The sequence below is a fragment of the Rhinolophus sinicus genome, chromosome 9 (genome assembly GCF_057876585.1).
Source record: "Rhinolophus sinicus isolate RSI-liver-muscle chromosome 9, RSI-T2T, whole genome shotgun sequence".
Classification (NCBI taxonomy): Eukaryota; Metazoa; Chordata; class Mammalia; order Chiroptera; family Rhinolophidae; genus Rhinolophus; species Rhinolophus sinicus.
Window position 1 is genome coordinate 37,346,743 of NC_142509.1, and position 101,193 is coordinate 37,447,935.

At 51.8% G+C, this 101,193-nt stretch overlaps 1 protein-coding gene and 1 long non-coding RNA gene across 7 annotated transcripts; both read right to left on the reverse strand.

Moving 5' to 3' along the window:
• Positions 1-30,492: 30,492 nt before the first annotated feature.
• On the reverse strand, positions 30,493-93,714 carry SCARB1 (scavenger receptor class B member 1). Of its 6 annotated transcripts, none has more exons than XM_019748754.3 (13): positions 93,336-93,714; positions 59,892-60,049; positions 57,891-58,032; positions 55,232-55,435; positions 53,245-53,340; positions 51,765-51,880; positions 49,895-50,061; positions 45,552-45,670; positions 42,257-42,330; positions 39,147-39,198; positions 37,768-37,914; positions 34,653-34,792; positions 30,493-31,505 (listed from the first exon to the last, which is right to left on the reverse strand). In XM_019748754.3, the coding sequence occupies exons 1-12, from the start codon at positions 93,459-93,461 to the stop codon at positions 34,664-34,666; spliced, it is 1,530 nt and encodes a 509-aa protein (XP_019604313.2). In that variant the 5' UTR covers positions 93,462-93,714; the 3' UTR covers positions 30,493-31,505; positions 34,653-34,663. The 6 variants fall into 6 exon arrangements, with proteins under 6 accessions (XP_019604313.2, XP_019604312.2, XP_019604315.2 ...); XM_019748753.3 differs by having other exon boundaries at positions 34,664-34,792; positions 93,336-93,693; XM_019748756.3 differs by lacking the exon at positions 34,653-34,792 and having other exon boundaries at positions 93,336-93,662.
• A 1,929-nt stretch (positions 93,715-95,643) lies between these two features.
• Positions 95,644-97,110, reverse strand: LOC148757345 (uncharacterized). The gene is made up of 3 exons (XR_016022458.1): positions 96,837-97,110; positions 95,894-96,500; positions 95,644-95,783 (listed from the first exon to the last, which is right to left on the reverse strand). It is a non-coding gene; the product is annotated as an uncharacterized LOC148757345 (long non-coding RNA).
• Positions 97,111-101,193: the final 4,083 nt, after the last annotated feature.

The following is a 101,193-nucleotide window of genomic DNA, read 5'->3' on the forward strand; positions in this document are numbered from 1 at the left end:
AGGGTGGAGCCTGTGACCCAAGTCTGGCCAATCAGAGCACTGCGAGCCAGGCAATTGGCTCAGAGGTGGGCATGTGACCCACGCTGGTCCAACCAGAATGATTAGTAGGACTTGTACGGGAGTTACCAGGAAGAAAACATTTCATCTTTTCTGCTAGACTTGACACCAAGGGAGATGTGAGTTAGAACAACACAAATGTATTATCTTACAGATCTGGAAGTCAGAGTCTGAGATCCGTCTCACTGGGCTACAATCAAGATGTCGGCAGGGCTGTTCCTCATGGTGGTTCTAGGGCAAAACCCATGACTTCCTTTTCCAGCCCCTTCCAGAGGCCGCCCCTTCTCGCAATGGCAGCACTCCAGTCTCTACATGTGCAGTCACCTCTCTCTCCAACTTTGATTCTCTTGATAAGGACCCTTGGGATTCCATTACCCTCATGATAATCGAGGACCATCCCCCGTCCCAAGATCCTTAACTAAATCCCAGCTGCAAAGGTCAGCTATTCACAGGCTCCCTGGGATTAGGACATGCGCCTCCTTGGGGTGAGGGGGCGTGATTTAGCCTGCAACAGAAACCAAAACCATGGAGAGCATGGTTCCAAGATGGAAAGAAAGTAAACCCTGGTAAATGTTTGGAGCCCCTGAATCAAGTTATGCCTCAAGCGATAGACTTAACTTTTCAGTTCCATGATAAGTATTAAATTACCTTTTGCCTAAACTAGTTTGAGGTGTTCGTTTTACCACTTGCCAAACGGAAAGCCTGGCTGATACAACTCCCAACCCGTGCGACTGTCACGATGAGTCACCAGCGGCCTGCGTGTCTCTCTCCCGTGAGGCTGACATTCCCTGAGAGCAAGGATAATACCTTATTTAACTTTCGTATTGTCAGGCCTAGGCTAGCACAGTGCGTGGCACACAGGATGTGTGGAGAAAATAAATATACGGTGATTGAATAACCATTTGCTAACTGAACAATCGAATATAAACTCCCTGCTATCTGCCCTCCATCAGCAGCTAGCACTACAAGAGGGCAGAGAGAAGCTTCAGCAGCATTTTCCAGGGGTGAAGTGTAGGCCAGTCATTTCCTCTTTGGGGGTGGCAGCTTCCTCAGAGAGAGGCTCTGAGAGTGACCCAGACAGCAGGCTCAGAGTAGGCCTGACCTTCGTGGGCAGCCAGCAGCGCCGCCATCCTGAGCCAGCACTTCCAAATTAATCCCAGGATGGCAGCTGCAGCCCTCCGCCAACAAATTTATCTGAGTCATTTCTGGTCAGGAAGTGCCTCGCGCTTAAGTGAGAGTCACAGCGGGGCCCTCTGCACACCCGGAAAAGATCGACTCATTTTCCACAGCCGCAGGGCTGGGCAGCCCAGGCCTGGGAGGAGGCTTTGCACGGAGCGAGGAGAGCAGCTGGGAGAAGAAAAGCCTGCCAGGGACACCTAGACGTCTTCGTCCCCAGAACTGACCTATTGTTTTTAATCAACCAGGTCTCCGCAACCTTGGTTCCCACACAGAAGAGAAGAGGGTTCTTCTCTTCTGCACCCCACCCCAGACACACCGACCTGTTCTCTCTCACCTCACACTAAAGGGTCTGATTTATCCTCTGTGAGCCCCAAAGGGCAGGGCTCCACTGTTGCCCCATCTGTGCTGAGCCCCACACTCAGCTCTTCATGTATCTCGGTGTGACAGGAACACAGGTCTTTGCACACACTGTTCCTTCTACCTAGAACACTGTTCCCCACACCGCCTATACCTTTGCCTAGCTACCATCCCCCCGGATGCTCAGAGACTGGGCTGAAACGTCGCCTTTTGTCTATGTAATCAAGTGGGATTAATAAAAAGACTGACACGCACAGCACTTACGATGCCCTGGGCTCCGCTCCATCCATTACAGACACACATCACTTACTTCACCTTCACCAAAAGCCCACGAGGTGAGGAAACTGGCTCAACCAGGAAGTGCAGACAGACAGACCGAGCTGTCCCCAGGGGCAGGCTGCGTAACCCCCGAGCCGTATACCATGCTGGGGACTTACCATCCTCGGGGTAGATTTTCTGGACCCCTGGATTTTAGCCAAGGCTTCTGCTGTGTGCCCCCCAGCAGCCCGTCAAATCCTGTGCTCCCTGAGGATGGGGGCTGCCTGTTCACCCGGATTCCCAGCACCACCACTGAATAGATGCATAAATATTAAAACAAATGAACGTGCGACCAAGCCATGTGAACTTGGGCACTTAGCCGTTAGTGCCTCCGTTTCTCTTGGTGACATGGGGATAATATGCTCCTACATTGACAAGGGTGTACCTGAGCCCCTCTTCTTGAGGGGGGCTCTGACAAGAATTCAAATAAGAGATGGAGGGGGTCTCAAAACACACCTACAAGTCAGTCATTGAACTCACCGCCCAAAGAGCTCCAAAGGGATGATGTGATACATATTTAGCTCAACGGTCTGGGCAGTCATCCACTGGGATGAAACCGGCCACAAACACCCGGAACAGTGTACCGGTGTAGAACCAGGTAAATGTGCCCCCTGGACGCATGGTAGCAGGTGCAGGTCTGCCGGCCAGGCACTCCAGGACTCTGACCAACTGACACCTGCATTGTGACGAGACCAGGGGCTCTAACAGGAGCGGGAAGGGTGCCCAGGGTAAGACGGCTGCTGGGACCATGTGCACATTCCGGGGTTGGAAGCCGTGCCTGGAGAAAAGGGCCAGGAAGCGGGGGGGGGGGGGGGGGGGGGGGGGAGTACCCTTGACTCGCCACCCAGGCCAGTCCCCCAGACCCAGGGGGGACTCTGAGGCCTGCCTGGCTTGGATTCCTGCTGGGCTCTAGCTTCCCCCGCCAGCTTGAGCAGGGGGGTGAGAGGTGTCCTGTTAGACAAGATCCAAAGACGGCTCAGGACTCCAGAAGTCCAGGCTCCTGGAATTCCCCAAGCCCAGGGCTCCCCAGAAAGCTAGGCTCAGAGAGAACTTCAGAGCTCACGTGTCTCTGAGGCGCTGCTTGCGCCAGGTCTCAGGGTGACGGCCTGGCAGCTCCCTGATCCCAAAGAAGCCACATCTGGATCTCAAATCATAGCCAGAGGTTGTCGAGCAAGCCAGGGCGCTGTGGGCATCTCTGGCAGAGGAGGGACCTGCCTTTGGGGGAGGACGCACGTGTGCATGGCCCTGGCAGGCAACCTGCTTCCACTTACACATCTTCAGGAATGGGGAGCTCACTACTTTCTGAGTGCATGGTCCTGGAGCATGGACTCAGCTTGCGCGCGCAGAGAGGATGCCGTAGCCACCCGCTCGCCCGCCCAGCTCTGCACACACAGCTGAAAGCCCAGCATCTCGGCCCTGTGTCAAACTCACCACACAATCTGGCCAGCTACACAGTCTCTGAAATCAGCCCCAAATTGCCAGGCACCCTGGACCCTGGGCCTCCCAGGGCTTTCCTTCTTCATAGACCTTATATTCTAGAATGAGGAGGTGCTTAAAATAATCAAAGAAATAAACCTGGAGTTACAAATTGATAAATGCCATGGAGACAAACAGCAGGCAAAGGAGATGGGGGCTAGTTGCAAGTACCGTGTTTCCCCGAAAATAAGACCTGACCGGAAAATAAGCCCTAGCATGAATTTTCAGGATGACATCCCCTGAACATAAGCCCTAATGCGTCTTTTGGAGCAAAAATTAATATAAGACCTGGTCTTATTTTCAGGGAAACACTATGAATTTTGACACCAAAATATTAGAATTTCCAGGATGTTTCCTGGGTTTGGCAGAATGAGGATTTTTGTCCCCAAAAAGAAAGAAAGTAAGGAGGTAGGAGGGAGGGAGGGGAGGGGAGAGAAAAGGGACACTGGGTTCCCATAACTATAATCTCATCCAGAAGTCAGTAAATTATAGCCGTGAGCCAAATCCAGCCTGTGGCCTATTTTTGTGCAGCCTGTGAACTAAGGGTGATTTTCTACATTTTTAAAAGGTTGTAAAAAACAAAACAAACAAACATCAAGGAAGAATATGCAATAGAGAACTTACAGCCCACAACGCCTGAAATATTTACTATTTGGTCCTTTTGCAGAAGAAGTCGGCCACCTCTGAATCCCACCAACTTCCCCACCTGGGCCAGCCGTGAATACAGAATGAAGGGACAGACCAGACAGCCTAGAAATTTCCATCTCTGCCCACACGGCCGAGCACTATCCATCTTAAACTTTCGAAGCCGAGCTCAGGAGGTTAAGTGGTTTCTGCCCCAGTTCAGTGAAGCGAGGTCAGAGGCCGGGGGAAATGGCTGTCCTCACACACGAAGAGAAAGGAGTGATTATGCATCTCTCCTGCTGGCCGTTCCTCATCAGCTTTTTAGAAAACAAGGACATTAATTTTCCCTCTTCCATGTGTGGCATAGTAGGATTCCTGTTCTATGAAACGAGGAGCAAGAAAAGGCTTATTTATGAGTCACGGCGCTTGGTTCCAAGTGATAAAATCCCAAATCGAAGTGACTGAAGCAACCAAGAATGTATCGGCCCATGTTACTGAAAAGCCCAGGATCTATACGAGCTTCAGGGACAGTTGGATCCAGGGGCTCAGAATGGCACCAGCAGACGCATTCTCTCCGTTTTCTTCCGGTTGGTTTTATTCTCAGGGAGGCTCTTCCCTCTTGAGGCAAGATGGTGCCAGGGGCCCACATCCCATCTGCTTGCCAATCCCAACAGGAAGAGCTTCTCTCCCTGATGGTTCCAGAACTGAATCTCACTGAACCCTAACTGGATCATGTGACTCCCCCTCTAACCAATGGCTGAGGTCAGGGGATAGGATGACCTGATTGGCCAGGTTTGGCCATGTGCTCCTCCAGGAAGGGTCAGCACCACCTGAACCACAGGTGCTGAAGAGGAAAAAAAAGAATAGTTTCCCCCAACAAGACCAGGGGACCGTTACCAGGAGGCACAGATGCTGAGCCATCAAAAGCAACAAGAGTCCCCTACAGAAGCCATCTGATATTTCCCAGGCGCCTTTGCTGCGTCTCGCTACCACCGGTTTTACAGTTGAGTGAACTAAGATCCTGGAGGTGAAGCCTCTCACAGTTACAAACGTGATCTTAATCTGAGTCTCGCAGCATTCCTGCTACCCATAGCGACCGTCAGGTGTCTCCAACCCTGCCCTCCGAGGGCCTGAGGACCCTGCACACAGCCAGTGTGCAATGAACGCCCGTCACACTGAGTTGTTGAGTGCCCCCTACTCACCACAAGATGCCTGAGAGCAGGGAACACGTCCATCGTGTTCACTGCATCACTCCTGACACCGAACACATAGTAGGTGCTCCGCAAACACCTGGCAAATGAATGCATATAGTCCTAGCATTTAGCACACGGTAGGCGCTCCACAGACACTTAAACACACGTATCCCTGTGGATGTTCACCACAAATACTGGGTAAATGAAAGAAAGTCTCTCTAGTGCCCACACACAGTAGGTGCTCCACAAAGTGCTGACAAAAGAACATCTCTTACTGCCTTCTCCTAGTAGGTGCTTAAAAAGCAGTAAATAAATGAATGAATCTCAATGGAAGCCAAGCTGCTCAAACATTTCCAGTTCATTAACAAGATGGATGGAGATACAGAGATGGGGGTGGGGGAAGGAATGGAGGGATGAATGAATGAATGAATGACAAAAACCTTTTCTAGAGTCTGGACCGCTCAGAGGAGGAGCCAGGGTTCTTATGGAGGGTCCAAGACAGTGAGAGCATCAAGGTTACTTGGACAGCAAAACCCAGTTTTGGAAAGGGATGCTGGGTCTTTATAAGCCAGGAGAGGGGGTGGTGGGGCTGGCAGGAGGAAGCCAGGTCAGCCAGGGCCCAGCCAACTGGCTGTGCCAGGGACACTGCGCCCCAGGCAGGGCCAGTGCCCCGCCCACGTGCCCCTGACCTTGCCTCATCCCACAATAGAGCACCCATTGTAAGTGGGTCATTGGGTTCCGGTGCATCCCCTCCCCCTCCCCTGGCTGGGGGTGGAAGCAAAGGGAAACACAATCTGTTTTCTATTTGTCACAGCTGCCAAGACTTCGCTCCCTCCTCTGCCCCCCACCCCGGCCATGCTGAGGCACAGCGCTGTGACATTCCTTGGCTGGGGCTGAGTGTGGATTCCAGCTGCCGGCCCAGGCTGGCTAACCTGGGAGAAACGACAGGAGGAAACCCTAAAAACAGCCTCCTGGCCTTGGTTCCTGTCCTCACCTATGGGGAGCCATAAATAGAGCCCTAATTGGAACCCAAAGGAGGGGTTCACATCCTGGCTCCTGTTCTTCGCAGCTATGGGAACTTGGGCCAGGCATTCAACCTTTCTGTGCCTCAGTTTTCTCATCTATAAAATGGAAATGATAATAATATTACGAAGGGCCACAGGTTGTCTTGAATGTGCTCATCCAAGGTGCTGGGTACCTACTGTCTGGTATCTACTGTCACTGGACTTATTGATTAGGGAGTTGGAGCATCCAGGTTCCAGTTTAGTTTGCAGAGTTGTTGTCTGCCCAGACCACTTGGAGGTGGGGGAGAAAAGAGCACTTGCTCAGAGGGGGTCCTCTGCCTGAGCCCCAGACAGTGTCGGAAAAGCACATTCTCAGGCCCTACTCCAGACCTACAGAATCGGACACTCTGGGGTGGGGCCTGGGCATCTGCTTTCACAGATGTGAGTGGCAGAGCAGGACACAGCCTGACCAGAGTGTCGTGTTATGTGTGGTGTTCCGTGACCAGGTATTTTTACTCTACACCAGTGATTCTCAACCAGGAGCGATTTTGCTTCCAGGGGACACTGCGCAATGTCTGGAGACGTTTCTGGTTGTCACAACAAAGTAAGAGTGATGTACTACTGGCATCTGGTGGGCAGACCCCCGGGACGCTGCTAACCATCCTACAGGGCCCGGTAACAAATGTCCTGCCCCAAATGCCAACAGCCCCAGGAGAGATGAAAACACATGTCCACACAAAAATCTGAACACAAATGTGCACAGCAGCACTATTCACAATGGCCAGAAATGGGAACAACACACATGTCCATCCACTGATGAATAAACAGAATGCAGTGTATTCAGACGATGGAACATCACTCAGCCATAAACAGGAACGAAGCGCTGACACTCGCTACAACACTGATGAACCTTGAAGCCATGATGCTGAGTGAAAGTCAGACACAAAAGGACATGCAGTGTAGGAGTCTGTGTGTGTGAAATGTCCAGAAAGGGCCAATCCATGGAGACAAAAATAGATCGGTGGCTGCCACGGGCTGGGGACCAGGGAACAGGGAGTGACTGCTCATCGGGACAAAGCTTTCTTCCAGGGGGATGGAATGTTCTAGAATTGATTGTGGCGATGGTTGCACAAGTGTGTGAGGACCCTAAAATCCACTGAATGGTATGATTTAAGTGCGTGAATTGTATTGTATGTGCATTAAAAGTCAGCACAAATAATAAACGAGAAAAACTGCCAACAGTGCCAACGTTGAGAAACCGCCGTACACGATTACTACGTATGAGCCCCCTCCCATGTCACGGCCTGCAGCTGCTGTCTACGAATGTTCACGGCTGTGTACTACTCCACTGCGTGAACGCACCGCAATGGACGTACCCACTGTCCTACCGCTGAGGTCGGTGGGGCCAGGTTTTGCTATGACTGGTGCGGCTCTGCACCTCCTCACACACGCCGCCTGGGGCACCCAGGCCCAAGTTTTGCTTTGGCACATAGCCAAGAGAAAAGCCACTGAGGAAATCGAACTTGACAAGAAAATGCCAGCACTGCACTGAGCACTCCACACTCGTGCCAGGCCCCGGGCTAAGTATGCACCTGTTTTGTCACTGAATTGTCCCCGGAGCCACGAGGCTACTGAGGCTCAGAGCGGTGGATGCAATGCCTGGCCCAGAAGAGGCAGACCTGATGTAGGCTCTCGGCCGCACATCCTACCGCGCGCCCCCAGACACGCAGACACGCAGGCATGCCTGCACCAGTGAGGAAGGGCCTCTGCAGGAGCAGCTCTGAAAATTCAGCAGTGACTCCCAGCCCAGCCTGATGTGGGCAGAAGACAGGTGACAACTTGTTTAGAAAACAGCCAGTTCTTCTGAGATATATGTAAGTAAGAGCCTCCAAGAGGCTTCCCAAAGTGCTGCCTGCTGAACTTTCTAGAATGGCCATCTCCTCAGGCTCCCAGCATCCTCCACCACCCCAGGTCCTCCTCCCTGCCCTGCGCCCAAGCTCCGAACGGTGCTGGCACACCAAGCAGCGCAGGGTGTGTAGCAACAGTGTGTGTGGCGTCTGCAAACCACAGGCCTCCTTCTGAATCCCATGCTCATCACAGACTTGCTGTGTGACCAGGGCGCCGTGACTTGACATCTCTGAGCCCACCTGCTTCCTTAATAAAAAGAGATCACAATACAGCAGGTATACATCTCAGGATACAAATCCATGTCTGCAACATATTACCAACTTTTATTTCTTTCCAATTAACGAACCCATTTCAAGCCCTGATCCTCCCAAGATGATAGAAAATTCAGTCTCAGTCTCAGGACTGGGGCTCCCTACGCTGGGCTGGATCAGAGACCAAATGTCCAAGAGGTCCCTCTGGTCACTGGTTCCCACTAAAGCCCCTGACTGGGGTCCAGGACCAGGCAGCCCCTTCTGGTGGGAAATGCTTCAGCATCCGAGTTGTGTAGGGGGAGGGGCTTGCCAGCTCTGGGACCTCTTTGCTTAGGGCGCCCCCTTCCTGGTGCATGACGCAGCTTCTGGACCCGTCACCTCCCAGGGAACTGCCATAGAATGACATCGCCAGGCCTGCCTCCCTCTTACCAACTCCAACATGTGAAAATCTTTCTCCCTTTCTCCAGAACCAATAGCAACTTCTCAGCAAGGCCGGCGATGCCTCCTGACCCACAGTATGAAACCCTTAGCTGGGCCGTGGCTGCTGAGCCGCAGATGCCGTCTCCCTGCCTCCCCTGCTCCCGTTGGAGTGTGGGCGGAAATGGGTTTCGCAACTTCCGCACCACCTGCTTCACAGGAAGTTGCCTGCCCACCACTTTCTCTCTCTCCTCTTCCTGGGAGCTGGAATGCAGATCTGGCTTTGGCTCTGTTTCAACCAGGCCACGAAGGGTCATATCCTAGGGCTGCTGGGACAAGATGGAAGGCCTGGTCCCTAAACGACGGCAGAGCTGAGCTCCTGCCTCCCCTGCACGCTCACCTCCCTCAGCCCTTTTGCATTAGAGAGAAGCACATGTCTCGTTTTTACCAATGTTCTTTGGGGATTTCTTTGGTACAGCAGCTGAGCCTATACCTGACTAATACATGGGGTTTTCACAAAAGGCACATGGAGGTTAATTTTCTGTGTCAACTGGACTGGGCCGCAGGCCACCCAGATATTTGCTTAGACGTCACTCTGGGTGCATCCACGAGGGTGTTTCTGAATGAGATTCACATCTGAGTCAGGAGACTAAATAGAGCAGATGGTCCTCCCCGTGGTGGGTGGGCTACGTACAATCAGTTGAAGGCCTAACTAGAACAAAAGGCTAAAAAAGGCAGAATTTACTCCCTCTGCCTGACTTCAAGCTGGGACATCAGCCTCCCCTGGCTTTGCACTCAGACGCGAACTGGCACTTCCACTGTCAGCTCTCGTGGGTCTCCAGCTTTATTGTGGGACTTCTCAGCCTCCATCATCACACATGCCAATTCCTCATAATAAACGTCTTTATAAATATAGTGATGGAGATGATACAGATATAGGTGTAGGTATCCTATTGGTCTGTGTCTCTAGAAAGCCCGGATTAATACAAGGCAAATAGATGGACTGTCTTCCAGAAGTCTGTACTCTCTGCTTGGCAGAAACACAGACCGAGAAAACACAAAGGGCTGATCCTGTCTTGGAATCGGAGAAGGAAAAGTTACAGGGCGAATAAACACGAATGACGTCTCAGGGAAGAATTCTGCCTAACGTTAACAATTCCGCAGTATGGTATATCTGAAAACTGCTAAGAGGGTAGATCTTAAAAGTTCTCATCATGAACATAAATTAATTAGTTAAATAACTTGTAACGACGTGAGGTGACGGCTGTTAACTAACCTTACTGTCGTGACCGTCTCAGTGTACACAGCTATCAAATCACCGTGCTGTACACCTAAAATGAACACCGCGCTACATGCCAATTACATATCAATGGAACTGGGGAGAAATGGGAAATTGGAAAGAAGAGTCGCACGACAGTACTGCCTACCGTGGGAGTTGTTTGAGGGATGGGGGGGCCAGTGCACGCACGCAGGGCAGCTGGCGCATGCAGCCTAGCACACGGTGCGCGCACACCCCACGACTGCGGGGGGGCAGCACTAGAATTGTACCCCGCCATCAGTGTTTCCAGGACACACAATGTCGTGGGTGTCATTTCAGTAATTACTGAGCACTTACTGCATGCCAGGCACTGTTCTAGACTCTGGGGATACCGTGGGGGTAAAAACTACCTGTGCCCAGCCCTCTGACACCAGATTTGACTCCCCTGAGAGGTACCAGCACGGGGGCCAGGCTGACTAGCTTTACAGCTCAGCAGCGGGCGTGGCGGTTCCCAGCAGATGGGGTGACATGGCTCAGCTAGGGGAGGGCGCTGAGTGTGGCCAGGACACAGAGAACGGATTAGAGGCAGGCAATGAGCATCCTCAGGAGGGAGAAGAGAAACCCTGACTTCCACGATGGCTCAGCAGAGCTGCTCTCTGATACGTAATAACCCTCCTGGCTTTCCCACTAAGAGTCACATGGGAGGATTTTTCTGCTCTGCTCTCACTGCGCCCAGAAGTTAGGCACGGCCATGTGACTTGTCTGGACCAATGAGATGTAGCCCCAGAATCTTATATCACTTCTGCTTCTCAGAAGAAGCTTTAAGATCCAGCACAATTTACCCCATGCCCAGTGATGCTCTGGATTGCGGATGGGATGCTCCATTCGTCTGGGTCCCAGAGTGAGGAGATGTGGAGCAGAGACCCCAGCCTACCCACCGTAGACACACTGTACAAGTGAGACATGAACTTGGGCTGTTTTAAGCCATGAGATTTGGGGGTTGTTTGTTACTGCAACATAACTGAGCTGATGCTGGCCAATACATCTCCATTTTACAGATGAGGAAACAAAGTCTGGCAGAGGTCACATAGCTTACCCAAAGTCAAATGTAGAGGCACAGCCAGGCCTCAAAGCCAGGTCTGCCCATCTCTGCGACCTTTCCAAAGGTGGGTGTCTCCATCCTGAACAAACGCAGCCAAGCCCCTCGCTGCTAACCCCTTCAATTAAAGCCAATTTCAAGGTCTCCTGGTTTCTAAATGAGAAGCCCTGATCATGTTGGTTAAAGGCCCTGGCTGCTCAGGCTGCTCATTTTATCAGAAGCCGCCAACGAGATAAATGGCCCTGTAACTTACTGTTGCACTGCAAAGCACCTCGCAGCAAGTGGCAGCACAGATGCCAGGAATAAATCACATCTGGTCTTCCAAGAGCCAGGCAGAGCTCCCGTGAGGACGGTCGGAAGTAGGGGGAGGCCGGGAGCAGCCATGGACCTGGGGGACTTCACAGAGGATCACAGAGCTGCTGGGAGGTCCTCATCAGGACCCCAGAGGTCTGGGCCGAGCACTGTTGGTGTCTTCTCTGCCCAGCATTGTATTTCCCCAACTTAAGGTTTAACAGCAGCACTTTCTCTTTGGGAAAACCCTTCTTCCTCCACTCTCACGTGGTTCAGGTCATCACTTCCCCCAGCTACAGGGAGTGGATACCTGGTCTAACCCGGGCAATCAAAGCCCCATGTCCTGTCACTGCCATAATTGGTTCAGGACGGGTATATACACCAGGGTGATGGGCACAATTCTCAGACTTCTGTTGATACTCCAGGAAAGCAGAGGTTCTTTTTTAGCAGAGGTTGCTCATAAAAGGAATGTCTTTTTCATTGTACTATCTCTAGCTTCTAGCACAATTACAGGCACATAGTAGGTGCTCAACAAAACTCTGCTGAATGAATGAATAAGTGAGACAGCTGTGTTCTCTGGGCTCAGTCACATTAACTCTGTAACATCCAGAAGCTCTCTTCACATCTCTGGGCCTCAGTTTCCTTGCCTATAGAGTGGCTTTAATAATAGCTGGTTGTATCAGCTAGCTATTGCCAACAATACGCTGCATAACAAATGTCTCCTAAGCTCAGTGGCTTCAGACAATAATCATGCATTACCATTTACACACCCACCAGCTGGCTGATCCAGGCTGGGCTTGGCTGGTCTGCTTTGCCCACCTGTCTCTCCTCCTCGAGTCAGCAGATGAATCCTGGGCATGTTTGTCTCACACGGTGGCAAAGATGCAGAAAAGTATAAGGTCCCTTAAGGGCTAGGAACAGAAGTGGAAGCACCACTTCCACTTCGTTCTTTTGACCAAAGCAGGTCCCATGGCCAGACCCAAAGTCATGGGGTAGAGAAATGCATTCTCCCCTTTGGTGGAAGAAGCGCCAAGTCACACGGCAAAGAGAACAGATGTGGGGAGGGGGAGGACCCGAGGCCCGTGGTGCTCTCTCCCACGCAGATGTGAGCATCCTGCGTCTGCTGCTCCACAAGAACAGGACAGGACAGAACCTCCCCACGCGCCTGGCTCTTCTTCACCTGCTCTGTTCACCAAGGGAACTCCAGCACCTGGAACAGGGCCTGGGGCAGAGCAGGCACTCAGTGAACACTTGTCAGGAGACTCAGCAGCTGCCCCCACCTCCCGACACTGTCGTCTGGAGTCACAGAGCCCAAAAGAGCCCGTCTGACCCCAGCCCAGCCTTGACTCTCCAGAGGGGGCTTACCATCCCATGTCTGTCCCCCTGGTAAACAGCAGGGGCAGGGGTGCAGTTGTGGGTGGGGGTGTCACATCTGGGCACCGACTCACTGCCCTTGGCAAGCCTGTGCTCGGCTGTCCTCCTGGGGAGGCCCCCCGTGCTGCTGAAACCCATCTCCTGGATCAAGCAGTTCAGCTTCAACTCTGAGCTGAGGACAGACCTCTGTGGGGTGAGAAGGAAGGAGCCCAAAGGCCCCCGGAGAGAGGGCTGGGCTGCTGTGGGCTGTGCTTGGCCCGCAGGCCCTGAGCCCACAGCCCTACGCGTGGTTTCTCTTGACCCCCCCCCTTCCTGTCTCTGGAAAACTGCATAGTCACAGAGCCCCTCCTCCTCCCTCCCTCTAGGCCCTGCCCTGGGGGAGCTGCCCTGCCCACCATGTCTGTCTGGCCCTCAGCACGGCCTTCCCGCCAGTGGACTGGCCCCCAGCCTGGCACGTAGGAAACCTCTCTGCCCCGCGCTGCACACTTCAGCACAAAACCTTCCCCTCCACAGGCCCAGCCAAAAGCACCAAATGTTCCTCTATTATGCAAGCTCATTTCTCTCCTCCTGCCGGGCTGGAATTGCAATTTGTGCAGGGGGGAGAGCAGGCTCTGCCAGGAGGCCTGCAGTCAGGGCGCGGAACATCTGCGGAAGGAAACCTCTCCCGCCTGCCCAAGGCTGCACTGTCACAGCCGCACCCCTCCCGAGGCCCAGCCGGTCACCCCAAAGAAAGGGGCACTGTGTCCGTGCCTGTCGCCAAACACTAACCCCATCCCTGGGGTGTTTGCCCAGAGCAGACAAGCTCTGGGTCCATTCAGATCGAGACAAGCATCCCTCCTCGCCTTCCGTCAGCTACACTGCTTTTACCCTCGGGGGCGGGGCAGTGACAAAGGCAGGACCATCAGACAAGAACTTCGCATGAAACACATGGGTGTTATTCACTGAGCATGTGCAATGTGCCAGCCACTGCTCTAAACACTTTACTCCTCTAGGCTTCACAGTCTATGAACAGATACTATTATTAACCCCAGTCACAGAGAAGGAAACTGAGGCTCTGAGCAGGCGACTCGACTGAGAACATTCGATTAGGAAGCAGCAGAGCTGGGATCCAAAGCAAGCCGTCTGACCCCGAGTTTGCTGCTCTGTCAGACGTGTAGATCAGCGTTTATGTTCCAGAGGGTTTCCCCACTAGGCTAAAACCACACCACTCATGCATGACCCAGCAACGCCATTTCTGGGCATATAGTCGGAGGAATTGCAAGCAGGGTCTCGAAAAGACATCTGCACCCCCATGGCCACAGCAGCGTTATTCACAAGTGCCAAGTGGTGGAAGGAGACCAAGTGTCCATTGACGGATGGTGGGTAAGCAGAACGTGGTCCATCCACACAATGGAGTATGACTCGGCCTCAGAAAGGAAGGAAATTCTGCCACAGGCTACACCGTGGATGAACCTGGAGGACACTGTGCTGAGTGACATAAGCCAGTCACAAAACGACAGCACTGGATGATTTCACTTATCTGAGGGACCCAGAGTAGTGAGATTCAGAGACAGAAGGTGGAACGGTGGGTGCCAGGGGCTGGGGGACGAGGAGTGGGAGTGAGTGTTTAAGGGGTACAGGATGTCGGGTTTGCAAGATGAAGAGCGTTCTGCAGCTCTGTTTCACAACAATGTGAACGTACTTACTGCTGACCTGTACTGAAAATGGGTAAGATGGCAAATTTTGTGTTCTGTACTTTTCACCCCAATAAACACACACACGCTGTCACCTTCCTCACTACCAGGAGAATCGCTACACTTGCTCAGACTAGAAGCATCCCTGTACTTGTGTAGCACTTTTTAAACGCCCACTCTACTGTTCTAAGAATTTGACTGAATCTTGCTGACAGATTGCGCCGACGGTCTCGATTCCACACACACACACACTCTCACACACACACTCACATACACTCTCTCACACACACTCACACACACTCACACTCACACACTCACACTCACTCACACACACTCACACTCACACACACACACACACACTCTCACACACACACTCACATACACTCTCTCACACACACTCACACACACTCACACTCACACACTCACACTCACTCACACACACTCACACTCACACTCACACTCACACACTCACACACACTCACACTCACTCACACACACACTCACACTCACACACACACGCACGCACACACACCCGTTGCCATGTGGCTTTGCGATTCCTTTCACTCAGGAGGTAGAGTTTACTTCCCTGCCCCTTGAGTCTGAACTGGCGTTGTGACTGGCCTCAGTCCCAAAAGCACCAGAGCGCTAGTCCCACGCTAGGCCTCTGGAGGCTGGCATCCTTCTCTTGCCCTCCTGCACCTGCTGTCATGCTGACTATACCCGGCTGGCTGGAGGAGCGATGTGTGGCACAGAGACAGCTCTGCCTGCAATGCCAGCCGACGCCACCCTAGATCAGTCAGCCAACAGCCAGCCACCCCCAAACACGCGTGTGCCCAACTGAGACAGAAGAACCCCCAGCCAAGCCCAGCCTCAATCACTGACCTGCAGCCTCGTGAGGCAACTAAAAGCTTATTGTTTGAGGTCAGCAATATTTGGGGTGATTTGTTTCGCAGCATTATTTTGCCAGTAGATGACTGATACAAATTCATAAAAGGCCTCCATCTGTTCACTCACTTATTAAAAGTTCCCACGTGTACTTATTAAGCACCCACTCTGCATCCAGGGCCAGAATTGCTGGCAAAGCCCTCACAGAGCCCACAGTTCAGAAAGGGATCAGACTGAACCCAAGTACTTAGGATGGTGTGAATAAATGCTGTGAAAGATGCAAATGTAGGCACTGTGAAAGAAGCACACAGGAAGGGAACATATCCAAGGCTTGGGAGGTCAGGGAAGGCTTCCTGGAGGAGTTGTCAAAATGGAAGCCCAAAGAAGTGAGAGACAGCCAGGTAGGGGGGTGCCTGGGCCAGAAGGAACATGGGTAAAGGCCCTTGAGAGAACTGCAAGGACACTGGGAAAGTGGTGCCGGAGCCATTTCGGAACTGGGGCTTCACCCTGAGGGCCCGGGGAGATCCCAGCTGTGCGCTGCATGAACAGATATGCACTTGAGAAAGATCACCAGGGACAGCGAGATGCCAGCGAGCACGTCACTACGCACGGCTGTGAAAGCCGCCAGGGAGTCAGAGGTCCCTGTGCCAAAGTGCAGTGTGGACGGTCCCCAGATCACCAGGAGTCACAATGGCCGGCTGTCTCGCTGCCCGCTCCCATGCTGGCTCCCTCTTGGGTAGCGATGCAGAAACTCGGCTTGTCCCAGGCTACAAGCACTCCATCATCATGCCGACGCCCCAGGGACCCATTCGGGGGCAGAAAGGAGGACTTCTGCCAAATGTCCGCCCTCTCCCCACCCAATCAGCTGGCCGCCACCAGCTGCAGAAGACGCCCTTCCCAATCAGGAGCCAGGACTCCCCCACAGGCCACCGTCACCATATTGGTGGAGGGTAAACCTGCCAGTTCTGCCCAGTGACTGGGCAGCCAGAACCCTCCTGCCAATCCCATCCAAATGTGGCCACCTGCCCAGGCAGCCGGCACCCCTGCCCCAGCGGGCCTCCCCTACCCGGGCAAGACCCCACATCCATCAGACAGCACCATCCACTGGCATCCATCACTCCAGAGAAGAGAAATAAAGACATTGCCACATCATGTCCCTGGATTAATGTCCCTGCTGTGAAAACAAACTTCACGTCTTCCCGCCAACATTTATTTTTGATAAATGCTGTGACTTTGCCTTGACATTTCGGAAGCAGCGGGAGACCATTACCCGGTGACAATGTTCTATTCCACTGACATTATCTCTTAATTATAATATGCAAGTAACACTGGAAAAAAATGGCCCATAAATACCTCATTTGGAGCTGCTGCATTCTGCCCTGTCGGGAAATGCTGCCGAATTTCATTCAGCCCTTGCAAATGAGGGAAGACAAATGTGCATCTGGGGGCCTGTGAGTGTCCTGCCTCTTCAATGACAAAGCTCACAGGGGGGCAGGAGGTGGCAGGGAGGTGAGGATTTCAGGGCATCCTCAGCTGGGCTTCCGTCAGTCCCCAGGCCTCCTCCAGCCCCATCCCAAAAATTAGAGGGCACTTCACCCCCATCACCAATTAATAGCTGCCAACTCCAGGACTGCAAAAACGGTTTGCTAGTTAGCACAGAGGGGATAGGCAAGGATTTTCTTCCAGGAATTAATTCCGTCCAGGGGTAGGGAGGCCGAGGGAAGAGCGTCTGGAGGAAATGCCATTTTGTAACTCCTCTGGGTCCTAAAGAGCGGAAGCAACAGTCGCCAAAGTTCAGAGGGAATGCGTTCCAGGAGTGGGTTCTGGCGACAGGACAGACAGAGGCTTCCCAATGGCTGGAGAAAGAGAGGCGGATACTCCTGTGGAACTGGTGGGCAGCGGAAGAGCTTTCAGAGGCTCGCGGGACACCGTAAGGCCCCCCCCTCACCTGGTCTACTCCCCGCTGTTCAGTTTGCTTCTCAAGATCAAACCCTGAGACTCAGTGGCTGCTTTCAAGTCACTGAGTAGAAAGAGGAGCTGCCAGGCTGTGTGACAACCGTTGAGGGGTGGAGGGGGACACTGCAGATGGGCTCCTCAGAATATGTTCCCACATCCAGGACAGCCCTCCACCAGCTTCTAGAAGTCTATTCCAAGAGTTCAGGCTCAGTGCAGGGTCACTGGCTCAAATGCCACCAGGACACAGCAGCATCTAGTGAGTGAGGCTGACTGACCCAGGCAGTGACACAAAGAATATATGTCCCTTCTCAGAGCAGCAACCATCCCAGGGGACCACTGCTGGGCAGCCATGAGGGCCCAGTATGGCCAGATTTCTGATGTTGCAAAAAATAGCTGAAATGCAGATTTTTATACGAAATCTCTTGATTTTTAAATATTGGCCACTAATTGAGGGTTCCCTGCCCCCTTAAAACACTGTGTAAGCCAAAGTGAACACATCTATAGTCCACTAGCTTGCACCCTCTGGTCTGGCCCAAGGCCGTCCCTTTCCCCTGGGAGACGACCCCACACGTGCCTGGAGTTACCCTAGAACTCACCCTGCCCTGGGATCATGGCCAGAGACAACAAGCGTTGCTGGCTCCCTGTTGTTGGCCCCCAGGGGACGCGTACCTAAAGCTCACTGACCCTTTACCTGCCTCTGACCCCTCTCTGGCCCAGAGTTCCACACCGAACCAGTTCAGCAAAGCTGCCCCATACCAGCGGCCACCAGACTAAGTCAGGTCACCTCTCGGCGCCTCGGTCGCCTGTTATCATGGGAGGAAGGCCAGCAAGTCCTCTCAGGGTCCCTGTGAGCAGGGAACGAGGGGGTACAGCACTCCACATGGCCTGCACACAGCATCTTCTCGGTCCAAAGGGCAAAATGATCAAAACCGGAAAGAACAGCAGACCATGGCCTTGCTGGGGTCTCCAGGGGAAGCGAGGGCGCCTGGGACTGCAGCACTGTCTGTACTTCCCTCTTGTGCCACGAGGGATCCGCATGGGGACACCACAGATTTGGGGGCAGGAGGCCTGGGCTTGCACCCCCCGCGGCCCCACCCCCTCGCGGTGCAGCCTTCCACAGCCCCCTCCACCTGCGCCTGGTTTCCTCACCTGTGACACCGGCGAATTCCTCCTCGTAGAATTTCTGTGGGGACTGAAGGGTGTGAAGCAAGCACTAAGCACATCAAAAGGCCCTTGGAAAAGTGGGCGCCTTTTCAGAAATCCCTAGTGTCTTCTATGTAGCACAGTTCCTGGGTTAGGCGTCCATGGGGGTGGAGCCTGAATGAAAAGCTTTATGCCCTTCAGTTTTCTGAGGTGCGCGGTGCCGTCCTGCCCACTTTCATAGATGTGTCTTGTACCAGCTCCATTTCCCCTGCTCCCCTGGCAAAGTTAATACTTACCTCCCTCCGCCTACGGCCTGGCCCTGTCACTGATGTCACCATGGGCCACCTGGGGTAACCTGGCCTGAAAAGTTCATCATCACCACAATCTGCCTGCTGCCCCCTCCAAAGGGAGGGGCTCCCCATTCCTGCTTGTCTGCCCTGACAGTGTCTGCAGACTTGCTTTTCAATCTACCGTGGGCCCAGGACAAAGCGAACGGCTGCATTTTCCCCTTACACGCAACAGAGGAAGGAGATAGCCACCATGTCATTAGAATGGATTCACTGCTCTATCTCCTGCCCACAGCAGGGCCTGACAAGGCCTGGGAACTCAGTAAGTATTTGTTGAATGAATGAAGGAGAATCTGCCGTTTACTGAGTGCCCGTTGTTGCCAGATACTGTGCTACACGCCCTTCAACGCATCGTTTCACCGGAGCCTCACTACATTCCAAGAGGTGGGTTGTATCACGCAGGATACAATCCATCCCCCCGATCTCAGCAGCTCAAAATAACAAAGGCTTATTTCTTGCTCACGCTGCACACGTCAACATGGGCTGTGCTCTGTGCAGTCCTCCTTCTGGGACCCATGTTGATGGAGTAGCCAACATCTCCATCGTTACCTGGCACCAGGGCAGATGGCAAGGGAGTGTTCTGAAGGTTGTACCCCAGCAATTCAGTGTTACGACCCAAGAAGCTATACAAGTGATACTCCACTCTCAGCTCACTGGCCAGAATGCATCACATGACCCCAGCCAACCACAAGAGGGCCAGGAAATGCCATCCTCCCGTGTGCCCGGCAGGTGGGAGTTAGAAAGTGCTGGCACATGTACCACTAACGGCTACCACATTGGTGTTTTTATTATCCCCATTTTCATAGATGACAATGTTGTGGCTCAGAGAGGTTAAGCCACTTGCCCAACCTCACACAGCTAGTAAAAAGCAGATCTAGGATTCACACCCAGTTTTGCCGGACACTAGAAACTCGTCTCTCAGCCATTACCACTGATGAGCCCCAAAGTACGATCTGTTTAATCCTGTCTGTATGTAAGATAAACACATTCAGTAAATTAGGCTGATGAAAGACACCCACCTACACACCTCCAGAAGGAGGTGTGTCATCACAGACATTTATACTTAAATTACACAACTAACAAGCAAAGGAAAATACTGCTCAAAAACTGACAGACTAAGTCCTGTCCAAGACATGTTTCGTTTGGCCCATGCAGTATTTTATTTAATTGGAATCTGTTGCCAATAATTAAAAATCAGTCGATTTCACATTTTAAAAAACCATCTTCGTTTGAAATTTTTTTAAAAAAATTGAAAGACTTGGCAACAACAGCCTGCATCCCCATAAGGCAGCCGTCAGCATGACGAAGGCAAAGCCAGGTTCTCAGATGACTGAAAGGCAGGCAGGCAGCCTGGGTTGGAACATGCAGGGAGGGGTGTCGTCATCCCAGAACCCAACACGTAGAATCCTGCTTTCTTTAACCACAGGTCTAATAGTCTCACGTTCACACTTCAACATATTTTCATTTCAGTCGTAACAATGATGGTGTCAACTGCGCACCTTTAGGAGTGCTGAGAAAGTGTCGCTTTGGGGGAGGCGAGGCATCAGTTGCCCGGCACGTACCCACGGGCTCTCCAGCCAAGCTCTGGGCAGGGCACACCTTCTCCTTCTAGCCTGCCCTCAAGCTACCTTCCCACTCGGGGGACAAACCCCTGGCTTTCTAGGTGGATTCACATTGCTGCCTGGCTCATCTGGACTCGCCTCCCCGATCCACGTATACCATTTATTTAAAGAAGCTAGTTTTACACATACAGGACAGCCACTCGAGGACTGACAAGGGCAAGAATGCCCAAGAAGTGTTTGACAGCGACACCTCCTGGTGACATACGGTATTACAGCTCAGCTCCAACAGACCTCCCAAATACAGCAGGTCCTCGAATAACGTCATTTCCTTCAATGCCATTTTGCTCCGCTGATGAGATGCGGTAGGAACTTAATCCTGGTTTATGTCCATTAGCATGTGGTAAAACTGGTTTCATGATACATTGTTTCCCTTAAAGTTGCAGGTCTATGGACTACATTAGGTGAGGATTTACTTTGGGATACATTTCATAGTCTTTTCTAACACTGTTCAGCCTGAAGTGCATACGGGGCCTTCTCTACAACCCTCGTGAGGACCTGTGAAATAAACGAGGCAGGAATGAGAATTCCTGCCAGACACAGGGCCAAAGGGCCTTCCTGGGGGACACGAGGCCGCTTCAGCAAACAGCTCTCGCTTCCAAACCTGCCTCCTGCCTCACCCCTGAGGCTGACGTCATGGGAGACACCATGTCCACCCCTCCAGCAGCAGCTGCTACCCCAGCCAAGGACAGGGCTGAGCACAGCAAGAGGCAGGACCAGAGGCGTCTCATCCAGGAGTTTCCATCCCCGAAAATGGAAGAAATTCCTGTGGCCCAGAGAAGAGCAGATGGGGCGGAAACAGACGGAATAGCCCAGAGACCAGAAGAATGTTCCACAGCTCTGAAAAGCTGCCGCAGGCCTGGCCACCCCTCTAATGCCTTCCACACCACACTGTTCCAATCCATCTGCGGAGAGGCACTCCCAGGGCAGTGGAAGCCCCATTTCATAACGGAGGTTGAGGGGGCAAATGAGACCTAGTTTTCAGAAAGGGGTGTCTCCGCCAATGTTGCTCAGACATCTGTTCCTGAAAGCAGAAAACAAACAGCTCCATCTTGAAGGGCCCCCTTGGCCTCAGCCAGGGACTTCTGGAGGTTGTCACGTTTGCTGCAGCTAAAGCTTTGTGGAAAATGTGCCATGAAATCTGGAAACGCTTATGACTCCAGACTCAGGACACTGCCACTTGGCCCACAATGTCAGGAAAGACACGCCAGGCCTGGAACCTTCCAGAGCTGTCTCCTGAGGCTTCAGAGAGGAAAGTCAGAGAAACAATCCCCACCAAAGCAGTGGACCTTACACAGAAGTCCTGGGTGGCTTCCTCCCATCTCATCTGCTCTCTCGTGGAGTTTTGTTGTGGGTTTTGGAGAGCCAAGCACTATTTTTAGGAATGTTTATGTTTACTCCTCTCCTTCCCCTCCCATTCTCAACCTGTCTGGAGTGAGCCTGGATGTCCCCTGCTGGGGGCTTTCCTGGAGTGGGTGGGCACGTGGCCAGTGTGCACGGCTTCTTCCTAGAATTGGGACGCGTTTGGGGGATGAGTTCTGCAATCTCCTTTCGTCTCCCAGACTCCTCAAATTCTCCAGAACCTGGACGTGTCTGTACCTTTGTTTGAAAATGATGTTCCCTGCAGCTGGCTGCCCCAGTGCCATTCCAGAAGGGATAAGGGAAGGTGTCTGGCTGCTGGCCAACAGCCTGGTTAACTGGACAGTGAGGCTGAGCACGCGTGCCTTGGACCCAGCTGCTGGCGTTCACAGCTGGATGCTGACACTCACCAGTCACAGAACCCTGGACATCTACTGCACCTCTCTATGCCTCAGTTTCCTCATCCATACAGGGACGAGGATGATAATAACAGCACTACCTGGGTTACAAGGAAAATGAAATGCCTGCATGTTGAGGGTTGAAAACGGCACATGGCTGGATAAATGTCAGCGACGCCCTATTTTAGGAGAGGAAGCAGGTACACTGGAGCCCAGCTCTGCCCTGACTGGCCAAGAGCGGCCAGCATCTGAGATGTTATATCTGCGGGCATCCAGAGTTTGGGTCAGGCTTGGGCTCATCCCCAGCCCTTGGGGCCTGAGGTCACCAGAACTCCACGATCAGACCCAGAAGTACTGTCCTAGAACCCCACCACCCAGATGGAAAGGATCGGAATCATTTCCTGTTACCACAGCCTGCCCTGGCCAGACACTAGTCATTAATATTTTCATAAATCCCGTAACTTTACACAGGTACGCTGCAGAGCACTTTCATGTGTGGAAACTGTTAACTTGTTAAGTGTAAACATAAAAGGGAGCACCGTTTATGCAGCCTTAGTCCGTCAAATTTTCATCTTTTCTTTTACTATATCTACAGCTTCAAAATACAGCGGTAGCTCAGGCCCCTGGAGGTCCAGCATTTATAGCCTGGACGCAGGGCCGCCCTGCAGAGGGTGGACCCACAGCTACCCCTGGTGGCACAGGCCTGCACTGCCAGCCTCTGGCTGCGGGGGGGGGGGGGGGGGGGGGGCGGTTCTGGGGCCTGAATACTGGAGTGGGGAGAAGAGAGAGGGGGAAGGGAGAGACGGGAGGTGCGGAGAGCAGCAGCTGCAGCGAGGCAGGCTGTGTCACACCCCACAACTCCGCTGCTTCCCTGATTATTTATTCAACAAACACTTATCTGCACACACATCTGAGGAGACAGGCACTGTGCCACGCGCTGGGGAAGCAGCCAGGAACCCCCCAGACCTGGCGCCTGCCCGCAGGAGCTTAGAGTTGAAGGAGGCAGGCAGAGTGACCAAATAAAGATCAAAGTGCAAAGAGCAGGCAGGTACTGGGGCCCTGAGAGGGGACAGCAAAGCGGTACAACCTCTCCTCAAGGGGCCACTTAGCAATAAGGAAGGAGAGGCAACGAACTTGCCTGTTTCCTCACTTGTATATGGCCTGATTCTCCTGCCCCAGCCATTGCAGAGGTGCTGCAAGGATCGTGTGACAAGAGAGGTTTTATGCTGTAGAGACCTCCTGTTGGATCCCTCCACATCCACACCTGCCCCAATGCAACTCCCCACACAGCCAAACAGCGATCACAGGCCTCCCCAACTGAAAACCCTCCAGTGGTTTCCCACTGGACTTAAACTCCAAACAACAGGGGCCCGTCTGGTAGGCCCTGCCTACCTCTCCAGCCGCATCTCCCTCTCGCCTCTCTGCACTCCAGCCACGCCACACTCATTTTTGGTCTGCATGTGGCTACCTCAGGGCCTTTGCACATGCAGTTCCTGGTTCCTAAAGTGCTCTTTTCCTGATTCCTTCAAATCCTCAGGAATCAGCATCAATGGCACTTCTCAGAGGACACCCCTAGAAACATTTACCTACATAGCACCCCCACCCCACCCTCTCCTCTCCTGTTACCTTGCTTTTCTTTATTTCCAGGCACCCACCCCTCTCTGCAGTTATCTTACTTATTCATTACTTGTTCACTGTCACCCCCACTAGAATGTAAGCCCGTGAGGGCAGGGACCTTTCCCACTTTGTCTGGCTCTGTATTTCTGAGGTGATAACATCGGTGATCTAGCAGGTCCCTTCTGGGTCTGTGTGCCCCTGGCTTCTGTGTGCTTTCACGTCCAAAACTCAGCACCTGCTGGTCTTCCTTGGAAAACTGCCCTCCTGGGACACCCCCCGGCCACTAATCTTTGTCTCAGCATCTCCAACTGAGAGAACCCAAGCCAAAACAACTCCCCCAACTCCCAGTATGTGCCAAGGTGTCTGACACATAGTTGGCACCCAGAAAACACTTGAAGGAATGAATGAATGAATGAACAAATGCATCCACAGGGCCCTCTCAGAGCTTGACTCCCTCTCAATGCACAGCAAGTGCTCTGAATACAGCAGGTATCTCATAAATGCTTGCTGGAGGCCCAGCACCTGAGATCCTTCGTAACAGTCCTCGGCCCCACAGAGAATGCTTGCACATCCATTTCCATTCCCCATTCAAAAGGCTTCTCAGAGATTCACGGAGCAGCCGTCTTCATTGCCACGGGGCTCACAGAAGTTACAGAGGTGACAGCCACTGGAGCGGAGCTGGGATTGGCAGGTAGGTACCTGCCTCCAAAGGCAGAACCCTTTCCATTACATGCGAAGTAAGCGCAAACCTCACGTGGCCTTGGCTTTTATTTTAGGGGTTTACTCTTGCCCACCAGATCCCCGGAGAAGGTCAAGATCCTTTGAAAATCTGAATATTAAGAAAACGTTTCCCCCTCAAAAGAAACGCCCAGAGACATGTATAAAATCCAATTTCTTAAGGTTACAGGTTCCTGGAGCCAGTCTGTGACGTCAGGCACCCCACCCCCCCCCTAATTTAACGAACACAAAGGTGTTCCGCAGCACCTCTTAGACTGCAGGCCTCTGATCAACCTGTGTGCACAGCTCGCCCCCCAGCGGCCGAGCCAGGAATTGCCCAGAAGCCCAGCACCGCGACCAGTGGAAGGGAGGGATTTTCCCAGCAGCCCTTGATCTACAGGGCGGGAAAAAGCCGCGCACGGATTTAAGCAAGGGATGAACCTTGTGCCAGTGTACATTTCAGAAGGGGTTCGCAGGCCACTGCATGGAGAATGGAGAGCACAGGACACCCGTGGGAGCCGGGGGACCCGTGGGCCAGGCTGGCAGAGGCTCCAGGTGAGAGGCCTCAGTGACATCAAGCAGGACAGCTCCAGAACAGCGGGCTGGAACGCACTGTCCCCAGCCCTGAACCCATCGCGCGGGGCCACCAACTCTTTGGAGGTCCATGCTGACCTTGCAAGGCAGATATTAGATTATTCCCATTTTTTTTCAGATGAGTAAGCCACCCTAGGACTTTGTTCACAGTGCAGAGTGTGCACTTGATAAACATTTGTTGGAAGAATGACCCGAGTGAGTGAAGGAACACCAAGGAATATAACCGTCTTAAGCATATTCCAGTTTCCCCGCACAATGGCAGGTACCAGAGGTTACATTACAGGCCCTTGGGGTTTGGGACTACAGCGACTGGAGTTAGCACTGCTAGTATTCTAGAATATTCTAGTATCAACTAGGGCACAGACACAGTGCCCCAGGAATTCTAAGTAGGCTGGGGGGAGCTGAGTGAGCAGACGTGATCAGGAAGGCTTCCTGGAGGAGGGGACATGGCTGGAACTGAGCCTTTGATCATGGGCAGGGCTGAGCAAGACAGAGAAAGGAAAGCTTCCATGCAAGGGTAGCACTTATTCCACAGATAGAGTGGGAGACGGGGGCAGGCACGCTGCGCTAAGGGACAGTGCAGAGTTCCTGAGTAGGGCAGGTCCGGTGGTACCTGCTGAACATCTGTACACTTTACCCATCATGTGTGCATTTATCTCATTGGACACTGGAAAAGTATCTTTTGCCCATTGGACCCATATGTTCAGATACCACTGCTTTTCTTTTAAAAGAAAATTCTTTAAGTAAAAAACGTGAATCAAATTAAAGAAAAATGTTAAGTTAGCAGTCACATAGTAAGTGAGAGGCTGGGGTATTTATAAAGTGAGAACATGGAGAGAAAGTCTCAGCATCACAGATGCTCCTGAGAATTCCTTAGAACGATGTCACACTAAAGCCTGTGCAGTGTCCCTTCGTGTCCATGCGTCCTTCCTGCCAGATGGCAGTTTCCTCACTCCACCCCAGAAGAAGTAGTTGGCTGGGTTTGGGGACCAAGGTTGTCCCAAAACACAAATCAATTTAAACCCAGAAAGATGCTCGGAAGCGAGATGTTCACACAGTGAGACACATGGAGGGCACGTTCACCTCTCCTGTCCCTTGTTCCTTTGGGGCGTGCGCACACACACATACACATACACACACACACGCACACACACATACACACACAGAGCAGAATGCTTCGTGGAGATAGTCTTTTTTTTTTTCTTTTTTATGAGCAAGTAGAGCTGAATGCAAAAGTTAAAAGTGTGTGTGACAAGCTCAGACAGGGGCGTCAGTAATCCTCCCGGTGGTTATCTAACTAAAGCTGGGAACACCGGGCTTAGCCTTCCAAGGGTAACAAACTCGGATGTTTGAAGGAAACCATCTTCTAAGCCTGCACTCCCTGTGAGCCGCTGGGCTGCAGTTCTCTGGGAGAGCAGGCCGGGCTATCACCTGGCCCCTTCATGAGGCCCCCTACCCACCCCCAAAGCAGACAGGAGCAGCACTCCCCTGCCCTTCAGCCCCCACCAGGGGGACACTCCCAAATACTGGTTTTGAGGACTGATCTGAAGATTGGGTAATCCTTTTGCAGCCAAGTCAGTGGTTTCCACTTTGTTGCTTTGTACAAATGTGAAGAAAGGTCAGACAGACTTGTCAGCTGACAGATCAGAAAAAATACTTTTTGATGACAGACGACCATCTGAGTTTTGCCCATTACTCAGGAGGATAAAAATTGAGTGACATGGCTATGAGGAGATTCCTCATACTCCTGGCTACTCATCTATGTCAACAAGGCTGCTCTATCTTACATCCACAAGAATAAGAACGGAATTGATGACAAAATTGGTCTCATTCTGGTAATTAGTGACAGTCATTCATGGATACATGAACTGATTGGGGCCGGAAAGAAAGTCTCATTCATCTCATTATGAGATTCATTTCCATGCCAAAAAACAAACAACCCACAATGAGATAAAACTACTAAAATGACTAAAATTTTTAAAAACTGAAAATACCAAAGAACCGGTGAGTATGTAGAGCAGGTGAAACGATCATACCTTGTCGATGGGAATGCAGAACGGCACAGCAACTGTGAAACTGTCTGGCAGTGCCTGAAAAGGTTCAACACAGACTTACTATATGGCCTAGCAATTCCATTCCTAGGTGTTTCACTTACAGCAAATGAAAATACTCATATGTGTTCACAAAAAAAGTGTACACTAACATTTACAGCAGCTTTGTATTCATATCGCCCCCAACTGGAAGAAACACTTTCATCTTCAACTAGTGAACAGCTAAAAGCCTGTGGTATATGCGTGCAGTGGAATTCTACTCAGCAATAAAAAGAAACAAACTACTGATAGATCCAACAACGTGGATGAATCTTGAGACATGCCAAGTGAAAGAAACCAGTCTCAAAAGGCTACATACTGTATGATTCCATTTCTATGACATTCTGGGAAAGGCAAAACTGTCTGGTTGGCAGAGGATATGCCTTCCTGGAGAGTTTTACTACGAAGGGGAAGCGGAAGGAAATTTGGGGGATGATGACATTGTTATGGATCTTCATTGTGGTGACAGTCACGTGGATCTATACATGTGTTAAAATTCCTAAGCTGTACACACATCAAGTCTACAATGTAAATTTAAATATATAAATACATCTTAAAAGGAGATGCACTGCAATCAAGTTTGACTTCTTTTTTTGATATATACCAAAACGTGAAACATATTTTTTTTGGTCAATTGTGTACCTATAGTTGAATGGCAATCCTGACCCTGACCCTGACTCTGACCCTGACCCCCACCCCGACCCCCACACCCCCAACCCGGGGGAAAATAATCTTTATGGTCACGAGAAAAAATGTAAATGTCCATTTCAACTTACACAGACATTTATGTCGCTGAGAAATACAACGGAAGGATTACGTTGAAGGTATACATTATATAACATTTAGCTAAAATTATAGGGGGAAGAAGGAAACATGCTCAGCGTGGGGGGGGGGCTAAAACTTCCGACTACAAGAGCTGTTTCGTGTATTTTCTTTAAATGGCGGCGAGTATCCCGGCACCATCATATTGAGATCTCATTAGGCCCATTTAAAAGAGTAATGAAGTGGTTTCATTTTAAAACATCAAGGACAATACGCGGGAAGTAGTATCCTTTGCAACTATTTAAATTTACGATAAACACGTTTCCACCCATTTCAGACAGGGAGCTTGAGGAGGGCTGCTGAGCACAAAGGTGGAGGGACCAGCGGATGAGAAGGTGGGCAGCTGTGACCCCAACTCCACAGACGCCGGTGCCACCGCCCCGAGGGCCCACCCTGACACAGGAAGGCAAGTCTTCCTGCCCCAAGTCTTTTGTTGTCACCACAGCGCCTCTTACGTCATCACGGGGCCTCTGGCGTCATCACAGGCCTCCGAAAGTAATCACGGCACCGCCAACCCCGCCACAGCGGTGGCATCACCACGGCGCCGAACTCGTCACGGCGCCGCCTGCATCACGATGGGGCGGCTGACGTCATCACGGCGCCGTCCAGAGAGTCACAGCTGGCGGCGTTTAAGTCGGCACAGCGACCTCACGTCACCACGGCGACGCCTACGTCATCACGGCACCTCTGCATGATCGTGGTGCCTCTAGCGTCATCACAACGCCTTCTAAAGTTGTCACAGACCCTCCAACGTCACCGCGGCGCCTGTTATCACGGACCTCCAGCTTCATGCCCCTCCCGTCACCATGACGACGCCTACGTCATCACTGAGCCTCTGAATGGAAATGTCTCGTCGTTCTGCGCCTCCTGACAACCCGATTCAAAGCGCTGGCCTTGCTCCCGGCGAGGAGCGCGCAGCATCTTGCATTAAATCCCAGGCGACTGCACCGGGCAGATTAAGCACAGGCGCCTTAAACCAGCTGAAGTGTCCCGGGTGTCCAGGAGGTGGGAGCCCCCACCCCGCCCCAGCCCACGTCTGGCCCAGGGCAGGGCTGCACAGCGACTTCCGCAGGCCCCTTCCTCCATTAAAAATACTTGAAATTACGTTTTACAATAACATTGGTATAGATGACTATGTTAAGTTTTAGCACATTTTTTTCTACCTAATAGTTTGGTTTTCTTCTTCTGATTTTAAAAGAAATGAAAACACTGTGTGGGCCCCTGAAAGTATTGTGGGGCTAGGCTCTGTGCCTGCTTGACCTGTGACTAAGTGACCCTCGCTGGCTTCTGGGATGGAAATCCATCTGTTGGTCACCAGTTGGGCGCCCATCCCAACCCCCAACAGCTCTGCAAGGAGGCGGAGGAGGGCAGCTGCTGCAGGGTCGTTGGGCGGTGTCCAGTGAGGCTGAAGGGCATGCCCAGTGACTGTGCATTTCCACCTGCATATTTACCCTGGAGAAACTCGTCCATCGGTGTTTTGGTCCCTGACACATCCCAACTCTTGGGGCGGTGCGCGGCACATCGTAGGGAAAAAAAGAATGTTGAGTGTGTTTGCAATAGGGAAAAACTGGGAACAACTTAGATTCCATAAAGAGGGACTGTGTGATCAATACCTCAGAAGCTGTGCAACCAATTACAAAGAATGAGGTGACTCAGTATGTGGGAAGTGGGAACAGTGTCCGAGACAGGAACAAATGAATAGTGTCCAACTTGAGTGGGAAAAAAAATCAAGGTGACGTCATAATAAATAAAAATGATGGCAAATTTATATAGCCTCTACTATGTGCCAGCCATATGCTAAGCATTTCATGGATTAAGTCACTGGGTCTTCATTATGCCACTCTAAGAGGTAGGTACTATTCTGTCCATTTTAAAGGCGGAGAAACTGAGGCACAGAGCAGTCAAGTGACTTGCCTAAAACCACAAAACTAGTAAGGGCAGAGCTTAGATTCAAACCCAGGCCATCTGACTCCAATCCTCTTTTTATTTTCTTAAATTATTATTATTAGTTTCAGGTGTACAAAACAATGTAATAGTTGGACATTCCAATCCATTCTTAACCACTCCTCTTTTCTGCCATTTATGTAACAAGAAAAAGCAAAAGCCCAGAACAAGACTCCACAGGTCTTCCAGGCATGTTGCTTTGTATATAAACGCACAGGAAAAAAACTGGCAGGTTCCATGCCAAAGGGGCCAAAGTACTTAACCTTTGGTGGTGTTCAAAATGGCCTTGGATCCCAATCTTTCTAAACAAGATTTGCATTCATGCAATATTTTTATTAAATATTAAATACACACAACATTGAAATTTTAAAAGAGAGGCGAGTCAGCATCCCAGCCCATGAGATGCTCGTGGCAGCTTCCAGAAAGGAGCCATTGACTAAGAGCCCAGAATTTCCCAGGAAGTTGCCCCCCTCACCTCCACCCCCACCCCCGCCAATAAGCAGGCTGTCACAGATGCAAGCGTTCGCTTTTTTTAAAGGTTTATTACTTCAATAGTGAATTATTTTTAAAAGATGATAAAACTCATTTCTCTTCCAGTAGAAAAGAGACAGAGGCTTGCCCTCGAGACCAGAAGCCTCAGGTGGATGAGTCTCCCACCCGATCGGACACCAGGCTTTCGGGGCCCAGGCCTACTCCACCTCTGCCCCAGCACCTAGAAGATGAGGGCCCTTGTTGGGGGGCAGCTCGGGGCAGAGCCTCCTGCCACCCCAGCCAAGGAATGGCTGGCTCAGTATACAGGATGATGTCAGTTGAGCTTGGAGGAAAGGGGCCCTAGACACCCAAATCCAGTGCCTGTGTAGGGTTCAGGGAGATCAAAGTTCTGTGGGGGATGAGGAGACAGAGCAGGTACACGGGCATCTGACCCTCATGCTGGTTTTGGAGGCCTGTGTGAACGGGCTGTGCCCCCAGCCCAGATGGGTACAGAGAGGCCAAAGCTCTGCGTCCAGGCAGGGCACTGAGCCCACAGCAGCCCTGCCCGCCTGGCTCTGGCACAGGAAGTCTGCACTCCCAGGCTGGGTTTCAGGACAGTGGCCGGCCCCTCAGAATAAAAGCTCTGTCCTACTGGGTAAGCCACCAAGCGGAGGCTGCAGTGTTTCAATGACGGACAGGGCAACTGGGAGAAGTAGTCTAACGCCCGAACAGGCTCACCCAAGGGAGAGGACCCAACGCCCACAGCGCCTGTGGGTGACTTGGAGAGAAGGTTCCAGAACAATCCCTATGGATGAGCTTCTCCTGGAGTCCCCTCAGCAGCCGCTCCATCCCTGAGTGTATCTGCACACACCTGTGCACACATGTGCATACATGTGTGGGGGGGTGTACAGTGTGCAGCCGTGTGTGGGGGGCAACTGGGAGGTTCAGGCTTTGGGACTGGTGGGCTGTCCGCTGAGAGATTCCTGAAGAAGTGGGGTGAAGGGGCTGGGGAGCCGGTCTGGCTGAGCGGCTGGGCTGGGCTGGCTCTTGGTATCTTCCGGACCCTGTGGAGAAAGGGGGAGCTGCATTACCACACCCAGTCACCAAGCCCCACACATACCCCCAGCCCCGCCCTGGTCTCTCCACCCACGTCCTCCAACAGCACAGAAAGCCCCTTCACCTCCCTATCACCAGCACCCGTCTATCAAGCTCAAGATGAGAAAAGCTGGAGTGACCTACAGACTCCTGCACTGCTTTTCCAAAGGATGCCCTCATCTCACCAAACAGTGTCTTGCCCTGCCCTCACCCCATTTTAGAGATGGGGAAACAGGCCCAAAGCGACTTGCCTAACATAGTGAGACAGGCAGAGCAAGGAGTCCAGGGCTTACATGCAATATTGTCCACACAGAAAAACTGGCAACAACTTAAATGCCCACCAATAGAATGCATTTGTAAAATATAGTCACAAGATGATAACCTAGGCAGCTGTCACCGACAATTGAGGAGGGGACAACCAGTTGCAGTGATCCACATACTATATGATACCACTGAGAAAAGGTGAACAGGACAAAATAGTAACCATTAGTGTTGGTAATTAATGTGAAAAATGTTAACAATTAATGCTACTGAGGCTGGGGCAGAGGGAACTCAGATAGTGTAATTTATCTAGTTTTACATTTTAAAAAATTTCTCAACTTAAAAAAAATTTAAAGATAGCAATGATGATAAGAATGTGGGGAACTCTTCGTCCCCTAAGCCCTCTGCCACCTTCCCAGAAGGACAGAGGGTCTTCTTGCTCAGCGGCTGCGGTTGGAAAGCCCCAAATGCTCCTGCCCACTTGTGCCTTGTTCATAAGCACCAACGGCCTGCTTTACCACCTGGTGGGGAAAACCAACCCTCCTCCCCCTCTGGACAGGACGAAGGGGAGAGGGGGTTCCTGGCTCCTCTCCCTCTGGAACAGATCCCAGGCTTGAGTCATATTCAAGCTGCTGCCAAAGGGTGGGGAGCATGTGAGCACCTACACACACCCTTCCCCGGACACACACCACCCCACAGGGGCAGAATGGGACAACCCGGGGTGGCCAGAATCTCAACAAAGTGGGCCCAAAGAGCCGCGACCTGAGGAAGCCTCACTCAAAAGTAAAAAGGGGAAACTATTTTCTCAAAGACAACACTTGTTACAAACTCTCAAGGAACCAGAACATGAAGCCGACTCCTCTTCCTCCTGTTCCCTTCTGCTTCTATTTGACTGAGTAATGAGGACTCAGAATGGGAGACAGATTAATGAGAAGGACCAGGACATTTCCGTGAAAGGCTGCCCCGTACAGTTGTCCAGGTTGTTCACTGCACCAGGCCACCTAGCCAAAGGGCCTACAAATGGGTGGTGCACGTTGTTTGCCAAGCCCTCTGCCCTAGAGCTGGCTCTGTCTGCACCAAGGAGCTGTCTTTTTCTTATTCACATAAAAATGCCCTCCTGGGCTGCTGGAGGCCCTATTTCCTGCCTTCTCCCAAGCAAGGCAGTCCCTCAGGCCATCCCCACGTCAAGGTGCAGAGACCCAGGCCAAGACTCAGCACTGGCTAGAGGCTGCCCTGCATGGATTCCAGGTCTCCAGGACCACTGGCTACTTCCCAGGTGCCTGCCCCCAAACCAAAGCCTACAGGACACTACAGGCCTGCATTCCCCAAGAACACGTGACTGGGGGAGGGGTGTCACCTGGGGTGGAGGCTGAGCTGCCTTCCAGCGGCCAGGGCAGTAGAATCTCTTTAAGTCAGAAAATTCCCTAACTTGAAAATTGGATTCTGTTGGCAAAATAAAGAGGAGCCCCCCGTTTTGTTTTATGTTTGGGAGGAGGGTGGCACGACATGCTGGCTGTGCCCAGGGAGGTGCAACCGTGGGGCTCTGGCCTCACACCTACCAGCCCCACCTGTACTAAATCGAATAACCCCTTTCTCTGCGCCTGAGGACTGTACCCCTGCACCCCAAGAATACTTAACAAGTTTCTACACAAGGGGATAGCGGCTGGAAGGGGGCATGGGTGACGGTGGGGCCAAACTGTACCTGACAAAGCATCCCAAAGGAATTCTTGGGAGCGAGGAAGGAAAGGGGGGACACGTCTCCAGCTAGGATGCCCTGCCCCCAAGCCCAGGGACCAAATCCTCAGGAGGTCACCCCCTTAATGCTCATCCCCAAAGTGATGGGGCCCTGCCCTCTTATTCCCAGATCACAGGAGGAGCCTCCCAGAGCCTGGCAGGGGACACAGCTGTCCCTCTCTTCCATCTCCTCATCCTCGAAGGGCTGGCAGCACATACACGCTGGTGGCCACCACTGTGCATTTTCTATTTCATTGCCTCCTCCTGGCAGTCAATCGGAGCAAACTGCAGGCAACCGGCTGGCCCCAAAGAGCAGGGCTGTTGCCTCACTGGGACTCTGCCGCTCAAGCCCCAGTCGGCCCAGCCACAGAAGCTCGGGAGCATGAGCGGCACAGTTTTTAGAAACCAAATAAACAGCTATTCTCAGAGGCTCAAGGGTAGAGCCATTCACCTCTGCCTATCCTCACACTGCAGGACCTGCAGCTCTGCCTGGCACACCCCCCGGCAGGACTCTCCCTCCTGAGATTCGGAACCAGTGGGACAAGGCCCAGGAGGGCTCCCCACACACGCACTACTTTTCTGGCAGGTAGGTTGTCAGAAAACATCCGCGAGTCGTTAAATTTCAGTTTCAGGGAACAGCAAATAGGTTTTCAGTGTAACCATATCCCAAGAACTGCAAGGGACACACTTATGCCAAAAATTATTCACTGTTTACCTAAAATTCAAATTTAACTGGGCATCCTTTTGTTGTTGTTGTTTCTTCATTGTTTTGGGTATTGGATTGTTTTTGCTCAACCCGGCAGCCCTACGCTCAGGCCGGGTCGTGGATATATAGCCAGCCTGCATCCGGCCTCTAACATGACCTTGCAAATAAGATAACCAGCCCACGGAGGAACACTAGTCACCCTGCACTTCCACCAGGCCTGGGATCAAAGACACGGTCATTCACTCGGAATCTAAGAAAGGCAGTTCCTCCAAAAGCAAAATACACAAATACGTATGTTCAGTCTGTAGACACTCCAGGTGAAGTTTAGGCTGAAGAAATGTGTCAGATCCAAAGTGTTTCAAGCCGCCCGAGTTCTACTCACTACGGGAGGGGAGGCAGAGAGGGGAGGCATTACCTGGTACGCACCTACAGTCTTGCTTCTTGCAGAACTGTCCCCTTGGGAGCGGACGCCATCAGGGACTCAGAATAGGCCTGCATGGCCTCCTTATCCTGTGAGCCCTTTTTATTACCACTCCAAAATAAATAGCACTTCTCCTAGAAGACAACCAAGCTCATTTATAGTAGACGTTGCAGCTACACACAAGGTTTCACACAGGTCTTTGATTTTCAAGAAGCCAAGGGGAGGGTGCAGAATTCCAGATTCCAACAACTGTTAACGATTGGAGGGGGCTGAGATTTGGGAAGTAGCGTTGCCCTTCAGCAAAGGCCAGTATCTTCAGGAAACGTGCTTGGTCGGATAGACCAGCCAAGCTGGAAAGGGTTTGTCCACCTGGAAGTTTAGGCTGTGGCTAGGAATCCAGGTGGGGAGATGGGCCGCCGTGTGGACGGGGTGGGTTGGCCAAGAATCAGCGGGTTGAACAGATGGGAATTTAAATCAATCAGAGACAGAGATTTTTATGTTACAAGGATTTTGATTTGTTTCTAAAGAATGACTTGAGAAGAAAATTTTTTCTGAAGAGAAATTAAAATACATTGAGTTTGCCAGCACGCGATCTTTTCGTTTTTTCCAACCAGGACAAACAGATAGAAACGTGTAAAGCCTAACCCCAACTAAGCCAAAAAATATGTAACGGGATAAATTTCAATTATTTGGCCTCCAGTGAAACCTGCAAGGAGGGGGCGTCAACTGCGTCGCCAAGAGAAATGATGGCGTTCTGGTTGGGTTTGGGGGCCGGGCACAGATCTGGGGGCTGAGGCAGGGAAGGGGCCCAAGCTACCATTTCAGTTGGTGTCATCACTCTCCTCCCCGTCCCCCTTCTGATGGACGATTAGGAGAGAGACCGATGGGATAGGAGGAGGAGGCTGCGTGGCCTCCTCTCCTGGTGCAGCCCCTCAACAGCTAGTCCCCTGGGCACCCTGCATGTGACTGTGTGTCCTCACTCGTGGAAAACCGCCCAAGTGGCATCCACAGGCTGGGGACTTTGGCTTCTGGTCCCCTCCGCCCTCCCACCACAATTGAAGTCTAAAAACTGTAGGGAGTTCCCATCTGCTCACTGGAGTGACAGCACTGCTCTGCCTGGCTGTCGCTGGAACAGTGACAGAGGATGGGGCACCCAACAGTCGCATTACACCCAACGTCCGTCAGGGACTCGAACTCCAGATGCAGCGATGGGCGAGAGCTGGCACCCTCACAGCAGCGCAAATCTTTCCCCCACAGGAGGGGGATTTGGAAGGGCCATCAGGACAGGGTCTGAAAGCCCAGGTGAAGAGCCGGGAAGGTTTATTATTGTGCCAGCAAGCAAGCAAGTGTGCAGGCCACCCCGAGAAAGAGAGAGCTGTTTCCAAAGCTAAAGAAAGAAAGGTACTGTGGGTGGCCCAGGGGCAGTGCGGGGGCTGGGCGGCACCTCCACCAAGGCCCAGCCTGTGGCTCCAGGACAAGGTGGGGGCCACCAAGGTGGCTTTCTGGTTTATAGCGCCAAAATGACCTCTCAAGACTCCCTGCCATTGAGCAGTGTCCCTTCCCCACCATGCAGCTGCTCACCCATCGTCACCACTGCCCCTGGAGCCCGAGGTCACAGGCCTTGGCCCTGCACGACCGCAGGAACTGCTTATCTTGCCCAGTGCTATCCAGACCTCATGTCATTGCTCCATCCCCAAAACAGTGCACAGTGCCTTGAAAAAAGGACACTGCTCACCAAAGAGGTGTCATTAATGCCACGAATGAATGAATGAATGAATGAATGAATGAATGAATGAATGACACCAAGTCAAGAAGGGGTATGTGTTGTTGGCCCCTCGTCTTCCTGCCTCTAGAGGGCAGATGCCTCAGAGCCCTCTCCATCTACGCTCCCTTCCTGAAATAACGTGTACCCTCCCTGGTCCCACCACCTTCACTCACCTGGGTCTCCTCACTGGTCCTCCTGCCTCCGCCCCTCCCACCCAAGGCCCGAGTCACTATACAGCAGCTGACGTTGAAAAGCCTCCACTAGCTTCCTGTCACCCCTGGAAGGCAGTTCCAAGCTGCTCGCCCTGTGTTACAGGGCCCAGCGTGACCTGTCCCTGCCCCCTCAGACACCATGTCCCACTCCTACCCCCACCTCACTCGCTTCCAGCCACGCTGGCCCTGCCGGATCTCTTCCAGAATGCCTCCAACATCCCTGCCTCAGGGCCTTTGCACTGGCCATCCCTTCAAGTGGGACACTCTTTCCAAGACTCTGTGCGGAGTGCCTCCTTAGCATTCACAGCTAAGCCTAAATTCTACCTCTAAAGAGAAGCCCTTCCTGACACTCTCTCTATAGTTGTTACCACCCTGGACGCTGTGCTGTCCAGTCCCCATGTATGGCTGTTGAGCCTTTGAAATGGAGCGAGTCCAAATCAAAACCCATTGTATGTGTAAAATACATACTGGATTTCAAAGACTTAACATAAAACCAAATAAAATATTAATGCCTGTTTTTTATATTGATTACATGTTGAAACGGCTGTATTTGGGACATAGTCAAGTTAAATAAAATATGATTAAATTTAATTTTTTGACTTAATGTGGCTATTAAAAAATTTAAATTTAAAACCACACACGGCTCACAGTGCATTTCTATTGGGCAGCACTCCTCTAGCCTGTCATCTTTATCATCAATAAAATTATCTTTTGTTTACTTACTTGGTTTTCATCTGTCTCCCCGACTGGAAAGCCAGCCCCCCACACCCCTCCCACCCCGGGAGCAGGGACTGCATCTGTCTCATTCACTGCTATGTGCCCTGCATGTGACAGAGCCTGGCACCCAGAAGGTGCTGACGTGATGAACAAACCATTCAAGTACCAGGTCTCATAACTCAAACCCCACCAGCAGCCCCTCCAGGGGAGGGTCCCCAGGCCTCCCAGAGCAGGCAGAGAAGTGGTAATGCAGGACGCAGGAGATGCAAGGACCCAGTGACAGCTCCCCGGCTCCAGGCAGAGACCCAGGCTGAGGGCGTCCTCAGGCACGGCAGAAGGGACAGCTAGGAGCGCTTGGCCCCAGCAGGCAAGCAATGGGCCGCTCGGCCCTGGCCATGCTCCGGCCACCACCTACTTGGCTCCGGATTTGGTAGACGACGGGGATGAACAGCAGGACACAGCCCAGTGCAAGGAGGACATACTGGGCGTAGTGCAGCACCCTGGGCAGCAACACCAGCTGGATATAGAACGTGTGAAGGGGCTCCCCCTCCATGGCCCCTCTCTGGGGAGGGAGAACAACAAACAAATGGGCTGGGGCCACACACAGATGTTACCCCACGCCACATCCCTCTTCCCACCCCCTTTCCTCATCTCAAGTCCACTGGCCAAAGCATTGGATGGAGTCTGCAGGAGGCCTCCATTTCTTCCAGGACCACATGTAAGGACACTACATTTCCCAGATTCCCTTGCAGTTGGGCAGGGCCATGTGATCAAATTCTGGCCAATGGGATGTGGGCACAGTGATGTTATGACTTCCACACCTGGCCAGTGAAAACCTTCCACGTGATTCTCTCCATCACTTTTCCCAACCACTGAACGGGGATGAATTCTGAGGGACTCAAGGACGGCAAGACCACAAGCCGACCCCAAATGGCTGGGTGGAGCAGAGCTCCGCCTCCCACCAGCCCACATCAGACTGTGATGTGAGCTTGACATTCGGAGGCTGCCCGTTCTAGCCCTGAGCTCACCCTGACTGAAAACAAGCTAGGGGCCGGCCCGGTGGCTCAGGCGGTTGGAGCTCCGTGCTCCTAACGCCAAAGGCTGCCGGTTCTATTCCCACCTGGGCCAGTGCCAGATGGCTCAGTTGGTTGGAGCGCAGGCTCTCAACCACAAGGTTGCCAGTTCGACTCCTGCAGGGGTGGTGGGCTGCGCCCCCTGCAACTAACAAAGGCAACTGGACCTGGAACTGAGCTGCGCCCTCTACAACTAAGATTGAAAGGACAACAACTTGACTTGGAAAAGTCCTGGAAGTACACACTGTTCCCCAGTAAAGTCCTGTTCCCCTTCCCCAATAAAATCTTAAAAAAATAAAAATAAAAAAGAAAAGAAAGAAAGAAAGAAAACAAGCTAGGCCAGAAGGAACCCTGAAAAGTGAGGGAAAAGAAAGTTCAAGTGAAAAGCTGACACCCTGAAAACCAACTTCCCTTGTCTCAGTAGTCAAGCACATTCAAAAAATCAGTACCCCAGGCTGGGGCTTTCCCATTTCAGGCCGTTTCTGTCTTCTCCATCTCAAGTGACCCTTTCGACTCAGAGGGGTAATTGACAAAGTGCTTGCAGAGTGAGAAGTTTCTGGTAGACTGCTCTGGGTCACACAGTCCAGCTCCCCTGGCCCCCCACCCCGCCCCCCTTCACTAATGGGACCCTGCCTCAAATGCCCACACTGGTTCCTCACTGGGGTACCAGACGTGGCCACGTCCAAGGGTGCCCAAAGCAGGTAGAGTGAGGTGACCTTACCTCCTCAAACCACAGCAGCGGCAGGACCACCGGCTCAATCTGTCCAGTTTGCCTGGAAATAAGCAAGACAAAGCTGGTGAGAAGTTTCGTCAGGTGTCTTCCAGCAGGCAGCTTCGGACATGTGGTCGGAAGCTCCAGAGTCAGGAGCGACTCGATTGGTGGGGGCTTGAGGAATGGCTGCGTCCTGGCAGGGAACTGCCTGACAGATGGGACAAGACCTTTTCAATGAAAAACTCACATCTCCTATGTGGCAGGGGCAGTCCACGACCTAGCTCATATCCAGTTGTTCCTTTTAGAAACAGAACCCCACTTTTATTCAGGATGGCAATGCACCCGGTCAGCAAACAGTGTGGCTTATGCTGACCGCTGGCTTTCCTTCAGAAACTCTGGGATTCGGGTGCCAGGCAGAGGTGACCAGCCACCCAAAAACACCCTGGGCGCTAAGTCTCTAATGGGCTTCCCTGCTAGATGACACTTCACAGGTGTTGTCACAGCTCATTGCTAGGGAATTAAGGACACCCTGTGTGACTCTCCTGGGAGAAGACTCTGGAAGACAGAGCCTAGTTCCCCCAGAATTCCTTTGCTGGTTTTGCTTTGAATCCTTTCACTGGAATAAATCACAGCTGTGACTCTGACCACATGCTCGGTCCTGTGAGCCTGAGCGTGGTCTTAGGGACCCAGACACAGCCACTTACTAGCTCACCATGTAACCACAGGCATCTCCTTACCCTCTCTGTGCCTCCTCTGTAAAATGAGGCTTAAAACAGAATTCCTCGCAGGGCTCTAAGGGAGGACTGAGCAACACGAGCAAAGTGCTGAGGAAAATGCCCAGCATATAAAAAGTGCCCCACGTTTATCATCATCTGTTGCTGTTGTTGTTAACAGCCACAAGCAGTGGACAAATATTCTGTGGCTTTTCCATCCTTGAGTCTGCTATATAAGGTACAGCCGTACGGGGACAGGGACCAGACTTGGCACAAAAGGCCAAATCCTCAATTGCAACTCTCAAAAACCTGTCGGGGGACCGGCCCGGTGGCTCAGGCGGTTAGAGCTCCATGCTCCTAACTCAGAAGGGCCGTTCGCTGCGGCCTCTTTTATCTGCGCTTGTAAGAACTGATGTAAATTTAATGCAAACAGCATTTTATCTCAGGATAAAGATCTCGTGAGCAAACAACACAAAAGTTCCCAGACAAGGCACAGCTGCCCAGCTCTGCTTCGGGGCGGTGCGTATCCAGACCTTTCCCACAGCCATTCCTCATCGGCCCTCCAGAGGGCGACAGGCACTGCACTTAAGACCAGCTTCCCTGAGACCAGCTCCAGCTGGCAGAGGCCATCAGGCAGCCCTGTGGCCCCATTCTCAACAGACAGGGACACTGAAGCCCAGGGAGGTCAGGGTAGCAGCCTGACACCCCCAACTGGCAGAATCCAGCAATCAAGCTGATGGCTTGAGCAGTCTTTATGGAGAATCTGAATCAGCTCTCCCAACAGGTGAAACTGAGTGAGCTCGTGTTAAAACCAAGACTTTGAAAAATGAATGCATTTGAAAATGCGAAGGATGGGGCCACACTGGCCCCTCCCTCTGGTGCTGGGTGGGGGCTGGCCTATGGCCCCAGCCCCGCCCAGCCAGCCCGGCTGCTCTGAGTCACCTGTCCGCCCCAGGGTGTGAGTTAGCAGACCGGGCGCCATGTGCCCCGCCCCCGAGCTCCAGCCTGGGCACAGACACCTGCTGAGTGTGGTGCCACTCCACCGCCCACACATCCTTCAGGCACAGATCCTCCGGGCGGCCTCCACATGTGGAAATGAAAAGGCAGGTGGCAGTGAAGATGAGGTCGCACTTTTGACTCCCTGTCCCTCGGACAAAGTGTTCTTCCTTCCGGCTGACAGGCGTTTCACAAAGTGGAACAGATGCCCACATTCCTGCTGCCCAAACATCTTTTCTAGGCAAACTGTTTTCTTAATGAAATGTCAAATATGCCGAGAAGTACAGCCACTGACATAAGGACGAATCCGTTACTCCCTCACCAGCTCTGTCAAAACGTAATATTGTCACAAGACTTGGAGAGGATACAAGTGGAGCCCTCCCACACTGTTGATGGGAATGCCAATGGGGCAGCCGCTGTGGGAAACAGTCTGGCCGTTCCTCAAACGGTTAAACACAGAGTGACCACCTGCCCCAGCAATCCCGCTCCTGGGTAGACCGAAGAGAAATGACAGTGTATGTCCACAGAGAAATTTATACGTGAATATTCATAGTAGCATTATTCACAATGGCTTTAAAGTCGAAACAACCCAAATGTCCATCAACTAATAAATAAAACGTGGTCTGTCCATACCACGGAATATTATACAGTCTATATAAAGGATGAAACACTGACACACGTTACAACACAGAAGAATCTTGAAAACATGATGCTGAGTGAAAGAACCCAGTCCCAATAGGACCAGATATTGTATGATTCCACTTATAGGAAATGTCCGGAATAGGCAAATCCATAGAGACAGGAAGTAGATTAGGGGTTGCCTGGGGCTGAGGGAAACGGGGAATGACTGCTAATGGGGACGGGGCTTCTTTTGGGGGTTGATGGAAACGTTCTAAAATTGATCGTGGCCAGGGTCGCACAGCTCTGTGAATATGCTACAATCACTGAATTGTACATTTTTAAAGGGTACGTTTTATATATGTGAATTAAATCTTGATAAAGCTGTTACTCAAAAAAACCAAAATAAGAAAATCCGTGCTTAAAAAATTCCTCCTGTAGAATGAATCGTCACAGTTCAGAGTGCTGTCTGGTAAGTTTCTATTTTCAAACACTTGGTTTTGCCAGGACTTAATTTCTGCCACTCTGTTGAGTGGGAAACAGCTTGGATGGAAGCTTCTGGCTAAACTGGGGGACAAATGTTGAGAAAAAGGGGATTCTGGGGCAGGATGTCCGGATGTGGGTATGGCCCAGAGCTAGGACGCCCCCATCAAGGGAACAATCGCAGGGACCAGATTCCACACCCGGCAGGGCCGTCTCCCTCCCCCAGACCCCAACCCCTGGGTGGTAGCTGGAGTCCTGAGTCCCTGTTCTCTGAACAGCGCGGCAGCCCCGCTCCCAGGCCCCACTCACCCGATGCCTTTGATGGACTTGATGTAGAGACTCAGCTGCAGTTTCACAGAGCAGTTCATGGGGATTCCCGTGAGCTGTGACAACACACACAGTGAGGGGCGCAGGGACCCCGCAAACTCCCGTCTCCCTTGTCCCGCTCAAGAGGGCGGGCGTTCCAGCTCAGCTGTCCCTGCACTGGGGTCTCCTCTACTCGCTCTAAACCCTAAACAGCAAACATGTGCTTCCCAAACGGCTCTTTCATCTATGACCTCGAAGGGCCCTGTCTGGAGACTAAGCCTCTTTCTGGATGAAAAAATCCTAATCCTTTTATGACGATGCTTCCCCAAGCGGAATGACATTTTTGAGTCATCAGCCCTTCCCTCCACCCCCCAAATTAAACAAAACAGAGTTGCATGTTGAGACAGTCTCTTCTCAATTCACTCCTAACATTTTCTGATCATCTCCAAGCCAATGACATTTTCCCCGTTTATTTTTATGGTTGCCCTCTTTTTACGGAGAATCTGTAAATTTCCAATTTGAGGTAGTGATAGAAAGCTTCCTTTGTGTAGAATCTACTTTTTTTAATGAGACGATTTTTTAAAATAATAAGTAAATAACAGAAGTGACACACATATAGCACCAAAATTGGGAAGGTTCTGGAATGAAGGCAGGAAACTGCAGTAGAAAGGAAGCCAGGTTTGAGTTCAGGAGACCACCACCCTGCTTTTCAGCTCTGACTCGTTTCCTCATCTGTTAAAGGGAGATATCCCACCCACCTCACAGGACTTCTGCAAAGGAAGAGTAAGGTCTGCAAGCTAGCCACACTCAGCCATAAATGTCTATTATCATCACACGCCAATGGGAAAGCCCAGCACTCTGACCACCTCCAGGGCCCCCACGGCACAGAGCAGCGGGTCAAAGGCTGTGCTCCATGAACTCAAGGACCTGGTGGGCTGGGCAGGAGATGACCTGTGTGCAGAAAGGAGCCAGCAGCTGGCTGAGGCTGCCCTCCTTACTGCGGGGGCTGGCGAGGCTGGCCCCTGGCTGGCATCAGGGAACCTGCATTTCAGGAAGGTTACCTCCATCCCTGGTCAGAGGGGCTCACTGTGCCTACACTGTGTGTACACAGTGTGGTTTATGCTTCGGGGACTCTGGGATTGGGGGGGCAGGCAGAGGGTGCCGACATGACCTGCCCCCGATAAACACCCTGGGCACAGAGTCTCTAAGGAGCTTCCCTGCTAGATGACACTTCACCCGTGTTGACACAACTCAGTTTCTAGGGAAATAAGCACGTCCTGCGACTCCCCTGGGAGCCTGGGCCTGGTCCCCCCAGACGTCACCCCGGCAGCCTTTTTCTGCCGCTGACTGTGCTTTGTGTCCTTTCGCTGGAACACACCTGGACCGTGAGCACGACCATATGCTGAATCCTGCCCGTCCGCCTAGCAAATCATCCAACCTGGGGGTGGGCTTGGGGCCCACGACACAAGCTGCCAGCGCCTTCCGCTCTCTAGAACAGACTCGACATCCTGTGGTCTCCACTTGGGCCCCTTTCTCCCCTCCTAGGCTCGGTCCTCCAGGGGCTGTCAGGACACCTCTCTGCACACAAAGGCCCGCCTGCTCCCTGCGCAGAGACACAGACCCAGGATCCCACTGCTGTCACCACACCCTGCCCGGGACTCAGGAGCAGAAAAGTAACCACCACAGAAGCAGCTTCCACAGGTGTTCTGTTCTAACAGGCAGCAAAGACCCCACAGAGTGCTCAGAAACAACAATGGGAAAATGAAAGGCCACTTCCTCTCCCTGCCTGCCTCGCGGACCTGAAACTAGAGGATGAGGAGAAGCCAGCTGTGGGGCTGCTGCAAAACAGCTGTGAGCACCCTTCTGGACACCCAGACATACCCGCCTGTTTCTCAGTATGGGGGATGGAGGGGTGGGAAACTCACACATTGAAATGACAGTCACCAGTGGGAACAGAGAAGCGATCGTGCTGTCGCTGGAGTTCCCCAGAAGGCAGCCGAGAGAGAGAGGCAGTAAGATAAATGAACAAAGAGAGAAGGTGCATGCTATCTTCTAGCTTTATTATAAAAACCTTTTAAAACCTGGTTAAAAATTTAAAACAGTATGGAAAAGCCTTAGCATTCCTAACAATAAAGAATGAATTTAATAGAGGACACATAGTATATTAATGGGACTTAATACCAACATAATTAATATGAACTATATATTAATACAGGACGTAATGCGGTGGGCATTAGAAGGCTTGGTGTCAGAAGACCTGTATTTGAATTCAGCTTTATCCCTTACTTTCTCTCAATCATTTATCAAACCCACACTTACTGAGATACTAGTACCTCTCTGCTAACTGCTAGAATTCTAGCAATTAATAAGACAGAACAGACCCTTCCCTTGGGGAGCAAACCATCCTAGTTACTAGTTGTGTCACTTAAGGTATGTGGACGACAGCTTCCCCATCTGTACGATGGGAGCGCCTGGGCCCACCCCCCAGGTCCCCGTGCAAATTCAGTGGGTTAATGCATGGGAAAGTACCTCGCTAGTACCTGGAACATAATGAGACTCAAGAAACATTTGCTGAATGTGAGGTGTGTGCAGACTTCATTAGCCTAGGTTTTCAGTCACAGAGAGAGAGAAGGTGAGTGCTAGGGGCTGGCAGGTCGAGTCAGTGGCTAGGAAAGCCTGAGCACTATGAAGAGAAATGGTGTGGAACAGCACCAAGCAGACAGAAGAGCTTCAAAAAGGCCTGTGGGGGAGACGAGTGTCCACTTAGGACACCCATAGAATTTTTGAATCAATGGTAAACATGACATGGGCACATTTTACAGAGAAGAGGCAACTAGCTACGGACACACCCCTGGGAGGGTCACTGTGCAGGTCTGATACCCTCCTGGTCCCTGATCGTCACACAGACTTGTCACATGGGACAAATTCCCCGGAACCCAATTTACCTGCACGATACTCATTGATACCAAACGATCTTTATGGTGTGTTGGCACAGTCAGAAGACTGCCTCTGGCTAATTTGCAGGCTGATAATTCCTAATTAATTTACTGTCTTATGGTCCTTTTATAGAGATAATGTCCTTATAAAGAGACAATAAAGCCCTTGAACTATGGAGTCAAAGGGCAAAGTAGGGACCTTTGATGGCTTGATATTCTAGAAGCTATCACTGCCAAAGAAAGCCAGGCTTCCCATCACTTCCCACAATAGCTTGGTAGGGGCCAATCAGAAATCCCCGTTCCCCACTGTCTGGACCAATCAGAAATCCCTGCTCCCCACAGTCTGACAAGCAGGGGCTTACCGGGTGAATGTCCAGGAACAAGGAATGTTCTGTCTCGTTGGGGTGGAGGCCACGCACTGCCTCTGCCAGGACAGGGTCGGCGTTGTAGAAGTGAGGATGGGAGAGAAACAAGGGTGCATCTGGAAGGCAGAAGGTAGAGAGGGGGGCGTCAGACAAGGAGAATGCGTGGGCACGTCCAGAGGCTTCATGCCAGGCCCTGAGCCAGACGCAGGGATGCACAGACGATGAAACGCAACCACTGCCTGCAGAGCACCGCGTGACGATGACAAGATGCAAACAACAATAACTAGACAGAGAGCATTCCTTCATTCAGTCCGTAAATGTTTACCAAGCACCCAAAAGGTGCTGGGCATGGGAAGCCAGCAAGGGACAAGCTCTGTGCCAGAGGAATGGTAACGCTGGAGCTGCTGATTCTGGCAGGAGAGGTCAGAGGAGGGAAAGGAAAAGATGGACAACAGAAGTCAGGCCAAGGTCAGGGCACAGCATTCCAGGTGGAAGGGATGGCAGAGCAAATGCAGGAGGTGGGGAAGGGCAAATGGAGTAGACGGTGTGTGTGTGTGGAGGGGCGTCATGGGAGTTCAGGATAGAAAGGTAAGTGGAGGCCAGATTTGAACTTGGGTGGGGGGAGGGGCATCTCGATTGCCAAGCCAAGCAGCCTGGGCCGTCCTCTGCAGGCAACACAGCGACGATCAGAGAGACTCAGGTGTGTACACCTGTGGGCAGGTCTCCCTAACGTCCACAGGAGGGGAGAAGACACACCTGCTTTGCTTCTCTCCCAGCAGCCAGTCTGCAGGATGGACGTCAGCATGCATGAATAGGGACGGACGGGAGCCCTGAGTGAGAAATTCACACCCAGAAACGTGTGGTCAAACCTCTCCATTAACCGAGCAAGCAAGACAAACGCCAGCTCACCCTCAAGTGCTCAGGGCAACGTACAACAGGCCTGGGGACAATGAGTTCACGAGGAAAAAGAATGAGCCTCTCAAAATTTTACCAGGACCCGGAACAAGCAAATCACAGACAGCACGCAGACTGGTGGTGGCCAGGGGCTGGGGAAGGGGAGAGGGGCGTGACTGCTAATGGATCTAGGGTGTCCTTTCAGGGTGGTGACAATGTTCTGGAACTAGACAGAGGTAGTGGCAACACATCATGAATGTACTAACTGCCACTGAGCTGTACACTTGGTTAATTTTATGTTACGTGAACTTCACCTCAGTAAGAATAAAGAATGAGAAAACAAACGAAATTCAGGAGGTCTTCTTCCCTAAAACCAACCGCTCATCTGCAGCTAGACCGGCATTCGTGTTTGTGTGTATCTGGCAACCTCAAGCGTCTGGATTCTTCCTGCTTTCCTTTGCAAAACCAAGCACTGGTTTGAAATAAAAGCTGGGGATTTATCGATGTCTGACTTCGTTCTTCCCAGAGTCCTTCTCCATTCATCGCCTTAAAGTTTCTCAACATGAATTCATTCATCCTAGTACCGCTTCCATTTTGCCACATCCGCTTACCCTCCCACACCGTCATATAATGTGCTTCTTTGAACCAACTGCCACTGCTTTATTTAAATAGCTATATTTTAGGGGGGGGGGGGCTTTACATTTGAACTATAACTGGCAAACGCTAGCCACAATTAGAAAGTAAATACAGGAATAAATGCAATGGAAGCCAGTGAACATTATACATTCTAATGAGACACTGTTACCGGCACAAGGCTTTGACCCTGAAACCTGCTCTTTCTCTGTTAAAAAGAGAGATAGATGAGTATTGGACAGGTGTTCAAATCCTCGTAGCATCGACAGAGACTCTCTCCTGGAGGTAGTCAGAGGGCAGAAAAAGACCAGAAAAGAGAAGCCCTCTTTTGCCGTGTTAAGTCAATGTTATTCAAAGCTGCCTCCTTGCGCCTCTGAAGTCATCTTGAGTGCCTCAAGGGACAATGTTATACAATTTGAAAAACTCCACTTCCCATCCTCCCATTTCCACCGTCAAAGGAGACCATCGGAGCAAACATGAGGACCCCATTTTCACAGGTGACGAAACTCTGAGGCCCTTGGTAAGGAGGCAGTCACCAAGAGAGGCCCTAAAAGGTGGTGAATCTCAAACAAGCCCCTAGGCCATGTGTCCAAGGCCAGGGGGAGACCGAAGTGAGCTGGACCAATCAGTTAGCACCTGCCCTGGCTCCAGACACTAAGCCCACTGGGTTTTTTAATAGCACGCATGTGTGCGTGTGTTATCTTTCTATTTTATTTCCAAACAGACTGAGAGAACCTGCCCAGGTAATCAGTGCTAATTAATTTATAGCTTTATGGTGCATTTGACCAACCTACTTGCCCAGGATCACCATGGGTTACAACTCAGGGTTTCTATGGGGCAAGTCTGAGGCTTCACACAGCACAGAGGTTTAAGGAGAGAGACTCCTCTGGGTCCAAGAGACTTTCAAGGCCTGGAAAGGGAAATATGTGCGAATTTCTTATCTTCAGGTTCAATGTCACACAAATGCAGGTACGCCAAACGACATGTACGAGAATGTTCCTGGCTGCACTAGGGTATGTTCAAACGCCCAGAAACTCAGATGCCCACAAGCAGTAGTAGAGGTAAGGAAACAGGTGTGTTCCCCAGGACGGAGCGCCAGACAGCAAAGAGGGCATCTACAGCACCCATAACAGCGGGGGTGGGGCTCACCCACGTGATACTGGGCGAAAGAGGCCAGAAAATGAGAAGAATGGAGCACACACTTTCTGACCCCATTCACAGAAAGACCAAAGGCAGGCAACGCTATGTGGCGCCGGAAGTCGGGCCAGTGGCGAAGAACAGAACACAGAGACATCGGGGGCGGATTCTATTCTGTTTCTTGTTTGGGGTGCTGACGATATGGGTGTGCTCACTTTCTGGAATTAAAACCGCACGTGTCATTTGGGCACCTCTTGGTATATATGTTTATTTCAACGTAAAGCACTTTATGTACATAAATATTTTTAAATTCCCTTGCACTTGTGAAGTTGTTTCGGCAGATGTGCTAGGATGAGGCAGTGCAGGTCTGAAGTACAGTTGCGGGGGGAAAGACAGGAAGAAATTATGTTAGCGGGGCCGGCAGAGGCCAGCTGCTACAGAGCACCAAGGCCACGGTAAGGGTTTCGCTGTATGTGTGCGGGGAGGTGTCAACATTTGAAGCAGAACTGGGCAGCCAGCCATGTTTCTGAAAGGTCCCTGGAGCTGCTCTCTGGAATAGGGTCCAGCAGCGCTTTCTACGACGGTGGAAGTGTTCCCTTTCCGTGCGGTCTGTCCCCAACAGTGGTCATTAGACACACGTGGGTGGTGATCATTTGAAATGTGGCTAGTATGACTAAGGAAAGGCCTTTTTCATTTGATTTCATTCAAACCAATTTCAATTTCAACAGCCCTACGAGGCCAGTGGTGACTGTGCTGGACAGTCTGGGGGATGGATCGGACGTAGAGCGGCAACCAAGCGACAGGGGTCCCGCTGGAGGTGTGGATGAGCGGCAGAAGATGCTGGAGGCCTGGACCATGGGGCAAGGGGAGGAGAGAGGAAGAACTGGGGGTTTAATTTGGAGGCAGAGCAGACTGAGCTTGACGACACAGTGGACGAGGGTGAAAAGAGGGGAATGGAGCTGACACCCAAGGGTCCAAATGGAGCAGCTGAGGTGGGGGCGTCTTGGGGACTGGCACTGAGAAAACACTGATGATGCCAGAGGACCCCATGCCAGCACAGCGATCACCCAAGCCCGCAATCGCACACTGCAAAGGAGCTTCCACAGGCCTACAATCCTGTTGCCGGCTTCATTTCCTCCCAGATGGGGGGCCCTTCCCGCAGAGCCTCACTGTCATGCTGCATGTCACGGTGTGGGAGGGAGGCAGAGCTACGCTGCTCGCCACGGCCTAATGCCCAGAACCCATGAATATGGGAGGTTATGCGTCCAGGGAACGAGGCTGCTCGTCAGCTGGCCTTCAAACAGGGAGCGTGGTGTGGACTCCCCGGGTGGGCCTAACATGCGCTGCAGGGTTCTTCAGCTGGAAGAGGGACGTGGAAGAGGGTCCGAGATGAGACCGCAGCGGGAGGAACAGAGAGACTGGATGTCGGAATTCTGAACCACAGAGCTGTTTACGATCATGATTTTTGTGCTAAGCCACTAAGTTTAAAGGAATTTATTACAACAGCAGCTTATACACACAGCATGGTTTTTTTTTCCACATTACCTTTCTTCTGCCTCGTTATCGCTGGCCTAATGGGATTATCAAGAGTGCAGAGGCCAGAGATGAAACAGGGCAGATAAGCCCCTGGTCACGCCCGTCCCACCCGCCTGCCCTCCCACAGGGATGGCACATACTGAACCTGCAGGTGCTGATGTTCTGAATTCCCGACCTCAGGCACGGGCAGAAGCCCTCGTTGGGCGGGTAGTTGGTCCCGCTGGCAAACAACGTGTTGGGGGCCTTGAAGCGAAAGGTGGGGATACCTTCAAACACGCCTTCTTCCTGGTATACGAGCTTCATGGACCTGCAGGGGACAGACAAGGTGGAGGATGACACAAGACACAGTGGCTGCGACCAGGCCCCACTTCCCCCCACCTGCAGACACCTCCCGGGTCCCAGTCGCCATCACAGAGCTTTAAAACAAGAAGTGGCTAGATCACATCCCCACTTAACACTGCAGTCGCTTCCGGTCTAATCTGTAGTAAGATCCAACGCCCTCACCATGGCCCACAAGCTCCCATGGGGTCCAGCCCCTGCCTATTCCTCCAACATGCTCCCTCCTGCCCCTGGGCCTTTGCATCTACCACGCCCCCTGCCTGGAATGTTCTGCCCTGGAATCCTTACACATCAGACTTCAGTTTCTCACTCAGGCTCAGCTGTCACCTCCTCGGGGGCACCAACACGCCCCACACCCCATCACTCTCCGTCCGTTCACTCTCCTGTAGTTCTCGAGGGCACATCTGAATCTGAACATGGACCATGGCCTTGAACCGTGCTGCCCACGCTGTGGCCGGAGCCACTCATCAATCACAGTGGCCCTGGAGGCCCTGACGTGGTACGAGGCCACACGCAGATGCACTATCAGTGTATAGTGACTACAGGTTTCTACGGCTTGGTACCACAAATAGGAAAAACGTCGCTTCCATGTTTTGTTTGCAATGTTTACACATGAAAATGATAATACTTGGGGTATACTGGGTGAAGCTAAACATATCATGAAAATTAATTATACTTATTTCTCGTCCCTTTTTTTTTCACGCAGCCACTAGAGAATTTCAAATTACAAGTGGGACTTGCATTATGCTTTTATTGGACAGCAACGGCCTACACGGTGGGACTCCCTCAATGCTGAATGTCCTCATCAGGACAGTAACACAATCATGGAAGAAAATGTCCTTGTTTTTAGAAAACACCCACTGAAGTATGTCGGCATCCAACTGACTTTCAAATGGCCCAGGAAAAATCTACCCTGACAGAAGTGAGGGGTAACGACAGAGCAGACGGGGCAGGAGAGAAACAACTGGTAAAACTGACGTAAGAGAGTATGGGGGGTGGGGCGACTTACACTTTCCTTGCAATTTTTCTCTAGGTTGCAATGTCTCATTTTAATAAGTGAACACACGCAGAGCAAAAGCTCTTCCCGCCCTCTGACACCCCCCCACCCCGGGTTTGTCTGCCTGAGCCCCCTGCCAAGACAGAAGCTCCTGGGGAACAGGGACTTGGACCAGTGCCTTGCACAGATGGACTCCATAAAGGTTTGCTGGGAAGGCAGAGGACTCAGAGCTCACATTAGTGAGTCCCCAAGTGAAAGAGTGGCCTGTGTGGAGCAGAGGACAGGGCAACGCCCAGAGGAGGGCTCCAGGATCCATTGTCCGGTGTGGGCCTCAGCAGAGGGCAGACCTCCAAGGCTGCAACTCCAGCGACTGAAGGGGCCATGGGAGAGGCGTCCAGATGTCTCAGCATCCGGAAGGAAAACAGGGCAGCCAGAGAGACGCCACCGGCTGTCCATTGCTTGTCTTACTTCACAACCCCCTGCAACCTTGAGCATTTCCTGCCCACTACCACCACCACCACCACCACCCACGCCCCAACAATTGCTAGCAGCCTCTCTCTGGGCTTTGAAAAGCGTCAGCAGCTGGAGTTTGGCTCTCCGTGGTATAGCCAAAAGCCGCCTGTCTGGGCCGTGAGCGTCTACGAGGCCAGAATGTCCCCCCGAAGAGCCATTACCGGCAGGCTTCAGGGCTGTAGAATTCCAGCGAGGACTCAGGAGTCATAAACGGTGCCCACATCTGCCCGGAAGTTCCGTTAATCATGTTGCACTGATCTGAATGCCAGAAGTTGACCTGCAGGGGACATTGAAACACAGCCGCTCAGGACAGGGCATGCTCTCGGGCACTGTACACCTGACTTGAGCTGCGACTTCCCAGGCCGTGTGACCTGGGGTAGATGTCACCACTCAATTCCCAACACTGTTTGTGGACAGAAGACAGTTCCCTCAGAGAGACAGCATGGCACGGTAGGAGAGCAGGCTGTGTAGACAGCCAGTGAGAGTGTCGACTGCACCTCCCTGCTCCCTAACTATGGATCTTTAAGTGTGCAACTGTGGACTCAGTTTCTTCATCTGCAAAATGGGCCTATCACCCACATCTGCAAGGAGCACGATGAGTGGATGGGGTGGGAGGTGGGATGCTGACAGCCTCACCTCTCAGAGAGGAAGGCACCAGACATTTCCTAAACCCAGCTGAAATCGTAATGGTAGCCACCAGAAGAGCTCAAAACCCTAGTTGCCTCTGGGAAGTGAGACCTGGACAGAAAATAACAGACTTCTCCCTTTCTACCCGTCTGTACTGTGCTTTTAATCACGTGGACATGTATATCTTTTATACTGAAAAAACAAGCTGAAGAGAACTGTAATAGTCTCCACTAAGAACGGTTATTACTGGTTACAAATGGTACTTGGGCTGCTCTGGGCACCTGATCGGGGCAGAATCTGTCCCCAGCCCACAGATCTGTGTCCTGTGAGCAGGAAGAGCATCTGGCGGATGTGAGCAACAAACACCAGTGCACAATCGTTGTCGTGCATGAGGAAAGGCCACGCCAGTGAAAACAGCAAGATGCAAAACGGTGTACACAGTCTAATTTCACTATGTTCACAGAAGGGAAAACCCTACCACGTTTCTCTATGTACACACAGAGAGAAATGCATAGAACAGACAGAAATACAAATGCATAGAACAGACAGGAAGAATATACTCAATAGTGAGAACTTTGTGGTTCAGGGTGGCATGAAGCTGGTGTGTGAAGGGGGTATAAAGTGCACCTGAGATCTGTCCCTATTGTTTCATTGTTTGTTTTAATGTGAATGTCTTCCTGTGTTTCTAGTATAATTTTTCTGTTTAGTTAATATTATATTTTAATACAATGGATGCTTATATCATCAGCGTAATATTTTTGAAATGTTTTTGTGACTTAAGAACCACAGGAAAGAAAGAACTCAGTTCTGAGTACACACTAGGTGCTACGTAAGTCGGGTTTCTGTCCCGCTCCCACCCATCCCCCCGGAACCAAGAGCTCACTGAGCCTTACCCACAGGTAAAACCCCAACTCCGAGAGCGCTGTCCCTCACAGATGGGACCGCCCTCCGAGGCTGAAGAGGAAGAAGGTGCTGGGCGGTGGCCAGAGTGGCCCCCCCATCCTGTCCTCTCACCTTGCTGAGCCCGTTCCACTTGTCCACGAGGTGGACCCGGCTGAAGTTTTTGACCCCAGTGAATACGGTGAAGAGCCCAGAATCAGAGTTGTTGAGCTGTGAACACGGCACAAAACAGCATCGTTAAGCCTCAGGACGGGGTGGGCGTTGGAGCCGGGGCCGCCCTCAAGCCCGCCCGGTTAGTTGCAGGCGGTTCCTGCATCCCTAGTGCCTGGGGACCCAAAGGAGGAAGACTGGGGGCTTCCTGGCGGGGGCAGGCGCCTGACTACACGTCCCTCCTAGAAAACATCCACCTTTCTGTTGTGATTCTAGAAGAGTCGGGTTCTCTCCACCCAGGTGATTGGTAGGGCCACCCCTCCCCTACGCCCACAATACACACTTAAAATCGACCATGGCCAGGTGACCTCTTTGGTCAATGAAAAAGAAGCAGAAGTGGCATGTCACTTCCGAGTGGAAGTTTTAAGAGCTGGTCAGTGCACACACATTTTACCGTATTTTCTGCCGCACTGTGGTGACCATACGTGTGTATCAAGCTAGAGCCTCCCTCAGCTGGGTCCCTGACCGACCACCAGGAGCAGAGGGCCCCCTGGTTATTACCTGCACTGGATATGAGCAAGAAATAAACCTTCGCTGTGTGGAACCACTGAGATTCTGGGGCTGCTTGTTACGCAGCATAACCTGGCTATCCTAATGGATACAGGACCAATCCAATGTGTGTCGAGCACTTTCTAGATAGTAAGCCCCAGGCTTTGGCGCTCTAAGGGTGTTTCCTAGAATTAGGTCTCTGACTCAGAGCAAAGACACACAAAGTGTACAAAGAAGTGGTGACTGCTGGGTGAAATGGAGAAGCACTGTTTACCTCTGAGGAGGCCGCGCAACGCAAGGCGTAGCACATGTTAGGGACTCAGTAAGGGTTGTTTACTGGCCAAATGGCTAAATCGACCACCAGCTGGTTCAGCAAACAGGCTCCAGAGCAGAGCCCAGTCCCAAGCCCTGCTCTGGCCTCCTACCACCTGTGTGTCATGTTACCTGTTCATTCAGAGATTCCTGAGCCCATTCTGAGGAAAGACAAACAGGAGCCACTACAAAGAGGCACTGGGACTATTAAAATAGTTACTGTGTGAAAACTGCGAGTGCAGTGACTGGGACATAGTAAGTACTCAAAACGCTAGTCTTTATTGTTATAATTAATAAATGCTCACCCAAAGGGATACTTAAATGATAATTATAATAGACTAAGTGTATCAGAGACTGCTAGTTATTACCCAAAGTCCATTCTCCCTTTTCTCCTTCACAAGAAAACCCAAACCTTACTCAGGGTATCCACTCACCAGCTCAAAGACTACATTTCCTAGCTTCCCTTTAGCTAGGTGCGGCCACGTGACTAAGATGTGGCCATTGGAAAGTAAGCAGAAATTGGTTTCTCCATCCTGATGGGGGAGACAGCTGGGACGTGCTATTTTGGCCTCAACTTCCCTACCTGTCTCCCAACCCCCATCATTTCTTCCTTGCCGCCGTGCTGCCTGGAATGTGGATGTGAGAGCTAGTGCTCTAGCAGCTATCTTGGACCATGTGGTAATGCTGAGTATGGAAACCATACCCTACGGATGGTAAACCTACCAGGTTACAGAGGTCAAGATTAAGAAAATCAGGCAGCTCGGAGCAATGCTATAGTCGACGTTGGTGGTCTGCCTCCCCAGCAGCCACCCCTCCTCTTCCAGCAACAGACACCAATTGTCTAAGTTCAACCCCAATCACGTCATTTGAGCCTGGATCAAGCTGTACCCAAATCCATCCTTAGAATTTGCAGTTAAATGAGGCAATAAATTCTCTATTTTCATTAGCTGGTATGAGTTAGGTTTTCTGCCATTTATACCCACAGCCCCAGCGCTCCCAGCCAACTCCAAAGCAAGCTGGCCACTGGTATCCAGGTTGTGTCAATGGAAAATAAGACACAGGCTGTGAACTTCGCATGGGCCACACTCACCCCGGCAAAGAGCCCGAACTTGCCCTTCACAGGGAACATGCTTGGGAAGTACTTGCTGATGACATTCACGAGCGGGTCCTCATAGCCCCACATGATGTCGCCCACCGTGCGGTTCATGAAGGCGCGCTCGCCAAGGGTGCTGAACGCCAAGGTCATGAACAGCTTCAGGGCCATGGGCTTGTTCTCCATCATCACCGCTGCACCCTGTAGAACAGGGGACAGCATGGGTTAGAGGCTGGACATCCCCCCTTGACTTGAAGCTCGGCCTCAAGGCAAAGAACCCATCTAGGGCGTCTGGGGCATCCAGAACAATTCTCTGAGCCTCTGGTAACAGGACCACATGGCTGATGGATCCAGCCCCAACCCCACAGCTCAGGCCTGGCCAATCAGAAACCTTCCCCCTGCCAGCCACAGTGATTGGTTTGGAAATGTGTATGTGGCCCAATCACAGCTAACAAGCCACAACTGATGGTCCACTGGGGGCTGTGGGAGAGAGGAGGTCTCACCACTGGCCTTGAACCTGGGATGTGCAGGGCTGTAGCCACCCCAAGGGGCCGATCTGCCAGAGCATAAAAGGAACACAGATCTGAGCAAGACTGTGCGCCCTGGATGAAGGGACACCTGAAGCCTGCCCCACCCCTGCCCCTTCGGCAACGTGAGCCCATAAATTCCCTTTTTGCTTATGCAAGTTTGGAGCACCTTTGACTGTCACCATGTAACCAAAAGAGACTTCATGGAGAGTCTACTCCATTCCCTTTTCATCTCTCTCGCAAACACTGAGAGCCCCAAACATCTGCTCTACCCAATCTCTAGGTGCTTAAAATACAAGTGAATTTATTTTCTAACTTTTGCTTTCCTCTGGAGATACTGTCTTGGTACTTGGGGTATTTTTTTAAAGGTACTTCATCCAAAAGCAATCTCCACCTGTAGGAAAGTGAACACAGCCAGCATTTCCTAAAACATGGGCTATAGAGGTTTGGTTCCATGGTAACTCACCAGGGTCCATAATAACTTTTTTATTTATTTAAATTTTTATTTAATTGGGGAGGGCGGGAATGAGGAGGGCAGGAGAGGGCGGAGTCAGTCGGTCAGCCAGAAAAGGCCTCCCTACATTAATAACTTTTTAAAGGTAATAAACATAGTTCTTAAAAATCACAAAAGATACAAAATAAAATAGAAGACCCTCTCCAAACTTTGATCTTCCTCTTCCCATTCTCCTCCCCCAAAGCAACCCACTGCTATGGGTTCTTGGGTATTCCTCCAGAAATAATCTACACCAGTGCTGAGCAAACTGTGACTCGTGGGCCGTGGGCCAGCACCAGCCCACTGCCTGTTTTTCTACAGCCCAAGAGCTAAGAGTGTTTGCCAATCTGATCAGTGGGGACAATGACTTCACTGCCAAAATGTGCGTGTCTAACTCTGAGGGACGTGGCCGCAAGGCTCCGGGCTGCATTTACTTGAGTTTCTTCTGTCTTGTCCATCCAATGGACTCACCAAGTGAGTTCAGCCCTGATCCACAGCCCAGTCCAGTGCCAGGCCCAGAGCAAATGTCCAACGGTCCTCAACCATCCAATGGAGGGCTGAATGCGACAGAGGGCGGCACACTCCTGACTCCAACTTTGTGAGTTCAAAACCCTAATCTGCTACTTACTAGCTGAGTGGCCTTGGATAAGTCAGTTGACCTCTCTGTTGTTCTTCAGTTTTCCTCCTCTAGAAAGGGAGAAAACAACTGAACCTACCCCACAGGATTGCTGGCAAGTAAACAAGGTAAATTAGGAACGGAAAGCCCTCCGAAAACTAAGTTCTAACATGGAGTGTTAGAAGGAAGACGTTAACATGGCAGGCCTGAGGCTGCCCTCCCCAAAAAGGCTGGCCCCTGGCTGGCATCAGGGAACCTGCATTTCAGGAGGGCACCCTCCCTCCCTGATAAGAGGGGCTCACTGTGCCTGGACTGTGTGTACACAGTGTGGCTTATGCTCACCGCCTGCTTCCTTTGGGGACTCTGGGATTCGGGTGCCAGGCAGAGATGACCAGCGCCCGATAAAACACACTTGCTGCTGAATCTCTGATATGATAACATGTGTTATCATACCATGTATGCCGCATGTGTTGTCACAACTTGATGCTGGGGAATGAAGCGTGTCCTGTGTGACTCCCCTGGGAGAAGACTCTGGAAGCTGGGCCTGGTCTCCACCCCCTGTGGATCTTGTTCTATATTGTATCCTTGCACCGTAACAAGTCATAACCATGCACAAGACCCTTTGCTAAGTGCTATGAATCCTCCTGGCCAATCAGCGACCCTGGGGGTGGCCTAGGCAACCCCGATACATGTGGGAAGTAGCCCGTCAATCCAGCTACTGCAATGATTCTCACCTGCACAGAATGGAGGCCATGCTGCAATGACATGGCTTGGGGGTGCCCCTTCAGCCCCCCGTTACTACCTCCTTTTGAAAATTTCAGATCTGTAGATTGACAAGGGAAAGACAACGATTTGGGCCAGTACCCCTAAACCAGAGACTGGGGGCCGTGCCTGGGCAGCTCACTGGGCTGAGAGTCTGGCCCCATGAGCACAGGCCTGCCACCAGGGCCTGCCCCGTGACAGGAGGCGACGGGGAATGGGGGCGGTGCGAGGGGCACAGCCGCGGGCAGACGGCCTCACCAGGACCAGGATGTTGGGCATGACAATGTAGTCGCTCTCCGAGCCTCTGGACCTGTCGGGCTGGAACTGGAAGCTGCGGTACTCGAGGAAGGACACCGTGTCGTTGCTGTTGAAGGTGATGTTGCTTTTGTGCCTGAACTCCCTGTAGAGAAGAGCTGCGGGTCAGTGGGCTCCAGCTGCACGGCGTGGCGGTGCCTGCCCAGAGGTGGGGCCGACTCCAGGCTTCCCCGGGGGCCCTCGGGTGACTGCACATCTCCAACCTGACAGCGCCACAGCCAAGCCTCACCACCCCTCGGAGCACCCCAAATCCCGACACGTCCCCTCCACTTGGCCAAGCTGCTTCTGTCAAGCTGCCAAACTCCCATGTCACCTTCTCAGAGAGCCCACTCTGGTCATCTCTAGACGTAAAGCAGAAACACCCTCCACACCCCCTAGGTAGCCCCCTTGATACTAACATCTGACTTTACTTATTCATCTTTAACCAATCCCCCCAACTCGACTGCAGGCACCCCAGTATTTTTTGTCCATTTTGTCCACTTCTGGGTCCCCTGTGCCTAGAACAGTCACCGACACCCAGTAGGTAGGTACTCAATAGACATTTGTTGAATGAATGAGTGAATGCATGCCGCTGATGCTGAGTAGTTTCTGACTCCCAAACCTCAGGCACATTGTTACGTTTTCACGCCAGGTTGCCCAGAACCCCGGTGTGCCTCAAACAGCCAGAACCCTCTTTGCCCATGCCATCCCCAGGAAAGCCAGGGTGGGGTGGGCCACCCCTCAAAGGGTGAACCCCCAGCTCGGCCAGCCATGGTGAAAAGTGCCTTCCCACCAGCCCTCCCGTTCTCCACCCTGGACAAGGTGATTCCGTCCTTAAAACACTCTAGGGGGTGCCCCTGCTCTCAGGCCACACACCTCGGCCTGGCCCACCAGGCCCATGTACCAAGCTCCTTGCTCTTCCATGCCCATGTCCTTCCTACATCCAAGCCTTTGCACACGCAGTGCCCTCCTCCTGGAGCAACCTTCCCTCTCCTGCTTAGCACTGGCTTCTAATTGCACTTACATTTGATTTGGTCCCACGTTCTCAGCAGACAGACAGCATCTGCCTCTTCACCACTGTGTCCTGATGCCTGGCACACAACGAGCAACAGAAAATACCAACTCAACGGAAAAACGGCTCCTGCAGCCTGTGGCCATGCAGCCTCTGTCACGTCCCTCACCTGCTCTCTGCTCTCCAGAGTCCTGCCCTCGACCCCAAACCCCACACAGTGGGGCCGCCACCTCTGAACTCACCTTCCATCCTCTCCCCCAGCCCATTACAGCCAACCACGCTGGCCTCCCTGCTGTTCCTCACACACCACACTCTGTCCGGCCTCAGGGCCTTTGCACTTGCTGTTCCTTCTGCCAGAGACACCTTTCTCCATGGCTCAGTCCCTTGCATAGAAGGCCAGGAGGCCTTGCCAGACCAACACACCAAAGATGCACAGACCCGTGACCCTGCTGCGTTTTACGGCACTTAATACTCACCACCTCCCATCATATGATAGACTCATTTCCTTATTAAATATCTGTCTCCCTCCCTCCCCAGAATGTCAGCTCAGAGAGGCAGGGACCTTTGTCTGTGTTACTCCCTGCTGTTTCCCCAGTGCCTAGCACAGTGGGCAGCACATAGTAGGCGTTCAATAAATGTGCTGAATGAAGGAGTGACTAGGGAAGAACTGTAGGGTGCCACAAGAGCTCAGGTGTGGGGAGTAAGTCCCTGTTTGCCGAGAGACCAGCCCTGTGCATGTGTGCGCGTGTCCCTCTGTCTCTGTCCCATACACCCCTCCCCCTCCCCACATCACAGGTGCCTCGCTGCTCCACACAGAACATCACCAGCACCATCACTCCCCCTCTGCAAACGGCCTGCTTCTGGAACGACCTCTGGGCTCAGCACAGCAGCCCCGCCCCCACCTGCCCCGAGCCCCTGACGCTGCCAGGCCACCTCTGCAGCCCCGCCCTTACCTGTACACGTAGGGCCCCCGCTCCTGCACCTCCGGCTTCTTGCCCTGCAGGATCTCTTTGGGGTTGATGACGTCGAAGAAGTAGATGGACAGGTAGAAAGGGACCGGGATGTCCTTCCACATCCCGAACGACAGGCTGCTGGGGTCGATGCGCACATTCTGGGGGCGAGACACACACGCCGTGAGGAGGGCCAGGACCGCCGCCCGCCTGCGTGCCCGCCACAGGGCTCCGACGGCTGCCCAGAGCGGCCCTGCACCACCAATCCCCACGGTACATTGACAAAGGGGCTTTACATAATTAAAGTTAATAAGTAATCTAGTCATGTTGGTATTTTTTAATGTGTTTTAATAACAATAACAACAGCCTGATCAGGGGACCCTGGCAAATGGGAGCCCCACGCCCCATCTAAAAGAAATAGCTGCTGCTTTATGGCACCATGTGGCCAAATGTATCATTCATTCATTCATTCATTCATTCATTCAACAAATAATTTACTGAGCACCCACTACCTGCCAGGCATTCTTCTAAGAGCTGGGGGTAGGAGAGTGAACAAAGGAGACTGACCCAAATCCCCAACTCTGTGGGACTTTTATTCTACTAGGGGAAAGGCAGGGACTAAACAATTAGGGCGCAATGGGTGCCACACGGCAGAGAGTCACGAAAACAAAGCAAGGACAAGAAGAGAACTGTAATTGTAAACAGAGCAGTCGGGTAGGTGAACTATAAATAAAAACAAAGAAGCAAACCAAGACAAACACTAAACGCAGTCAGGGGAAGCACATGGATTTGGTGGGGTAAGTCCATGTAGGAACAACAGCCAGTGCAAAGGCCCTGAGGCAGGGTGTTGCTGGGACAGAGAGCGTGGGAACAGCAAGGAGGCCAGTGTGGCTAGGGCACAGCCTGTGAGGAGGTGAGCAGGAGATGAGAACAAGAGCAGGGGTCCAAGAAAAGCCAGAAATACAGAAATCTATATGAAATCTCCTGATGCATAAAGCTTGGCAAAACTTGATTCTCTTAAAGGGCCAAAGGAAACAGGCCAGAAGCCCTTGGCAAGTCCCTCTGTCAAATACACTGGCCTCTAATCCCTGCTTTGCTCCTCAGCTCCACAGTGCCTGCCCGTGTCACAGGGAGGTCCCTCCAGCGCCACCCAACCCACCCACCCCCTAGTCCAGCCATATCACTGGCCCCAACCAGGCTCATGTCCCCTCAGAGCCAGGCCCAGGGGAGTGACCAGCCCATCAGATAGATGCCAATGTCACAAAGCTGGGCATCCGAGCGGCTTGCATCACCTTCCAACGTCTTTTGAACATGGGCTTTGAGGACAAGGACAGCCACCCCCACGCTCCCCAAATGGCCAGAACCAATAGGCAGAGGCTCTGGAGGAGGCAGAGGGCTGGAGCTGGCCAGTCAGGCCCGGCCCCACTGCCCCAACCAGCCGACTCTGGGAAGCAGCAGATTTGGAGGCAGCCAGACCCCAGGGCCATTAGGGCAAGTCAGTCCCCTCAGTTTTCCCATCTGTACAAGGGGCTAGTGACTCTGCAGTCTCAGCTGCAATTCATTTGACCTACACAACATTTAAATGAAGAAAAGTTGAATTCATTCCCAAGAATAAAAAACTAGGAGAGATTTAACTTAAAATTTGGATTTGTAGGTTTCTCTTGAAAATATCAGATCAAAGACTTGCCTTCAGAGGTTAATAACTGTCTAGTGATAAACACGTCCTCCTAACAGCTGTGGGAGGCACAAGGATCATTTTTATGACCGGAGGATCCAATAGGTGCAAATAAAGGTAAGTAATAAACACAATACCGTGTTTCCCCAGAACAAGACCTCCTGCGAAAATCAGACCCAGTTAAGATCATCAGCCAGCCGGATGCATTTAGTACATTATAACGACGTTCCAGAAGAAGACGACATGACTGTATTTGAATAAATGTAGATCACTGTACAGGAAAAAATAAGACATCCCCTGAAAATACGCCCTAATGTGTCTTTTGGAGGAAAAATTAATATACGACCCGGTCTTATTTTCAGGGAAACACTGTATAAGACCCGGTCTTATTTTCAGGGAAACACCGTATAAGACCCGGTCTTATTTTCAGGGAAACACGGCAGGAACAAAGCAATGAAATGAGCATTTTCCAGGTGCACCTCATGGCAGGCCTTGTTCTGGACTCTTCACTGCACCTCCCTGACCAGCACCACGCCCCTTGGAGGCAGCCACTCTAAGTATTATTTGTTTGTTTCCTCCTCACTTTTCCTGAAGACGTAAGTGAATGAGGCCTCCGCAGGCTGTTTTCCCAGTATTCCCAGTCCCCCGACCTTTGGCCAGAAAGGTCCTGTTTTTCCGTGTGCGGAGGGGAAGCGGGGAGCCTGGGTCCACAGTGACAGATTATTGCTGATCCCTTCAGTGTGAAGCAAAGGCCACAAGCCTGGGGCTGGGGGGCAACCCTGCTGCTCCTCTCCCAAAATGAAGGCAGGGAGGGGAAGTCAGTGTGTAGCCCTTTCAGCCCCAGCTCTGCAGTGCAAGGGCTAGGAGGCCCGTCCGTGGGGTGTCCGGGAGAAGTGGGAACAGAGGTGGGGGTCCCCATGTGCCCGCTGTGGGAGGGGAAGGCCCCCTGCTCAGTCCTAACAATAACAAGCCATCTGGGAACCGAGAGAACAACTGTGGTAAGTGTGGTGAACTGATGCAGTCACCCCCAAACCAAAGGCAACAGCTGCTACCCCTCCAGGCCCCTGAGATCCTGAGGGCTGTTTTTCCAGATCCTCCCATGTTTCATGAGATACCCGAAATCCAGATCTTTCTATGGAATCTCCCCATTGTTTCAGTATCAACAGCTTATTTTTCAAAATCGAACACAGCTAAGAGCCCAATCGCACATCTTCGGGCCACAGCGGGCCCACGGGCCACCCCGATGCCAAGCCGACATCATCTTCTGGAGGTGGGTGACCTCCATGTGTTACAGGTGGGGACACTGAAGACCCGAGAAGCTGCATGGCTCTCGCCAGACCCCTCAATGAGTCTAAGATCAGAGGAGATTCCCCCCAGTCCCCTTCAGCACAGGCTTGGCGAGTGGAATTCAGACCTCAGCCTGGAGACTGCTGGCAGGAGGGGGCGGTCACCCAGGAAGGAAATCCTCAAATTCTAACCAGAAAGAACAAAGGCCCACAGGCAGGCGTAGCAGAGGGAGGTGGTCCCGTCATGCCCTCTCTACCATCCCCTCACCCACAGGAAAGACACAGAGGGCTGGTAACTAGGGGTCTGCTTCTTAGCACGCTCTTCCAGGAGAAAAGGTAACATGAGTCCCAGTTTCCTTCTTGCTGTGTGTGCGTGATAAGAACACGTAAGATCTACCCTCTCAGCAAATATTTAAGTACACAACGCAGAACTGTCCACCACAGGCACAGTGGTGTACGGAAGTCTCCAGGACTCACTCATCTTGCATAACTAAAACAATAATAATAACAGCCGTCGTTAATCAAGAGTGTGGGAGGAACGGTTGGAGGTGACGGATATGTTCACGCATAGACTGTGCCAATGGTGTCACAGGTGTATACTTCTCTCCAAACTCATCGAGTTGTATACATTACATATGTACAGCTTTTTAAATGTCAATCATACCTCAATAAAATGGTTTAAAAAAAAAAAGTTTCGAGTTCCTGCTTCCCTGCCCCCACCGTTTCTTGGCAAAGGCAGCTGGGCCGGAGAAGCCTCTGGAATCCCAGAATCCCATCCTCACCCACTGGCCTGATCACCCTGCTTTGGGGATAAATTGGCCAAACTAGTGAGTCACCAGACAAAGCCTCGTGTCTCTCTCTTTCTCTCCAACAGATGGGAATCTGGGGCACTGGGGTTCCATCCCATTTCATGGGCTCTCGTCCACAGGGAACATTTGACGATTGCCTTCCAGCTGGGTGACTGACAGTGGACAAGTCACTGATCCTCTCTGCATTCAGTTTTCTCATCCATAAAATAGGTGTAATGATAGCATCCACCTCATAGGGCTGGCGTGAGGTTTTAACAAACTCACAGAGGTGAAGTGCTCAGAGCAGGGCCGGGCAGAACCCAGGGCATCTGGGCTGAAGTGGACGGTCACCTGGCATGAAGTGAGCGACCCTCCTGCCCGGTTGCTGCCCCACACCCACCTCAGGTGGGGGCCGGACTTTGCACTGCTTTTGATTTGCAGGACAGCTCTCTCCTCACACACCAACAGGGGCATCTGGACCAGGCAGCTGATTAGATAACAGTATGCTGGCCAAGATCACAGCCTTTTGCCTAAGTAGCTGATTCTATCCCAGCCCCCTCCCCCAAGGTCAAAGATTCTATCCCTGCCGCCTCCCCCAAGGTCAAAGATCACAGCCTGGAACACAAAGACTGGGAGAGAGGGACAAAGCGATCCCTCCCCTCGTTGGACGCCACTCTCTCTTACCCAACCCATTCCTGACCCATCAGGAGGGCTGCCTAGAAGGGGGGCCTTGTGAGCTAGGCTTTCTCAGGAAAAGAAGATGGGGGGAGGGGGTGTTTTGGTCCTGGGATACAGCTTGTGCAAAGGCCAGGAAGGAAGCCTTTAAAGCATGACTTACCTAAGCAAACAGGCCAATAACAAACATGTTTTTAAAACAACCCGAATGTCCCTCAAAACTGCCATGTACCCCAACAACGGAACAACACTCAGTAATAAAAAGGAACCAACTACTGGTCAATGCCACGACGACAAGGTGAGCCTCAAAAGCGTATGTTAAGTAGAAGAAAGTCAGAAACAAACAGCTACATAACTAAAACATGACATTCTGGAAAGAGGAAAACCATAGGGATGGAAACCAGATCAGAGGTTGCCCGGGGCTGGGGGCAGCGGCCGTGCACTGACGGCAAAAGGGCATCAGGAAACTAGTGGGGTGATTAGAATGTCTCAGATCTTAATTTCGGTTGCCACGCAGCTGGGTTGTATATATTGATAAAACTCATCAAACTGTACATTTAAGAAGGACGTCACACAGGTACCTTGAAGACATTACGCTAACATCTTCCACAGTGTAACTGAGGCACGATTCGTACACTACACAATTCACCCACTTGAAGTGTACAGCTCAATGGTGTGAGCATAGTCACAGTCGTGCAACCACACCACTGTGCTTCCAGAATATTTTCATTATAAAACAAAATCTGCTACCCACAGTGGCCTCCTGTCCCTCCCTCAGCCCCTGGCAACCCCTGATCTACTTTCTGTCCCTATGGATTTGCCTTTTCTCAGATACACAGAATCACAGGAGTCTTCGTATGTGCCCATAATGCTCTCTTTCTCAAAACACAACCCACAGGGATACAGAGGCCACACACGGCTTCTTTCACTTGTTTTTTCAAGGTCCGCAACATCCATCCACTGTAAGTGGAGTCTGTTGTTTTATCAAATGTATACACCCCGCCAAAATCAGGAAGGACAGGGAACACCTGCGTCACAGCTGTTAACGAAGGGTCTGTATGAACATGCCTACGAGCACTGTATTTATTCATTATTCACAGCAGCCAAAAGGCAGAGGCGGCCCAAGGAGCCATCGATGGATGAATGGACGAATCCAACGTGGTCTGTCCATCCAACGGAATATTATTTAGCCTTAAAAAGGAGTGAAGCACGGACACAGGCTACAACACGGATGAACCTGGAAGGCACGTGAAATAAGCCAGACGCGGAGAAACACATAGTATGGGATTCCGTTTACGAGAAGTGTCCAGAACAGGCAAATCCATAGAGACCGAAAGCAGGCTGGTGGTGGCCAGTGGAGGATGCAGAATGACTGATGAACGGGGACAGGGCTTCCTTTGGGGTGATGACGATGGTCTAGAACCAGATAATGATACTGGTTGCATGCCATTGTCAATGTATGAAAAGCCACTATATTGTACACTTTTAACGGATTTAAATGGACAGTTTTATGCTAAGTGAATCTTAACACAATTTCTTACGAAAAGATTTAACTGCAAATTAAAACAAGCTATTTCCCAGAAGGTGCACACAAATTACAACTGAGAAAATCAAGTGCAGACTAAGATGTGGAGAAACGGACTTGACTTGCCCGTTTGCAGATGAGTCGGCACCTGGGGGAGCGGTGGGTGTGTCCTAACAGGGAGGAGAACGTGAATGTGAGCACAGCCCCACGCCTCCATCGGGGGCCCTGCTCAGCAGGGGACATGAATACTGGCTTTCAGACACTGCCTGCCACCCCTAGGACCACAAACTGTACACCTGGAATGACTGAAACGGAAGCTTCAAAAAGGATAGCCACGTTCCCAGCGTGTCTCTTATACTCCAAGTAGATTATTTCCTACTGTGATACTCTGTCCTGTTCCATTCTGCTTTTAACATGCTGGTTCCCACTTCCCCCAATCTTTCCCAACCTGCGATTGGGTCACAACCCAGTTTGACAGCTCTGCCTTCAAGAAAGCCCCACATGCATTCAAGAGGACTGCAAAAGAATTGTCGAATCTCAGGAAAAGAACAGCCAGTTCAGCAGGCCCTCAGCAAAGAAAATTAGGCTTCCACACAAACCACAGAGGGCAAAACGAACTAAGCAGATCTGCTGAGATAAGTCTCAAAGGCAGAATCTTCAGAGAAAAAAAGGCAAGCTGTGGAAAAGTACAGTCAATAGTGACCTCTTTACGTGGATTTTTCAAACACACAAAACAAGGTGTAACATTTTGTTCCTTGAAAAGGAGCCCAAAAGCTCCTTTGGCCTCCTTTGGCCTCCACATTGGCCTGCAAGCCCCTCCATCTGCTCTCTCCAGGCCCCATGTGCTGTCATGGTCCCTGTCACTCAGCCCAGCCACGCTGGCCTCCTTGCTGTCCCTTGTGTATGCAGGCACACTCCTGCCCCAGGGCTTTTGCACTGGCTGTAATCTCTGCCTTCAATGCTCTTCCAGAGGTAGCCACATGGTCAAATCTCTCACCCCTTCCCATCTTTGCTCACGTGCCCCCAGTCTCAGGAAGGCCCCCCCACACCCCCAAATTCCTGAACTCCCTTAACCTGTTTTTCCCATGGTCCTCGTCCCCTTCCAGCACACACTGTAATTAATTATGTCTCTAGTTCTTCATCAGCGTCCCCTGCTGGACCATAAACCCATGAGGACAGAACCCTCATCTGCTGTGTTCACTGGTGTATCTACAGGACCTCCAGCAGCGCCGGGCGCCCAGCAGGCCTTCAGCCAGTGTCTGCCGAGGGAGGCAGCGACAGGAGCTCTGACATAGACCACGGGGAAGCCATCTAGACAGTGCTGAGGATGCTTACTCCTGTACGTTTTAATAGCTCACGTTTAAGAGTAAATTTTAAAAAGTGAAAATACACAGAGCATACGGCCCGATGGGGGTCCAGCTTGAGCCAAGGCAGCAGCTCAGTAAACGTGTGATGAGAAAATAATGAAAATTTCATAGACACTTATCCTTCGCTATTTCCTATTTTTCAAATAGGTAAATCCTAAAAAATTACAACTTCAGTACAACTTTCTGGCTCAGTGAGCTACCATGACTCAGGCCACCCTCCCATCTGAGGGTGGTCACAACAGGCCCCTCTGCCAGCGCCATCTCCTTTCCAGGCTGGTGGTGCTGGGAAGCGGTCCCAAAGCCCGGGGGTTGGGGTGGGGGGTACAGCGGGGCAGCCCTGCGCTTCCCAATGGAGGCAGGAACGAGGCCCAAGGAAAAAACTCAAACCAGAAGGATAGTGACACAGCCGGCCATTATGTCAGAGGGGGCAGCCTAGGAAGGCCACTCTGAGGTGACACTCCACTGACGGGCAGAGAAGTTACTCTCCAGAAACCACCGACGTGTTAAGAAAAACATTTTTTTTTAAATATCATACGTTAGCTATTCTAGATGCATGTGCCATTTTCAGTAGTGGAATCGTTCTTATTTTCACTTATTCAACACACATGGGTCCTGTTCTCTGTTTGAAGAAGCCCAGTGTAGGAATTCTCAGAGAGGGACACTCATGGTTACCCAGAGATTTTATACTGATCACAGGCTAAGGGGATGTGCTGGGTGAAAAAGGAGACACCACTCATCTCACCACCTGTTCCTTACTCACTTTTTTAATATTAATAGGTGGCTACTAGAAACTTTCAAATCACACAGGCTCACATTTGGGGTCTGCACCCTAGTTCTGTGGTGGGCACTGGTGTGGACAGACCTGATTGGACCCCACCTCCATCACTTCCTAGCTGTGTGGCCGCCAGCAAGAGACTCCCAGCTTGGTGCCTCAGTTTCCTCATCTGGGATGGTGATAGCCACGAGGTGGCAAGGTCGGGGATGAGATTTAGAGACAGCACAGCAAGTGCGCACAGTAGGTGCTTAATGTGAAGAAGCTGAGGTTACCACTGGCTTCCCGCCACCTTCAGCTGTGAACTCCTGTCCTGTCCATCCAAGGCCTCACCTCAGTTCCCTGATCCAAATGTCCCGTGTTCTCCAACACGCGCCCACGCCGGGAAGGCCACCTGCTCACTGCCTCCCACACACACACCTCTCTACTCCTGCCTCCCACAAATCCAAAACCCCACTCACCAGGTGCCACCTCCTCCATGGAACCTTTGGGAACTACCTACAATGAGCCTGCTCTGATCTAATTAGGATCCCAGTTCATTCTTTGCACAATTACCCATCCCTGCTAGAGGCTATACCAGGAATTAAAACACGCAAAGATGAACAAGACAGGGCTCCTGCCCCAAGAAGCTGGGGGAGAATTGGGGAGCAGGAGAATCGTATCAACCATCTGTATAGCTAAGAAAACACTTCTGCCTCCTCCACCTCATTAAATTTTCAAAGGCTCATTTCACAGATGTGGCCACTGAGGCTTGAAGGCCAAATGTCTACCCGAAGCCACGGGTGCAGGGAAGGACTAAGCCTCGGGTTCTGTGTCCACATGCAGGCCTGTGTCCTCAAACTTCTCTGCTAGGCCTTCCCACTGGGCTCGGAGCACAGGTCACAAATTAATCATTAACTTGACCTGGCCGATGAATTACAAAACCTAATTTGTTTCCCAGTGATAAGAGAAAACAGGCTGAAACACACCTCTCAGCAGATGAGCCAAGAGGCCAATTCGTCCATAGGAGGCCATTTCTGGGACAGGACCAGACCCTAGCCACTCCAGACGGGGCAGTAAGTCACTTACCGCCCTCTGGATCTGAGGGTTACAGAGGCATCCCAGCTCCACGGGGACCGTGAACTCTGAGAGGACTCCGGCCTGGGCTGATTCAATCTGGGGCTGAGACCACACCCTTGGCTAATGTTCTAATGTCTTTAGATTTTAAAGGCTCCGAGAATTTAAAAAGAAACACAAACTTTTTATAGAAAACTCAAGCCTGTTGCTAAGGCAACAGAGTTGTTTGCTTAAGTTAAGGAGTTGAGTCATCCTGGACTCCTCAGTTACCTCCCACCCAACACCCTCCCATCAGCAAGTCTTGGCAGCGCTCTCTCTAAGACACACCTGAAATCTGTTCGCTTCTCTGCAGCAGCACCCTGGCTCCTCACCTGCTTGGACCAATGCAGTCACCTCTTCACTGGTTTTCCAGCTTCTGCTCTTGCCGTTGGTCTATTCCCCCTCACAGAATCAGACTTATCCATAAACAAGCTGAAGCAGCGTGGTCTCCTGCGTGTGGAGCTTGGGGGGCAACATGTGCTTATAAGTTTCATCCATGTCACGTGGATGAAATTTCACGTCATTCCCCTGCTCCAACACTTCCTATGGCTCCCTACTTATCTCAGAATAAAATCCGAATCTCTGACAGTCACCTATGAGGTCTTGCGCCATCTGGGGACAAGCCTCCCGCCAATGCCCACATAGGTGACCCCCTAACTTCTTAAATCTAAAGTCACCTTCTCAATGAGACCTTCCTTGAACACTTTTCACTCCCTCAACAATATTTACTCAGTTCCCACTCCATGTCAGGCTCTGTTCTAGGCCTGGGGACTGCAGCAGTGGATAACATGGACAAAAACAGCACCTTTCTAAAGTAGCCATTCCCCCATCACATTCTATCCATCACCCTATTTTGTCTTCCTGGCATTATCAACATCAGAAAATCCTATGTATTTGTTGACAGGTACCCCCTTCCTGCTGCCTGGATTGCCGTCATGATGCATGGAGCTAGCGCAGCCACCTTGGGTCACGAGGCAACCTTGAGAATGGAAGCCACACACCAAGGATGGAGGAGCAGAAAGATAGGAGATTAGATTCCTGTGACTGCATGGAGTCACCCCAGCAGCCCTGGGCAGCCTATCAGAGAAAGAAATGTCCATTAATCTCACAGCGAGATCCTGCGCCATACACCAGAAGAGCTAAAGTGAAAAAGGCTGACAATAACAAATGCTGACGTGGACGTGGACCCAGCAGACGCTCACACACTGCTGGTGGAAGTGTAAATGCGGACATCACTCTGGAAACGTGGAAGCAGTAGCCACCAAATGGAACATACGTGTACCCCACGATGTGGCAATCCCGCTCCCCGTGTTTATCGCAGAGAACTGAAAACGAACGTCCACACAGTGATTGTCCACGACTGTTTACAGCAGCTCTTCATAAGAGTCCCAAACTGAAACCATCCGATGCCCTCAAACAAGTGAATGGATGACAAAAGCTGGCACTCACACAATGGGCTGTCACTCAGCAAAGACAGGGCGTGGACAACGGGTGCCCACCTGACATGGATGGAACTTACAAGCACATGTTGCTCCCCACACGCAGGCGCCACACGCAGGAGACCACACTGCGTCAGCCTATTTATGTGACGAGAGCCTTCCACACGTGAGCCACCACAGCAAGCGTGCGTACCTACGGGAAATGCGCCCTCTGCACCTCAGATTGGGTACTTTCTTGTATGGGTGTTAAATTTCGACTTTTGCAAAAGAAAACAGAGTTTTCGTCATGGAACTGTGTGCTTTTAAGATGGTTAGCACACCCGTGAGTGGCTCCTTGGCCCAGAAAGGCCCAAACTCTCGCCTGCCCCCAGGAGACCAGGGAGGAGAGAGATGGGAGGCCTGGGGACCCTCCCCACAAGCAAAGGGACCCAGACCTATGGACAGGATGCTCAGGCGACCCTCACCCCCTCTGACGTGCAGCCTCTCCGTCCTTCTGAGTGGGCAGGACACACTCTGGGTGGCTTCTTTCAAGTAGCCCAGCAGGGGCCTTTGTCCTTGCACCTGGGACCTGCAGAGCAAGCCCCTTCCAGGCTAAAAACTGCCACCTCCTCCTCCTGACTTCTGAGACCAAATGACAGCCTGGCTTGACGGTGACACAAGGGTGTCAGAACACAAACTGAGGCACACCCCAAAACAAGCCCAGCCAGCTGCATCCTCACCCAGAACACCAGGGGGGCTGAGGGGCCCTGGAAGGCCAGCCTACCCACTCCCGAACCGGGAGGTCTCGCCGAAGGAGGCCTCAGAGAGCCAACAGCTTTCCACAGACAGGTTGGGGAGAGCAAAGCCCAAAGGTCATAGAGACTCGGGGGCCGTAGGAGTCCCAGGGAGCTTCCTGGCTGGGCAGGGACCAACTAACCACTGAGCGACACTCCCTTGGCCCCCACAAAGGACCCAACTGCAAGGGGCGGAGGGCCAGGTGGAAGCCCCTGGAGGTGGAGGCCCCAGGGAATTTCTCCACAGTTACACAGGTTCATTCATCATTTCAAAAGCTCAACATTCCACCTCAGAATTAGTTTCGGTGCAACAATAGTGCTATTGTCACAGCTCGTGGAGGGGAGTGCAGGGTTCGTTTGCTTTGTGTTATTGTTGCTTACTCTGTACCGGTGTCGAGCAGTGCTTCTCCAAGGGTGGTCTCCGGATCAGCAGCAACTTATTGCCTGGAAACTTGATGGAAATGCAGGTTCTCAGGCCCTGTCTCAGACCTGCAGACTCAGAAACTCCGGGGAAGGGGCCCAGCCATCTGCGTTTTAACAAGCCCCCGGGGGATTGAACAGCATGATAAAGTCAGAGAACCACCGCATTAGAGACAGAGATGAAATAATGTCCCTCGGGAAAGGGGAAGTGAATGGGGTGATGGTCCATGTGAAACTAGAGGGCACGTAACCTGATGTCTATGAAGGCAGGTAAGGGGGCACATGGCAAGCGTCATACTGTTCTGTTTTTACGGACGTTTGAAATTTTTCATAACAAGTTTTTTCAATCACTTAAGATCTCTTAAACAACCCCCCAAAAACAACAACAACACAGACGGGTCTTCCTGAAGCCCACTCCACAAACTGTCAGCCCACGGGTCAGAGCTGAACAGTGGATAAGTTTTAAATCATGTGCTATTTTGAAATATTTGCATTTGTTTACAATTATCTTAAAAAGAGCAGATCAGTTCCGGATTTCAGGCTTTTTCTGAAAAACTGGGAGGGGTACCAGCACTGGGCCTGCATCCCCACAGGGTCACAGGCTGCTGGGCTGAGCAGCAGCTGCTCTGTAGACAGAGCTGGCCCCCCAGCTGGCCACAGGCCCCACCGCTCCCTGTCGCCTCACACCAGGATTCTCCATTCATTTGTGTTGCCTGTATGGCCCTTACAGGTAACTGAGTTTGCAATCCCTGTGCTACAGTAACACAGGAGGAGAACACAGCATTCCTCCATTCATCCATTCACTCATTCATCATGTACACGTCCTACATCCCAGCAATCCCATTCCTAGCTGTGACCTAAGGGAAGTGAAAACGTATGTCCACACAAGGACTTACACACGTGTCCCCAGTGGGTTTATTCTTGGTAGCCCCAAACTGGAACCAGCCCCAATATTAGCTAGCACATCACGGAGGTACCTCCACACAGCACTGGGCAGGCGCAGCCACGCGCGACGTGGGTGACACTCACAAAGCCACTGTTGGGCAAAGAAAAGCCAGATCGCACGAGGAGCTGTGGTCCGCACGACTCCACTTTGACAAAACCAGGTAAGACTAAGCTTTGCGGTAAGACGTGGCTACCCTTGGGGTGGGTAGTGACTGGGAGGGGGAACCACACGGTGGTTCTGGGGTGCTGCTGTTCCTTGATCTGGTGCTGGTGACTTGCGTTTGTTCAGCAGTGAAAATTCTGTGTGCCTGATGGGCATTTACAGGGCGCCAGGCCACACCCTGCATGAGCATTTGACGCACATGTGGCAGTGCTGCAGCCCACCCTAAGGCCACCTCTATGCCCTCCCCCACTAGGAGAAGCCTAACGTGCTTCCACTATCGCGCAGAAAACCCTAAATCTCAGGGAAAAGGGGCCCAGACTAGTCCATGACCGTGTTCTAGCCAATGAGAAGGAAAGGTAAGTCTGTTGTAAAAGAGGGAGACCTGAACAGAGCCCTCTCACTGCACCATCCATCCTTCAGGCTTGGAGTGGTATGTGTGGTGGTGATGCCTGGTGCTGTGGCAGCCATCATGACACCATGAGGGCAACGCCAAGAGAGTGGCGCAGACACTGACCCAGCGCCCTGACATGACTGAACTGCAGACCAGATCTGGAAACACCTACCAACTCCAGTCTCTTATGAAGCATAATAAACGTCTTTATTATACCAGACATTCAGAAGCAGGTTTCATGTTGCTTGTGGTCCAAAACATCCCAGCAGAAGCACTGCTTTCTTTCATTTAAACCTGGCAATTCGTCTATGAAGTAGGTACCATTCATTATTCACTGTGCTTTATAGATGAGGAAACCGAGGCACAGGGAGACGAAACCACTAACTTGCCCGAGGGCACAACCCTAGCAGAGGCTCCGGGCTGGCTTCTCCCAAAGCCTGTGCTCTAACCACTGTATTTTACTGCCTTAGGAAAGTCTCACCCCAGGTGTGAATGAATGAGGAGGCTCAAAGGCAAGTGAGGAGCCTGCGGGGAAGCACGCACAGTTCTAACCCCAGCCCCGGGCAAATTAAGGACCAGCTCACCTCCACCCCCCATATCAGGGCCTTGTCCAGACCCCCAACTACACTGCCATGACGGGACCTGCAGACAGCCCGTCTGTCCACGTTCTGTGGCAGGCAAAGGATCTTTCAGGGCTCCTTCCAGCCCCCCTTTTCCCACATAAGTCAGGCAGAGGAAAACCCTTCTTTCAGACACTAACTCCACTCCAATAATAAAACTGGTGGTTTTCAAGCAAGAAAGCGTTCAGCAACCTACAGCCCGTGAGCCAAATCTGGCCAGGTGCCTGTTGCCATTCATGCCTGAAGCTAACAATGGTTTGAAACTTTTAAATGTTTGGAAAAATAATAGAAGAATCCTACCTCATGACATGGGAAAGTTCTATGAAATTCACGCTTCAGTATCCATAATAAAGCTGCAGTGGACATAGCCACGCCCATTCACGGATGTACTGTCTGCAGCAACCTTTCACTACAGCAGCAGAGCCAAGCCGTTGAGACAGAACCTGTTTGGCCTGCAAAGCCGAGAATATTTACATTTGCACCATTACAAAGTGTGCTTAGCCCGGTCTTCTCCACCTCAGCCCCCTGATTGGCCAGATGAAGACGTGAGCATGTCCCCCTCCTCCCCAATGGCAGTGCAGAGAGAATGAAGCGACCTAGGTCGTGGCCTGCTCTGTACACGGCAGCCGGGTGTAAACGTGCCACAAGGACTATTGATTGCTAAATGAGCCATCCTGCGCTCACCTTGGCCCCGGTCCTGAACACATGGAGAAGCTTGCCAAGGTCACGTGAAATGGGGCAACAGTGTTTCAAGCCTGTAGGAATGAGAAGTTCAGGGCTGCCTCCTCCAAAGGATTAATCTTTTGCAAGAGGCTCAGCGTGTTGTAATACCCTGCAGCCAATAGTCTGAGCCGTCTAATAGTCTGGTCGACCGTCTACAAAAGCAACCATGCCACCAGTGGGGCAGGTGGCGCTGGTGGTGACACCCACTCGGGTTAAAGCCCACCACAGCTTTGTTTTTTTTATTGTGGCAAAATACTCATAACATAAATGGACCATCTTAACCATTTCTAAGCACACACAGTTCCGTGGCACTAAGTACATTCACATTGTTGTGCAACCATCACCACCGTCCATCTCTAGGGCTTTATCTTCCCAACTGAAACTCTGTAATCATTAAACACTGACTCCTCATGTCCTCTCCTCCAGACCCTGGCACCCACCACTTCTACTTTCTGTCTTGATGAATTTGACTCCTCTTAAGTACGTGGTATGAGTGGAATCATGGCATTGTTTGTCCTTTTTGTGGACTGGCTTAATTTCACTGAGCATAATGTCCTCGAGGCTTATCCACGTTGTAGCCTGTGTGTCAGAATTTCCTTCCTATTTAAGGCTGAATCATACTCCATTGCATGGGGAGATCACATTTTGTTTACCCATCATTTGTCGAGGGACACTTGTGCTGCTTCCGCTCGTTGGCCGGCGTGAGGAACACCGCTGTGACTATGGATGTCCCGACATCTCTGGGAGACCCTGCTTTCACTTCTTGTGGGTGTCTACTCAGAAGCAGAATTGCTAGGTCATATGGTAATTCTATTTGCAGCTTTTTGAGGAACTGCCAGGCTCTTTCCCACAGCGGCAGCACCATTTCACCTTCCTACCAACAGTGCAAAGGCTCCAATTTCTCCACATCCTCACCAACAGTTGTTAGTTTTTCGACAGTGTCCATCCTGATGGCGGTGAGGTGGTATCTCCTTGTAGATCTGACCTGCATCTCCCTAATGACTAGTGATGCTGAGCCTCTCCTCGTGCGCTTCTTGGTCATTTGTACGTCTTCTTCGGAGAAATCTCTGTGAAGTCCTCGGCCTATTTTTAAACTGGGTTGTGTTGTTGTTGTTGTTGTTTTGTCCTACCGAGAACTGAAGACAGATTTCAGGCCCCCACGCTCCATCTACTCTTGACTGCCCTCCCCGGTCTTTCCCTCTTGGGAAACAGCTCCACCATCCACGAAGCCCCTCTAACAGAAGGCTAAGACGCGTCCTATTTCTCTCCTTCCCTCACACTCACATTCAGTCCATCAGCCCACCCTGTTGACTCTCCCTGCAAGAGAAATCTCAAATGTGTTCCTTCCTTCCAATGTCACTGCCTTCACCCTGGCCCAAGCCACCGTCCTCTCGCCTCCTCGCTGGTCTCCCCACTTCCACCCCGACACCCCAACACTCCTTTCTCCCCAAGCAGCCGAGGGCTCTGTAAGACATCAATCAGATCATGGTTGTCCCCTGCCTAGAATGCTCCAATGGTGTCCCAAGGAATTGAAACCACATCTAAACCACTCACTGTGTCCTGCAATGCCCCCACTTGCCTCCCCCTCTCAGCACTGTTTCCCTGTCCATTCTCCCCAACCGCACTGGCCTGTTTCCTGTTCTTCCAATTCAGTCAGCAACTTTCCATCTCCAGGCCCTGGCACTTGCTGTGCCCGCTGCCTGGCAGGCAGTGCCTAAGCCTGACTGCTCCTCAGCTCAAACAGTCCCTTCAGAGAGAGGCCCTCCCGGCCACCCCACCCTAAGGAGACCCTTGATGTCAGCTCCCCTGCCCTGGTCCCTGCAGAGCGCTTACTGCATGCGAGCAAGTCTTCGGAGTCTTTTGTGTGTGTCTTTATTTGCTTGTTTGTGGGCTGTCCCTCCTGCTAGAATATCGGCTACTGAGAGCAGGTTCTGGTCTGGTGTGTCCACGACTGCAGCTCCCACACCTGGCACGACACCTAGCACACAGGTGTGCTCAGTACACACGTGCTGAACGAATGCGCGACCTTCCCGACCACTTGGGTGCTTGAGGGTCCCTCCTTCTCACAGACCACTAGGCTGGTTCAGGAAGGGGCTGCCCAGAGCCAGTCACCACTGGGGTTGGTCCCATCTGTCCACGGGGACTGTCATTATAGTGACCCCTTCGCAGTGTCTACAGAGACAGCTGGTGATGAATGTGACGTGTCACACCTAGCCGGGAGCGAGGGGGCTCTCTGCTAACACTCACTCCTGTCCACGTGATGGGCACCTGGAGCCTCCGGGCCTCACCTACTGCGGGTCAGCCAGACCACATGCTGTGAGTGCTCCAGAAAAGTCGAGATTTCTGCAGAAATGCAAGCCTGCTTCTTACCACATCCAAAACCAGTAAGAGGACTCAAAGAACCCTGCCTCCCCAGAGTGGGAGAATATCTCAAATCTCAGCTGGACTCTGTCCTAGCCCCTGTCCTTTCTCCCTGCCCCCACCAAGGACACAGGTGGCCATGACAGCAGACAGCTATGCCACACTTATCTGTACTCCCCGACCATGCATCACAGCTGCCAGAGCCCAAGGGAGTGTGGAGGTCAGCGACGTCAATCCTTGAGTCTTACAGGAAAGAACGGCAAGAGCCAGTCTCCCAGCCTTGGCCACGGTCACTGCAACCTCCGCTCCCCACGCCCTGGGCCACGCTGGGCTTGCCGCCCTCCTGTTCCAGGTTCCCTGCACACACACCCCCCACCAGGAGTGGGCAGTGCTCGAAACACTGTGCTCTCTGAGTCCTCAGACGGCTCTACCAAACGCACGTTCGCATCATCACGTCTTACAGACGGGGAAACTGAGGCTAAGAGGGTGGTCACTGCCCCAGGGCTGACAACCTGTGAAGTCAACACTAATGCCACCTTGCAGATAGGGTAACTGAGGCTCAGGGAGATTAGGCCACTGCCCAAGTGTGGGTACAATCTGGGCCATTTTCTTAATCCCCACCCTATATTGCCACATGTATTACGATAATTATAGTTATAAATGATATTTTTAAATTTTTTTTCGTTGTTACCTCACTTGATCAGGTAGAAAGAACAGGCGCTATCGCAGATGAGGAAACTGAGGCAGGAGGCATACGATGGGCCTCAGGCCTCCAGCGTCTCTCAAGCCCCAGATTTCCTCTGTGGACACCTGGACGCTGGACGGCCTCCACAAACTAACTGAATTCATTCCAAAACAAGCTGGCAATTAATATCAAGAACTCCAGCCTGATGCAGCCCCCTCACGGCCCACAGCTGCAGCCAGCTGAATACGCACCAGCGACACCTACGCATGTCCCATCCATCAACCCGTTCACCCGTCACAGCCACCTCTGTACGGCTAGCGCTATTATCGTCCCATTTTTACAGATAAGGAGACCGACACCTGGAGAAGCCAAGTCGCCTGCCCGCGGCCTCACAGCTGGAAAGCGTCGTCCTGAAAAAAGGCCTGATGACCAGCACAGCTGCTTGAACAGGGCAGCCCCAGGCTGGTGGCTGCCACGCACATCCTCCAAACTGCCACCAAGAAATCCAGATTTGAATGTAAATCTGCCTATCTAAATGCTGGCGACCAATGTCATCTTTCTTTTCTTTTAATAGTAGCGTGGGCCACACAAAACACCTCTCCAGCCAGATCGGGGTCTGTGAGCGGCTCGGCTGCAGCCTTGGGACCAAAAAGTGGGGAGCACAGGAGCTGGTCCAGGCTCTGCTTCTACCATCAGCTGCGTGACCTGAGGCAGGTGCCTCAACCTCTCTGAGCCTCTGTGTCTCCCCACCTGGAAAACAGGCATGACTACGCATCGAAAGCGGGCTGTGAGGATCTGATGCCCTAACACCTGGACCACACACGCAGCTTGGGCTGGTACACAGTAGGTGCTAATCCATGCCTGCTATTGTTCATATCTTCCTTCTTGTGGGGGGTCGCATGTAGCCCCTCAAAAGATGTATCTATGAATGGGACTTATTGGGAAAAAGGGTCTTTGCAGATGTAATTAGAGAAACTATCATGGATTATTCGGTGGGTCCTAAATCCAATGACTAGCGCGCTAAGAAGACACAGGGGAGACGGCCACGTGGAGACGAAGGCAATGAATGAAGTGACGCAGCCACAGGCAAAGGGACGCCACAGGCTAAGGGACGCCTGGAGCCACCAGAAGCCACAAGACAGGCAGAGTCCTCCTCTAATGGCTGGGGGAGCACAGCCTGCCGACACCTTGATTTCTGACTTCGGGCCTCGTTTCTATTGTTTTAAAAGACCTGTCTGTGGCCATTTGTTACAACGGCCCCAGCAAACTAACACACTCCCTGAGAAAGTTCCAGGAGACACACAGGCATTTCCAGCAGGAAGGTTTCCCTAAAATGCACCGCAATCCGTGGCCTTCCTTTGTCGTGGCCTTCCTTTGTCGTATCCCAGGGAATAAGGTTTCCCTCCCTCCCTCCCTCCCTCGCCTTTTCACTGCTGTGGCCGTAAACAGGGCAATGCAGCTGTGTCCTCTGCAGGGTCCCATGGACAAAGCCAGCAGGGTGGAGAGGGAGGCCCTGCAGCCTGCCTGGACAAGGGTGAGTTATGTGCCAGAGCAAAGACATCCCAGACCCACCGGAGGTGCCGAACCCCAAGGAGGAGAAAGGCATGTGGGGCAGGGGCCGTGTGTCCTGGGGGGAGGGTATCCCAGGCCCTGGGCACACAAACATTGTTTTTCAGGAAGGAACTATTAACTGCACATTACTTCTGGGGCAAAGATCCATTGTGGGGCGAGGGAGTGGTCGCTTTTTATGTGGTGCCTCTTTTTTAGAGGTGGTACCCTTTCTCATACTTTCAATTTTTTTTTTTCAACCATACCCGTTTAACTTGATCTTATTTCTGGGCAAGAGCTGGCCCCGCTGAGCACATCCGATCCAGCTGTCACAAGTGACGTTACCTTCCAAGGACACTTGACCTGACCTTTAGTTTGCGAGAGCTGAGAAAATTGGCTTTCAGAAGAAAATCAAGTTCCCAGAAAACCCAAGAACCAGGGTCTGCATTTGAACCTGGAGTCCTGTGGAGCTGAGGGTTAACTCGTGTCCCCCAGAATTCATGTCCACCTGGAACCACAGAATGTGACTTTATTTGGAAATAGTATCTTTGCAGATGTGATCAAGGTAAGGGTCTCGAGATGAGGTCCTCCTGGATCTGGGAGGGGCGGGGCTGAATCCAGTGACAAATAACCCTTATAAGAAGACAGGACAGAGACACACAGAGGGGATGGCCATGTGAGGACAGGTCCTAGGAAATTAACACACACGTACAGTTACGCATTGAGCAGGAGGGGCACCGAAGGTGGCTGTGCAGACGGGGCAGATGGCCGTCGGCCACATCCTCTCCCATCACAACAAGGGTGACCTTCTCAAAAGAAAGGGACCTACGGTCCTCTGTCCTCTCCCTGCGTCTGACCTCAGTCATCGGGAGCCAGAGATTTCTGTTAGACCAAGTGCAATCTCTGGGGTCTAGTCCTTGTTCGCCGTGATCCCCCCAACAAGACCCTCAAACTCTCTGAGCCCTGGGACCCCCTAGTCCAGTCCCCCTACTGACTTACAAAAAAGAAGAAGGTTCAAATTCACAACTCAGAAATGCAAGTCAGAACAACAGCCACGACACACACACACACACACCCATCACAACTGCAGATGCCCTAGAAGACCAGCCGATAGCAGGGGCTGGAGCGACTCTGGGAGGGAACGTCAACAGTGCATTTAATGCAGCGGCTTCCCTACGACCCAGCAATTCCACCCACTGCACCCCAAGGAGGTTCTTGGCAACAATAAGGTGCAAGGTTCCAGGACGTCTGCTGTCTCTGGAGGCAGAAGTGGATGGAACCGGGTAAGTAAACCGTGAAGAACGTGAACTTGGAAATCCAGGCAGCAGCAAGAAACAAGCCAGGTACACACACTGCAATGTGGGTAGATTTCCAAAAGCCTGATGCGAAGGTGGAAGCAGCCCGTGTCCTCCACTGATGGCTGGACAAGTGGAATGTTGTCCGTCCATACAGTGGAATATTACTCAGCCATAAACAGGAACGAAGCACGGACACACGCTCTGACATGGATGAGACTTGAAGACACGATGCTCAGTGAGTCCATGTATATGAAATAGGCAAGTCCACAGAGATAGAAAACTGACTGAGGGCTGGGGAATGGGGAGGGGGAGCAATGGAAAGGTTCTAGAAGTCGACGGAGGTGCTGGTTGCACAACACTGCGAATGTACTAAATGCCACTGAACAGATCGCTCACTGAAAGATGATTCATTTTACGTTATGTGAATTTTACCTCTACAAATTACTAAGTAAAAAGCTAATGACGGGACTGAAAACTGTGCCACCACTTTGGAAAACAGTCTGGCACTTCTGGGCAAAGATGGAAGATGCACATGCCAGGACCAGCAGTCCCACCCTCCTTGCGGGTCCGAGAGAGACTCAGGCACATGCACTCCGGGGCCCAGGGCCAAGAGTGTTCACAGCCCAGAACTAAGATGCCCGCAGCCCACAGCCCCATCAATCGGACGGCTCAACTGTGACAGCTTCATGGAATATTATACAGCTAAGAAAATGGGGTGGGCTTATTGCAAAGACATGGACAGATCTCACAAAATAAAGGGAAACAAGAACAGCAAGACAAAAAGAAAACAGATTATGTGTCTTCGTCCATCCAGGCTGGGCTGCTATAACAAAGTAGCACAAACTGGGTGGCTTATTAACAACACACACTTATTTCTCCCAGTCGGGAGGCTGGAAGTCTGAGGTCAGGGTGCCAGCGTGGGTGGGTGCGCACCCTCTTCCTGGGGGCAGACTTCTTGATGTGTCCTCACACGGCAGAAGGGGCGAGGGAGCTTGGTGGGGTCTCTTCTCTAAGGGCACGAATCCCACTCATGACACCTGATGTCATGACCACATCCCCTCCCAAAGGCCCCACCTCCTAATACCATCCCCGTGGAGATTAGAACGTCAACATAGGAATTCGGGGGAGGCAGGGACATACATTCAGCACTGAGATTCCATTCAAGTAAAGTTCAGAATCAGAGGAAACTAACCCAGGGCGTAGGAGGCAGACAGGGAGCAACAGGATGCAGAGCAAAGCAGGCTGGGACCGAGCGTCGTTTCCTCCGCAGGGGCTTCTGGGGGCAGATGAGGTTCTGCTTTTTAATCTGGGTATGATCACCCAGGTATTCATTTTAGTTATTCATTTAACTTCACGTGTCTTGGGTACTTTCCTTGAAGTGCCTTCAAGGAAATAGTCAATTATTGTGACAATTTCACATATGAATAAGAAATCAAAGACTCCAAATTGAAACTGCGAGGTGGTGCCTGCAGCAAATGGAATCCGGGGCCTGAAAACAAGCAGTTGAAGGGAGTCCCAAGGACTAGAAAGGCCTTTCAAAGGTGCCAAGGGATTCCAGCTGCAATCGGCTGAGCCAAGGAAAGCCAGGATGACCTCCACCCACCGGCCAAAAGGCCAGATAGGACCAGGGTGAACAGGTACAAGAATTTCTGCAAGGATCAGTGTGGTGGGTGCGCATGCAAAAAGCTCCCATCTGCCACTCCCGCGGGCCACCTCACCAGACAGGTCCTGGCACCCAGGGCCCAGCACCTCTCCAGCTCAGAGGATGAAGCAGGCTTCGACCCAGCCCATGGCCCGTCGTGCTTCGTCACGCTTCCTCGGCGGCGCTGGGTTAATTCTCAGACGGGGGGGCCTGGAGGGGAGGCAGTCTGGCCGAGGCAGGCCTCAGAGGACCAGGAGTCTGAGCTAGGAAAGTCAGGAAGCAAGTGGAGAAAAGGCTGAGGGTGTTGTGGGGGGGGAGGCAAACTGGCCCTGGGGTCCGGGTCCTGGCCCACTGTGGGGCGTGGCTGCCAGACTCGGGAGGAGTCCGGACACCACCCAAGTCAGCCAGGAGAGCTCTCTCCCATCTGACTCGCACAAGGAGACTTTTGTGTAGGAGGAATCTGTCAGAGAAAATGTGCACTCATGAGGAAACAATAAGACAAATCCAAAGCGAGGGACATTCTGCCGAAAAACACCAGCCTGGCCCCCTCACAGATGCCCACATCCGGAAAGACCCAGGAAAAAGAAGAGGCTGGAGGCTGGTCTAGATTAAAGGGGAAAACAAGACAAGGCGACCAGACACAAGACGTGATCCTGGACTGAAAAATAAACATGAAACACTGCTAGAAAAGGTGCTATTGGGACGGTAAGGGAACATGGATGTGGACCGAGTGTGAAATCAAAGAGGGACTCATATGCGCCTTCCTGAGTGTAACCCTGTGATTACAAAGAACAGCTTTGTCCTGAAAACACACAGGCAGCAGTATTCTGGGGTGAGATGTCATCGTGTCTGCAAGCAGCTCTCAAGCGGCTCAGCAAGGCGAGAGAGACAGGGAGAGACAGGGAGAGACAGGCAGAGACAGGCAGAAAGACTGACCAGCAACGCAAACGCAGAGAGACTGTCAACACCCACGGGGCAGCGGAGAGGGCTGCACTGTTCTTGCAATTTTTCCAAAACTCAATTTTTCAAACTCAAGCCTCAGGGTGGGCAAAGAACACGTCTGCTGCTCTGCGGAGTGTTTTACAGGTTTGAAGCTCCCTCGTGGGCACGGCTGGTACATCCACACAGAGGAACAGCCCCAGTCATCCAGACGACCACTCAGAGCCACCCAGGTGACGGGAACATTTAGAGAAGAGATAACCGAGTGAGAAGAACAGCCACAGGAAAGTGGGCAAGGCCGGGTCCCGTTTCAGCACAGTGACGACAGACTAATCCTTGTATATGTATGTGTCTCCAAGGCCAAGACGACAACACAGCAAACACTTATGTGACACTTGCCGAGCTGTTATTCTAAGTGCCAACTCCTCCACCTTCATAAGAGCCCTATACAGAAGAGACTTTTTATGAGTTCCATCTTCAGAGGGGAAATGAGGCACAGAGAGGTTAAGTCACTTGCTGACGACACACAGCTAGGAAGTGGCAAAGCCAGGATTTGGACCTAAGCTCCTGGATGCCAAAACCCTGGCCAACGGCTGGAGAGAAGCCTGGGGATTTGAGAACTCCTGCCTGACCTTGACTGTGACATGCCAGGGCCATCTCATCGGCACCACCTTTGCCACCTTCCAGCTCCCCGTGTCCCAGTCTGCCCTACGCCTCTCATCCAGGTGGAAGGTACTCCCGTGAGCACCCAGGGCATGCGCTCAGCACACAAAGGGATTTTCTCAGAGGCCCCGGGGCCTGGCTGTCCAAGTGGGCCCCTCCCCACCACACCTCTGCACTGTCCTCGGCCAAGAAGGGTGTGCCCCAGGATTTGGGGCAAGGGCCAGCGGCTTGGCAGCCATTTGTCCGGGGTGGTCGCTGACAGGTGTGCTGCTCACATTGCAGAAGATGCCTCTTGGCTACGATTTCAGAGCAACCCTCGTATCTGTACGCGGAGAGGCTCTCATCCTTCGGTGCACACCCAGGACCCGCCCTCCTGGGGCAGACAAAGCCTGAACTCTGGCCCAGCCCAGCCCTGACACCTCTTCCAGGTATTAGAAAACACTTCCTCCCCGTCCTGCCACCAGGGTGTAGGCAGCAGGGGTGCCGAGGTGGAACCCGGGGCTTCTGCCTGAAGGACGACAGTTAATGCCTTGCTCCGGCTGGTGCTTGGCCTCTTCCAAGCCCTGCTTCCGGGCCCATCTGGATCCACTCAGCATCCCACTTCCCCTGCTCGTCCGGGACACTCTGCCCTGCCATCACCCACGGTTAGTTGGCTCTGTGGTTATACAGAAATCCCTGCTCCCTCTGGACTTTGGTGTCCCCAAAGGAAAAATAAAAGATGTCACTAAGTAAAACCCAAGTTTTCAATCCAACCATCTGAGAGTTCAGAAAACTTTCTCTGATAAAAACAAGAAGTATTTTAAAAACAAGACTCCTCAACAAGTCTTGGATGGAGCCAAACAAAATAATCTCTAACCCTGTAATAGCAAGAGTCACTCAGACACAACGAGGAGATAAAACAAGGAAACTATTTGGGGGCCAAGGGCCCATCAACTGACCTGTCACCCTTTCCTACTTCTGCTGACATAAAAGAGGAACCAAGCATAAGAGCCAGGGGGCAAAGCATTCCAGGAAGAAGGAAGAGCCTGTGCCAAGACCCTGAGGCAGGAAAGCACATGGTACGTTGGAGGAAAAGAAAGGCCTGTGAGGCTGGAGCAGGGTAAGAGTGCTGAGGGTTGAAGCAGGCAGGGGCCCGTGAAGGAGGGCCTTACGCCGTGGGGCCAGATGGGTTTTATACAGTGTGCAAGAAGATCTTAATCAGGGTCATGAAATGACGCAGTCTTCCTTTTTAAAAGAGCACGCTGGCTGCAGCAGGGAGAAGTGACAGCAGAGTGGCACGGACAGGCAGGAGCTGGGACAGGAGAAGCCAGCGCGCTGAGGAAGCTCCTGCAGCCGGCAAGATGGGGGGCAGCTGAGTCTGGAGTGGGGCCGGTGCAGGGGGAGAGAAGCAGGCCCCATGTCCCTGCACAGGAATCACCACGTGCCACTGGTCACGAAGCTCCGTGTGAAACCAGCCTTGTCTTCTAAACCTCCACTCCGTGAATATTTGAGAACCTACGATTACGTGCTAGGCATCGTTCCAGGAGCTTGGGACACAGCAACAAACAAAGCCGTGGTCCCTGCCCTCACGGGCCCAACATCTTCCGGGGAAGAACTAGACAATAAACAATAAAAACGATGCACAGGCAAAACACATGATATCTCAGCGGGTGACGGGGCTACAGAAAAAACAAGGAGGGCTGGGGGGGCACAGGGGACCCAGGGAAGGAACCGGCAACATTAAAAAGGGGGTCGGGGTGGGCCTCGGAGAGCAGGTGAGATTTGAACAAAGCCTCGAGGAGGTGGGAGAGCGAAAAGATCAGGGGAGACAGTTGTGAGCAGAGGGGAGAGCTAAGGCAGAACATGTGTTGGTGTGTCTGAGGAATGGCCCGAAGACCAGTGTGCACAGTGGAGGGGAGGGCAGAAAAAGGTCGCCCCCCCCCCATGACTGAGGGGGGTGGGGCAGGCCCACCGTGGGGCTTTGAACAGAGTAGGACGGTGATCTGACTGCAGTTTTAACTGAGAAAACTCAGTTGGCTGGGGAGCAAAGGTAGGTACAGGAATCCAGGTGAGGCTGACAGCGCTTTGGAGCAGGGCGGTAGCCACAGGTGTGGTTAGAGTCTGCATGTGTTTTGCAGATATGATGAATTGGGCGCTGGCCAGGGTGAGCTGCCTTTGACAGCCAAGTTGAGATATGGAGTTGGCCGTTGGAATTGGGGGGAAAGGTGTGGGCCGGGGATACCAACTTGGGAGTGGCCAGGACAAAGATGGCATTTACCAGGTGAGACTGGATGAGCCCACCCAGGGAATGTGGGAGCACCGAAAGGGTGACCGAGCCCTGGGACACACCAGTGGCAAAAGCTCAGGGACGAGGAGGCAGGGAAACTGGGAGCAGCCAGCCAATTACGCAGGAGGAAGACCAAGAGAGGACATTTAAAGTGTCTCAAGAGTCTTTCCAGAAGCTTCAGAAAAGGTGGAAGGAAGCTCACCCTGAAGGCCAGGAAACAAACAAGGGTCGTGCCACTCCTGTTCCTCCCGCTTCTTCAGGGGGAGGCAATCGCTGGACAGGAAAAAACAGTGGGGTGAGGGAAAGGAAACAAGAAAACGAAGACAGCGAGCCTGGGGCCACGGGGTCCTGGGCCTCTGGGCTCGGGGAGACTCTGACTGACAGCTGCCCATCAGGATCAAACCGCCAACAACCTGGACATCCCAGCTCCTGGGCCCTTTAAGGCTCTAAAGCCAGAAAAACGAACTTTTCTGGGTTATTTTGTTTCTTTTCGCATTTCAGCTCCTGCCAGCCACTCCCAGGGCTCCTGGAGGCCAAGGTCACCTTTGAACAAGAGGGAGGAAGACGAGCTACATGAAAGGACTTCTCCTGTTGTGTTGCTCTGGTTTTGGGCAGAGCCGACGCCTGAACTCTGCACAATAAGTACGTTCATGAGGCTGAGGCTGCCAGGTCTTCATGGTGCAGACGGAGGCCGGGGCCCAAAGCTCCTTACACACGTTCTCTCATTCTCAGACTATCAAGAAGCGGGAGTTTGCCAGCATCTGCCTTGTGGCTGAAAGCAGCCCTGGGGGTGGCCGAGGACCCCTGGGGCCCCTCTGCTCCTGACCAAGGGGCACAGGAACACCCTTCTGGGCACTAATGACCACCCAGCGGGCCCACAGACATGGACAGGGCGACACGCCTGTGCCAGGCCCCCACTGGGACCCCGGCCCGCCCATGGGACACTCATCACTGAGCAAGTCCTCCACGCCGACTCCCTTCTGTCGGGACCGCTAGAAGTCAGAGGCCAGAGCGACACGGTTCCAGGTAGCGGCGCTTAACCACGTCCCAGCTCATCACACTGAATCGCCCGGCGGAGGCACAGCAAGTAGTAGGCATTCTGGGAAGGGCCCAGAACTTTCTGTGGAATGGGAAATGCCAGGCACACTGAGCACACCCCTGGTGCCAGGCCCCAGGAAGGCCAGACCATGGTGGGGAACACCAGCACAGGTGTGCACACACACCAGCACAGGTGTGCATACATCGACATGTGCACGTGTGTCCCCGTGTGCAGTCGCGCACAGCAAGACATGGGCACACACATGTGTGTACACATGTCCTACATAACCACACACGTGCACGCACACATCACCCACGTGTGCACGCATGTCCACGTGCACACATACACCAAGACACGTATGCACATGCCCCAGCATGTAGTCACATATACACATACACACACATCCCAACACAGGCTCACGGGTCACCAGTCACGCGTGCACAACTGGCACGTGTGTACGCATGTCAACACGAGTGCAGTCTGCACGCAGGTACATGCATCAACACATGTGTGCACACATGCGTGCGCACACGTGCGCGCGCGCACACACACACACACACACACACACACACACACTCATGAAGCCAGACAGAAGCAAATCCACCAGGAGCAAAGTAGGAAACAAAAATAAACTAGACTGAGGAAACTAAAAATAGCTGGTGTTTTTGGCTGTCGCCATGGAGCAAGTCGAAGTGGCCCTTGCACGTAATGGGAGTGGGCAGTGCCACAACAGGAAACAGGAAGGAAAACAGAACAGAACCTGCGAGCCGACAGAACGAGACCTCCCCCGAGAAGGAAGCACCCCGCAACCCTGGGCCACAGATCAACTCCACGGCTTGGCCTCCAAATACCCTGTTTCCCAAAAATAAGACCTAGCTGGACCATTAGCTCTACTGCGTCTTTTGGAGCAAAAATTAATATAAGACCCGGTATAATATAATATAATATAATATAATATAATATAATAGCCCGTCTTATTTTAATATAAGACCAGGAATATGACATATGATAGGATAGGATAGGACAGGATATAACATAATATGATATAATATAATATGATACCGGGTCTTATATTAATTTTTGCTCCAAAAGACGCATTAGAGTTGATGGTCCGGCTAGGTCTTATTTTGGGGGAAAGACGGTATCAAGTCAAGCCGCTGGGAAACACAGAGGGCAGGGAAGGCAGGGGCTCGGGCAGGCTCCCAGGTTGAAATCCTGGTCCTCCCTCCTTAGCTGTGTGGCCTGGGGCAACTGACCTGACCACTCTGTGCCTCCCTTTCCCTCTCCCTCAACAAAACAAGGCAACAGTCACTGTTTAGATACTAACCAGAAATGAGTTAATACACATGAAACACTTAGGACAGTGTCTGGCATCATAAGCGCCCGTTACTGTTATCTGTGAACCCTCACCTTTTCATTGATGAGCAGAGATTTGCCAAAGGCAAATGTTTACACAAGGCAACAGAGACAGGGTGTGGCTCTCCCTGGGGGAGGAGGGGACAAAACAGAGTCTGAGGCTGGGCCAGCGGTGGGGAGAGGATAAGGAAACAACCGACCTCCTCCGAGTGCTTACCACCTGGGGACTCCCTTCCAGGAGCCCCAGCCTGGCCCTCAGGGCCACCACAGTGACAGCCACAGTACAGACCCTGCCCTAGCAGACTTCCATGCTCCTGGGGGAGAAAGAAAACACACAAATAAACATACAACATAATGGGGGCGACTTCTAGGGAAGTAAGGGGTAAGTTACACAGATATCTGGGGATGAGCCTTCCGGGCAGAGGGGAAAGCAAGCCAGGACTCTGAGGTAGGACCAGGCGGGGTGGGCTCAAGGACCATCAAGAAGATGAGCGTGGAGAGTGAGCAGGTGGGTGACAGGGGCCAGAGCTTGGGGGCCTTCAAGCCATTGAAAGGACTTTGGTGTTCACTCGGAGTGAGATGGGAACCTCCAAGGGCTGTGAGTGAAGAGGGCACATGATCTGAGGAGAGTTTTAACAAGATCCCTCTGGCTGTCTACGGAGACCAGAGATGAGACCACGGCACTAGTCCCAGCAGCAGATGGGGAGGCTGAAGGGGCGGGGTGTTGAGAAGGGGTCAGAGCCTGGATATGCTCTCAAGGTCAAGCCAATAGGCTCTACTGATGAACCAGATATAGGGTTATCAGAAAAACGTGTTCAGTTAGAATGACCCAAGGCTTTTGCCTCTACACTTGGAGGGATACATGGAGGTGTGACTCATTGACAGGGGGAACAGGTGGCAGAAGCCTTCAGTAGTAGCTGGAAGAATTAGTGGACAAAGCACCCAAGGCTGATTCCAACCCAAAACCCGACTTAAAGACAGCAGAGGGGACTCGGGACATGGGAGTAGGCCACAAGGCCAGACACGCGAGTCACTTCCCCTGTGGCCCAACAGCAGTGAGGGGACCCTCCTACTGTCCACCAGCTGGGGCCTCCCCTAGTGCACCAGAGACACACAGTAACTCAAAAACGTACCCCCAGAGGTCTGGACCGGGCCTTCATTGGCTATTCAAGTCCAGAGGGCCTCGCATGGCAGGCTCAGTTCCAGGCGGTGGATACAGGAGTCCTTGCCCTCCCTGGGTTTGTCGCTGGGACATTTCCTCTCTGTCTCTCTCCCTTTCTCTCTCTCTCTCTCACAGGCACACACATACACCAGCAAGGTCACCTGGGGCAAATGACTCTCTTAAGCTTGTTTCCTAACTGTCCATGACAATGATGATGAGGAGGAGGAGGAGGAGGATGACGAGACGTGTCTCAGAATTCTCCCAGCACAGAGAGGCTCTGAACGCGGCCAGGCACACAGCGATTCGCGATTACGTTCCTTGGCCCATTAGGTCTTCACACCAGGGAAGAAATGAGTCTCACTTCTTCCCCAAGGCCTCTCCCAGCGAGTTCAGGACGCGGGCTCCGCACCGTACCTCCTGAGTTGGTGCCTAATTCGTCTGGCCATTCCTTGGGGAAAACTATAATTCACTACTAATTTTTAATTAAATGCATAATACATGGAAACACTCTTTGTTTAAGTTTACTTGGGCCACAACCCCAGGCCCCTCCCATCTCCCTTGAGAGTAACCACTTTTGTCAGTCTGGTGCGCACACTTTCACACCTTTTTCTGAGTTTTCACGTGCACTAATATCAACCCACTGAAAATACAGAATATTGTTTTGCGGATTTGTTTTTTTTTAAAGGCATATATAGCACTGGAGCTTTTCTCAACTAGCAATTTTTGGCAACCTATCCACACTAAAACACTCGTATCTAGTGCCTTCTTTTTAACTTTTGCCTAGAAATCCACTAGATGAAGCACTCCCACTTTATTTTCTATGACCCAGATTTGGCGATCAGGGCTCCTGCCCACCGCTGCCAAGCTGCGTAAACGACACTGCTGTCAACCTCCGCTGTGCCTCAGTTTCCTCATATGCAGGAAGGAGAAGGACGACCACCTCCACCTATTTCACAAGGCTGTGGCAGATTCAAATGAGAAACCAGGTACTCCCAGGGCATTGCCACACACCTGTAATTGCCTTTGTACTTAATAACCTTGCCAGAAACAAACTAGCTCTGACCCCTATCTCAGACAGAGGTGAAATAACCGGCCTGAGGCCCCCAGCTGGCACACGGCACAACTGGGTCTGCAACCCTGGGCTCCAGAACTGACAGGAGTTGCAAACCTCATCATCTCTCTCCTCGACCCCACCAGTAACCTGAGAAGTGTAAATCAAACCCATCAGAGCAACCAAAACAATAGATGATGACAATAAATGAGTCATCTCCAGTGATGGCAGAGACGTGGGGGAAGTGGCTACTTTCATACTCGTTGGTAGAAGTATAAATGCTAGAGCTTTTCAGAAGGGCAACTTGGCGGTAACTGTCAAAATTCAAACCATATGGTTGTTTGTGACAGAGAAAATTATCAGTCAATAGAGAAACAGGTAAATAATAAAGTGTATGGCCATTCAAAGACATACCATGAAGCAGTGAAAAAAAACTGCTAGATTTCTGTCCTGACATGGAAAAAGCTTCAAGCGATATCACTGAATGGAAAAGCAAGCTGCAGGATATTTGTACATAGTAGAGTTCAATTTATACAAAACTATGTATTAATGTGTATAAGTATGTACTCGTGATGTATATATTGATCAAGGTCTAGAAAGATACACGCCAATGATGGTGGTCCTGAGGAGAATAAAATGAGGGGAAAATTTCTCTTTATTTCTCCATTTGAATTTTTTTTTACAAGCAAGTATTCTCGTCTTTTATATATAGACTTCTTTAAGTAGCGAAAAAAAACCCATAAAAACAAAAATTAAAGCACAGGCCTCCCCTTCAAGTTGGACATGGACATGTGTCGCCAAAGAACACACCAGCGGGCAGCGCCTCCCTCTCCTAGCGTCCCACCAGCTCGGTCCCCTGAACACAGGCACTGTTCTTCCATGGGAAGGTTCTTGGCCGGGGCTCAGCGGGGCTGTCCAAGAAGTGGCTGCGATGGGCTGGGCTTGCTTTCCTGCCTTCACGCCACTCAGCCCCAGACCAATCGCCTTTGGGATAGTCACGTAGATGCTGGGTGCCTCTCACTCCACTTTAAGCCCAGAAATCCTAGCTCAGCTCCAGGACAGCTGAGGACGATGGTGCTTTCCTCTTTGGAAGCCCAGAGAAGTGGGAAATTAGGTGTGTGTACACACACACACACACACACACACACACACACACACCTGACATCCTTAACCTGATCCATTGTTAGACACCCTGAAATAAGCCCAAGAATGACAGGGCTGACAAGCTTCTTCACTGGCTGTAAAACCCACCCACCCCCACCCTCCAAGGAAACAGGCCCTCTCACCAGGTTTCTGCCATCTGAGTGACAGTCTCTCCAGGGTGCACATGGCACAGAAACCATGCAATCAGCAGGCATTTACAAAAGGCTTTCACTGAGATGAAGCTCTCTCATGGCTACTTTAGACAGTGTAACAGACATATCCCCCTTGGCTGTCATGGGAAAGAAAGAAGCAGTTTGGCGTTCTGAGGTTTCCCCACACAAGTTTTTGCCCCTGCCAATCTCAGAGGACACACAAAAAAAAAACCTCAAGAGGAACTCAGTACTCAGTGTCACCATCAGACAGGATCTCCTTGCAATCAGATTACAGGAATTAACGGGGCAAGATTTGAAAACCAGAAAAAAAAAAAAAAAACATAGCGTGGCCAAGATGACTCAAGACAACTGCTCCCCCAAAGTCCTTAAGAAAAGCCTAACATTGCCCCATCTTTAACGCGGCTGAGTCCCAAGATATGTCAGTCAGGTCTAAGCAGAAGGAGCCTTCATTCATTCACTCATTCACTCATTCACTTCCCAAGTATCCTGTGCATGGGGCACAGACAGGAAATGTGCACAACTCCCCCCATTCTTAAGAAACTTGCCTAAAGCAGCAGCTACTGGCCAAAGAGAAGTCAACTAGCAAGTGACAATATCCACCTCCATTTCAGCTCTGTGTCTGGCTGGATCTTGGGCAAGAGTGAGCCTCTGTTCTCCCTCATGCCCCCGCAGGTGCTGGCTCTGGCTCAGAGCTCTGGGCAGCTTTACGGTTAAGTCTGAGCCTCTTCAATCTCCGGGTCCCACAGTAATTCGGGCTCATTCAAACAGGCCGCCCAGCCACACAGGGCAGGATCTCAGTCTGAAGGCCAGCTGACTGCCAGCCTTAATTTTCTCCCTGCTTAAAGGGGCAGTGCTGTGAAAGATTAAGGTCCGAGGACAGCCCTCACTCAGGCTGTGGGCTTTCCAGGACCCTGCTTCTCGGCCATGGGCTCGCGCCTGCCTCTGCATATATCTGGGGACAAAAGCGGCTTATCCTTTCCAACGTGCATCAGGAAGGCAGTGGGGCGTAGGACACAGCAGCACTCTGCCTGAGAAGGGGTTTCTATGCGGAGACTCTGGACGCCCGAGTGAGTCTCTCAGACGCACGTGAACGCGTTGGGTTCCTGTCGTCCTGAGCTCAGCAACAGGCAAACTGCAGCCCTAGTTTTAGCTGACCGCAGTAGTGTGAACGCGCTGCTGGGCTCCCGGGGCAGCACCACAACGTGGCCACAACTCCCGGCCCGTGTCAGGCCGCAAAACCCTTAGGGTGAGGTCGGACCCCGGGGTTGTCTCTCATTCAGGCCTCCCCAACCCTGGCCTCCAGCAAACTCCCTAGGTGGCCCCCTTGGCCCCCAACCTCCGCCTGTGTCGGGGAGGGTACGCGGAGGTGGGCCGCTGCCGCCCCATGCGCTCCCCGGAGCTCAGGCGCTCCGGCCCTCTCGGCGCCCAGCGCCCTCCAGACCCCTGCCGGCGCCCCTCACCCACCTTGTAGACTTGCTGCTTGATGATGGAGGGCAACGTCACGATCATGACGGCGCCCAGCACCGCGCACAGCAGCCCGGTGCAGCCCAGCGCCGCGACCACCCAGCGCGCTCTGACGCGGCTGCCCATCACTGTGCGCCCCCGTGCTCACACGGCCCTCGCTCGCCGGGCTCCGCGCCTTCGGGTGACGGGCTTGAGGGCACAGGCGACAGAGGCGGGGACTCGGGCCGCAGAGGCACAGCGGGCCTCGGACAACAGGGAACGAAGGAGCGGGCCGGCAGGTGGCCAGCGGTTTTATGCGCCATTGCGCCGCCGGACCGCCCCCGGGACGCCCTGTGCACCGGGATTCGGGCAGACGCCTCCAGGCGAACGGCGGTGGGGCGGGGCCTGAGCGGGCGGGGGCAGGGTCGGGGGCAGGACGCAGATCGGATGGTCCGAGGAGGCGGTGCCACCACTCCCCCGCTTCCGTTTCCTCGGGGGTGTTGTAGCTCGGCCCCGAGGACCGCGCGCCAGGATATCGGTTGAGCGAGGCTCCCCTCCCCCTCCTTTAACTTCTTTCTCTCCTCACTCCCACGTGGTCCCCTCTCACCCCTTTCCCTGCCCACCCCCCATCTTCTTCCCCTCCTCTTCTGTCTCCCTCCCCTCCTCCCCTTCCCTCCTTCCCCCTTAGGCGCCCCTGCTTTTCCTCCCCTCCCACTTCCTCTGTCGTGACCCTCACGGTTCACTTTTACAGTAGGAGTTTCCCAACAGCGACACACACACACACACACACACACACACACACACACACACACACACACTATTCTAGCTTCACTCTTCCTGGAACGAGCCTAGGACTCCTGACTCTGGGTGTTGTACACCCTTGACTAGGAATTGTGTTCCTCCAGTTTTCTGACTGGCTCCTTCCTTCACAACTGCTGGGCCACCTTATCGGCAAGCCTCCCTGCCACCCTGTGTAAAACGAGATAGCACCAGCTCTCCCAGCGCACCCCCTCACCCTTATCCTGAGCGCCACCTGGCATGTTAGGCTTTCATTTTTTCTTTGCATTCTGACCATGACCCCTAGAAAGCTGCTACGGGCAGACGCTTTGTCTCTGCAGGCGGTGCCCTGTCCCCAGCAGCTAGAACACTGCCTGGAAGGGAACACACACTAAACAGAAGGAACCAAGGAGGAGCCTTCTAGGTGCCGCCCAAGCTAAGGGCCTTGCATGAGTAGCTCCAGTTACAGATAAGGGAATAGGCACACAGGTTAAGTCAACAAATCTAAGTTTCTGCTTTCTAATGAATGATGGATAACTGCAGATAGCAAGGTCTCCAGGAAAATCAAACAGATGGGCACTTGCTCCCTCCCCTATAGTCCCCCATGCCCCCACCTGGCCTGCCTGCAGCCCCCCAGCCACATTGAGTTCTGGACCCCATACAGGCCCATCCCCTCATTCTCTAGGTGGGTTTACGGAAAGGACAAGGGACTCCTGGGTTACATGGTGATGGGAGGGCAGTGTCCCCGATGCCTGGGTAAGGCAGGCCAGTCCCTGAGGGCTCAGAGCAAAGCCTTCTAAAACTCTTATTCAATCCTGGAAGGAAGCAGCCTTCTTCCAGCCCCATCCTTAAGCAACATGTCCTGGCCTGAGTCGGTATTTATTGAGCACCTACTACGTGCTGGCCAGAGAGCCTTTCCTGGCCCTCTTCTCCCCTCAGGAGACCCAACCTTGTCCAGGGTGCTAGGAGCAGGGCCCACCTCTGACCTACTTCAGGGCAGCTAGGGCGAAGCTGTGGTGTTAGGTTCCAAGAAATCCATACTCCAGGGTTTCCCACCCCAGAGTCCTGGGGCAAGAGGCTTGGCCCTCTCTGTACCTCAGTTTCCTCAACTGTCAAATGGGGGATAACAAGGGCCTCTCTCTCCAAGGGCTGCTGTGAGGATTAAGTGAGTTGGGAAACTGCAACAATGCTAGTATATAGCATCTAGTACATACTCAATAAAGATGTGAAGTCATCAATTAGCTAATTAATTCATTAGTCAAGTAACTCATTGATTAATTAACGTATTTCATTGAATTCCTTAAGACCTTCAACAGTCATCAGCTATGGGGATCGTTGTATGTATGTATGTATGTATTTAATGTAGTTCTTGGGACTTAACCAATTACTAAAATCTGGGATCTGCTCTGGCCCTGAACCCCCTTCCTCGATGCCCATTCTCCCTTGTCAAAGAACGACTCTCCTTGACCATCTCACCCAGTCTAACTTTTATTTATTACCAAGTCTTCAAGGTCCAAATGTACGTGGTACTTACCCAAGACTGCCCCAAGGCCACGGTGGGAGGGCCCTTGTGTCACACCACGCTGCCACTTGACAAGAGAGAAGGGCAGAGATGAAAGGATGTTTGGCACACAGGACCAGCCATGACCTCGATGCGATGAAGGCACGTCTGATGTCAGGGGACAGGGGCCCCTAAGAAGGGGAAAAGAGACTTCGTCATGTTCTGGAGAGAGACCTCGCTGGGCTGAGCACAGACAAGGACCCAGGAAGAAAAGAGAGACTAATGATAGTAAAATACCAACACTGATGTCAGAGACAGGCTGCAAAAGGCACGGCGGATGGCGTTTTTCCTCAGCTCCAAACCCCGCCGTGGTCAGAGACAGAGAGTGAGTGCTGCCAAGATGGGAAGAAATCGGAACCCTCTTACACTGCTGGGGGGCTGTACCGTGTTGCAGCCACTGTAGAAAACAGTCTGGAAAACAGCTCCTCAAAAGGCTAAACCTCTGGTTCCCGGAGGACCCAGCAGGTCCACTCCTAGGTATATACAAGAGAAATGAAAACTATGTCCACGCAAACATTTGTACACGAATGCTCTTTACAGCCCTATTCACAGTAGCCAAAAGGTGGAAACAACCTAAATGTCCATTAACTGATGAACAGATAAATAAAATATGGAATATCACACAGTGGAATATATGATCCAGCCATAAAAAGGGAATGAAGTGCTATACCTGCTACACCCTGGATGAGCCTTGGAAACATCACCTTGCGTGAAAGAAGCCAGGTACAAAAGACCACGCATTGGGCAGCCAGATGGCTCAGATCGCTCCGTTGGTTAGAGCTCGAGCTCTGAACAACAGGGTTGCCGGTTCGATTCCCACATGGGCCAGTGAGCTGCGTCCTCCACAACTAAATTGAAGACAACGAACTGCCACTGAGCTCCCAGAGGGGTGGCCGGATGGCTCAGTTGGTTAGAGCGCGAGCTCTTAACAAGGTTGCCAGTTCAATTCCCGCAAAGGATGGTGGGCTGTGCCCCCTGCAACTAACTGGACTCGGAGCTGAGCTGCACCTTCCACAACTAGATTGAAGGACAACGACTTGGAGCTGATGGGCCTGGAGAAACACACTGTTCCCCAATATTCCCCAATACAATTTTTTTAAAAACACCACATATCGTATGACCCCATTTATAGGAAAGGTCCCGAACAGGGAAAGCCATAGAGACAGAAAACAGATTAGGTTTACCTGGGCTGCGGGGAGGGAGAATCAGGAATGACTGCTGAGGGGCACAAGGCTTCTTTCTGGGCTGATGAAAATGTTCTAAAATTGATTGTGGTGGTGGTTGCACAACTCTGTAAATATACTAAAATCCACTGAATTGTATGCTTTAAATGAGTGAATTGTATCTGATAAGAATTACATGTCAAAAAAGCTGTTATAAAAAAACACCACCACAATGCTTTCCTGTGGCTCCTACCTGAGTAAAAGCCAAGTTCTCCCACAACCCACAAAGCCACCCGCATCTCCCTAACCTCCTGATTTCCCCCCGCCACCCCCACTCTGCTCTACATCCTGGGTTCCTCACACCTGCTGCTCACTCCTGCCTCAGGGCCTTTGTACCTACAGGCCCCTTTACTGGCCCACTCCTCTCAAGCCCCCACACACCCACCCTCCCTCCCTTCAAGTCTTCGCTCAAATGTCATCTTCTCAGCAAGGATTTCCTTCCTATCCACCCTTTTTAAGTGACAGGCACATCCCACAACACTCTCTATCTTCCTCTCCTGCGTCAGTTTTTCCCAGAGCACTTATCTCCACCAAACACGTTGCATAATACGTGTATGTATTTGCTTTATTGGCTCCCTTTCCCTCCAGAATGAAAACAAACAAACAAACAAAAACACCCACAAGAGCTGAAATCTGTCTGTTTTGTCCAGTGCTGTGTCCCCAACTCCTAGAACAGTGCCTGGCACACAGTAGGTCTTTAATCAACAGGCATCGTTGAAACAATAGCTACCGGAGCCCAATGGTTAAGAACCAGCCTCTGCAGCCAGGCTGCATAGCCGGAGGGACTTGGGCAAGTTGTTTAACCTGTCTGTGCCCTGGCTTCCTCGGCTATGCAATAGGGACATCTCAGTGGTGCCCGCCTCCTGGGGGCATCATGAGGATTAAATGAGTTAATTCTTGTTCCACACTTAGCAAGATGCCAATATCATATGGCATTTTCACCCTGTGCAGGCAGCCACATGCTGCTGTCTGCCCCACCCTAGCTCAGGAAGAATTATCACCAGCCCCACAGGCTAATGTCTCGCACAGAAGCTAAATGACTTGATTCAAAAGAGTCATAGCTGGTTAGTGGCAGAGCAAGACTTTGACCAAAGTCCCTTGGCTCCAGAACCTGGACATAAATCACTACTCTTTCTGCTGAGGAAAAAGAACAAGCAGAGAAAGAGAAAAGAGGAAGCCAGCAGAAGGAAGAGAGGGGTGAAGGAAAGAACAGGAGTGAAGGAAAAGCCAGCGAGGACAAGGAAAACAGCTGCATTTGGCCCCGTCTGCCACCCAGGTCACTGCTCGGGCGCGGGCAGAGCCAGAGCTCACATTCACTTCTTTTATTTATCAGCCGATATTGACTGAGTGCCTACTATGTGCCGGGCACTGACTGAGCTTGGAGCAGGGGACCCAGCAGCAAACATAACAAAGCTCCCTGGCCTTACAGAGCCTACATTTCAGCAGACAAGCAGGATTGGTAAATGATAAACATAGTCACTGGTAAATTTTATAACATGTCAGAGCTCTGCTGTCCAGTACAATATCCACTGGCCACGTGTGGCTACTGGGCACTCGTCCCAGGTGACGGGTGATGTGTCATACACATGTCGGGTTTCAAAGACTTAATATAAAACAAAGAACATTAAATAGCTCAATATTTTTATATTGGTTACACGTCGAAATGACAACGCTCGGATACGTTGGGTTAAATAAAACATGCAATTAAAATTAATTTCTCTTGTTTCTTTTACATTGTAAAATCGCCTACTAAAATTTTTTAAAATTGCATATGTGGCTCGCATTGCATTTATGTCGGACAACTCTATGTTAGAGGACGATGTGGGTTTTGCAGGGGAGAAAGAAGAGAACAGGGTACGTGCCACTGGTGGGGAGAGGGGACTGCAATTTAAATGGTTGGGGAGGGCCTCTGTGAGAAGATGACATTTTTGTAAAGACCCAAAGGAAGTGCAGGAAGGAGTCATGCAGATATCTGAGGAGCCATGCAGAAACTGGGGAAGCGCTTTCCAGGCAGAGGGAATAGCCAGTGCAAAGGCCCTGAGGCAGGAGTGTACCCTGATAGATTTTAATTAAGATGCTAATTTCTCATGTTGCTGCAATGACTTCTTAGGAACTGCTTTTCTTCAGTAGGTGAAAATGCCCCCTACAATATTGTGAATATTAATGGAGGTCTCCAGAGCTGCCAAATATCCCGAGGAGACCTATAGCGTAGCCCCTGCAAATCCCCACTTCCTGCAAAATCACCCATCACCTTGTGCGTCTCCAGTCGCCTTCTTTCTCTAAGAGCTGGCAACTGAACATCACCTTTGCCCCCAGCTCTCAGGACTTGACACATTGCCTCTCTGGCGAGAGAGCTAAGCCTCCAACACAAAACCACCCTCCAGGACAAAGGTGCAAGGGTGTTGAAAGGAGTCAGCCAGCAGCTGTGAGCTAATAAGTCTGCTCCATTTCTGCCGGGTCACAAAAAAAAAGAGATGCTTTATCCATTCCCACAGCCCACAGCAGCTGGACATATGAGAATGTTTCCCGTCTCAGGACCCAGAGGCTCCTTTGAGGTCACCTGGCTCTGCCATATACCTCCCCAGAGAAAAGATGCACTCATTCATTCATTCTTTATTCATTCATTCATGTGACATATACCTGCTGAGCACCCACTCTGTGCCAGGCCTACTGTATGCAAGAGACAAGGATAGCATGGTGAGCAAGACAGAGGTTCCCTCTGTCCTGGCCTGACTTTTTAGCGGGGGAAAGAGACTTTAAAATGAAACAAAAAAACATATAAAAAAATAAATAAGGATTTTCAGATGGTGCCAAGTGCTAACGAGAGAAACAAATGAGGTAATGCCACAGAGAAGTGAGGGGGTGGAGAGCTGAGACCTGAAGAGTGACAGCTGGGGGAGGATATTTCTGGCAAAATAACCAGTCAGTGCAAAGGCCCTCGCCATTGTGGCAAGGTGTTTTGGTTTGTCCAACGGGTAAATAAGCAGATGTGGCACCACGAAGGGCCGGCCCCTTAGGTAGCATCGCCACCCCAGTTTATACCTCTTGTCCCAACAGTATTATTGATAGCACCCCCTTACTCTCAAAGTTTTACAGTAAGTTATATTGTTAACTTTTTCTTAGGCCATGATAAAGAATTCTGATTTTTGCCGTGGAGACTTTGTAGCAAAAGTGTGACCCGAGGGAGGGCCGGCCTGGTAGCCCAGGCGGTTAGAGCTCCATGCTCCTAACTCCAAAGGCTGCCTGTTCAATTCCCACATGGGCCAGTGGGCTCTCAACCACAAGGTTGCCAGTTCAATTCCTCGAGTCCCACAAGGGATGGTGGGCAGTGCCCCCTGCAACTAAGATTGAAAGGACAACAACTTGACTTGGAACAAAGGTCTGGAAATGCACACTGTTCCCCAATAAAGTCCAGTTCCCCTTCCCCAATAAAAAGCTTTAAAAAAAAAAGAAACAAAGTGTGACCCCATCTTGGGCAGCCGGATGGCTCAGTTGGTTAGAGTGGGAGCTCTGAACAGGGTTGCCGGTTCAATTCTCACATGGGATGGTGGGCTGCGCCCCCTGCAACTAAAGACTGAAAACAGCAACTGGACTTGGAGCTGAGCTGCGCCCTCCATAAGCAGATTGAAGGACAACAACTTGGAGCTGATGGGCCCTGGAGAAACACACTGTGCCCCAATATTCCCTAACAAAATAAAAATTTTAAAAAAAAGGTGACCCAATCTAATTTAGGTTTGGAAATATCTTTAAATGTTCGCTAATTTTGAAGGAGTGATAATGGCATCGTGGGGTCTGAGACAACCTCCATACTTTCAAAAGGGGAGTGCTGTAGGAGGGAGGGTGGAAAGGGTACCACGTTTGAGATTAGCTTCAAATAATTCACTAAAAGAGAAAAGGCTGATGAAGGAAGCAACTGGACCAAAAACCTTCATCATTGTGGAATCTGAAAAATGGGTAAATGGGGGTTTATGGTACGCTTTTCTCTACTTTGGTGTCTGTTTCAACTATAAACTGAATGTTTGTGTCCTCATCCCCACCCGCACATTTACATGCTAAATCCTAATCCCCAGTGTAACGGTTTGGAAGTGGGGCTTTGGGGAGGTGATTAGTGGAGCCCTCATGAATGAAGTTAGTGCTCTTATAAAGGAGACCCCAGGGTCTCCCTGGCCCCTGCCACCAAGTGAGGACACAGAACAAAGAACCATTGATGAACCAAGAAGTGGGCTGTTATCAGACATGGATCTGCCAGCACCTTGACCTTGGACTTCCAGCCTCCAGAACTATGAGAAATACACACACGGAGTCTGTGACATTCTGT

Bases quoted from the DNA above. Each gene is read 5' to 3' on its own strand.
- SCARB1 (XM_019748754.3), bottom strand. From the start codon at position 93,461: ATGGGCAGCCGCGTCAGAGCGCGCTGGGTGGTCGCGGCGCTGGGCTGC. The intron at 55,436-57,890 runs GTGAGGCCGTCT...CCTGTTCTACAG, and splicing joins TGCCCAACATCCTGGTCCTG to GGTGCAGCGGTGATGATGGA. The intron at 53,341-55,231 runs GTGAGTGTGGCC...CCGTGTTCACAG, and splicing joins AGTTCGGGCTCTTTGCCGGG to CTCAACAACTCTGATTCTGG.